The sequence below is a fragment of the Equus asinus genome, chromosome 29 (genome assembly GCF_041296235.1).
Source record: "Equus asinus isolate D_3611 breed Donkey chromosome 29, EquAss-T2T_v2, whole genome shotgun sequence".
NCBI lineage: Eukaryota > Metazoa > Chordata > Mammalia > Perissodactyla > Equidae > Equus > Equus asinus.
The window spans coordinates 41,445,074-41,589,252 of record NC_091818.1 but is presented as its reverse complement, the minus strand read 5'-3'; the positions used below and the strand labels follow the sequence as shown (position 1 = coordinate 41,589,252).

Genomic DNA, 144,179 nt, shown 5'->3' with positions numbered 1-144,179 from the left:
TCAATTGTACATTTTTCTTGTCTTTCACCACATAGGTGCTACCCTTCACCCCCTGTGCCGCCCCCCACCCCCCTTTCCCTGGCAACCACTGAACTATTTTCTTTGTCCATGTGCTTGTTTATATTCCACATATGAGTGAAATCATCTGATGTTTGTCTTTCTCAGTCTGGCCAACTGCAATAAGCATAATTCCCTCCAGGACTTGCCATGTTGTTGCAAATGGGATGAATTTGCCTTTTTTCTGACTGAGTAGTATTCCATTGTATATATATACACCACATCTTCTTTATCCAATCATCGGTCAATGGGCACTCGGGTAGTTTCCATGTCTTGGCTATTCTGATTAGTGCTGCAATGAACATAGTGGTACATATGTTACTTCAGATTGTTGATTTCAAGTTGTTTGGGTAGATACCCAGTAGTGGGATAGCTAAGTCATATGGTAGTTCCATTTTTCATTTGTCAAGGAATCTCAATACTATTTTCCATAGTGGGTGCACCAGTTTGAATTCTCACCAGCAGTGTATGAGGGTTCCCTTCTCTCCATGCCCTTCACTCCAACATTTGTTATTTTTAGCCTTAGTGATTATAGCCATTTTAAGAGGCATAGGGTGATGTCTTAGTGTAGTTTTGATTTGCATTTCCCTGATGATTAGTGATGTTGAACATCTTTTCGTGTGTTTCCTGGCCATATGTATGCTTTCTTTGGAAAAATGTCTGTTCATATCCTATGGCGATTTTTTGATCAGGCCGTTTGTTTTTGTGTTGTTCAGTTGTGTGAGTTCCTTATATATTATGGAGATTAACCCCTTATCAGATATGTGATTTGCAAAACTTGTCTCCCAGTTGGTGGGTTCACTTTTGGTTTTGATCTTAGTTTCTTTTGTCTTGCAGAAGCTCTTTAGTCTAATGAAATACCACTACTTTATTTTTTCTTTTCTTTCCCTTGTCTGAGAAGACATGATATTTGAAAAGATACTTTTAAGTTCAATGTCAAAGAGTGTACTATCTATGTTATCTTTCAGGACTTTTATGGTTTCAGGACTTATCTTCAAGTCTTTGATCCATTTTGAGTTTATTTTTGAGTATGACACGAGATAATGGTCTACTTTCATTATTTGTCATGTGGCTGTCCAGTTTTCCCAGCCCCATTTGTTGAAGAGACTTTTCTCCATTGTGTGGTCTTGGCAACTTTGTCAAAGATTAGCTGGCCGTAGATGTGTGTTTTTATTTCTTGGCCTTAAATTATGTTCCATTGATCTGTGTGCCTGTTTTTGTACCAGTACCATGCTCTTTTGATCACTATGGCTTTCTCATACATTTAGAAGTCAGGGATTGTGATGCCTCCAGCTTTCTTCTTTTTTCTCAGGATCAGCTTAGCAATTTGGGGTCTTTGGTTGCCCCATGTGAATTTTAGGATTCTTTGCTCTATTTCTGTGAAGAATGTCATTGGGAAACTGATTGGGATTGCAATAAAACGGCAGACTGCTTTGGGTAGTATGGATATTTTAACTGTTCATTTTTCCCATCCATATCCATGGAGGATCTTTCCATCTTTTTCTGTCATTATCTCTTTCCATAATGTCTTACAGTTTTCATTGTAGAAGTCCTTTGTCTCCTTAGTTAAATTCCTAGGTATTTTATGCTTTTTTTTTGCCATTCTAAATGGAATTGTATTCCTGAGTTGTCCTTCTGTAAGCTCATTATTGGAGTACAGAAATGCAACTGATTTTTGTACCTTGATTTTGTACCCCACAACTTTACTGTAGTTGTTAACTATTTCTAATAGTTTTCCAGTGGATTCTTTAAGGGTTTCAGTATATCAGACCATGTCGTCTGCAAACAATGAGAGTTTCACTTCACTCCATATTTGGATTCATTTATTCCTTTCTCTTTCCTAATTGCTCTGGCCAAAACCTCCAGTACTATGGTGAATAAGAGTGGTGATAGTGAGCATCCTTGTCTTGTGCCTGTTCTCAGATGGATGGAGTTCAGTTTTTCCCCATTGAGTATGATGTTAGCTGTGGTTTTTTCATATGTGGTCTTTATTATGTTGAGGTAATTTTCTTCTATCCTGATTTCGTTAAGAGTTTTTATTATAAATGGTTATTGGATCTTATCAAATGCTTTCTCTGCCTCTATTGAAATGATTCTATGGTTTTTATTCCCCACTTTGTTAATGTGGTGTATCACATTGATTGATTTGCAGATGTTGAATCATCTCTGTGTCCGTGGAATAAATCCCACTTGGTCATGATGTATGATCTTTTTGATGTATTTCTGTATTCTGGTTTCAAAATTTTGTTGACGATATTTACATCTATGTTCATGAGTGATATTGGCCTGTAGCTTTCCTTTTTGTGTTTTCCTTGTCAGGTTTTGGTATCAGAGTAATGTTGGGCTCGTAGAATGTGATAGGAAGCATTCCATCTTCCCTACTTTTGGGGAATAGCTTGAGAAGGATAGGTATTACATCCTCTCTGAAAGTTTAGTAGAATTCCTGAAGGAAGACATCTGGTCCTGAGATTTTATTCTCTGTGATGATTTTGATTACTGTTTCAATCTCTTTACTTGTGATTGGGCTATTCAGATTCTCTATTTCTTCTTGATTCAGCTGTGGGAGGTTTTAAGAGTCTAAGAATTTATCCATTTCCTCTAGATGGTCCATTTTGTTGGCATATAGCTTTTCATAGCATTATGGTATAATGCATTGTATTTCTGTGGTATCAGTTATTTCCCCCCTTTCATTTCTAATTTTATTTATCTGAGCCTTCTCTCTTTCTTTCTTTGGAAGACTGGCTAGGGGTCTGTCAATTTTCTTTATCTTCTCAAAGAGCCAGCTCTTGGTTTCATTGACCTTTCTACTGCCTTTTTTTTTAAGTAGTGTTAATTTCTGCTCTGATTTTTTTATTATTTCTCTCCTATTGGTGGCTTTGGGTTTCCTTTGTTCTTCTGTTTCTAATTCACTTAGGTGTACTTTCAGATTTCTTTTTTTTTCTTTTCTGTTAAGGTGAGCTTGTATTGTGATGAATTACCCTCTTAATATGGCTTTTGCTGCATCCCAAATAGATATTTATGTGTTATTTCTTCTTGATGGAATGTCCCTTGATCATTATATACTGCCCCTCTTTGTTTTTACCTGTCTTATCTTGAACTCTGCTTTAATATAAGCATATAAGTCTGATATAAGTATTTGCAACACAGTATTTCTTTTGTTTGCCATGAACTTGGAGTATCCTCTTCCATCCCTTCACTCTGAACCTGTGTTTGTCATGCAAGCTGAGATGTGTTGCCTGGAGGCAGCATATTGTTGGGTCTTCTTCTTTAACCCATCTCACCAGTCTGTGTCTTTTTATTGGAGAATTCAATCCATTTTCATTGAGCGTGATTATGGATTTATGAGGGCTTAGTGCTGCCATTTTATCCCTCATTGTCTGGTTCTCCTGCATTTCCATTTTTTCTCGTCCTGTGCATTTTGGTCCACCAATCGAGTTAAGTAGTTTTTATGTTGTGTTTCTTTGTTGTCTCCTTACTTATTACTTGTGTGTCTGTTCTGCTTTTTTGTTTAGTAGTTACCCTGAGGTTTGTATTCAAGATCTCGGGATAAGATAGTCCTTTTCTGATGGCTTCTAATTTCCATAGACTAAATCGATTCACTGCCTTTCCTCTTCCCCTCCTAAGTTGTTTTTTTCACATCTTATTTCATCTTGTGTTATGAGTTTGTGGTTAAAATGAGATGATTACCTTTGTTTTTTGTGTTTTCTTTCCCTTTGTTTTTAATGGTATACTTCATTGATTGCTATCCTGCTCTACTTCTGTCTACTTATTTAACTCCTTACTCCATGCTTTTTAACCCCTCTCTCCCCCTTTTTTATCAGGTATGAGGGCTTTCTGGAGGATTTCTTGTGAGAGGGTTCATGACAACAAACTCTCTTAGCTTATGTTTGTCTGGGACAAGTTTTATTTCTCCATCGTATCAGAAGGATATTTTCACTGGATGGCATATTCTTGGCTGAACGTTTTTGTCCTTCAATGACTTGAATATGTCACTCCAGTCTCTCCTAGCCTGTAAGGTTTCTGCAGAGACATCTGCTGAAAGTCTGATAGGGGTTCCTTCGTAGGTTATTTTCTTCTGCCTTGCTACCCTTAGTATTCTTTGTTTGTCTTTCAGTTTTGCCAGTTTCTCTATTATATGCCTTGCAATAGATCTTTTTACATTGACATATTTAGGAGATCTGGCAGCCTCTTCCACACGGATTTCCTTCTCTAGGTTTGGGAAGTTCTCTGCTATTATATTTTTTCAACAAGCTTTCTATTCCATTCTCCTTCTCTTCTCCTTCTTGAATACCTATAATACTTATGTTGCATTTCCTAATTGAGTCTGATATTTCTCAGACTTTCAAGGTTTCTTTTTAGTCTTAGTTCTCTCTCCTCCTCTATCTGGAGAATTTCAACATGTCTATCTTCCGTTATGCTGATACATTCCTCTATGGTCTCCACTTGAGCATTTGGGGAATCCATATTTTCTTTTATTTCTCCCACTGTATCTTTCATCTCTAATATTTATGATTATCCTGCATAATCTCAGAGTTTTCTCCTGCTGCTCTCCTGAGGTGTTGGCTTGATAAAGTCACCTGCCATGAAAACTTTTGCCCCAGTTGAGGGATTACCTCTAGGGTGCAAGGGCCCTGGGGATTCTTTGATTTTCCCACAAAGAAACGTCCCCTCCCCTGCTTCTTCCTTCTTGGAGGCCTCCCATTCTCCCAGATTGCAGTCTTTAAGGGGAAGGAGTGAAGATTTCTCTCACCCCATTCCAATTTTTTGAGGGGGGCTCCAACCACTCTGCCCTCCATCATATGGCTGCATGGGTTTTTCCAACTTTTTTTATGTTGTGTTTGGATGACCTCTGTTGGATTATGGATGTTTACTTTGTTCTGTATTGGAGGGGAAAGATTTCTGAGAGACTTCACTCTGCCATGATGGTGACATCCAATCCTTGGTATCTCATTTTGGTTTTTATATGCAATGCCTTAATGACAAATAATGTTGAGCAAATTTTCATATGTTTAATTGTCATCTATATATCTTCTTTGGTGAAGTGTCTGTTCAGTTATTTTGCTAATTTTTAAGTTGTTTGTTTTCTTACTACATAGCTTTAGGAGCCCTTTTTATATTTTGGATACTGATCTATTATAAATATGTTTTGCAAACATTTTTGACCAGTATAAAGCTTGTCTTTTCATTCTCTGCATAGTATATTTCACAGAGAAGATTTTTTTCATTATAAAGAAGTCTAACATATTTTTTTCTTTCATAGATCATGCCTTTAATGCTGTTTCCCTTGAATGTGTCGATTTAGTTTCAGGAAATCTTTATGACCTAATATACAAAGCTATTTTGGAGGAAACTAAAGTAAAAGATTCAAGCCCACCAATATCTGATAATTTCCCTGAAGTGTGGTGTATTGAAATAATATCTACTAAAAGGAGCAATGATGAGGCAATTGACTAAACTATATTAGTTCCCAAGATGAAAGAGGCAAATGATGTATCAAAAAATCAATAATGTCAGCAATGTAAAATAGATGGCACACAATACTGTTGAAACTGTTGAGGGTTCCCATACTGCTTGGTATTTCAAACTTATAAAGGTGATTATGACAATATTTTATTAATAAAGTAACTTGGCAATTCAATTTGAAAATAAATAAATAAAAAGTCATCACCATGCCCAAGATCATCTAGATTTCCACCTGTGTTGTCTTGTAAAGTCTTATACTTTTCCATTTTGCACTCAGGTCGATAAGTCATTTTGAGTTTTCTGAAATGTATAAAGTCTGAATCTAGATTCACTTTTTGCATGTGGATATCTAGTGGTTAAAAAGATTGTTCTTTCTCAATTGCATTGCCTTTGTTCTTTTCTCAAAGATGTTTCAACTCCATTTGTCTGGCTCTATTTCTGGACTCCCTATTCTGCTCCATTGATCAACATGTCTGTATGTTCACCTGTACCAAACTGTCTTGATTGCTGCAGCCTTCTAGTAAGCCTTGAAATTGAGTAATGTCAGCCAAGTAACTTTGTTGTTCTCTTGCTCTCATGGAGTTGTGCTATTCTGTAACCACCTGTATCTCCAATTTTAGATCTGCAGTTTGCCCTGTGACTTCAATTTTCTGGTGGACCTAAGGAGAGTTCATTCTTAGGTTGTTTATCTTTTTTCTTGATATGAGGAAGGAAGTGCTGACTTTCAAGTCCTTTATCTATGCAACCAGAAATCAAAACTCTAGCTTTTTCAATGTTTTTAAAGTTTGGCCCTCTTTTTTGAACAGTTCTGAATTCATTAGACCGTATAGTTTCTTGAGGCTTGGCATCTTCTCATTTTCTTTTTCCTGCCTGAAATAGGCTTAGGGAGATTGCTTGGCCACTTTTATCATGTACACTGATTTTCCCAGGGGAGGAACACTTTAGGATGAATTTTAACGAAATGACTAAAAAGATATCTAAGGAGACATTATAAATAGAAAAGGGTACAATTACAGCCTGCCAATAAGATTCAACCCCAATAATTATTAAGTGGGTCTTAATGAAATAAGGTTATGCAAATGTGAACAAAAATCTGGGAACATATATGACCTTTTCTAATTTAAATGATAAATTATTTTAGGAAATACTGTGGGTTTTTTATTTTGTCCCAGCTGAAGAGCATGGCTTCAGAAAGCCTAGTGGTTATGACACAAGAATGTGGCCATGAGAGGAAGAAACAATTGCAGGTATAGGTATTAGAAAGTGTACCCAGGTTTTGAACAACTTTTAGTCTCAAAATTCTTATCGTTGTTTGGTCCATGATTGTCTCAAATTTTAACAATGTAGTTTCAGTTCAAAATATAGTTCCTTACAATTACGTGATTGACTATGTACCCACAAAAATTATGGAAGATAGATGTATATGTTTAAAAAAAGTTTTTCCTAAAAGTTAATGAATGTTGTAAACATTGTGTGATTTTTCATTGCAGTATTTTGAAATGGTATTTGAAAATTTAGAAGAGTTGGAATTACTAAGTGTTTTTGTCACATTCACAATGGCTATACCAAAAATATTTAAAGGCCTGGGAATGTTTTGTGTTTTCTATCTGTAAGTGTGCCTTGCTTTGTGTATGAGACACTTAAAAGGATCCAGTATATCAAATTAATATGTTTTTGAACCTAAGAAATTATGATAAACATGGAGCTAATGTTCAAGGTGATTTGATCAGTCGTTTCTTGCCAAATTAGTGCCAAAATACAAGCCTACAAGCTCATTACTGTTTCCAGGGCACATGCAACTGTCTAGCTCTGACTCTCAGCTCTGGTTCTGAGGTAAAATATTGTGAAAAGTTTCTTTTTGTCTACAGCAGAGAAGAAGCAAAGCAGCATGTCCCAAAGTTTCCCAAACATATATGTGCTCAACTCCCCACTCATAAAACTACAATATATCTGACTCCTAGTCATCCTTCCAGTCTGGCTCCCCTCCCACCTCCTGGGCCAACCCTGACCCGGGGTTACCTCATTCTGGGATTTCCTGGTCTAATGATCCCCTGAGCTGCTGAAAGGGAGCCTATGCATTGCTGATCATCCTTTCAATATGTTTCTCACCATCCAGACTGTATGGAATGTGTCCTCTTGGTCTTTGAATTCCTAAAGGATCACTGACTCATAAATGACTGCTAACTACTACTTCCCTAGGGAATGAAAACTCTATCCAGTCCTCTCCAGAAGTATCTATAAAATTACTGTTATTGTATCCCATTCCACCTCCACACACACACAGAAATTCTAGGTAAATCAATTTTTTGCTCTAATGAGTCAGGAGGAAAGAAAATATACAAAACAGAGACTGGAATAGGAAAGAGATTTGTGGGGAAAATTTTTAATTGTTACAGGATGTGACAAATATTGAGTGCCTTTCTTTCCTGACCTATGGACTTAAATCTTGCTGAGTATGTGTTTCTAAACAACATGGATGAAATTCATGCTGACGTATGCAATTCCCAACATCTGAGACATTTCTTGCCTCACTATCCACACACAGAGCTTCTAGTGGAGATCAGGACAAAGGCCTCCAAGTTAATAATCATCAGAAAATGGATACTCAGGGTGGCCAGCAAATCTAAAATGAAAAAAAATAATACATGAATGGATTCAATGACTCTGTTTCCAGGGTGGTACAGAAGTGATTTCTATGAAGCTGTCATTAGGGTAAAGTTAAACATTTTATTTCCTAACTGGGCATGAAGTCTGCCTTTCTTTCTTTCACAAACATGACTTCATAATATTAAATAATGATAAAAATAATTAAATTATTTAAATGGTATTCCCTGCCCAGATATTAATACACAGAAGAAGTAGTGTCAAAACTTCAAAGACCTCCTTTTCACAGCTACATCTGTCAAGAAAACAACCAGGTCACCTCTCCTTTCTTTTGGAAATCCTCAGTGGGAGAAAAGAGTGGCTGTGCCGTGTTTTGAAGAAGACATGTCCAGCCACATGCTCAGAAATGAGAAATAATTTAAGCTAACACAGGTTACTGAGTAGAATTTCACTTCAATTTTTAAAGTTTATTAATTATTTACTAACTCCCCACCACAGAAAACATACTAAGTTATAATCATAAATCTAAAGAATTGCACATAAAAATTGGGTCCCATCTCCAAGGAGCTTACTGTACAATAGAAAGCTGTCTATTCGCTAACAGGCCAAAAGAGAAAGTGATAGAATATAATGGCTTCTTATTAAAATATCTAATTTATTGGAAGTATGACTTATTGATTACCTTTCTCTCTGCATAATTTCCCTATTTTATTCTTCATTTGAATCTATATTAATAAATATATTAGCAAGGATAAAAATGTGTCTACAAACTTTTGAGTATTCAAAACTTTGCCTTATGCTAATACTTTTCCATACATTATCACATTTATTACAATTGTGAATTAAAATTCTCACAGGCAGAGGAAATTTGCCTTTCCTTTCCCTCATTTATGCTGAAGGACTTATCTCAAAATTCCAGAACCTTAACGCATGAAGTGATAGTAAAGATGTTTAGTTGGGTAAACATTTTTTCCAACAATGCTGCTTTTGTCTCCACACTCTTCCCTTGGTTTAAATCTCTCTTCTTGAAATCTTTATCTTCTTCATTGAGATCTCCATATTTCAGAAAATCTAAACCAAGAATTCTTATTGTTCCCACAAGACTAGCTTTTCTGTAGGGAAATGCAGTATTTGTGTCCTGAACAAATGGGCATTGAAAAGGAAGGAAGAAATTTGGAAACTTGTGAAGGACATAAACTTAGCAGGATCTCATGAAGGCACCATATGGGAGTGATGGGCATTTCTGGCATGGACTACAAGCTTTATGGAGAATCTTCTAATCTGATAAATATTTGAGAAGTTGGGAGAAGAAGATGATAAACAGAGTTTTGGAAACATTGAATTAGGCTACAATGGTGATATCCACAGTGTATGTCCACTGGATTGTTGTAGAAATGGTAGGCATACATGGAAGATGTAGATTCAGCAATATCTAGCTTCTTGGAAAGTTCCTTGGAGTGATGAGGGCAGGACATATGTGTGAAAGTTCAAGCTTACCCTGATCCATTCACCCTGCTGTTGTGACAGTGAACAAAGCCCTGGAGTGAATCTGGGATGAGATTCTAGAAAGTACCTGTCTCATCTCTGTCTCAAACTGGCCTCTGTCCTCCTGGTATTGTGGTAAATTTTAACATCATACACTCATTATCAGAAAATGAATTGAGCCCAACATGTTGACCAAAGTCACTTACATTTCTAAAGTAACATATCGCAGATTTCGGTTTAGGCCATCTAGGACTTTCATGTCCTCTGAAGTCAACTGGAACCCAAAAGCCTATCACAGAAATAGAAAGATTTTCACAAATTTTAGATTGCGTAAATACCAATCCAGAAAATTCAGGCAAATCTGATTGAATGGTACAGAGGCAACACTCAAAATGTCTCACAAGTTTCCAAACAAGTTTTTAAACACATCAGCAAAATACTCAAGTGGTAATAAATATAAGGCAAAAATTAAATAGAAATCCATCCCTAGGTAGAGTATATTAAAACTGCACAAGACAACAGACAAAAGGAGATTTTTTTAAAAGCTGAAGTATCAAAGTTGTCATTATTCAAAGAGATAGGGTAATGAGCTCAGCAAATCCAGAAAAATCTAGAAATAAATTTTGAAAATAAAACATATAATTTGGTAATTTTTAATAATACATGTGGATTTCTAAAGCCCACCAATAAAGAGTTAGAATGTGGAGAAACTTTTTCCAAGGTCATTTAAAGCAATAATTTTTGAAAAACTAATGATGTCATATTCAAAGGACACAGTAACTGGCTTGAAGGGGATGTCACTGTCTAAATGGAGGACACTTTAAGCACCAAAAAGAGTGTTGATAATGGCTAATATGTTGAAACAAGTAAATCCATCAATCCATAATAATGTTCTAACATAGCAATACATACAGTAGTTGGAAGGATAGATTCAGAGATGGACAATTTGATTGATAGATAGATAGATAGTAGGAAAAATGTCAACGATATAACAATTGATGTATTTAAGTCATGCATTTATTGCAATTGCTCTTTCAACTTTCCTGTACCTTTGAAAATCCTCAAAATAAAAGATTAGGAAAAATTTATCAAAAGGGTATCTAATTTATCACTTATCTATGAATAAAGCTAACAAAAGAATTATGTAAATGACATTGTCGAAAAAGTTATGAAATTTATTAAACATATATAATGAATACCAAAGTGATTAAAATTAATGTTATGATCATGGTTTAGAGATATTAATATTGTAGAGAAGACATTTTTCTTCAAAGTTATCTATAGTTTGAATGCAATATGAATGGAAGATTTATGCTTTTATTTTTGTGAAAATTGATAAGTGACATTATTTTAACATTAAATAACAACTAGTCAAGTGATGTCAGCATCATGGCACAGTGATGTCTCTCAGAAATCTTTCACTTCCAATATACAATGAAAATAAATCCATGCTCCAACAGATGACATCCACATACAACATAAAAAGCATCACAGTGACTATGCAGCTATGTGATGGAGGGCAGAGAGGCTGAATCCCCCTTGGAGGAGGAGGATGAGGTAAGAGAAATCTTTGTTCCCTCCCTTAAAGACTGCAATTGGGACCATGTGAGGCCTCCTAGATGGAAGGAAGTGGGAAGGAGATGTTTATTCACAGGAAATTCAAGGACTCCAAAGGACTCTTGCAACCTAGAGAGAAGCCCTATACAGGGGTGAAAGAAAGTTTTCACTAGGAGGGACCGTACCAAGCCAACACCCCAAGAGAGGAGAGGGAGAAAACCCCGAGAGCACACAGGAGAAAGCACACCTCCCCCCAACTGCTCAATGCCAGCTCTAGTCCCTGGGATTTTACCTGAAGGCAGAAGACTCAGAATATGTGGCTTTTGACACCAACCAATAGACAATAGGTGGAAACTGTAACTGAATAACACCAGGATGCATAAGAACTGAGCCACCTCCTCTAGCAATAGGAAACACTATATTAAAACTCCAGACCAGAGAGAAAATAACAAGTACCCAGAAATAAGGCTTGAGAACACAGAAATATGTAATCTAAATGACAAAAGGATTCAAAACAGCTATCATTAAAAAACTCAATGAAGTAAAAGAGAACGTAGAGAAACAATTTAACAAGTTCAGGAGATCCTTCACAAAAGAAATAGAAACTATAAAGAAGAACCAGTCAGAAATATAAGAGATGAAAGATACAATGAAATAAATAAAAGAAAATATGGATTCTCTGAATGCTCAAACAGACACCACAGAGGAGCATATCAGCAAAATCAAAGATAAACATCTTGAAATGCTCCAGATGAAGAGGAGAGAGAAAAGCAAGAGTAAAAAGAAATGAAGAAAGTCTCCAAGAACTATCCAACTCAATTAGGAAAAGAAACATAAGAATTACAGGTATTCCAGAAGGAGAAGAGAAGCAGAATGAAGTAGGAAGTTGTTGAAAGAAATAACAGCAGAGAATTTCCCAAACCTAGGGAAGGAAATTCATGTAGAAGAAGCTGCCAGATCTCCTAACTACGTCAATGTAAAAAGACCTACTGCAAGGCATATAGTAGTGAAAGTGGCAAAAGTGAATGACAAGGAAGAATACTAAGGGTAGCAAGGCAGAAGAAAATAATCTACAAAAGGAACCCCTAACAGACTTTCAGCAGATGTCTCTGCAAAAACCTTACACGCTAGGAGAGACTGGAATGACATATTCAAGTCATTGAAGGACAAAAACTTTCATCCAAGAATATGCTATCCAGGGAAAATATCCTTCAGATATGATGGAGAAATAAAACCTTTCCCAGACAAACATAAGCTAAGAGAGCTCATAGCCTCAAGACACCCCCTACAAGAAATCCTCAAGAAAGTCCTCATACCTGAAAAGAAAAGGGGGGGGAGGAAGTGGTTACAAAGCACGGAGTAAGGAGTTGAATAGGTAGACAGAATCAGAGCATGATAGCAAATACTCAAGTATAGCTTTAAAAACAAAGGGAAGAAAACAAAGAAAATCTTGTCATTTTAACCACAAAATCATAACACAAGATGAAATACGATGTGGGAAAAACAATTTAGGAGGGGAGGAGGAAAGGGACTGAATTGGTTTAGTTTAAGGAAATTAAAGCCATCAGAAAAGGGCTATCTTATCCATGAGAACTTGAATGCAAACCTCAGGATAACCACTAAACAAAAAGCAGAACAGAGACACAAATAATAAAGAAGCAGAAAACACAGAAACAAAACATAAAAAACTGCATAACTCAATTGGTAGACCAAAATACACAGGATGAGAAAATAAGGAAATGCAGGAGAACCAGAAAACCAGGGATAAAATGGCAGCATTAAGATCTCACATATCCAAAATAACACTAAATGTAAATGGATTGAGTTCTCCAATAAAAAAAACACATAGTGACAAGATGGATTAAAGCACAAGACCAAACACTATGCTGCCTCCAGGAAACACATCTCAGCTCCAATGTCAAACACAGCCTCAGAATGAAGGGAAGAAAGATGATACTCCAAGCTAATGGCAAACAAAAGAAAGCAGGTGTGGTAATATGTATATCAGACAAAGTAGAATTCAAGATAAGAAAAGTAAAGCCAGACAAAGAGGGGCAGTATATAATGATCAAAGGGACATTCCATCAAGAAGAAATAACAAAAATATCCATGCACCCAACACAGGAGCACCAAAGTACATGAAGCAATTATTAACAAACCTAAAAGAAGACATTAATAATAACACAATAATAGTAGGGGACCTCAACACTCTACTCACATCAATGGATAAATCATCCAGACAGAAATTCAGCAAGGAAAAAGTGGAGCTAAAGGAAAAGCTAGACCAGATGGACTTAATAGACATATTTAGAATACTCCATTCAAAAACAGCAGTATACACATCCTTCCCAAATGTGCATGGAACATTCTCAAGGATAGACCATATGTTGGGAAACAAGGCAACCCTCAATAAATCTAAGAAGACTGAAATAATAACAAGCATCTTTTCTGATCACAATGCTATGAAGCTAGAAATTAATTACAAGAAAAAAACTGAGTAAAGGATAAAGATGTGGAAACTAAACAACATGCTATGAAACAACCAATGAATGATTGAAGAAATTACAGAAGAAATCAAAAGATATCTGGAGACAAATGAAAATGAAAATGTAATTACCAATCATATGGGATGCAGCAAAAGCCATATTAAGAGGGAAATTCATCACAATACCGGCTCAAGTTTACAAACAAAAAACCCTCAAATAAGCAATCTCAAGCTACATCTAATTGAATTAGAAAAAGAAGAACAAAGAAAGCCCAAAGTCAGCAGAAGCAGTGAAATAATAAAAATCAGAGCAGCAATTAATGCTATTAAAACAAAAAAGGCAGTAGAAAGGGTAAATAAAACAAAGATCCAGCTCTTTGAGAACATAAATAAAATTGACAGACCCCTAGCCAGTGTTATAAAAAAAGAGAGAGAGAAAGTTGAGATAAACAAAATTAGAAATGAAGGAGGAGAAATAACAGTACAGAAATACAATGGATTATAAGAGAAAACTACAAAAAAGAACACATCAACAAAATGGACCATCTAGAGGAAATGGATAAATTCTTAGACTCTTACAACCTCCCAAAGCTGAATCAAGAAGGAATAGAGAACCTGAATAGACCAATCACAAGTAAAGAGATTGATACAGTAATCAAAAGAATCCAAGAGAATAAAAGCCGAGGACCAGATGGCTTCCCTGTGGAATTCTAACAAACTTTCAGAGAGGATTTAATACCTATCCTCCTCAAGCTATTTCAAAAAATTAGGGAAGATGGAACGCTTCCTAACACATTCTACCAGGCAAACATCACTCGGATACCAACCCGTAACAAGGGCAACACAAAAAAGGAAAACTACAGGCCAATATCGCTGACGAACATATATGCAAAAATTCTAAACAAAATAATGGCAACCTGAATACAGCAATACATCAAAGACATCGTATATCATGATCAAGTGGGATTTATTCCAGGGACACAGGGATGGTTCAACAACCACAAATCAATCAATGTCATGCACTGTATTAACAAAATGAGGAAGAAAAACCACATGATCATCTCAATAGATGCAGAGAAAGCATTTAACAAGATCCAACAGCCATTTATGATTAAAAAAACTCTTAACAAAATGGAGATAGAAGGAAATTACCTCAACATAATAAAGGCCATGTATGACAAGCCCAAAGCCAACGTCATACTCAATGGGAAAAAGCTGAATGCCACCCCCCTGAGAACAGGAAGAAGACAAGGATGCCCACTCTCACCACTCTTATTCACCATAGTATTCGAGGTTTTGGCCAGAGCAACTAGGCAAGAGAAAGGAATAAAAGGAATCCAGATAGTAATTGAAGAAGTGAAGCTCTCGTTGTTTGCAGACGACATGATGTCATACGTAGAAAACCCTAAAGAATCCATCAGAAAAGTATTAGAAATAATTAACAATTACAGTAAAGTTGTGGGATACAAAATCAACATGGAGAGATCAGTTGCATTTCTGCAGTCCAATAGCGAACTTGCAGAAAGAGAACTAAGGAATTCAATTCAATTTAGTATGGCAAAAAATGAATAAAGCTCCTAGGAATAAATTTAACTAAGGAGGAAAAGGGCTTATACATTAAAAATATAAGACGTTATTGAAAGAAATAGATAATGACATAAAGAGATGGAAAGAGATTTCATGCACATGGATTGGAAGAACAAACATAGTTACAATGTCCACACTACCTAATGCAATCTACAGATTCAATGCAATCCCAATCAGAATCCCAATGACATTCTTCACAGAAATAGAGCAAAGAATCCTAAAATTCTTATGGTGCACCCAAGGATCCCAAATTGACAAAGAAATCCTGAGAAAAAAGAACAAAGCCTTAGGCATCACAATCCCTGACTTGTAAATGTATGAGAAAGCCATAGTGATCAAAACAGCATTGTATTTGTACAAAAACAGGCACACAGATTAATGGAACGGAACTGAAATCCCAGACACAAAAACGCACATCTAGAGACAACTAATCTTTGGCAAATGTGCCAAGAACATACAATGGAGAAAAGGCAGTCTCTTCAATAACTGGTCTTGGGGAAACTGGACAGCCAAATGAAAAAGAATGAAAGTGGACCATTATCTCATGCAATATTCAAAAATAAACTCAAAATGAGTCAAAGACTTGAAGATACATACTGAAACCATAAAAGTCCTGGAAGATAATATAGGTAGTAGCATCTTTGACATTGAACTTAAAAGGACATTTTCAAATACCATGTCTTCACAGACTAAGGAAACAATAGAAAACACAAACAAGTGGGAGTTCATCAGGATAAAGAGCTTCTGCAAGGCAAAAGAAACTAGGATCAAAACCAAAAGACAACTGATCAATTGGGAGAAAATTTTTCCAAATCATATATTCAATAAGGGGTTAATCTCCATAACATAAAAGGAACTCACATAACTGAACAACAAAAAAGCAAACAGCCCAATCAAAAAATGGGCAGAGGATATGAACAGACGTTTTTCCTAAGAAGATATAGAGATGGCCAACAAACACATGAAAAGATGTTCAATACCAGTAATCATCAGGGAAATGCTAATCAAAAGTACACGAAGGTACCACCATATGCCTGTTAAGATGGCTACAATCACTGCAGCTAAAAATAACGAATGTTGGAGAGAAGAGTGTGGAGAGAAGGGAACCCTCATACACTGCTAGTGGGAATGAAAACTGGTGCAGCCACTATGAGAAACAGTATGGAGATTCCTCAAAAAATCAAAAAGAGAGCTACCATATGACCCAGCTATCCCACTGCTAGGTATCTACCCAAAGAACTTGAAATTAACAATCTGAAGTAAGCTATGTACCCCTTTGGTCATCACAGCACTAATCACAATAGCCAAGACATGGAAACTATCAACTGCCCATTGAATGATGATTGGATAAAGAAGATATGGTATATATATATATAATGGAATACTACTCAGCCAGAAAAAAGACAAATTCATCTCATTTGAAACAACATGGAAAGACCTGGAGGGAATTATTCTTTGTGAAATAAGCCAGACTGAGAAAGACAAACACCAGATGATTTCACTCATGTGTGGAATATAAACAAGCACATGGAAAAAGAAAAAAGTTCAGTGGTTACCAGGGGAATGGGAGTGTGGGGGGGGTGGACACAGGGGGTGGAGGGGAGCACCTTCTTGGTGACAGACAAGAAATAATGTACAACTGAAATTTCACAATGATGTAAACTATTATGAACTGAAGAAAAAAAAATAAAAATAGGACAACTAGTCAAGAATAGCCAAGACATTCTGAACTAAGAGAAAGGAATAAAGAAAAAATTTTAAAATTCTGAAAAACAAGACTTACTTTCCATGATAATGTGACAGTAGAGAAAATTAAGTAGTTGTATAAAATAAAGAGGCAGGAAATAGACTGAGGGACATTGGATATATGACAGAGAAGACAACACAAATCTGTGGGAAAATATGGACATTTGGATTTCCATTTAAACATATACATATTTGAGTCCATTTTCACATCATATTAAAAAATTAATTCAGGTGTATTAGAGACCCAAATTTGAATGAGAAGACAAAAGCACTTTTGCAAGATTCTCTAATCCTTGAATCTGGCCTGGCCTGTAAGTTGTACTGGACAATAAAATTTGCCAGAAGCAGGAGTGAGTCCATTCTGAGACTACACATGAAAAGACGCTGCAAGCATCTTCTCACTTCCTTGAGATCATGCCACTGTGATGTGATGAAGTACAGGCTAGTTGTCTCCAGTCTAGCCCATTGTGTGAAAGGTTATAAGGAACAGAGTTGAACCACCACTGACAACAGCCAAAATAACTTTGTAAAGCTGAGCTGCAGAGTTATTTGTCATTTAACTGCAAATACATGACAGACCTCAGCTAAGAAAGCTGCTTAGTTGAGCCCAGGCTAATTGTCAAACCACAGAATCATGAGCCAAATAAACAGCTTTTGTAGTAAAATTCTAAATTGGGGATCATTTGTTATGCAGCTATAGCTAATGCTCTCCCTACACATAAATAAAATGAATAACATCTTAATAAAAATGGACAAAGACTTGATCGGGGACTCCACAAATGTGGAAACTCAGAGAGAATAAATACATGAAGATGAAACTACATTATTATTCAAGGAAATGCAAACTAAAGCACAGTGATTTGGAGATTGAAGATCACTGCTACATTCTGAAGTTTACATGCCTCCAAAATCATATGTTGGAAACCTAACCCCCATTGTGGTAGCATTAGAAAGTATGTCCTTTGAGGGTTAACTAGGGGAGCCCTCTTGAATGAGATCAATGCCTTCATAAAAGAGACCAGAAAGAGATCCATTACCACTTCTACCATGTTAAGATACAATGAGAAATGTGAGTCCCAGAAGGAAGCTATCATCCAACCACATTGGCACCTTGATCTCAGACTTCCAGCAACTGGAACTGTGAGAAATAAATTTCTGTTGTTCACAAGACCTCCAGTCTATTGTGTTTTCTTATAGCAACCTAAATAGATAAAGAAAATCCCCTAATCCATTTCCCTCATTTTAGAATCGAGAAATGAGATTTACTTTCAGAGGGTTAAAGAGTACATTGAAGACTTCATGCTAGAAATGAAATCTCTCTTTTCTGTCCAATCTCTTACTGTGGCAACAGCAGGAGAAAACCGGTGGCAATAAACATAAGGTATACATGCATGGGAAATAACAGATAACTCATCTGAGCCCAAAGATGAATTGAGAGCCTTACAAAGAAGAACACACATGAAGGATATTATGCAGAAGACCTATGCCCACAGCCTCACTCATCACCTGCACATTCTCTTTGATCCGCTTCTCATTGTAACTCTTGGCCAGGACCACCACCCCACACTGTAGCTGGTAGCGAAGGGCAATCAGTGCTGGAGTTCGCTTGTACTTTTTTGCCATGGCACAAAGAACTGGATCATCCAAGAGGACTGGGGAGCTGTGGTCTATCCTGGAGGGAAATGCAGTAATGTTGAAGACCTGAGACTCAGTACTCAGTTTGTTGGGAGACTTCCAAAACAGACTCAGTAAGTCCACTCTGGACCAGTGCTTCTCAAAATGTAGTCCTGGGACCAGAAGCAAGACTGTCATCTGGGAACTTGTCAGGAAGGCAAATTCCATCGCTTCCTCCAAGACCACCTGATTCAGAAATTAAGATGTAGCACCTAACATTCTGTGTTTTCAAATCCCTCCATGTCGTTTAGACGCAGGCCTGAGTTCAGACTGATGTTTCCAAATCATGAATTTTTTCTTACTCCTTCTCAGTGGCTGTCTTTCTTCTCTGATCCTAGTCCTCAAAGTAAGAACAAAGGTATGAAAGGAGAAAGAGGAAGGGAAAGTATAGGATAGTTTTTATTTTCCTTTTCTAAGATATTGATAAAAGTTGAGTAGTCCCAAAATGATGATAACTACTTCTTTTATCGTTACTCATAGTGTGCAATATTTCTATAGAAGTTTGCAAAAATGTTTCAGATTATAATTTTTTCTCTCATGATAAACCTGGGTGCTATATATACATATACATATATGCATATATTGTATACATATATATGTATACTGTGTGTGTGTGAGGAAGATTGGTCCTTAGCTGACACCCATTGCCAATATTCCTCTTTTTGCTTGAGGAAGACTGTCCCCGGGCTAACATCTCTGCCAATCTTCCTCTGTTTTTTATATGTGGGATGCCATCCAGCACAGCATGGCTTGATGAGTGTCATGTAGGTCTGTACCTGGGATCCGAACCTGAGGGCCCTGAGCCAAAAAGTGGAATGTGTGAAATTAACCAGAATGTCACCAGGCCAGCCCCATTCTGATTTTAGACATAAATTAAGTGAAGCTTAGAGAGTATATTACTGAAAATGGCGTAATTAGTTAGTAACTAATAAATCATGACTTAAGCTTATGTCTTTTGTCTGAAGTTTTGGATCATATACAGATGTTAATGCAGGCAATTGCTATTGATTAAGCAGTTACATATAATAGTAAAGAATTGGCAGGGTGATGGGGTGATAACAGAGAAGGATTTTTTTCCATCCTTCCTCTTTCTCCACCAAATTGATTGAGAGTTCATTCCGGAAAACTGAGTGGGGTATCATTAAAACTATTTCATCAAAAATAGTGTTTTAGGGAATCTCCCTGTTGTCTTCATTACCAATGTTCACGTTGGGTTCCCAAAGCACTGTAGGCAACCAGGACAATATCCTTTGACTTGCAGAAATCCAACAGTTTGCTCTGGTTGAGATAAGGGTGACATTCCACCTGCAGAATACCAAGATAGAAGAGTGTCAGATTATGTGAAATGACAATATTAAAATAAAACAGGTTAAAAGCAAAAAATAAGCTGAATAAAAAACTGTGTATTATCAAATTTAAACTGGAAATATGAAGATAAGTAATTATTTTTTAAAAATAAATATTATATCTCTGTTCTCTAAAAGCATAAAAAAAAACTCGAAAAAGGATGACATTCCTGAGAACAAGTGACTCCATGGATCAGATCTTGATTACTCGATACCATGGTATAATGCAAGAAGACATGGCTAATTCTAGATCTTGGATAGGAAAAGAGCTGTTTGAGCCTTCGACATCAAATAGTGCCAGAAAGCAAGAAATTATTCAGACTTGTGAAAAGATATCTAAAGGACAAAAGAACCATTTTGACGGGGATTAAAATGGTGACATATGGTAGATTTGAGCAACAAAGGGAATAATGACTAAAAGCAATTATAACACATACAGTAAGTAAAAACCCATGAGTGCACAGTGATGAGAGAAAGAGAGAGAGAGAGAGTGAGCTGAGGGAATTTTCTGTTTATGATAAAATGCCAGGTAAAAAAAATTATAAAATAATGCTTAAAATGGAAAATAATTATTTACAAATCCCAATGAAATAACTAATTGAAGGTAAAATAATTGATGGCTACTCAACCACTATGTGAAAACTTGAGTGCATTATGACTTTCACTGATATAATTATCACTGGACAGATTGCTAGATAATTTCAAAGTGGAAAATATACATTTACAAAGAGAATGCCTGACTACAACTACCTTAACCAAGACAAACAAACTAACACCCTTCACAGTGGGACAATTTGTCATGACAGGCTTCCTACCAGAGTGCAATTTCAGGGACACAGCATGCAAAGGACATTTTCTTGCCATAAATATTTAACATTAGTGCAATAAGGCATTCAGATCTAACTTCTAGTTTTATAGAAACTGGGACTAGAGAAACAAGTTAGTTAATATCACAAGACAACAATTGGAAAAATTCAGAATATCCAACAAAAATCTGTCCGGAAGTCATGGTACAAAAGAGGTTGAGTGACCATTTTTGCTTAGGAAAGCTTATTAAACATGAATGAAAGTAAAATATGGTCCACAATTGGCTCCTGATTAGAAAAGGCCTAGAAAAGCCATTGGGAAAACCATAGGAAAGTTTGAATATGGATTGAATGCTAGATCGTATGCTTTCTGAGGTCTGTGAGGGGAATTGTCATATCTACAACTTACTTTGAAGAGGGTCTGCGAAAAATTACACATATATATATATTTACAGAGTTATATTTGGCAATGTGGTAAAATGTTAAAAATTTTGAATGTAGGAGGGAAAACATGGATGTTCTCTATCATACTCGACTTCTCTTACTATCTGAATATTCATAATAATATTCATAATTTTATTCATTCATTTTATTCAATTCATAATAAAAATTGAGAGTAAAACTAATGCTAGTATCACATGAAAGTTTTAACATTTATAATTGAAAATCAGAAGTGCTATATCACTATATGTCAAATTATTGAATTTTATGTCACATTTTCCAACAGAAGATGCTTTCTTCTTGACTCCAAGTTATACTTTGAGGACGTTATGGTAAATGAAATAAGACATTCATATAAGGACAAGTACTGCATGGTACCACATATGTGAGGAATCTTAGTTAGTCATACTCATAGAATCAGAGAGAAGAAATGTGGTTGCCGGAAGTGGAGAGGAGGGAGAAGCCTGGAGTTGTTCGCTGTGGCCGTGGAGTCTCAGTTATGCAAGATGAATAAGTTATGCAGATCTGCTCTGTAAGTCCCCATAGTTAACAATATTGTATTGTATTGTGTTGCATCCTTCAAAATTCTGAAGAAGGTTGATCCCATGTTGTGTTCTTATGCTAGCAAAATAAAAATAGACAAAAAATGTAACAGTACAGAACCAGATACAGAATCATGTGTATGAACAGTTCATTTAAGCGTAAAAATCAATGAGGAGGACCAGACTAAGACTGATTAAATAATAAGATCTGCTCTATATTCCTGAAAATGTTACAGAATGTTGAATTTGTCCACCATTAATATCACCAGAAACCATCCCTCTAACCTGTATGAGTTTCATAGACTCCAATTAAGTTTTCTTGTATCCATGCTTCCTATTCAAAGACCCCTGAAAGCAGAAATACCAAGACAAAAGACTCAGACATACAAACCCCATACAAACCCCTAACTACCTCACCTTATTTTCACTCTTTCCTTATTTACTGCCAATTCCATGTGTTCATGATCTTCCTTCCTGCACACAATTCCCTTCAAATCACTTTCACTCCACCAAACTCTGACCATCACTTACAGCTCAGCGAAATGTCACCTTCCCTCTAAGGTCTGCGTAAATATTCTAGCTCTCCAGTAATTCTTTTACTTTCCCTGAATTCCTATAGAAAACTTAGAACTAAATAATTTTTTCACTAAGACTTTGCAAAAAGAGATACATTATCACTTCTATCAATGTCCATCAACACTGAGGCTCTGCTTTCTGGAATCGTCTGCGCCGTAAAGGTAGGGTGAATAGAAGGGGAAGCAAATAGACATCTGGCAGAGTGCAAGAAGAAAGAGATGAAGAACACAAGGGAGAGTAATCCAAGGGTGCTCACCTGGTTGCACACAGGCTTGTGCTTGAGCCCTGGCTTGTTCAGGATCATCTCCAGCTGCCTGCGGTTAAAGTTGGACACTCCGATGGACTTGGTCAATCCTGCATCTTTACACTTCTCCATGGCCTGGAGAGGAAGTGTTGGTGAGGAATCATTTGTGCAATTACTTATAGATCAAGAATAAATGCAAGAAAAATCTGTTGAAAGGAACAACTGTCAAGAAATGACAATGAAGCCAATTGGCTTGATTAATGAGAAGAGAAAAAAGTAGTAAATTAAACAGGGAAAGAATATAGTGACAACAAGGATAAGAATTATTGTCTTCTTCTGAGAAAAATGTGAAAGACTATTGCACATAGAAGGAAAGAGATGCCTATCATTCCTGTCCCAAATTATTCTGCCCTATTTCTCTCAATACACATTTCAGTAACGATTTCCTCCACACCACTAAAGCATACCCCTTCTTTTAAAGTTTATGAGTTGTTGAATACAAAGGTACATAGCCCATTCTCAAAAGTGGAGAGGGAAAAAAGACTGCCCCTCTCTTGATTTCCCCTGTGGCCTCTCCTCCAAGCACTCACCTCCCACGTGGCACAGAGATCCACTGTGTCAAATATCATTCTTCCTTGTTCATCTTGTGGAAGATGTTCCTCCCCTGGCTGGAATAGAAGCAGCCGTGTTAGTGATGTCACAAAATAATTTCTCCACGTTTAGCAATGCTGCCAGGTACATCTAGGGCCAGAACACTAAACCTCTGTGAGTTAGGTGGTGTAACATTTTAGATACTAATATTTGCAACATGGTTTGCATACGGAGTTGTAAGAAATGCATTTAGGTCACAGGTTTCGACTAATTTCTTATGCTGATTATGTTTTAATAAATGTCATTTTCCTAGATCCTAAAGGGGAGTCAGAGCAACTTATGCTACCATTGTCTGCCCTATACCTTACTCTAGCAAAAAAGCCTCCCTTACACTGAAAATGACAGTAAATTACATGATTTTATTTACAGAAAAAAAATTAGAATCTTGACCCTGGCTAGATAATCAGACTTCCTTATCCGTCTGGACATTCAATGGTCCAAGGGCAGGCACACGAACCAAACAGGGTCACTTAAGGTTCTCTTAAGGATTAATATGAATGTTAGAAGATGAGAGATACTCTCAAGTGTTAATGACTGTGAGCCTTGAACATGCCCCAGGGCTATATTTGCCACCAATGGAAAATGCTGCAACAAAAATAAAGCAAACCAATAATAATGAAAAGGTAAGGGATAGGGAAAATGAGACTTTTCTGAAGACTATTCCAAATCCTTAAAACTATCAATGGCTTGGATTTTCCATTACATAGTCCAATAAACTCTTCTGCAAAGGATATCTTTAGTATCTTTCTATAACTTAAAATCAAGAATCCTGCATAAGACAATCCATAATGGCTAAAGGCAATCTACAAAATTCCATCCTGAAGATAGCCAGTGGTGTAGGCTAGGTCTCCCAAGTTCCCATGACAGCTACTAGTGTTAGACCCACCCAAAGAGAGTACCATCGTATCTACTTTCCACTAGAAACGACGAATGAGGAGAACAACTCATATGCAAAAGCATAAGGCAATTTCATTGATCATTACATCTGTGTGAATCTCTCTGTTTGTGACATCCCTAAGAGACTCTGGAGTCATAAACAGGACTGCACATTGAGCTTTCCTATTTTTATTTCCTCAAGTTTTTGAGGCAGTGGTGTTGAGATTGCTGAACTCTTTTATCTTGGAGGCATGGAAAAGTAATTAAGGATTCAAAAAAAGTACACAAAAAGCTGATCAGGAATTATTATTTTGGGGATTCTTCTCTAGTGTAATAATCCCTACATCCTTCTAAGCAAAATATTGATTCAGACAAGCTGAAAAACATTCTGACACGAGAAGTAAAATAGATGTGATTATGCAAAGTGCCAACCTTGACAGCCACAGGAAAATGAATAATATAGAGGTCGACATAGTCCAGTTGAAGATTTTTCAGAGACTTTTCCAAGGCAGGCCGGACCAACTGCGGTCGAAGAGAAGTAGCCCAAAGCTGCAGAGGTTAAAGAATGGAAGTTGCATTGGATTAATACTTGAGTCCGTTTTGTTTTTCTTGTTTCACCTAATAATTAGACATTTTTCTACAGTTGAAAACTGATGACTACAGAGGAAAAATACGTTTTTCTTGCTTTCATTGTTTTTGATCTGACTTACTCTTAGATACTCTGTTATTCATTTGGGTTTATCATTAGTACCTCTACTAACAATGGAAGGGAATGAACCAAAAGATAAAAAGTGTTATCAAATAATAACCATGTCCATTATCTGAATTCTGTTTGATGGACGTTACAAAGCAGTTCACAAACAGCCTAATTCTGTAAGATATTCATTCCTCTGGAGAATAAATAGCATTACATTTTTAGATAAAAAGTGCTTCAAACATATTAACATGTGCTGGGGTCAATTCCATCTATATCTTTATCTGTATCTATAGAAATAGGCATATCTTGTTTGATACACCAAGTGCTTCTTATGTTGCTGTCTCCTATTGATGGAGATGAGAAGCGAGATTCAGAATGTTAAGAAACTGTAGCAACTCACCAGCATGATAAGGAAAGCTATAATCTAATCACAGTAGTGTCTGATTCAATACTTCACACCAACTTACCCTGATGTGCTCTGAGGCTCAGAAAAGTAAAGTGATTTTACTTTAAAATTATAAACTTTGAAAAAGCAATGATGAGAAAGCCATAATCGTTTTTTGACATTAGTGTTGTTTTTTTGTTTTTGAGGAAGACTAGCCCTGAGCTAACATCTGCCAATCCTCCCCTTTTTGCTGAGGAAGACTGGCCCTGAGCTAACCTCCATGCCCATCTTCCTCTACTTTATGTGTGGGAGCCTACTACAGCATGGCCTGCCAAGCGGTGCTATGTCTGAACCCAGGATCCATGCCTGCGAAGCATGGGCTGCCAAAGCAGAACGTGCGCACTTAACCACTGCACCACCTGGCTGGCCCCTGACACTAGTCTTAATACATGAATATGTGTGAACAAAGTTGTACCAATACGGAAAATTCTCCACACAACTGGTCCCAACATACAATTGTCATCTCCACACAATCACGGTCACATCTGTGCACAAACACACACCAAATAAACAGCACCTTTGAAGTGCAGAATATGTCTTCTCTCTTCACAGTGCCATCTTGAATTTTGCTTCGGATAGCCAATCCAACCTCCTTTTCATTGTCGTACAAATGAGCACAATCGATATGGCGGAAGCCGGCATCTATAGCTGATTTGGTGGCCTCCACAGCTTTGCTCTTAGGAACCTAGATGAGCAACCAAAGGTAGTAGTTGGATATCCATGTGATTGACAGATAGCTATGGCACAACTTTGACCTTCCAAAGAATTAATTTTTCCTTGTTTTTTGGGTTATTTCTGCATGTGTATTGATGAACCCGTGGCAGTTTGCCTGGGTCTTTTCTGGTAATTAACTAAAGTGGGAATCACAACAACTCCTTCAATCTCAGGCATTCACTGGTTGATTGGTAGAATTGAACATGCCCAAGACCAGCCCCAGGTTCAGTGATTTGCTGAAAGAAATCACAGGACTCAGCATATAGTTATAGTCACGGGTGCTATTCATATTGTGAGAGGTTACTGAGCAAAATCAACAAAGGGAAAAGCTATATGGAATAAAATTTCCAAAAGTAAAGTGATCACTTCTAAGTGCCCTCTTTCAGTGTTGTCACACAGGAAATGCCAAATAAATATTGTATGTGAATTTAAAAACTATATATTTAAGTTGTACAGTCTGATGTTTTGACATACTTATGCATCATGAAATGATTACCACAATTAAGCTGTTAAAATACTTCTCACATCACTTAGTTAACTGCTTTGTGTGAATGTGTGTTGAGAACACTGAAGATATTCCTTCTTACCAAATCTGAAGAATGTAATATAATATTATTAACCATGTTCACCGTGCTGAACATTATTTCCCCAGAACTTCTTCATCATATAACTGACAGTTTGTGCCCTTTGACCAATATCTCCCCATTTTTACAACTGCTGTCTCTCCAAGCCCCGTGCAACTACCCTTCTATTCTCTGCTTCTGTGAGTTTGACTTTTTTAAATTCCATATGTAAGTGGAATCATGCAGTATTTGTCTTTCTGTATCTGTCTTATATCACTTAGCATAACGTTCTCCAGGTTCATCCATCTGGTTGCAAATGGCAAAATTTCCACCTGTTTTATGGGTGAGTATTATTCCATTGCTTTTTAAGTATTTCATAAGCTTTCTTTATTCAATGATGTTACTAGGAACTAGATATTTGTTCTAACTGCTCTCTGCTGGTTGTGCTCAGTCCTTAGATGTAGAGGACATTCAGAGAGTGACCAAAGTTGAATATTCAGTGGCATCCTTGACTCTTCCATCCCCTTCACCCCACTTTCCGTTACAAAGTAAACAACGACTGTCGTCTGTCTCCAAAACATCTCTTTGAACATTTCCTTTTGTTTTCTATATGAGAATGTGATACTCAACTTTTAAGTACTAATCCCTGGTCATAGAACTAAATAGTCTAAAGCCAACTTTAGAAGGTAAACTTCTGGCTTCCAGTTTAGCAACTCATCCACTTTGCTCCCTCTTCTGTGCAAGGTCCAACTCTACCTATTTCCTTCAATTAAATTGATGCCAAAGATGAAGAATTGAAATTTTGGCCTGGAAGACTGTAGCTAATTCCCTCAAATGATGCTAAATTTTTCCATTCAGGATAAATTCCCAAGCAGTAGGAGAAGTACATAGGAAACTACAGGTGGATTATTTAATTCCTGGCACTCAGCAGGTTACCCCACAACAGAACAGCAATTCTCTCCCATCAGTTATTATTCACCTCATATCTAGGGCCTTTTACCACAAGTATTTCTCTGGATAATGTCTTCTTGGTCAGAGGAAAGATTTTTTGAATTCTAGAAATACACAGAGAAACCACTCCCATGTAATAACCTTTAAAGCAAGGCAGCTTACAGTCAGTGTTCTTGACTGAGGTCTCATCTCTTTTGACAACCTGGGAAACAGATGGAAACTGGAGGAAAACCCAGAATAATCTGTGGGTGGCCACACACTCAGACTCTGATGCAGAATGAACACTGACTACTTTGTCTATTTGTATAAGGAACGGTTCTAGCCTAGCCTCAAGAACCAGGTGAGCCTCCCAGAGTCAGAAAGGAACTCAAGGACTTGACAATGCAAGTAGTCTTCCACTCATGTTAGATCTACTTTCTTTCAAGTCCTCAACCCAAAGACCACTATTTTTACCTCATTAGGTGCATAAGTGCCAAATCCCAGTGCATGAATGAAGTGGCCATCATTTAGTTCCACACGCCAACCTTTGGGATCCATTGTTTGTTGCTTCTCTAAGTAGAATCTGTTAATCTTCTGCTCTCACAGGTTATATGGATAAGAGAAGGGTGCCATGCAAGTACACAGTCCAACTGTTATAAAATAGAATGTAAATTTAGTAAGATTAAAGCAGTAACCCATGGAATGAGAAGAGAATTGGAACCAGTTAACTTGTTGGTTTGATTTTATCAAAGAGGAATCTTAATGAACTATTACATAATGACAAGTAAATTTTACCTTCAGGACCTAAGTACATTAGTAAATTATTATAAGAGATTAGCTGAACAACTATTGAACATATTTTAGACCATCAACCTCTATATACTAATCTCTCTCTTTTGTTTTTGCCATGATGAAGCCTCTTCTGGATCATACATAATTTGAAACAATTAAGTATCTTATGCCATATACACACAAACGCACACACACACACAATTTAGAGGAATCACTAACGAACATTTTTTAAAAAGTTTATCATCAATGTAAAATTAAAACTTCAAATTGAGACCAAATTTGTCTTTTTACTTTCCTCATCAGCAAAATTTGTTTTTTCTTTGCTTTATCAAAAGAATATCCCATCTGAACAAGGGTGAAATCCTGAAAAGTGTGCCCCAAAAAGACATTTTGGAAAGAAGATTATCAGACCATTAAACAGAATAATAGTGTGTTTGTAAAGTTTACCCAGTTATATAACTTTTTAGAAAACTATCATAATTTAACTGCCAGAAAACTGATGAATATTTTCTATAATTTATTATCTTGCTCAACAGGATTAATGAAAGAAAAAACTGGAAACAACTTAAATTACAACAACCTTAGGGCGACGTAGGAGAATTATGCAGCATTGATACAATGGAATATTATGAAGCCATTTAAAATTTAATACATAGAGTGATGTCAACTTAATTGTGCACTTGGAAGCTCTGAGTTTCCTCATGGGAACATAAGGAAACAACCAGAAACTAGCTGAAATAACCTTATAGGAAATCTGGAAAAGAGTTAAACAAAGTAAACACCCATTTAGGAAAAAGCCAGGTTCAAAGTGATAGGAAATTACATCATGTTTTACTCACTCCTGCCCTTTCCCCTGCCTGGACCAGTGAAGGCTTTGTCTGTAAGAGGCATCATCCTAGTTACCAGTTACCTGTCTCAGACCAAAGTGATCACAGAAGTTCTTATTTTCAATGTTCTAACGTTTGTGGGGGCTGCCTGAAAGACAGCTGTCTGTTTTGCTTAACCCTAAGCTTGACCTGAAAAGTATCTGGAATGGCTCGTTATAGATGCAGGGGGACTACAGATGTGCAGATGCCAGAAGTAAGAGACTAAGAGTGAAGGCATAGAATAGACTACATAAAGTTCTCAGGAGGATCTGGGGTATGTCTTTTGGGGATATTAAGACATTCAAAAAGCAGCCATGTATTCAGAGGAATTAAAATTTCACACACATGCTAGGCAAGAAGCATGCTCAGAAAAGAATGGAATAGATTTTCAGGTTTCATGTTGGGCAGCTCCCAAGACTAGCAGTATGACATGCTGATAAGTGAAGAATTTGTAGGGCACAGACCCAATCTGAGAAGAGTAGGAGATGTGGCTCTTTTTTCTAATGCCCCACTAAGTACCATCACAAGCATACAGAAAAAAACAAAACCATTATCCTCTAGAAAGGAAAAAAATTGGTCAAAACCATTCCTGAAGAAACATAAGCATTGGGAAAAGATAGAGAGTTATAAAACAACTCTCTCATATATGCTGAAATTGCTAAAGGAAAAATTTGACAGGAAGTAAAGGAAATCAGGTGAATCATATATGAATAAAATGATAATATCAAAAAAGTCATAGAATTTATGAAGCCTAAGAAAAAGAAAGTTAAAAAAATGAAGAAATATGAACAGATCTTAAAGGACTTAGAGGACACCAGCATGTGAACTGATATACATTTTGTCATAGTCCCATATGGAGAAGAAAGTGAAAGTGGGACAGAGAGATTATCTGAAGAAATAATGAACAAAAACTACCCAAGCTGAATGTAAGACATAAATAATCAATAAATCTGAGAATCTCAAAGAATTACATGTAGGAAACACTCAAAAATGTCCACATCTACAAACAATATATTCAAATTGTTGAAAAACAAAGACAAGAGACTATCTTGAAGTAGCAAAGGAAACATGACACATCAGTTACAAGAGATCCTGGATAAAACTGTCAACAGATTTCTCATCAGACACCTTGAGGAGGCAAGGAAGTGCGATGATGTATTTAAAAGGCTAAAAGAAAAAAACAACGTGAACCAAAGAATTCTATATCAGGTAAAAATATCCTTCCAGAATGATGGTGTCATTAAGACAATCTCAGACAAATCAAAGCTAAAAGTGTTCATTGACAGTAGAACTGCTCTACAGAAAATGTAAAAGAAGTGCTTCAGGTTCAGATGAATGGGCACTAGACAGTAACTTAAAGCTATATGAAGATATAATGACCTACAGAAAAGGTAAATACGGGACAAGTATAAAATTAGGTACTTTTTCAATTTTGGTTTATACCTCTAACTTCTCATTTCTACAATATTTAAAAGATTAATGTATAAAAATAGCTATGCATCTATGTTAACATGTCAACAATGTATAAAAAAGTCAGTGATATCAATAACATCAATTGCGAGAGGGGAATTGAGCTGTATAAAAGTAGACTTTTTATATGGCACTACAGTTAAATTGCTGTCAATTGAAAAAAGTATTATAACTTTACAATATTGCCTGTAATCCTCCTGGAACCACAAAGACAATAACAATAAAATATACACAATTTAAAATGAGAAGGGAAATACAATGTGACACAGCCAAAAATCCTCTAATCACAAAGGAACATGTTAATGGAGGAAATAAGGAATTTAATTCACATAGAAAAAGAAATAAAAAGGCAAGTCCTTCCCTACTAGTAATTACTTTACACGCAAATAAACAGCCTCAAACAAATGATATAGATTGGCAGAATGGATTTAAAAAACAAAAAGCTTCAAGTATATGTCCCCTATAAGAGATCCAATTTGGATCTAAGGATACAAATAGTTGAAAGAGAAAGATAGTAAAAGAAATTTCATGTATGTTAACCTGAAGAGAGTGTGGCTGTTGTGGCTATACCAGTAACAGCCAAAAAAATTTAAGACAAAAATTGTCATGAGAGAAAAAATGGTTACTGTGTATTGATAAAAGAGTCAATCCACCAAGAATATAGAATTCCTATAAACATATATGTACCAAACATCAGACCTCCAAAATACACACAAAAAAAATATCACATTGACAGAATTGAAAGGAGGGATAGACACCACTACAAAACTATTTGGAAACTTCAACACTGCACTTTCAATAGTGGATAATACAATGAGACAGAAGATCAATAAGAAAATAGAAAAGAGAGTACTATGAAAAACTGTATATGAACAATTGGAAAAATCATGATGAAATGAAAAATTCCTAGAAAAACATAACCTACAAAGACTGAATCATGAAGGAATGAAATCTGAGTAGTCCCTTTAACCATTAAAGTGATTGAATCAGTAATCAAAAACCTCCCATAGGGCTAGCCTCACAGCCAAGTGGTTAAGTTCACATTCCGCTTCAGCAGCCCAGTGTATCACTGATTCAGATCCTGGACACAGACCTAACACCGCCCATCAAGCCATGCTGTGGCAGCTTCCCACATAGAGGTACTAAAAGGACCTACAACTGGAATACACCACTACGTACTAGGAGGCTTTGGGGAGAAGAAGAAGAAAAACTTCTCAATAAAGACTAGACCTGTACCAGATTGTTTCACTAGTTAATTACAGTAAGCATTTAAAGCAGAATTAACAATAATTCTTAATTCTTGCAAAAAATGGAAGAAGAGGGAATACTTCCTCACTCACTATATGAAGACAGTATTACCTTGATACAAAGCTAAAGATAGTATGAGAAAATAAACTGAAGACAAGTATTCCATATGATTTAAGAGTTAAAAATTCTAAAAAAAAAAAATATTCAAAAACTGAATTCAGCATGATACTAAAAATTTTACACCATGACCAAGTGGGATTCATTTCTGGAATGAAAGGATTGTTCAAGAAAAATGCCTGGTAAATGCAATACAGAACATCAACAGGATGAAAGAAAAACAACATGATGGTCTCAGTTGATGTGGTAAAAGCCCTTGACAAAATTCAACACCCTTTTATGATAAAAAACACTGAATCAGCTACAAAGAGAAAGAGTCTTCCTGAATATAATGAAGGCCATATATGAAAAACTTACAACTAACATCATACTGGATGGTGAAAGCCTGAAAGTATTTCTGTTTAAGAGCAATAATGTGAAAAATCTGTCTTCTTTTGCCACTTAGAGTCAGTATAGTGTTGGAAGTTTCAGTTACAGTAATGACAAGAAAAATAAATAAGATTCATCCAAAACGGGAAGAAAAATGTCAAATTATCTCTGTTCCAAGATGACATGATCTTACATGTAGAAAACCCTAAAGATCAAACAACAAACTTTTTAAACTAATAATCTCAGCAATAGTGTGGGATACGTATTCAACACAGAAGGATCAATTACATTTATCTACACTAACAATGAACAATCTGAGAAGGAGATTTATGAAAAGAATTCAATTTATAACAGAATGAAAAGCAATAAAATATCTAAGAGTAATAAGTAAGGAGGCAAAAGACGGGCATGTAAAATTAATAAAAGTTTTTTAAGGAAATTAAAGAAGACACAAACATGTGCAAGTACAATCATGTTCATAAGGGAAAGACTTAATATTAAGATGATAATACTAACCAAAGTTATTTAGACATCCAATGGATTCTGTGTATAACCCATTAGCCAGTTATAGATTCTTTCTTCTCACAGTGGATCTCCTGTACTCACATGCAATGACGCGACTGAGAGCCATCAGGTTCACTGTTTCAGGGTCTTTCATGATCAGTGAAGAGGTTGTCCAGAATTGGGCGACCTTAGTGACTACCTCAAATTTCGGGTGTTCAACATTTGCCCCACGATCTCCATTTTAGGCACCAAAAATTGATGACACTGAGATCAAGAATATAGTGGTTGGAGTTCCACAGTCTGACCTACCCTTGTGCCCTCTCTGACTGTGGATGGTATTTGAATTTCACCTGCTGAATTTTCTTCCTTAGTCAGCCCTCTGATTATTCAACTCCCCTGTCATCTGTCACTGGAAGTCACTCATCAAAATGGCAGGAATCCTGTCAGAATGTTGTTTGATTTTAATATCGAGACACACTCAATGGGAATTACAATGTTTCTAGTAGAAATTTAAGGTTACCTGTTTCTCCTTTTTTAAGGAATTCAACAACCTCTGATGCAATGGCCTAGGGTCTAACCATAACCCTGTTCTAACCCTTGCTCCATTCTCACTGGATTCTGAGAATTAGCTTCTGAATAAATATAGGAAGGAAGCACTGGTTGAGATGAGGTCCTAATGTGATGAACACTATACTTGTTATGGTGTTGAAATATATATATTGAGTGTGTCTGGATTAATATTAAAATTATTTCTCTCTTTCTCTACTCCTTCAAATTCCTGAATCATGGTCCACTTTCTATGCTTTGGGAAGGGATAGCTGTTGCTATTTTAATTAATTTCTGAAAAGAAAGAAAGATCAAAGTTTTTAATCTCTTTATTTTCTGTTGAATTATTGGGTTCATAGAGCATATTTGCTCCTAGTTAGCAATATTGATAAGTAGGTTTCCAACAGTAAACACAGACAAGAGGATACTTTAGAACTGACGTAGGAAAAATGAATATCAGTTGACTATGTGCAAGAGTTGGAGTAGAGAGTATTATATATAATTTCTAATAGTACAGAATAGAGAGAATTTCTGGTTGCAACTATAACGAAGGTGAAGAAATCAGTTCAGTTTCCTGAACAGCAACCTCTGAAATACAACATATGTGGAGCCTAGTGCGCAGCTGCTCTGCCATTCTCATTGTCAGTGCCAATGTCAGAGACACAGCCTGCACCAACTTAGCAAATCCCCCCACCCACTCTCTACACCCTAGTGCTATAGATAATTGCTCTGAATTGGTATGTTTTGACCTCATCCCAACGACTGCTTCCTTCTTAAGGTTATTCAGAAACTAGTGAAGAATGCAGTGTGAACTGGACAAATGTTAGAAAAGGGAAGAGTCAGCCAACAGCCCATTGCTTCAGGTATATTAAAAAGGAGACAGGGAATGTCTTATAAAACATGCCTGGTATGCATTATTGGATGTTTCCAAAGAAAAACCATAAAACACTCAAAGTCTTTAAAAAGAAATTTGCAAACATCAGTCTACAAAATAGCCTCATTCAACCCAACTCTGAACCTTCTATAAAAGTTTAGAGTCTTGTGTGTGTCTAGCTGCTGATTTAGGAGAAAATAACCAGGGAGTTGACCCTAGCTATGTGTAGGTAACAAGAACTGTGTGTGGATTTGGCTCCTATGTGGGCTTGGACTGGATGGGGTACAGGTTTAGGGAGATACCAGGAGAACCAAGTTCCTCACCAATGAGGACTCCTTGAGCAAGCCAGGACATTGGTCAGGAGCTACATACTCTAGTTTGTTTCAAATCTTGAAAATTTCATTACAAACAATACAACCATGTCTATCAGGCACTAATGTCACCCCCTCCATAACATGCTGGTCCCACTTGTGCAGAAAAAGAACAAGCAGTGACTGCTAGAAGCTTGAGAAATTGCGTAGGTTGTGGGAAGCAAAGGCATCTGGTGGAGACTGGATGCCAATGGGGAAATCCTGGGACATTAAAGAACTTCTGCCTTCACCAGATCCAGAAACTGGAAGGGAAGGTCAAAAGGGGCCTGAGCCCTGGTGTGCTGCTCCACTGGAGACTTGTGCATAAGCTCAGACTTGTAGAATAGACTATACATCACATGGGGCCAAGGGTGGACATTTCCCTATTAATTCAACGAACAGTTAGAATTCTCAAGCATCCCAACTTCCACTGGAGAAATTGGATGGTTTATTGTGGCTTGTGCTTGACCAGGCTGGCTTACTGGAATTGAGGGGGATTCAAAAGTTCCCCAGTCTACACAATCAGACTGAAGAAGTAACTTGCATGTCAAGAGACCTCAGGATTTCCCAGTCCTGTAAGAGAGGGAGAGGAGGAAGGAATCTTTGAATTATAAATAAGTAGTGTTTGTGTTCACCAGTAAATAATTGCCAGATATTTTTCCTCATTTATTCCCTACGAGAGGACTAACAGTGTACAGAGAACAGCAAATATTTTCTTGGCAAAGGGTATATTGATATGGTTTAAAAAAAAAAAAAAGATTATGTTGCCAGTAGAAATAACCCCAAGAGTGTGTCTTGTTTTGTTAATGAATTCTCTGGGGAGGAGGAGTTGGGCAACGCGATGATCTTTTGGAAAAAAATAGAGTAAGTTTGAACTTCACAGAGGCCTTTGGGTTTAATGTGGGGGCCTGCGGGGCTGCACAGGCCAAACATCAGACTTCCTTGCCTTGGGAAAAAAGGGTAGAGGCTGTGTGGGAAGAGGGATGGAAGGGAGGGAGGATGGAGAAAGGATATGGAGCACCGTTGTTGCCCTGGGAGAAATTTTGGGTAAAAATAGAGATGTTTAAGGAGATATTTATGAAGTTTGAAATATGATATAAGATGAAATTCGTAACTCATGGAATTTGAAGTACAATCTACTTTACTCACTGTTATTTCATGGACTGGGCTCTGTCTAAAGAACAAAATGTGCCACGAATGTGGCCACAAGATGAGAGAAGGAGAAGCTGAGGCTCGTTTGGAGATCATGGCCTCTACTGCATTTTTATTTTGATATCACCCAACACTATCATTAAAGCTTTAGAATGCACTGAGTCTCTTGCTCTCAGAGAATGACTCAGCAGTTTTCACAGATTGTGAAATTCTAGGCTCGTGTATGGTGCAGGAAACTGTAAAAAGAAAAACATTAACTTCAATCGTTATCGTGCTTACGGTACAACCGGGTCAAGAAAACTTATCTCAAATTGGCTTAAGCCCCACAAAAATGTGTTACCCCTATAAGAAGAAGCCCAGAAGGTTAGCCAAATCTGAGTTGGCCACAGGAGGTCCAGATCTTCTGCTATATTTTTTTGGCTCTTCCTTCTTCTGTGTATAATCATCTTTGGCTTGGGTGAAGACAGTGCAGCAATTTCAGATACCACATCTCAAAAGGTCATATCCAGTTGAAGGAGAGGGGCCACCTGTTTTAAGACTGAGGGTATGTCTCTTAGAAGCTCCCGAGGACAGTTGCTGTCATGTGTCATTGACCAGGATTGGGTCATCATCCTCTTCCCAAGGTTATTACATGTCAAAGGCAATGGATTTTACATAAGTGATCTAAACAAATCATTTGGAGTACAGTAGGTGTTTGCAAGGTCAACACCTTGACCACTGAAATCATAGTGAGATCCTGATGGTCTTTAGATTAGATGTTTCATATATTGGTCACAATTAGAAGTGCTTCATTAGCTCTGAAACATAGGGATACCTAGGCATTACTACAGTGAAATGAATGAGAATCTGCAGTGAGTTTGAGTCTCAGCTTAAGATAAAAGGGTCCACATAAAAGCAGAGCAATTGTCTTGGTTTTAAAGACACTTGCCCTATATGGCTGGTACAAGGACAGACTAAGAGGACTAGAGAAAGAAGAGAATTCCTCTACCCTCTCTGGGTCCTTTTGGCTGGCCTAAGAGTTAAATTGACATGGGACAGAATAACAAGAGAAAATCAAACAAAACTTTATAACATTTATACATGGGGCAAACCAAAGGAGGGTATTGAGGATAGTGGTTTGGGACATTGAGGGGAAGAAGGAGATTTAAATGGAGATAGAAGTGTAAATGGACCATCTATGGGCAATGTGACCTTAGAGAAATATGTTACCGTGCATTACATTTATTTTATGCTATTAGCTCCTTCCTGGAACAGGTCGTTCTATTTTAAGTTATTTTAGGCATTTGGAGGGGGTGTCAAATTTTCTTTCAATCTTTTGTTCTTTAAATAGTCAAGCCAAAGAGACACATTTTGGGCTGGCCTATCTGATCCCCCACAGTCCCACCTTTGAAACCTAAGAGGTTTCACAGTCCTCTGAATCTTAATTTTCATACTCCAGAAGCTGTGTTGGGAGAATGCTCCATTTCATTGAGCACATTTTATAGTTGATGATAGATTAGTCTGGGTAAATTCATTTCAGGAGGTGGTGATGCAGGCATGCTCCCAAAATTAGGCTTGTATTATGGAAGCAAGCAATCAGGTATTTAATAAGAAGTATTTTTATAAAAATAAAAGGTTAGTAGAGCAAATTATAAAAAAGTTTCTGAGCTCAAGGGACTGTCAGTCAAGAAGACAGATGTCAGTGTTGAGGCATCTTTTACAGTTTGAATTGTCTCTGATGATGTCGCAGGGTGTTCAGGTATCATTTTGAGTGGCTTAAAAGACAATAAGCATGCTATTATGGTGATCTCTCTTAAGTTTATATCAATTTGCCCAACATCAGTTTGCAGAGTTTTGGGAACAAGGCTGGTTTCAATTCTCAATGATTTAAAAATGATGGGAAAAAAGTTGAAAATGTTACTTTGGATATTTGAAGCCAGATATTTAAGGAGACTCAAAGAATTCAAGTTCTAGTCATGTTTATAGGTAGAAAACAAAAACCTCAAAGACGAGTGAACAAGGATCTAATATCCAGAAGCATGTACTATAGTTTTTATTGAAATAAAGTTTTTGTCTCTAAAATCACTCTCATTTTTACCAAGATCACCTCATTAAGACTAATTGGTTTGTAAAGTAAGTCTGGTTTCAATAAATTTGGCCCAATTATTTACATAAGTACAGCAAGAATAACAATTGATCATATAGGCTCTTCTAAATCTGGTTTGCTGGAACTTTTTATAAAGAATCTCTGATTGAACTTTATAGGCCTCTTGAAGTCAGGGAAACCAAGTCAAGGACTTGTCAGACTTCTCTTGCAAGAGATATAGATTTGGGTGAATTTATTCCTTCTCTTGAGGTTTCCCAAAATATTTTGAAGTTTCTTGTGCCTACCATAAAAGCGACCTTCTTTACTCAAGTGTTAAGGTTGCTGGCAACCCTGTAAATAAGGTACTGGGCCAATACTTCCAAGAGGCTTTATTTCATAAAATCCAATCTTTGTTCCTCAAAAGCTGTCTTATCATATCTAGCCTATCAATGCTTCTCTCAAATATGACCTTCCAGTCAAAGCTTTGATAATATACACAATGATGCCAATTGTGTCCTATTATAAAGAGAACAGATTCTTATTGAACTTATGCAAATAACTATATTGCCATGAAAATAACAATACTCATTCACTAAAAGATTTCAAATTCTGCAGAGATAAGGTAGGGAGAGGAAGGTAAATGTTTCAATTTTGCTTACAAACGTATAATTTACTAAATTGTTATGTCATAGTTTGCTTCAGAGGAAAGATAGTTGATCTTTCATTAGCAATTTCATGAAGTCATCAGTTTCCCCATTAGAGTTCTGTAATTTCTTACCCATTTCAGTTTTATGATCTGAAAGTTTACCAGAAAGCTGCATTTTAGAGTAAGTGTCAGAGTTCTTTCCATGAATCTCTCTATAGATGAAAATATTTGCAAAATCATCTCTCTAAAATAACTGTCTGTAAATGACAAAATATTTAAAAATAAGAATTGATGAAGAAAGTTGGTTATTTCTGTGGCATACAACATCAATATAATAACTAAAATTATGACTGATAACCAGGACAGATCAGAATTTTAGGAATGTTCTACAATTTTTTTAAAAAAATTGAATCAATAGCATTTACCCACATGATATCCTAAGTCCATATGAAATAATGCCTAGTTATCCATGTAACCATGATGACAATTAAAGATTTTAAGGCAAATGCACAAGATTAAACAACTGTAAGAAAAACCTTATCACCTGTGATTAAAGGCCTAATAAAAACAACACAGGAAATTTGTTTTGATAGAACATAAAATCCCTTCCCTTCTAGTAGACCACTCAAAGAAAAACCCTTTCATAATCTCTTCATTAAGTGCAGACTAAAACTTTATGAAAATTACCCTTTAGGAGAGGGAAAAAAATAGATTCTAATTTTGCATCGTTATACTTGATATCAAAATATATTTACTTAATTGAATTTATATCCGTCTTAGCCAACTTGACCATACACAACTCTTTTCTCAGGGTTCTTCCTCCACAAATATTTTATAACCTTTTTTTCATTCAGAATTTGTGCCATGTCTTTTTTTTCCTCCTAGTACTTTAGGACAAATTTATCTTTATTAACCAAACAAAAATATTTCCATTCTTTATACCTTCTTTACTGAACACATATATCTTGCTATCATTGAATACAAACATATTTTCCTTAACATTTAGTAGCTTTAATCACATATTAGAATTTTTAAACTTTATAAACCTTAATTTCTATGTAAAAACTTAGTAAGCAATCATAAACATTCCTTTACCTTATCATTCTGTAGCTTGGCAAATTTATAAACACTTTTCATAATCTTTAGAAACATTACTTCATAGTACAATCTTTTAATATAAAAGAAAACATGTTTACTAATAGATCCAAACATTTTTTGTTTCTCTGTAATAAGACAAAAGTAGGTAAACTTAGACTTGTTTAGCAATTAATGTTTTGGTATTTTATCTTATTTGGAATTTATCTAGATAATGAATTTTTAGCACTTAGTTTAACCTAGCAACATTCTAAAGTTTTGAGTAACCAAAAAGAATTTGGAAGCTATTTCTTTTCATGTATGCAGAACATAAAACAATTATTGAACTCAAAACCTCTTACTCATTTTCATCTAGCTAAATCATTTGTTTGAAACAATGTGTTTTGATTACACCTTAAAATGTCATGAAAAATTGGACAAAATTAGCTAGCATTTAAAACTGTTATTTTTGCTGACAAACTTGTAACAGATAACATAAACTTATTTCACTAGTAACCCGATACTGCATGTTTGCATCAGATCCAGTGCTGATAACTCTGATAACATGTCTATTTTAATCAAACCAACAAATTTAAATAACCTTTTATTCATCAAAGATTATTTCTTATCATGTGAATTTGAAAGACATTTGGGTTGTTTCTATTATATTTTCAAATAATTTATGTAAGCACTTACTTTAAGCCAGTTAAAAAAAGCTCTTAATTCTGGCCATACCATCTGGAGGTAAAATATCACACATGTATAACATCTATAGACACACATTAGTACACAGGTAGACATGGGCAGAGAGAGACGATATAGCTTCCATTAAATTTTTGTTATGAATCAGTTGCATTACAAAACTCACTGGTTTATGAGAAAAATTTGGATTTCAAATAATGGTTTTTAAATCCTAGGGAAGATGGGAATAGAGAATCTACATCATAAAGGCATAGAGAAAGCCATCAAGTTTTCTTCAAGATGGAGTTTCTGGGGCATATTTATATATGTGTAGAACATATATAACACAGAAATTATCAATTTCTAATGTTTCAATCAATATCTAGGAGCATTTTCAGAGGAACATGGGAGGGCAAGTGAACTTTCAACTCCTTTCTAGAGCCATACTCCCTCCACACACCTTGCAGAGATTTGCAAGCCAAAGACCCAAAGATGTTTACTGGAACTGGGATACAGTTTAAATGACAAAAGAGGATAACACCCGCTCCAACTAGATTTTTACAATTCCTTCTTTGCATCAGGAAAAATTTTAATTTAAGAGGTGAATCAAAAGATGCTCATGTTATAAAACTTTAGGACAATGTATCAGAACTTTAAAAGTCTGCACAAAGCATTTAAAAAAGGCTTTTTTCCTAAGTGTACAGTTCAACACTAGACCAATTTACCTGGGAGAGATTTTATTATCTCTTTAATTAGCACTTGATATTAGCCTCTAGTCTTCATCTCATAAGGTCTAGGCCCAGCAAACCCTATTGACTTCTCTTTGTTATGTTTAATTAACATTGTCTGAAGAGCATATTTATATGCTGGATTATGATCAGGTAGGGGAAACATCTCCCAGTGAGAGAAAATGCCTATCCTTACAATACAATTTATAATACAATCAGGCAAAAAGAGATGTGATCACTTCACATAGAACCCGTGAATATATCAATTTTCCTACAAAATTGCATTGAATTCCATCAACTCTTATACCTCTAATCATACATTTCATTAGGACTTTATCAACTGTTTTTGGTCTTATACTATTGGGTGGGGGAAGCTGTCCCAGTCAGATATTTTCAAACATACTGAGGAGAAGTTGATAAAACATCTTGATATAAAATTAGCTGAGACATTCCAACCTTCATAATCATAGCAACACTTATACTTTTACATTTTATCAATTTAATTGTAACCTGAATCAAGGTCTTAAGGCTAGTCATTCTTTTTTTTTTTGTATTTCTTTTTTAATTTGGCTTTTTCATAGGTACCAATAAAGTGATTAGGTTCAGAGCTCTCAAAAAAATTCTTTTCCATATTTAGAAATTTTTCTAATTTAGTGATCCATCATCTGGCCACATTGATGAGTAGATCTTAAAAATGACTCATACCGATAAACTTAACCATGGACACATGACACATCCCCAAAAGATATCCAGAAAGTTCACTTCCCAAAAATAGTGTAAGAAAGCCAAGGTCATCATTGCACTAAAAGAAACAAAAGTTGAGATGACAAAGTCCCCTTATGAAAACAACTGGGACCCTTTATGACAAATTTCCCTGAGAGCTGACACAGTAAACAAAGAAAGAGCCTCAGAACCTCAGTGTATTTGACTGGCTACCAAGATTTATGTCAGTTGGTGCATCCTCCTGATGGCAGAAACCAGAAAGATTCACAAAGCCAAACTCAAGACATAGAACAAGACAAAGAAAAAGAAACTCATTTTATATGCACACTAACAGTTTTAGCTAAGCCTTGGGTCTCTTGGAGCCAAATTAATAACTAGCAGAGAGGTGCCATGGGGCTGTGTGTGATTTTAGAAAGTACCTTATCACACAGACATTTTGAAGTTGACAGGGCCTGTCATCTACCTTATTCCATGATCCAACTTATCCTGTCATTGGAGACTTCTTGAGCTGGCAAGTTCCCTAACGGCTCTTAACTCCTTGACCCTTGCCTGCCAATTGTGCGTCCTTTCTGGCTTCCAAGATGCCCTTAGCAACAGCTTTCACCTCATGCACATATTCCCAGACAACCGGCTTGTAGAGATGCCTGTGTCTTATAACAAATGACAAAAAAGACAGAAACAAGAAAAGATAGTGACTATCTCTGGAAGAAAGGGGATCAATGGCCAATGAGTACTCAAACCAAATCCTAGAGTCACTGAGTCCAAGAAGCTAGATTCACCAATATTTTCTCCTGATATTTAGAAAGGAAAAAAACACTTACCACTCTCATGTCCATTGTACCCTGCAGGCAGAGATCTGGGAGACTGACATGATTAGAACTCTTACCTCCTGCTGGCTCTTGGCAGAGGTCCAGGATCTCTCCTGCAGTAGTCCAGGAGTGAACAATGTACGACAAGTGAAATGTGATGCTGACTAAGTCCCCAAGCTGTAGGGCAGGAAGAGAATTCCTCTATGCTTTCTAGGTCCTTCTGGCAGGCCTAAGAATTAAATTGACGTGAGACAGAATAACAGGAGAAAATTAAACAAAGCTTTATAACATGCTTCCATGGGAGAAACTCAGGAAGACAGCAACTCACCAAAATGGCTGAGGTTGCCACCTTAAAAACTATTCTTAGCTAAAGAAAAAGTAGGGTGTTGGGGGTAGAAGTTAGAGTTGAAGGAGAAGGAAGGCAATTTATATGGAGAAGGAAATGCAAATGGGCCAACTATGGACAATGTGACCTTAGGGACACATTTTAAATTACAGCACTGTTATCTTATTGTATTAACTCCTCCCTGGAACAGGCCCTTCTATTTTAAATTACTTTAGGCAGTTGAGGAGGGCATCAAAGTTTCCTTCAGAATCTTTTTTTCTGAAAAATAATAAAGCCAAAGAGACAAGTTTCAGGATGGCCAATTCTGATTGCCCACAGAAGTGAAAAAGCCAGCAGGTTTGATCACCAATCTGTTTAAAAGAGAAATGTAGACAATGAGTGGAGTCTGATTTAACTTCTGTTTAATTTATTACTTAATTTGAATATGCAAACTTCTATGGAAACTTAAAGGATCAAAAAGAAAAATACTCAGTGATTACAATTCTGGATGAATCAATAACTTATTGGATTGAGGTGTGGTAAAAAAAAAACACAGAATAGGAGAATTGGTGGGTCTGTAAAGTGTTAATCTTTCACAGATGAAGCAGTTCTAAGAAGTAAACATGGGGAATAGTTATCTCCTTTAGTGTGGGTACAAGTTGAAAGACTCAGGAGTTGAGGTCATCAAAACACTGAGAAGCTTGAGACATCTGCATGAACAAGGATGATGTGAACATATCCTGGGAAGGAATTATAAACTATAACTACGAATGGACGTACAAGTACCTACTCCTTTTAGGATCTACTACTTGTAGATGGTAGGATCAAACTGATACCAGCATTAAAAGGAAAATTATTTATTTATGTATTAGTTGCTCTGATCTAACATCAGCTGCCAATATTCTTCTTTTTGCTGAGACTTGGGCTAACACCTGGGCCCATGTCCATAGGTCCATGCTTGTGGTTCCCAACCAATGAACCCCATGCTGCCAAAGCAGAGCACATGAACTTAATTGCCATGCCACCAGGCCAGCCCCTAAAAGGACAGATTTTTACTAATATGAGTTTCCACTTGATTTCTGAGATGAAAATCTAGAGTTTCAGTACTTATCATCTGGTGATATGATTATTCTTAGTAGAGGGATAAGGAAACTGAGTCTTAGTTGCCCCAAATTAACCACAGAGCTAGTGTAGTATGCTGAATAAGGAACCAAAGATGCCTACACCCTAATCCCTGAAACCTCTGAATATGTCAGCTTGTATGGCAGCAAGGAATTTGTCGATGTGATTAAGGATCAAGTGATGGGAGGATTTCCCTGGATTAACTGAGAAGGCCTAATGGAATCACAAAATGCTTATAAGTAGGACCTCAGAGGGTTTCAGTCAAAGAGGAGATGCTGGGATAGAAGCACAGATAAGAGATTGGAAGATGCTATGTGGCTGGCTTGGAGATGGAGGAAGAGTCTATGAGACATGGAATGAAGCTGTCCTCTAGAAGCTGGAAAAGACAAGCAAATGGATTCTTCTCTAGAGGTTCGAGGAATGCAGGCCCACAGACACTTTGATTATAGCCCATGGAACTTGATTTGAACTTCTGGCCTCCAGAGATATAAGATAATAAATTTGTGTTGTTTCAAGCCACAAAGTTTCTGGTAACCTGTTATAATAGCAGCAGGAAATTAATACAGACATGACTCCAATACTTCTCCCCTCCATTTCCTTCATCATCAATTATCCTCTCTCAATTAGAAAGCTCTAAGAGCATAGGGGCATGCTATTATTTCTCCCATCACAGACAATCCTCACTTGACTTCATTTTCTTCTTCAGCAACTGCCCAATTCTGTTGTCTTCTTTATAGAAAATTTTTGAAAACTGTCTATGTTCTCTCTCTGATTTCTCTCCTCTCACACTTTCTTGAACCCAGTCTATTCAGGATTTTATCTCCACCCTTCTGTCAAAACTGCTCTTGACATTGTTTAGGTCAATTGTCAAATACAATGATCCATTTCAGTCCTCATCTTAATTTTTCCATTAGTAGCATTTGACTCTTCTCCTTGAAACAGTTCCTTCATTTGCCTTCCAAGACAGAACCATCTCCTGCTCTCCCTTGGACCTCATTAGCCCCTCCTTCTCAGCCTCATCTTCTGGTTCCTCCACTTTTCTACTAAATTCTTAATGTTGGAAACCCTCACGGCTCTTGTGTTCTCATCCACACTCACTCATCTAATCTAATCTCTGATCATCCATCTTTATGGCTTTAGAGTGACAACTATAGTATGACAAATATCAGATACATATTTGGTCTAGACCCCTCCTCTACCTCTAGATTTGCATGCCCATGGTCTATGGAACATCTTCACCTGGATACCTAACAGACATCTCAAACATACATGCCTAAAATTAAACTCATCCTCTTCCCACATTTGCTGTCCTACATTTTCTGCATCTCAGCAAATTGTAACTCCTTCCTTCCAGTTCCTTATCTCAAAGCATCTTGAATCAAATTTGGCTCCTTTTTTCCTGTTACCAAATATCCAGTATGTAAGAAAGCCTTGTTGAGTCTATTTTTATTTTTCTTAATATATTTATTTATTTATTTATTGCTTATTTTTATGAGAAAGATGGTTCTGAGCTAACATCTATTGCCAAATTCCCTCTTTTGGCTTGAGGAAGATTGACATGTAGCTAACATCAGTGCAAATCTTCCTCTATTTTATGTGAGATACTGCCACAATGTGGATTGACAAGCACTGCTGGGCACATGTTCAGGGTACAAACCTGCAAAGCATGCAAACTTAACCACTACACTGGCGGGCCAGCAAGTATATTTAAATTTTGGAATATGGGTATATTCTAACAACTTCTGACCACCTTGACTGCTCATACCTTGGTCTTAGTCAACATCATCTCTCAATGGAATTTTTCTAAAGAGCAGTATCAGAGGGGTCTTTTCCCTTTATCTTCTCAATGTAACACCCACAATGATCCTTTTAAAATAAGTCCACAGATGTAGCTACTGTGCAGTCATTCTCCATTTCATTAGAGAAAATGTCAAAGCTCTCTTGATAGCCTACATGCCAGAGGCCCCCTTCGTAGATCTGGAACTTATCTTCCACTACTTCCTCCCTGGCTCACTAAGCATCACATAACCTGCATTAGCCTACCTGCCATCACGTACATATTATAGGAACACACTTTTTTCTTTGCTGTCATATTTTCTGTTCAATGTCCAGGAATACTCTCCCACACAAGTGAATAGCTCAAACTCTTGTCTCATTCAAATTTTTGCTCCAGTCACCTCCCTGGTGATGTCTTTTCTGACCATTCTATTTGAAATTCCACATAACAATCCCACGGCCCACCGCTGCTTCTTTTTCTGCCTGCTTAATTTTTCTCCATATCCCTGTCAATCCTCATGAAGGAATTAAGATTTTAACCTGAATTTCAAGCTAGCAAGTTAACTTGCCATGGTTTCATGGATGTTGATAGAAGTCATGAAACTTGTGGCTCACAGAAGAAGAAATGTTTATTTATTACTCATAACAATAGCTGTATACAAAGTGAGAGCATTTTTCCACTTTTATTGAAATATAGTTGATATATAACATTGTGTAAGTTTAAGATTTACAATGCAGTAATTTGATACACAGTTATATCATGAAAATGTTTCCCACAAGAAAGTTTGCTGCGCTAGGTCCTTGATCCCCATTTCTACAGGGTGAATTGAAGGGGCCCACATGACATCTGAAATTTCAGGTTGACTTACAGGAGGAATAGTTGAGTCTAGGGAACTCGGATGCCTTCTAGCAGGCACTGAGCATCCCTGTCCTTTATCTGGAGGGAAACATTTTCTTTCTGTTACTGGAAAGCAGGCATGCCTTTCATTTCTTTGGAAAGAGCCACTATCTCTACATCCCAAAGCTGTTTACTGGGCAAACAACTTGAAAAACTACTGTAGAATGCAGGGGAGACAGTGCCTCTGCCTATCAGGGGTACTGAAGTATCAGATTCTAGAAAATTATCTCCCAACACACACATACCTATTTCTAACAGCTAAGTACCTATTTCCTTCATGGTCGTTTCTCCCACTAGCCTGTAAACCCAAGACACGTCTCAACTTAATTTAGTTCTTGTCTAGTTTATTTATTGATAAAACAATGTCTGGCTTCTAAAGAATGTACAATAAAGATTTTGCTGGATTAATAAATGAATCAATAGGAAAATAAATGAGAACAAATAAAAATGCCAAAACATAGGCAGATGATTAAGAATTAAATTAATAAGATACACTGCTGTTGTCTGCAGCCGCAAAAGGCAAGGAATGACAGGTACCGCCAAGGCTACTTGGTTGTTTAAGTAATCGAAGTTTATTGATAAAGGGAAACAGAACGAGGAGCAGGGATAAAGGGGAACAATAAATCGGTACTTACAACATCCACACCACAATCAGCTGGGGAAGTCCCAATAGTTTGTAGGGCTGGTGGGAGTGTCGATTGTCCGGGTCTGAGGCAAAGCGTCCTTTCCTCAGTGAGACTTCCAATTGTTCTATGCTTGTGACTCCCTTTTATACTAAGCTTTCTCTAGGTTCTGACTCAGGGTTTCAGACAGTTGAATACTTTGAGTCATTTCTTCTTGTCCCATGGATGGGGTACTTCTATCTCTTTTCCTCCCACAGATGGGATGTTTCTAAAGACCAGTCAGGTGGCCATCAGGGTGGCCAGCCCAGACAAGGAACATGACGCAGGACATATTCTTTGTAACTCATGCCTTAGAATCAGGGCCAAAGTGGCCATCTTTGGCCCCAAGCCCAGACACAGTCCTTGGTGTGTGTGGCCCAGGCCCAGTGTCATTGGAAGATGGGGAGGTCAAAGAACTCTGTACAACTGATTTTAACAAACAGAATACAATACTGGAATTTTTTATAATACTTGATAGCTTTGGAAAATATGGTAAATAAACAAAAATTATGCAATCTGTAAATATTGAGCATTATTTCAATTTACAAATAAACACAAAGCTCCACATTTCTATAGGAAAATCATGAAGGAAAATGCACCAAAAGTTCAGGAATTTTTAAATGAGCTAATTATAAGTTACTGTTACACTCTATCCTCTCCATTTTATTTTCATGTTTTCCCTAATTTTTATGTATTATTTTAATAATCAGGAAAAACAATCATCCTTACTTTGTAGTCTTTACTATTTCTTAAAATGAAAAACAAGTAATGAACCTGAAAAAAAGGAGAGGCTGGCAGTCTGAAACTAGAGATGCTGCTTTGAATCAACTCCACCAGCTACACAGTCTTAGACAGATAATTCTGGTAGAGCTCATGGTACATAGCTCACATTCAATATTCTTCAGAATATGGATAACAGCAGTTATGTCAACAGCACTGAAAGAGCAGAGGGGTATTAATGCACTAATTCTGTCTTCACGTCGTCAAAGAGGGAATTTCTCTGAGGATCTAGTCAGGATGGGCTGGAAACTAAATTTACAACTGTGTCCCTCATTCTACATTAATACACATGCTTGCAGGCTCCCTGTTCATGTGCAAGCAACACCTACATGCCCAAATCTCATATTGCTGTGTAATATCAACACAAAAGTGAAAGGTAGTTTGATTAAGATTAAAATGTATATTTATGTATAAGTAAGAACTATGGCTAAAATGCTGTGGTCATTTCAGCCACAAGTGTCACTTTTGTCCGTAGCCAATAATAATGATCATGATAAAGGTTTTGCTGCTCTATTTGACACATTCACTCAACAAATATGTGCTAAGCACCCTCAACAATCAAGGGCCCTTCTGTTAAGGAACATCTAATCTGCTGAGGAGACAACATGAACACTTACATAACCACACCTACAAAAGGAGATTACTATTTCCAGTATTAGTAATTTATAAGACTAGTTGTTATTCAATGATTAGCATCAGTGTCATTTTTCTTTTTTCCATGTTCTTATTTTCCTTTTTAAATTTGTCCTTTTCAATTCAATTTCATTGAAAACTGCATTGTGAGCAATTCTATGGGCCAGGAGCTGTGCTGTAGACATAAGACCACAAAAATAGTGAGACCAGGCTTTCACAGCCTAATGAAGGAGATCATACACTTACACTTAAAAGCCTTTGGGAATAGAAAAGTTCCTTTCGCAGAATCATTATATAGTTTTGAAAACAAGAAGGAAAATTTTAAGATCATTGTCTTGGAACGAAATCTTTATTCTATAACTAAAATTTTATCCCCCTTATTTCTAACCTCCCTTCCACACTTTTCAGTTTGATGAGTCTTCTTTCTCTTCATCCTGAGATGCTCCTGCAGTAATTGAACAACCAGAATGTTATACTTGTGAGCAAGTAAAGGCAAATATGTAGAGGCTCCCAGGTGATAGTCTCCTAAAAGACAAAGCCCACTTTGTTCAAAGGAGTAAGACTTCATTCAAGAAACAGAGCAATCCAGAGGACCTCATCTTGGTGTGTGCCACTGGAGACATATCATTCACTAACATTAGTGTAACTAATTTCATTATCCATTTATAATTCAGTTTGTGAGAGCACATGGCTGAGGAAATGAGAGTTGTGATGGGGAAAGAGGCCAAGGGAGAGATAAATTTGGAAGAAATGGATGGTATCTTAAAAAAGCAATATCCATTAAGGAGCAATGCCACTGGACACTTAGGAGAGGAAGTGGAAGCAGAGCCATGGTATGACTTTTGCAGCACGTATGCACATTTGCCTGTCTGGGTCCTCCCTCCCTGCAAAATATTAACATTACATTGTATTATTATTTTAGGGAAAAGATGAATAGAATCCAGGCTGAATTAGTAAGTATGTAGGCTTTATTGCTATAAACATTTTTTCTCCTGATTTTAAAAAGTATTAAAGATGAAACATTTTATAGGCTCCCAAAAGTATAGTGGGCCTTGGGCACTGTATCTTCCATGTGGTCAACGGGTAAGTCAACACTTTGTGGAAGCTCACTAAACACAGAAATTAAGGCCCTGAAATTAGTGAATTCTCCACGATGAAAACGGATGATTTTACTTATGGTCTGTCCTGGGCCCTGCTCACAATTCTGTTGGGTCAGAGACTGAATCTTGGAGTGACCTCTGGTCCGAGGTCTACAGGAAGCACCTGTTTAGTCCTACACCAGAAATCAACCCTGTCTTTCATATTTAATGAAGCTTAGTTCATCTGACAACCTGCATGCTACGAAAAACAACTTGTGAAAAACAACCTATAGGTCACTTACAAGAGTAAGTGAGCATAACGGAAATTTTTGGTGAGGCCATCAATTGCTTTCAAGTCTCCTGAAGTTAATTTAATTCAAAGTCAAAAACCTGAAATGAAGGAGACGACCACTGTAAACTTTCTTCCATGCAGCTGACTTCTACCTGGGAACTTGAGGACCATCCAGCTGTATGGAGGTAAGGAGAGCATCCAGGGAAGCCTTTCCTGTCATCAGCTTCCAGAGGTAGTGGCCTGAGACCTCTTCTTCCTGGGTTCTCCACATCTTCCACGCTCCCTATCCTCCTCTCTCCTCTTCACAAAAGAAAGACTCATAACTCATCAATCCCAATTCTTTCCAAGGGAATTGCTTGTGACAGAAAAGAAAATCATACCCTTTTTACAAAGAAGAGCAGAGTTGGACATTCTGGATAGAGTACCTGTTGATTTGACACAACACCTGCCAGATTTTTCCTTCCCCATAACTCTCTAATATTTGATAGACTAGCTTAAGCAAGTGTTGGAAGGAAAAGCAACCCCCCATGAAGACTTCTCAAAGAATCTGTCACTCTCCAGAAAAAGCATTCCTTGATCAATCGTGGAATGAGACCACCTGCTCATCACAACCCCCAAACACCATTCTCTTCCCAGGAGAGTATACTCCTTCTTATAAAAGAAAACTGTTTCTAATTGATCTTTCAGACACTTATAGATCTTACATTCAGAGAGTTCTCCCTTTTGAAAAAAGTCTCTCTTAAGTTGAGATATGTTTCTACTTGACAAAGCATAGCCCCTAATGGAGAGTCCACTAATAGCAAAGGAGACAGATCTTTGGCAAGAAATATGAAACTGTGAAGCTCATAATTTCATCCTGGGGGCAACTTCATGAAAAACTCAGTACCTTATCTTCCTAGCAAACTATCTATCTATCTATCTATCTATGTATGTGTCATCTACCTATCCACATATCATTATCTTAAAAATATACTCCAGAAGTGGTTTGGTTGTCATGCATGGGAATATGCATTAACATGTTGAATTGAATTGCAAAATAAAATTTGATTTTTTTCTGATTTGTTTAACAATGATATTTAGATTTCTGTATTCAATATTTACATAAATTGAATGAACTAAATCTGTAGCTTCAAGATTTTAGAGTAAAAAATAATTATAAATACTATGCTCCATGTCATCTTTTGCAAATATTAAAGTCGTGATGGAATTTTCAGCATCACCTAAAAAGGAGAGAGAGCTTAAGTAATTTTTCACAATTCTCATGAGGTGCACAGCAAAATAAGTTGAAGACCACTGATTAAGATAAGGGACCAAGAGATGTATGAGGGAGAATTTGGGCAACAACTTTATTCATTTGTTTGTTAATTTGATCTGTCTACAAACTTATATGTAGTTTTTGACCTGTCATGAGCTCTGCTGGGGAAAAAATCCTAAAAGAGAACCTAAAGGTAGTCACTATATTTCAGGTCTTGTGGTCTAGAGAGCACAGGGTCATATATACAAACAATTTTAGTTTAATGGGAAAACTAACAGAGCCAACGCTAGGTCTATGGTTGTCAACAACTGTGCTGGTGTGTCTTGATTTATTAAACAAAGCACTAATCCCACTGGGGATCATCATGTAGAGTAGCCAGAGAAGAGGAACCAGGCTTTTACAAGTTCTTTAGTGCATGAAAAGACTGCTACAACTGATGAAAAAGTAGAGGTGACATTTTCTCAGTGTCACACAACTGTAAATGTGGAAAAGTGGCCTGGAAGCCATAAAACGTAAGACTCTGAGGTCAGTGTTTTCTCTTTCCTCCTTTCCAAGAGGCGCCATAACACAGGGAGAGATGCATGGGGATGAATAAACATGGGTGTTTGCTGAAATGAAAGGGAGATGTCCCCCAACACAGCACCTGTTACTCGCTGTGGAGAGACTCTCCACCCTGTACCAGGAAGTTCTTTTTGATTCTCTTCTCACTAAAGCTCTTGGCCAGAAACACCACTCCCAGGTGCAGCTCATAGTGTGGGGCAACCTGGCCAGTGTTTCAACTATGTTTCTTGGTAATGGCATTCAAGATTGCATCCTCTGAGAGATATGGTCTATCCCTTTCCACTTTGAAAAAAGAAATCAGGAAACACATATTTAAAGGTTGTACAATGGAAAATGTAGTGTCCTTCTCCTCAAATTCCTCAGATAATTGAGAGAAGTAAGTCACAATACAGTATGATTAAAAAAGAGTTTCATTAATATGTGTACAGATTTCTTCATAATTGTACCAAAATGGGAAGAGCTAATATTTCCATTGATAAGTGAATGGAGAAGCAACTTTGGTATTTATAGCCATACAGTGGAAAATTACTCAGCAGTAAAAAGGAATGAACTAGATACCAGCAACAATGTAAATAAATCTCACAGATGTTATGCTGAGACAAAGAGGTGGGACACACATAAATATACACTCTATCATTTCTTTTATATGTGAAGCACTAGAACATAATAAGCTAATCACAGTTGAAAAAAATCAGAAAGATTATTGTGATGGAATGAGGAAGAATTTTCTGGAAAGGAACACAAAAGAACTTTGCTGGGAGATGGAAAGTCTTTGTATCATACTAGGTGTCAGGTAATACCGTAAATCCTTTTGTCAAAATTGGACAGCTAAGATTTTGCATGAGAAGTTTTGTAAATTTTACCATTAAATCACTTTAAAATGTAATATTTAGAGTGGAGTTTGGAGCAGGTGCACATGTAGGGGTAACAAGAATGGAAGAATTTTGGTGATGGTTGGAGCTCAGGGATGGCATTTGGGAATTCATTACACTATTTTTTTCTTAATTTAGAGAACATTCTTCTATAAAATTATATAAATTTCAATTGTACATCATTATATTTTAATTTCTGTGTAGATTACATCATGTTCTACACCTGAAGTCTAATTACCATCCGTTTCAGTACACATGTGCCCTGTGACCCCTTTCTCCATCCTGCCCTCCTTTTCTCCTCTGGTAGCCAGCAACCTAATCTCTGTATCCATTTTTGTTGCTGTCGTTGTTGTTTTTATCTTTCACTTGTGAGTGAAAGCATATAGTGTTTGACATTTTCTGGCTTACTTATTACTCTTAGCACAATGCCCTCAAGGTCAATCCACGTTTTCACAAATGGTTGAGCAGTATTCAGTTGTGTATATACACCACCTCATCTTTATCAATTAATCCTTTGATCATTACACAATTGTGTTCACTTTTTTATGATTGAAATTTTAGATAATAAAATGTAAAACAATTTTCAAAAAGGATTTCTTCAATAGAGTTGCTTACATAGGTTCACTCTGATATTCTTATTACCAGTTTGGGTCTCTTTGGGAACCCAGAGCACTGTAAACAACTGCAACAATGTCATTGGACTAGCAGAACGCTAGCAGTTTTTTCTGGTTGAGGTTAGGGTGACATTCCATCTGTAAATTGCTAAGACCAAAAGGTACCACAATACATGAGCCATAGCATGTAATTTGAACAGCCCTTTGAAGAACTATCTAATAGTACAGTAACATATATACTATGTTTCAGGTTGATACTTTTACCCATGGACCTCTGAAATACCTTCAAATACTGTTGGTTTTCAACAGTGATACAATGATTCTCTTCTTATATTTTTATCCATGTTTAAAATGACTAATGACATTCAAAACCAGGCTGTGGCCTCTAAATGACATTTCCTACTGAAAGAAACCAAGATTCCTTGGAAAAGTTATTGATTCCATGTCTGGGAAAAAATGCTACAAAGTGAGCCTAGAACATCTTACTCTCCAGAAAGTAAAGAAGGTATGAAGGACAATAAGTCATGTTAAAGCACTAAGGAGCTCAGTGGAAGAGGCCATAAAATGGTGACAATTTGATCATCAACAAGACTAGTAACTACATTGGATAGGAAAACATTATATTTATTAAAATTTGTGAATTCACAATGACGTATATTTGGGATCCAGTCTTTAGATGGAACCTCCAATTTACAGGGGTGCAAAAGACAGAACGAGGTCAAACTGTAGCTTTCCTGAGAAGGAGCTCTAACTCCTCTTGACTTTGCTCTGATGATCCCCTTACAGGGCTTCCAGATTCAACCCGATCAGTGGGGCAAAGAAATCCCTATTTATAACCATAGAAATTAAATGGCAACCAAAGGGATGGGAGAAAATATTTGCAAACCACAAAGGGGTTAATATCCTAAATATACAAGGAACCCATAATACTCAATAGCAAAAATTATGTAAATAAAGCAACTTAAAAATAGGCAAAGGACTTGAATAGACATTTTTCCAAAGAAGACATATAAATCACCAATGAGCACCTAAAAAATTGCTCATTGTCACTATTCATCAGGGAAATACAAAGCAATACCACAATGAGATATCACCTTCCATTTGTTAGTATACCTATCATCAAAAAGAAAAGAGATAACAAATATTAACGAGGATGTAGAGAAAAGGGAACCCTTGTGCACTGTTAGTGGGAATTTAAAGTGGTACAGCCTCTAAGAAAAATAGAGTGGAGGTGCCTCAAGAAATTAGAGCTAGAATTACCATATGATGCAGCAATTCCACTTCTGAGTATTTTTATAGAGGAAATAAAATCGTTCTCTCAAAGAGACGTCTGGACTCTCATGTGCGCTTTAGCACTATTCCCAATAGCCAAAATATGAAAATAACCTCTGTCTCCATTGATCTATGAATGGATAGAGAATATGTGGTATATACATATATGGAATATTATTCAGCTTTGAACAGCAATTTGTCTTTACTGAGACTGATAAATTTTCTGTATGAGCTTGCCATCTCTTTTCACAGTCCCTCAGATAGCATTACCATGTAAGGGCTGCAGAGAGTTGACTTTATCATTATAAGAACCCATGTAACATGGACTATTTATTCTATTTTCTGTAGCCCTTTTCTGTCTTTAACAACAGTAATAAAAAAGGATATAACATAGGTAAAACATACTCTACACTTAAGATATAATGGTGGATACAATGGATAATTATGTCATTGCAAACAAACTGGCCCTCTCTGAGAACTATTAGCCATTGCTACTTCATGTCATAGCTCTGCCAAGATGGAACATATTGGTCACCATCATTTATGGGGGCAATCCCTCCCAATCAACCCCAAAGTTGCCCCTACCTCACCGTGACTAGATGTTGACACTTTAAATATACTGTAGTCGACCATGTGGAAGTGTTACAGGCTCTTAATACCAGCCCTGATATCAGTTCCCCCCCATTGAACCCAGCGTATATGGGGTTAAAACTAAAACCCAGGATGCCCTTTCCGTGCTTCTCTAGCTCCACTCATATGTAAATACCTTTTTCTTTAACCTTTGACTAAAAGCCCAGGTGGCCTGGAGTTGAAGGCACACTAAAGTTCAGCGAATTATGTGTCCTTGAAGTTTGCCAGGAAAGCCTCTGTCTCAAGAATACCAAGGAGCGGAGGCTTCCCAGACCTCAACTCCTCGACTCCCAGTGCTCAAACCCGCCTCAAACAGGAAGAAGAGACAACAGGGAAGGATGCCTGATGTGGATTAAGGCTGCCCCAGCTAGAGAAGCCCAGGTGACCTGGCCTACATGCCAAACTATACGACCCAGTGGACTTTTTTTATGGTATGAATTAGGACCGCCCCAGGGAGAGAAGCCCAGGGCATCCTCACCTACATGCCGATCTATATGGCCAGATTCGTATCTAAAGTTATATGACCGCACAATAACCAGACCCCATCTGCACTGAAATCATTTAATGACTTTTTACATCATCTTTTCTTTTTTTCCAGTAAAAATAAGTCACGTACCCATGCCTTATAAAATTAGCCCTAACCCTCAACTCAGGGCAGCAGCAGGAGCTCTGACCGCCCGTGGGTCTTGTCCCCACGCACCAGCTCTGCCTGCCCATGGGCCCTGTCCCCATGCCAGCGGGGGCAGCAGAAGCGGCAGCAGCAGGAACTCTGACTGCCCGTGGGTCTTGTCCCCACACACCAGCTCTGCCTGCCCATGGGTCCTGTCCCCATGCCAGCGGGGGCAGCAGCAGGAGCTCTGACTGCCCGTGGGTCTTGTCCCCACGCACCAGCTCTGCCAGCCCATGGATCCTGTCCCCAGGCTATTCCACACTATTCTCTAAATAAAAGAGCACTACTGCCAGATCTTGAGAGTCTAAGAAATCTTTCTTTCAACTCCTCGGCTCACCGACCCCGCATCATGCCCGCCTGCCATCCTCCTATCTCACCATCCCCCCGACCTGCTGCAAGCAGCCTCTCAAGGCCCAACGCAGGCTGGTGGGAAAAAGCCGACCTGCAGAAGCTACATGCACCTCCTCCCCAACCCAAAACCCCAAATAAAAATCCCTATCCGTTCCTCATCGGGGAGCTAGCAATTTTTGAGGCATGAGCCCTTGCTTTGCTCCCTGTGCCTGGCAGAGTAAAAAAACCTTTCCTCTTCCGCTCAAGACTCCGTTCTCCTTATTTGGATTGGCATCGGGTTCAGGGACCAAACTTTGGGTTACAGAAGTGTGAAGAATACATTTGATGGGAAGCACAATTCTCTCTCCATTATTATTTCATGCCTCCTATGCCTCCTATGTCTTCCTTTCTAACACCTAATGCTTGGAATCATAGTGGCTTTTGATACGACAAAAGGTTTCAATAATGGAAATATTTGGTAAATTCTTTGGCAAATTCTTCTGGCCCTGAGAAACCTAAAGCAAAGCTGCTACAAAGTAGTCACATTACTTGTCCTCTCCTCCTGTGCCCACTGCCAATCAGGAGTTTCTAACAAAAAGCAGAGTGATTCTGACTGAGTCAGCAGATGAGTGCAGGAAGAGCAGTCTGAGCTTAGATTTTACACCTGTAAGAAATTAGAATAATAATAGTTTACCTAGGAGAGTTGTTTAGGAATTAACAGCAATGCATGGAAGTTACTTAAAATGTGTGGTAGGCATGCAACATATGTTAAATAACCAGCTAATAATGATGACAATCCACTCACAAAATACCCACCCAAGACCATCCCCAGGTTCTATGATTTGCAGAAACAACTCCGAGGAGTCAGCATATAATTGTAGTAATGGATACAATTTGTTTGTGAGAGGTTGCTAAGAAAATCAACAAAGCAAAAAGGTACATGTAACAATGTCTCAAGAAACAAGGTGAAAGTTTCTAAGAGTCTCCTACCAGTGTAGTCACAGAGAACACCCTAAATACAAATTCTATATAAATTTAAAAAGTGTGTATTTAAGAGGTACAATGTGATGTTTTCATATACATATACATTGTGAAATGATTACCACAATTAAGATAATTAACATATCCTGTACATCACATAGTTAACCTATTTTTGTGTGCGGTGAGAACACTTAAAACCCTACTCCCTTAGCAAATCTCAAGAATATAATACATTATTATCAACTATAGTCACCATGCTGTACACTCCAGAACTTAGTCTGCATTTCTCCAGAACTTATTCATCTTATAACTGACAGCTTGTACCCTTGACCAGCATCTCCCCATTTTTCCCACTACCCCTTCCCCAAGCCCCTGGTCACCACTCCTCTACTCTTTGCTTCCATAAGTTTGATATGTTAGGCTCCATATTAAAGTGAGATCATTCAGTATTTGTCTTTCTGTGTCTGGTTTATTTCACTTAGCATAATGTCCCCCAGGTTCATCCATGTGGTTGCCACTGGCATGATTTCCTTCTGTTTTTAAGTTCACTAATATTCCATTTCTTTTTTAAATATTTCAGAAACTTTCTTTTCTCAGTGATATTTCTAAGACCGGGATATTCAGTCGACTGCCCTCTGCTGGTCATGCCCTCACCTTTGTTGTATGAGCATCCAAAGGATTATTGAAGCTAAAACTTCAGTGGTGTTCTTGGCTCTTTCCCCTCCTTCATCCAACTTTGCACTACAAAGAAGCCCTATAAACAGTCTCAAGAAAATCTCTGAATGTTTCCTTCTGTTTTATAGATGAGAAATTCGAGCTCAAATTTTAAGTACTAGTCCCTTATCACACAACTAAATAGTCTAAGACAAAATTGGAAGGCAAACTTCTGGCGTCCAGTCCAGTGACTTATATTCTTTGCTCCTCTTATGTCCAAGGTCCAACTCTATCTATGTTCTTCAATCAAAAGAAATAACAAGAACCAAGAGTTGAAACTTTGGCCAAGAAGATTGTAGCTTTTTCCCTCAAATGATATACTATTTTCTATTAAGTACAAATTCTCAAGCAGTAGGAGAGTTTTGAGGGAAATTACAGGTGGAATATTTATTTCTTGCCACTCAGCAGGCTATCACACAGCAGAACAGCAACTTTCTTGCATCATTTGTCATTCCCTTATCTCCAGCACCTTTTACCACAAATTTTTCTCTGGATCATGTCTTCTTTGTGGGAGAAAAGATTTTCAATTACAGAAATATGCTGAGAAAACTACTCCAAGACAATCATACTCAAATCGTGAGAGTTGATAGTCAGTGTTTTTGACTGCTGAGTTTCATCTCTTTGACAACCTGTAAAATAGATGGAAACTGAAGGGAAACTCACAATAATCTGCAGGTGACCTCATCAACAAACCTTGATGCAGAGAGAATACCAACCACTGTGTATCTTTGTATAAGGAATGTTTCTAGCCTGGTTACAAGTACCAAGTGAGCCTCCAAGAGTCACATAGGAACTCAATGTCATGACAAACCAAGCTGGATTCCACTCATGCTAGGTTTATTTTCTTTTGAACCCTCTGCTCCAAGACCACAATCGGTACATCTTCAGGTACGTGGGTGCCGAATCCCAGTTCAGGAGTGAAGTGGCCATCAGTTCCACACATCAACATTTGGAATACATTACTGCTTGCTCCTCTTTTTCAGTAGACACTTTTATAATTATTCTGCCTTCACAGGTTATGTGAATTACTTGAGGATAACACCCAATTCCACTATTCAACTGTCAGTAAATGGATTTTAGGAAGACCAAGGATAAAGAATGAACTGACGGAATGAGAAGGGAATTAGAACCATTTACTTTGATTTTTTCTCAAGTGTAATCTTAACCAATTTCTATATAATGATAAAGAAATCATTAACTTATTGCACAAGTAATTATTTTATTCAGGATCCTCATACATTGGGAAATTATTACAAGAAATTTGTTGAACAATTATTGACCATCTGTTCGACTAGAAACATCCAGAAGAGGGAGACAAGATGGTGGTATCAGCAGACTCTGAATTCACCTCTGCCCATGAACACAACCAAGTTAGAACTATTTTTGGAAAAATTACTCCTGAGACAGAACTGAAAACTGGATTAAAAGAACACCTGCAACAAGGCAGAAATTCCACCCTGCAGAGAAAAAAGCCACCTTCATGAGCCATGAAGCTTCAGGGCCAGCCAGCTAGAAGCAACAGTAAGGTACACAGCCTTCCCTGGAGGAGTTGGAGACCTGAGTAGGAGAGTGATGCTGCTACAAGCATCCTTCAGACTCTACAACTGGGACAAATCTCATAATATCTGACTTTGCTGGCTATTAGCTACTACATTAGGGAATAGCCCTAGAAAAGCTATCAGCTTCTTGGATTTGTTGATTATTCATGTCTTACATTCAGCATAGAGAGTTTTTATTCATTATTTCTTCAATTAATCTCTCTGTACCACTCTTTTCCCTCTACTCCTTCTGGGACTCTGATAATGTGTATATAGGTCACATGATGGTATCTTATAAGTCCTTTAAGGTCTGTTCACATTTCTTCATCTTTTTCTTTTATTTAGGCTCCACAGTTTGTATAACTTTTTTGATATTATCATTTTATTCTTATATGATTTACCTGATTTCTTTCAGTTCTTTGTCAAATTTATGCTTTAGCAATTTCATAATATATAAGACAGTTTTTTAAAAACTGTTTATCTAAGAAGTCCAATGTCTGCGATTCTTCAGGAACAGTTTCTTTCAATGTATTTTCTCCTTTTTAATGAATCACATTTTCTTGTTATTTTCTTTTGTGTTTTGTGTGTATTCGTTTGTATGTGTTTAATTGTGCATTTAAAAAAACAGCCAATTCTCCCACTCTTTGCAGATTTGTTCCATGTCCTGACAATCTTTCCCTTATTATCTTGGCGTGCTCCTGGTCTTGGGATCAGCACAATATGAAAGGTGAATGTATTCATTGATTTGCTCAGCAGGTGTCTTATCTGGTCTGTGTTTGGCTTTTTCAGTTCCCCTGGATGCCTTTTGAATTCTTTGATATCCCTCAGATTCACAGCCCACCTTCTCCTCAGGGGATTTGTATTGTATATTCCACATCTTCACACTCTAATCTCTTGCCCCTGGCATCTGTACATCTATAGATCCCCCGTAGCTATGATGAGCCTTCCCAGATTCTTTTCAATTCAGGCTTAGAGTTAAGTGAAACAGACAGCAGTCATTCAGGCAGCCCCCAGACAGATTAGGACATTGTAAATAGGATCTTTCATAAACAGTGTGGTTTGAGAGAGGTAACTGAGAACTGAACTGATACATCTTACAGACCAAGCCTTCACTGTACCAGGTAGGTGTAGGGTCAAGGGTGAATAAAAACATGATGAAATTTCCCAACACTTTGAATCTGGCTTTTCCCTAATTGTTCACTTTGTTGCTGTGGATCTTTGACCATTTTCCAGAGCTCCTACAAAGTTATTTCAGCCGGTTGGTTGTTGCCTTCTTATGTTTCCATCGTAGGACCCAGAGCTTCACAGTCCATCATTTGGTTGGCATCACTCTAGATGTTCGATTTTAAAGGAAGCCATAATAATATATTGTATTAATGCACCATAATTTCTCTAAATCCTCCCACAATTATTGTAATTTGTTCTTTCCAGTTTTCACTTTCATGAATACTGTTGAGTATGATAAACTATATAAAATTTTCATCAGTTTTCTTAGTAGTTACATCATCAAAGTTTTCTAAAGGTTATATAAATGAGTGAAATGTGTAAACACTCTAGGACCCTGTTTGCATACTGGAAATGATATCCAAAAACTGTTAACAATTAAATCTCCAATAAAGGTCTTGCCAGAATGTCACTTTTGGGCACTCTTCCCAGGATTACACCCTTGTTAGCACTGGATATTCTTTTTATAAAGCAACGGAAAAAAAAAGAAATGTAATTTTGCTGATGGAAAAGGTAAACAGAAAATTTTCTTTCAATTTGAAGTTTTTATATTTGATTGAGGATTAACTTTTTGAAAAATGTTCATTATTAATTCCTCTAAATTGTGTGTATATGTGTATGTGTGTGATCTATAAGATAATTAAATACGTTAAATGATGTATGGTCAAGCAGGGGCTTCATCATGGCAAAAATATAAAAGAGATTGGTATCTGGAGGTTTCTAGTCTAACATATGGTGAATAATTTTTTGGTAAGTCTCTTGTAATCATTTACTGATATTAGCAATCCTGAATAAAATTTCTTGTGCAAGAGTTTAATGATTTCATCACTTCTATATAATAATTCATTGAGATTACTTTTTGATAAAAACAAACAAGCAAGTTAACTGGTTCCAATTCTCTTCTCATTTGACAGGCAACTACTTTAACCTTGCTCCTCCTGTAATCCATTTGCTGATAGTTGGACAGTAGATATGGGTGTCCCTTCCCTTCTGTTCACAATCTGTAAAGGCAGGAGAATATAACAAAGTCTGCTTAGACAGAAGAGCAGGATGCAATAGAACCCAAATATTGATGTGTGGAACTAAATGTTGGCTACTTCATTCCTGTGCTGGAATTTGACACCTATGCACCCAACAAGGTAACAATAGTGGTCTTGGTGTTGAGAATTCGAAATAAAATGTATGAGGTATAAGTGGAAACTAACCTGGATTGTCAAGTCATTGATTTCCTGTGTGACTCTAGGAGGCTCATTTGGTTGTTGTAACCAGGCTAGAGTAGTGCCTTATACAAAGAGACAAAGTAGTCAGTGTGCACACTGCATCAGGGTCTGACCATGTTTTCACCCACAGATTATTCTGGGTTTTCCTGACAATTTCCATCTATTTTCTAGGTTAGCAAAAGAGATGAAAATCAGCAGTCAAGAAGACTGAATTTCAGCTGATTTAATTTGAGGATGATTTCATAGGAGTAGTTTCTCTTTCTATATCTGAAATTCAAGAAATCTTTTCTCTTTTAAGAAGACATGATCCAGAGAAATATTTTTGGTAAAACATCATGGTGAAGAGGTGAATTACAAATTGTGGGAAAGAGTTGCTCTTCTGCTGTGTGGTAGACTGCTAAGTGCCGGGTAATAAAGATTCCGCATGTAGTTTCCCTTATACTTATCCTACTGCTTGGGAATTTATCGCAGATGGAAAATATAATACCATTTGAAATAATAAGCTACTGTCCTCCAGGGCAATGTTTTGGTTCTTGGTCCTTGTTAATGTACTATTGATTGAAGCAAATAGGCATAGATAGACCTTGGACATAAGAGGGAGCAAAGAGGACAAGATACTAGACCGAAAGCCACACAATTGCCTTCAAAGTTTGAACTTAGACTATTTAGTTGTATGAAAATGCAGTAGCACCTAAACTTTGAGTCTCATTTTTTCATACATAAAATGGAAAGAAATATACAAAGAGATGTTTTAGGGATAGATCACGGGACTTATTTATTTTGTAGCGCAAAGTGGGATGAAGGTGAGAGAAGGGTCAAGGATACCATTGAAACCTCAGCATCATTAAAACTCTCTTTTCGTCTACATCTAAGGAAAGTGCGTGACCAGGAATGGGCAGTTAGAACAATTATCTAGTTGTTTGCAATATCAAGAAAAAAATTAACCTTCTGAAATATTCAAAAAGAAATGGTATATTATTTGGCCTTATAACAGAATGTAATCCTGCCTTTTGCAACCTCATAGGTAACCTGGAGCACATTATGCTGAGTGAAATACAACAGACACAGATTGAACTTTGCACGATCCCACTTCTATATGGCATCTAAAAAATTCAAACACTTGGAAGCAGAGAGTACAGAAGTGGTGACCAGGGACTGGGGGAGTAGATAGTTGGAAAAATGAGGGGATGTTGGTCAAAGGATACAAACTTTTGGTCATGAGATGAAGAAATTCTGGAGAACTAATGTACAGCATAGTGACTGTAGTTAATAATAATGGACTTTTTAAATTTCTATGTACTTTTTATTTAGCATGTTTTGTATGACTACACTGGTAGAGGACTCTTAGAAACAATCCGCTTATTTCTTGTGAGATGTTCCATGTACCTTTTCTTTTTGTTGATTTTGCTTAGTGATCTCTCACAGTATAAATCATATCCATGAGTACAACTATAGGCTGAGTCCTGTGAATTATTTCAGCAAATCACTGAACCTGGGGGTGGTCTTGGAAACCCTGGATGGTAATGATGAAGCAGTGATTGCCCAGGATTGAAGGGATTTCTGGGATGACCCAATTTTTTTGCTTACCAGGAAAGACCCAGATAAACTACCATGGGATCTTCAGCACACACACAGAGCTAACCTAAGACATTAGGAACAGCTACCTCTTAGGGAAGTCAGAGTCATGTGGATATCCAATTACTACCTCTAGCTGCCCATTTTGGTTCCTAGAAGAAAAGCTCTGGGGGTCACCAATTAGCTATAGATGCTGTGTTCTGCCATATTGAGTCTATCCATTTGTATAATAATGGCAAGGAGGTTGGATGGACAATTCAAAGAAAAACTGAAGATGGTCCTATGAAAAGAGAAGATATATTCTACACCTCAAAGGTGCTGTGTGTGGTGTGACAAAATTTGTGACAACATGGATGAAACTTGAGGGCATTATGCCAGGTGAAATAGGTCAGAGGGCAAACACAAATACTGTATGATCTCACTCATAAGTAGAAGTTAAAAATAATGACAAACAAACCTCTAGAAACAGAGATTGGTTGGTGGTTACCAGAGGGAAAGGGGGGAGGCAGGAGAGCAAAAGAGATAATTAAACACATATGAGTGGTGTTGGATTGTAATTGGTCTTTGGGTGGTGAACATGTTGTAATCTACACAGAAATTGAAATATATAATGATTTACACCTGAAATTTATATTGCATTATAAACCCCTCTTACTGGAATAAAAAAATAATAAAAAAAATTTAAAAAAGAAACATGCAGATACCAATCTCTTATTTTTGCCGTGATGAAGCCCCTTCTTGATCATATATCATTTGAAACAACAAACTGTCTTACAGAAAATACACACACAAAAACATGCACAATTTAGAGGAATGATTAATGAACATTTTTCAAAAAGTTGAGCATTAATAAAGAATTAAAGCTTAAAGTTGAAAGAAAATTTGCCTTTATACCTTTCCAATCAACAGAATTGTTTTTTGTTGTCGTTGTTTTTTAAGTGAATAGCCAATGCTAACATTGCTGAAATCCTGGAAAGGAGGCAAAAAAAAAAAAAAAAAAAGGTCTGCCAAAGTGATTAGCGTAGTATTAATTATTAACAGTTTTTGGATATCACTTGCACTATGCAAACAGATTCTTAGACTTTGTGTATCTTGTGATGAACTTTTATACAACTTTTAGAAAACTATGATGAAGCAACTACCAAGAAGCTGATAAATATTTTATGACATTTTTTTATCTTGCTCAAAATTATTCATTAAAGAAATAACTAGAAACAGCTTAAATTACATTAATTTGGGAAGACTTTGGGAAAATGTGAAGCATAGGTAGAGTAGAATGTTATGAAGTGATTTAAAATTCAACACATATAGTGACAATAGCAAATGGCGGAGTAGGAAGCTCTGAGTTCTCCTGTGGAAACATAAATATTGAACCAGAGACTAGTTGAAATGACCTTATAGGTGCTCTGCAAAACAGACAAACAAAGATCTACAACAACAAAGTAGACAACCTCTTAGGAAAAAGCTAGATTAAAAGTGATAAGAAATTTCACCATGCTTTTACTCAACCTTGCCCCTCCCCATGTCTTTCACAGTGCAGGCATGGTTCGCAAAAGGCATCAGCCCAGTTCTTAGTTACCTTGCACAAACCAGAGAGAACACCTCTTATCTGTAATGTTCTAACCTGTTTTGAGCCTGCCTAAAAGAGAGTATCACTGTTTTGTCTAATTCTAAGCTTGAACTAAAAAGCAACTAGAATGGCTCCTTACACCTTCAGGAGAACTATAGACACACAGATGCCAGTGGCAAGAGATTAAGGGTGGAGACATGGAATAGTCCAAGTAAAGCACTGAGAAGAAGCTGGGGTGTAGGTTTTGGGGATATTAAGGCAATCAAAAGGCAGCTATCTATTCAGGGGAGTTAAAAAACCACACACAGGCCATGGAAGAAAAGTATTGAAGGTATCTTCAGCTTTCATGGTGGCCTGATCCCAAGATTGGAGCATGTCTAGCTAATGAGTGAAGGATTGTTAGGACACAGAATAAATCTGAAATGATTGGGTTACATGGATATTTTCTAAAATGCTCATTTAAACACACACATAGCAGAATGTCAGCAACTTGGCATCTTGAGATATTCCCTTTGTCTCTCCCTCTTTGAGCGACAACTAAATGTAAATTAATTGACCAATTAAGGATAGTCACACAGCAAAACTGGATGCCTGAGAGACTCACAAGGTTATTCATCTGAAAGTGAATGGACTGTGCCCCTGGGGAAGTGGTTGAGACAGGTGAGCACTCCTCTACCATTACCAGGCAGCCCTGTGCACACATGTAAATGCTTTCCTGGCCTGGGGGAGATAACACCATCTTTCTGGGGTCTCGTTGAGTGGCCTAGCCTTGGACTCTGTGAAGAAGTCCCACTCTTCAAGCACAGTGGCATTCACAATCTTAAGAAATGGTGGCAGCAGATCCATACATGCATGAACATGCTTTCCAAGCCAGGAGGAGCATCCATAGTACTGCCGGGCCCCACAAGTGGGAATGTGCCTTGGCAGGACTGCAAGAAGAGGCAGTGGGGGCCTTGAGACTGCATGCAAATGCTTTCCTAGGTGGTGGCAGCACCTGCAATAGCCCCACAGATTCTAGCAGATTCAGTGGGATGAGAAACACTGCTCTTGCTTCCCCTTCATGATAGAAGGAAAAATTTGCAACCTGATACTACCACAAATGTTCCAGGAAAGGATTAGTTCATCAAATACCATGAGAAAATACAGCAACAATTCAGAGCAGAAGGAAAATGACAAGTTACTAGAAACCCATACTGAACGCACAGAAATTTGCAAGCTAAATGATAGAGAATTTAAAATAACCATCATAGAGGAACTCAATGAGCTACAAGGCAACTCAGAAGGACAATACAATGATCTCAGGAATAAAATGAATGAGAAAGAATACTACACCAAAGAGACTGAAGCTCTAAAAAGGAAAAACTAATCAAGCAGAAATTATGGATATAAGGAACATGATTAATGAGTTAAGAAATAATCTGGAATCCTTAAATAAATAGAGCTAATATTGTGGAGGAAAGAATTAGTGATTTAGAGGATAGAAATGTAGAAATGCTTCAGATGGAGGATGAGAGAGAAATAAGATTAAAAAAATAACAGAAATCTTCGAGAAATATTTGACTCAATTACAAAAAACATCACAAGTGTTATAGGTATTCCAGAGGAAGAGGAGAAGAAGAAAGGAGTATAGAGCTCAAAGAAACAGTAGTTGAGTACTTCTCAAACCTGGGGAAGGCACCAGATTTACAAATACAGGACACCAATAGAACTCCTAATTACATCAATACTAAAAGACCTTGCCTAAGCTAAATAATAGTGAAATTGGGAAAAGTCAATGACAAGAAAAAAAATATTAAGGGCAGCAAGTCAGAAGAAAATAACCTACAAAGGACCTCCATCAGGCTTTCAGTGGACAGCCTTTACAATCATACTTGGTTAATAAACTCCAAGGGGCATAGCCGTGGTATCCAGGAATAAATAAGGTTAATCAAGGAATATGACTGATTTGGCAGGCACTTGAAACTTGTGAGGGGCAGTGGCCCAGCTCCTATTATGTGAATAACTCCTGAGTGACTTAAGATTTTGGGTAAGCTGTTCTACAGCAAGGCTCCAAAACAAGATATTACTCATGTGATCCCCAAATGTGGTATTATTTCACTGTTTCAATCCTGGTGGTAGAGGTTACGTGAATCAGCAGTGCTTCTGAGGTACCCACAGGAGGCTGGGAGAAAGTCATCTGACTGCCTTCAGACATCAGTTCAAAGCAGATGGAGTAAAACATTGTGGCCAAACCAATGTCAGCAAGTTAGTCACTGGGAGTCTTTTGGATGTCCTTGATGACTTCAGTAATATTTGGCAAGACAACCACGTTTAGGTTATAACAATTAGCTGTGAGTCACCACTCAATTTTGTCTGCTTTTAAAACTGGCCTTAGGGGCTATTAAATGGAGAATATTGTTTGAATTATGACAATTTCAACTAAGAGATGTTTAATAATGGGACATAGTTCCTCCATACATTGTCTCAGATATCATTGGAGAGTATTAGGATTTTTTCCTGGCAGACACAATTCCACAAGCTTCCATTTTGTGTTTTGAAACAACAATGGCAGCTATTTTATCTTATTCCATGTGAGGACATAACATGTGAAAGTTTCCCTGGGTCGTGAGGGGAACACAAAAGTGACCTGTGAGAAAAAAACAGAGCGTATGCACTGCTGTTATCTTCTGGTCAGAACAAGTGAGCCAGCAAAGGAAGGACTGAGGTAGCATGCAGTTGCCTTTGCATATATTCTGTGGATGGGAATGTTCCTGAAAGAGACTCATTTTAAACTTGAATTGACCGAATCACTGAATTTGCTGGTTAAATCCGAATTGGCCTACAGCTTTTAACTCTGGAGTAGAAGTGAAGGCACTTGAAGGAAGGTCAGGAAGATGGAGCCGAGAGTGGTAGACATGCATAAAAGCAGTGAGGTTGAAGCTTGAAAATTACATAACAAATTATACAAAGAGTGAAGCCTAAATATTTGTAAACATAGCTTAACGTTGAATGAAAACAAGAAAAAGCTTTAGAGGCAAAATAACTTTTACTGGGAAAACAGCAGCATTGGCTTTGGTAGATAAAGAGAAATCAAGTAGGTTGTAAAAAAAATCACTAATTAATTAAAAATTCATAATTGTTGTGTCTAACCTCCTCTTTATTGCATCTATTGAGGTTTCCTTTTTTTATTCAAATAATTTAGTTTCCTGTAAGACTTCTGTTTAGTTCTTTCTCCCATCTGTCTTTTCTTACTTAGTTTCCTTGTCCTTTCACAAATATTTGTCCCTTGTTGATTCCTTTGAGAGTGCTAAAGCAATTATTTTCATGTCATGTTGAAATGACTCCATTATTTTATTTCTTCTTGTGTGATTCTTTTCCTACTTTATGGGTCTCTTGGTTCGGTTTCATGGTAGAATATTTCCTTGTTGGCTTCATTATTTTTGATTTGAGGAATAGGCTTGTTCCTGCATGTCTTGGGATTTTATCATAAGTCTCATGGTTCCAGACCACACCATCTTGGGCTTCATGTCTGAACCATCCTATAGCCCCAGAGAATAAATACTTCACCACAAACTCTAGGCAAATCAGTTTTTTGCTTTAATGAGTCAGATGGAAAGAAAATATACAAAACAGAGATTCACATAGGAAAGAGATTTGGGGGGAAAATCTTTAATTTTTACAATAAGTGACCTATGGAATTAAGTCTTGCTGAGTATGAGTTGCTAAGCAGCATGCATGAAATCCATGCTAGTGTGTCCAATTCTTAACATCTGAGACATTTCTTGACACACTATCTGCACACAGGACTTCTGGTAGAACTCAGGACAAAGGCCTCCATGTTAATATTCATCAGAAAATGGATATTCAGGGTGGTCAGCAAGCCTAAAATGAGAAAAAACAATGTATATACGGATTGAGTGACTCTGTTTGTAGGGTGGTAGAGAAGTGATTTCTATGAAGCTGTCATTAGGGTGAAGTTAAACATTTTATTTCCTGACTGGGTATGGAGGCTGCCTTTATTTCTTTCACAAACATTACATCATAATAATTGAAAAATAATAAAAATAATTATTCATGATTTCCTCTGGCCAGAACTCAATACCCAGATGAAGCAGAGTCAGAAATTCAAATAAGTTCTTCTCCTTAGCTACTTCTGCCAAGAAAGCAACAAGATAGCTTGTCCTTTCTTATTTCCAGTGCTCAGTGGAAGAAGAAACTGATTCTCCCTCATTTTTAACAGGACATGTCCAGCCACATGCATGGCACTGATAAATACTTTAGGGTGACACGTATTACTGAATGCAATTTCACTTCAATTTTTAAAATTAATTAATTACTAGCTTCCCACCACATCAAATATACCCAGTTAGTTTCAGAAATGGAAACAATGTCACGTAAAAATTGAGTACCATCTCCATGGAGCTTACTATAGAGTAGGAAAATCTCTATTCAGTAATAACCCAAAATAAAAAGTGATAGAAATTAATGGCTTTGTATTGAAATATCTAACTTATTGGAAGGGTGACTGATTCATTACCACTCTATTTTTCTCTGAATAATTTCCCTATCTTATTCTTCATTTCAATCTATATTAATAAATATATTAGCAAGGATGAAAATGTATCTACCAACTTTTGAGTATTCACAACTTGCCATTATGCTAATCCTTTTCCATACATTGTCACACTTATTACTATTAGGAATTAAAATTCTCACAGGCAGAAGGAAAGTGCCCTCTCTTTCCCTCACTTATAATGAAGGTCTTTCTGAAGAAACCAGAGCCTTAGAGGATAAAGGAATAGTAAAGATCCTTTATTGGCTATAAATTCCCTCCAATAATGGTGCTTTTGTCTCCAAACACTTCCTCTGGTTTAAATCTCTTCTTGAAGACTTTGTCCTCTTCAATGAGATCTTAATATTTCAGAAAATATAAACGAAAAATTCCTATTGATACCACAAGACCTGCCTTTCTGGAGGGAAACACAATATTTGGTTCCTAAACAAACATGTAGTGAAAAGTAAGGGAGAGAATTGGAAACTTATGAAGGACATAAACTGAGTAGAATCTCATGAAGATCCCATAAGCGGGTGACAGGCATTTCTGGAACAGACCAAAAACTTGATGGAGAAGGCTTTAACCTGATAAAAATTTGAGAAGTTGGGAGCAGAAGATGATAAATACACTTTTGGAAACATTGAATTAGGCTACACTGGTGATAGCCACAGTGTAGGTCCACTGGATTGTTGTAGATATGGGAGACCTACATGGAAGGTGTAGATTCAACAGTGATATTGAGCTTCTTGGAAAGTTCCTTGGAGTGATGAGGGCAGGAGGTATTTGTATAGATTCAAGCTGACCCTGCTTCAGTTCCCCTGTTATGTCAGTGAGCAAACATCTGGAGTATGTCTGGGATGAGATTCCAGAAAGTTCCTGTCCAACCCCTGTCTCAAACTGGCTTCTGTCTTCCTGGTACTGAAGTAAATGTTAACAATCACCATACACTCATTATCAGAATATGAACAGAGGCAAACATATTTACCAAAGTCACTTACATTTGTGCAGTGGCATATCGAAGATTTTGGTTTAGGCCATCTAAGACTTTCATGTCCTCTGAAGTCAACTGGAATTCAAAAACCTATCACAGAAGTAGAATTATTTTTATGCTTTTTAGATTGCATATTTACCAATCCAGAAAATCCAAGCAAATTAGACTGAATGGTGCAGAGGCAACACTCAAAATATCTTAGAAGTTTCCAAATGTTTTTAAAGACATCAAGCAAAATACTCAAGTGGTAATAAACATCAGGAAAATTAAATAGAAAGTCATCCTTAGATATAATCTATTGAAACTGCACAAAACTACAAACCAAAGGACATCTTTTAAAAAGCTGAAGGATCAAAGGTGACATCATTCAAAGAGATAGGGTCATGAACTTAGCAAATCCAGAAGAATCTAGAAATACATTTTAAAAATACAACACATAATTTGCTAATTTTGATGAATGAAGGTGGATTCTCACATATGTCACCAATGAACAGTTAGAATGTGAAAAAAAATTTTCAAGGTTATTTAAACCAATAACTCTAGAAATATTTATGATATGTTCAAAGAAGACAGTGAATGGCTTGAAGAGAATATCACTGTCTAAATGTGGGACATTTTAAACACCAAAGAGTGTCAATAATGGCTAATATGTTGAACCAAGTAAATCCATCAATCAGTAATAATACTCCAAGATGGTGGTTGATAGAGAAGTTGGACATATAGAGTAATGTATAGATAATTTGGTCGATAATAGATAGATAGTAGGCAAAATGTCAATGACATAACAATTCATGAATTTAAGTAATGAATTTATTGCATTACTCTTTCAACTTTCCTGTACATTTGAAAATCTTCAAAATGAAAATTAGGAAAAAATTATCAAAAGCGTATCTAAGTTACCACTTCACTATGAATAAATCTAATGAAAGGATTATGTAAATACCTTTGGATTTAGTTATGAAATGTATTAAAATATATAAGGAACAGCAAAGCAATTTAAAATCGTATCATAAGCATTGATTGGAGGTATTTTTAAAGGAGAAATTTTTCTCCAAATCCATCTATAGTTTTAATGCAATATGAACCAAAGATGTACATGCTTATTTTTCATGAAAGTTTACAAGTGATACTCTGCCTGACATTAAATAACAAGTCAAGAATAGCCAAGACATTCTTAAAGAAGAGAGAAGGATGAAGAAAAAATTTTACCATTCTGAAAAGCAAGATTTACTTTACAGAACAATTACACAGTAGAGAAAAGTAAGTAGCTGAATAGAAAAGAGAGGTCAGACATGGACTGAGGAACATTTGATATATGACAGAGAAGACAATGAAAATCTGTGGGACAATATGGACATGAGGATTTCCATTTATATATATTAAAAAAAAAAGGCACTGCAAGTATCCACACACTGCTTTGGGTCATGCTGCTGTGCTGAGATGAAGAACAGAATAGTTGGCTATAATCTAGCCAACAGTGTGAAAACTTTTATGGAACAGAGTTTGTACACCACTGACAACAGCCAAAACATCTCCTAAAGCAGAGGTGGCTGGTTGCTCTGCTTTTAATGGCAAATACATGAGACAGCCCAGCCAGGAAGAGAACTGCTTAGTTGAACATAGGCTAATTGTCAAACCACAGAATCCTGAACTAAATAAATGGCTGTTGTAGCAAAACTCTAAACTGGAGATAGTCTGCTATGCAGCTATAGCTAATGGTACAATAATGGTGTCTCTACACGTTAATAAATGGACCGATAAGTTAATAAAAATGAACAAAGACTTGAATGGGCACGTCACAAAGTGGAAACTCAAGGAAAATAAATACATGAAAATGAAACTACATTGGTATTCAAGGAAATACAAGCTAAACCCACGCTGATTTGGAAATTGAGGATCACTGCTACATTCTGATGTTTGCATAATTACAAAATCGTATGCTGGAAACTTAACCCCCCTTGTGATAGTATTAGAAAGTGGGGCCTTTGAGGGGTGATTAGGTCATGATAGTGGAGCCCTCTTTAATGAGATGAATGCTCTCATAAAAGAGACCTGAAAGAGATCCCTTGACCCTTCTACCATGTTAAGATACAATGAGAAGTGCGAGTTCCTGGAAGATAGCTCTCACTCCACCACACTGGCACCTTGATCTCAGACTTCCAGCATCTGGAACTGTGAGAAATAAATTTCTGTTGTTCATAAGACACCCAGTCTGTGGTATTTTGTTACAGCAGCATAAATAGGTAAGGAAAATCCCATAATCCATTTTAGAATGAAGAAAATAAGATTAACTCGCAGAGGGCTAAAGAGTACATTGAAGACTTCATGCTAGAAATAAAATCTATGTTTTCTGTCCAATCTCTTACTGTGGCAACACAGGGGAAAACCGGTGGCAATACACATAAGGTGTACATGCATGGGAAATAACAGATAACTCATTTGGGCCCAAAGATGTCTTGAGAGCCTTACAAAGAAGAACACACATGAAGGATATTATGCAGAAGACCTATGCCCACAGCCTCACTCATCACCTGCACATTCTCTTTGATCCGCTTCTCATTGTAACTCTTGGCCAGGACCACCACCCCACGCTGTAGCTGGTAGCGAAGGGCAATCAGTGCTGGAGTTCGCTTGTACTTTTTTGCCATGGCACAAAGAACTGGATCATCCAAGAGGACTGGGGAGCTCAGGTCTACCCTGGAAGGAAATGCAGTGATGCTGAAGACCAGAGACTCAGTACTCAATTTGTTAGGAAGTTTCCAAACAGGCTCAGAATGTCCATTCTAGACCGCTGCTTCTCAAAATTTGGTCCTGGGACCAGAAATATTGCTATCATCCAGGAACATTTTGGGAAGGCAAATTCCATGGCTTCACCCAAGATCACTTCATTCAAAAACTTAGGTGTAGCACCTACCAACCCGTGTTTTGAAATCCCTCCCTGTCATTTTGATGCATGGTTGAGTTGAGACAAATGCTTCCAAATCATGGATTTTTCTTACTACTTCTCAGTGGCTGTCTTTCTTCTCTGATCATAGCCCTCAAAGAACAAGAGCAGAAAAGAGAAACAGAGAGGGAAAGAATAGGATAATTTTTATTTTAACTTTTCTAAAATACTGATAAAAGTTGAGTAGTCTCAAAAGGATAATTACTCATTTTATCATCACATATCATGTGCAATATTTCTATAGAAGTTTCCAAAAATGTTTCAGATTGTAATTTTTCTCTCATGATAAACCTGGGAGTTACATGTGTGTGTCTGTGTGAGGAAAATTGGCCCTGAGCTAACATCCATTGCCAATCTTCCTCTTTTTTCTTGAGGAAGACTGCCCCTGGGCTAACATCTGTGGTAATGTTCCTCTATTTTTAATGTGTGAGACACGACCACAGCATGGCTTGTTTAGTGCTGCATAGATGTGTGCCCAGGGTCTGAACCTGTGAACCCCAGACTGCCAAAGGAGAGCACATAAACTTAAGCACTATGGCACTGTGAGTATTTAACTCACAATATTTAACTGTGAGTTAAATATTACTATCCTGATTTGAGACATGAAGTAAATGAGGCTAAGAGAGTATATTACTAGAAACATGTTAATTAGTTAATAAATCGCTATATTCAGATTTAGGCTTCTGACTGTTGTCTTGATTTTTGAATTATATATAGATTTTAATGCAGTTGTAGTTGTTATTGATGAAGCAGACACATATAATGATAAAGATTTGGCAGGGTGATTGGGTGATAATGGAGAAGGATTTCTTTCATCCTTCACGTTTCTCCCCCAAACCAGTTGAGAGTTAATTCCAGAAAACTGAGTCCAATATGATTAAAACTATTTGATCAAAAGTAGTTTTCAGGAAACTACTTGTTATCTTCATTACCATTGTTTTACACGTTGTGTTCCCAAAGCACTATAGGCAACTAGGACAATATCTTTCGACTTGCAGAAATCCAACAGTTTCCTCTGGTTGAAATAAGGATGACATTCGACCTGCAGAATGCCACAATAGAATATTGTCAGATTATACCAAACGGCAACATTAAAGTAAACAGAAAGGTTAAAAGCAAAAAAAAGCTGAATAAAATACTGTGTATTATTAAATTTGAACTGAAAATATCAATGTAAAGTAATGACTTTAAAAAAATAAATATTATATCTCTATTCACTAAAAGGGCAAGGAAAAGTGACATTCCTGAGAACAAGTGACTCTATGGATCAGATCTTGTTTTCTTAGTATCATTATACACTACCAGGAGACATGGCTCATTCCAGATCTAGGACAGGAAAAGGAGTTTTTGAGCCTTGGACATAAAATTGTACCATAGAGCAAAAAAATTATTCAAAGATGTATGAAGGGACGTCTAAAAGACAAAAGAACCAGTTTGATGGGGATCTCAATGGTGACATATGGTGGGTTTGAGCATCAAAGGGAATAATGACTAACAGCAATTATAACACATAGAGTAAATAAAAATCCATGAGTCCATAGTGATGAGACAAAGAGAGAGAGAGAAATCCAAAAATCTTTTCTCCCACTGAAGTTGATTATTAAAGTGACTGCTTTCTTGAAACATTGATAATTAAATTTAAGAAATTAAGCTTTTAGCATGCCGTATATGAATAATTGTATTTTATTTTGACTTGATAAAAGAATTCTCTGTTTCAAAAAAAGTCAAGTAAAAAGATTATAAAATAATGCTTAAAATTGAAAATAATTTCGTACAAATCCCAGTGAAATAACCAATTCAGGATAAAAACATTGGTAGTTACTCAAACATTTTGTGCAAACTTGGGGCAATATGGCTTCCTCTGATTACAATTATAATGCAGGAAATTGCTGGGTAATTTCAGAGGTGAAAATATACACTGACAAAGAAAACACCTGACTACAGCTAGCTTAATCAAGAGAACAAAACTAAAATTTCACATAATGGGACAACTTGTCACAACAGGCTGCCTGCTGGAGTGAAATCTGAGAGACGGATCATGCAAAGGACAATTTCTTGCCCAAAGTGTTTAATCTTAGTGTAATAAGGCATTCAAATCTAACTTTTAACTTACAGAAACTGGGAAGAGAGAAACAAGTTAATTGATGTCACAAGACAATAATCAGGTAAATCCAGAATATTCAACAAAGACCTGCCTGGGTGTCATGGGGAAAAAAGGGTTGAGTGACCATTCTTACATAAGAAAGCTTAAAAAACATGAATAAAAATAATCTGTAGGTCACAATTGGCTCCTGATTGAAAAAGAAGGTGTATAAAACACTTTGGGAATACCACAGGAAAGCTTGAATATGGATTGAATACTAGACCATATGCCTTCTGAGGTCCATAGGATAAGTTGTCATATTTGTAGCTTAGTTTGAAGATGGTCAGCAAAATATTACATATATGTGTGTATGTATGTATATATATACACACACATATATAATGCATATATATACACACACATATATGCATATATTTGGCAATGTGATAAAATGTGAAAAATTTTGAATATTGGAAGGAAAACATGGATGTCCTATCTTAACTTCTCTGAATGTCTGAAAATTTTCACAACAAAAATTGTGAGTAAAACTAATGCTAGAATCACATGAATGTTTTAACCTTTATAGTGGAAAATCAGTAGTGCTATATCACTATATGTCAAATTCTTGAATTTTATAAGCCACATTTTCCAATTGAAGACACATACGTCTTGACACTAAGGTATACCTTGAAGGCATTATGGTAAATGAAATAAGACATTCAGAAAGGGACAAGAAGTACATGATACCAGTTATAAGAGGAATCTAAAATACTCAAACTCACAGAATCAAAGACTAGATTATTGGTTACCAGAGGATGGGAAGAGGGAGAAATCTGGAGTTGCTAATTATGGCCATGAAGTTTCAATTATGAAAGATGAATAAGACATAGAGATCTGCTGTATGACATTGCCCTCATAGTTAACAATATTGTTTTGTATTGTATTGTACACTTCAAAATTTGATGAGAGTGTAGATCTCATGCTAAATGTTCTTACAATAATAAAATAAATGTAGACAAAAAAAGTAAGACCACAGAATCAGACACAGAATAATGTGTATAAACAGTTCATTTAAGGGCAGGGATTGATGAGGAGAACCAGACTAAGACTGAGTAAATCACAAGGTCTGCTCTATATTCCTGAAAATGTTCCAGAGTGTTGATTTCATCCACCATTAATATCACCATAAATCATCCCTCTAGTCTGGATAACTTTTGTAGTGTCTAGTTATTGTTTCTTGTATTCATGCTTCCTATTCAAAGACCCCTGAAAGCAGGGATATCAAGATGAAGGATTCAGACATCCAAACCCCATATAAAACCCTAAGATCCACCCCATCTTGTTTTCTCTCTTTCATTATTTACTGCCAATTGCATGTTTTCAGGACCTTCTTTCCTGTACAAAATGATATCCAAATAATTTTCACCAATGCAATCTCTGACCATGATTTACATCTCAGGGAAATGTCACCTTCCCTCTAAGTTCTAGGTAACTGTTTTAGACTGCTATTAACTCCTTTACCTTCTCTAAATTCCTATGGAAAATTTAGAAGTAAAGTTGTGCCACTTTTTTCACTAGAAACAGATACAATTATGGATTCGATTCATGCCCATCTAGACAGAGGTTCTGCTGTCTAGAATCTTCTGTTCCATAAATGTAGGATGAATAGGAGTGCAGAACAAATAGACATCTGGCAGAGTGCAAGAAGAAACAAGTGAAGAACAGAAAGTAGAGAAAACAAAGGGTGTTCACCTGGTTGCAGACAGGCTTATACTTGAGCCCTGGCTTGTTCAGGATCATCTCCAGCTGCCTGCGGTTAAAGTTGGACACCCCAATGGACTTGGTCAATCCTGCATCTTTACACTTCTCCATTGCCTGTTGAGGAAGGGATGGTGAAGAATCATTTGTGCAATTGGCTATAGATCAAGAATAAATGCAAGAATAATCTGATAGAAGGAACAACTGTCAAGAAACAACAATGAAACCAATTGGCATGAATAACGAAAAGAGGAAAATGTAATAAATTAAACAGCGAAAGAATGTAGTGACAGCAAGGATAAGAATTGTCTTCTCATGAGAAAAATGTGATAACATTACAACTTGAAGTAAAGAGATGCCTGTCTTTATTGTCCAAATTCTTCTGCTCCATTTCACTTAACAAATATTTAAGTAATGATTTCCTCCACACCGCTAGAGCATCCCCATTCTTTTAAAGTTTATGAATTGCTGAATCCAAAGGTGCATTCTCATAAGTGTAAGGGGAAATAAGATTCCACTTCTTCGGATACCCTCTGTGTTCTCTCTTCCAAGCACTCACCTCCCATGTGGCACAGAGATCCACTGTGTCAAACATTAGTTTTCCACGTTCATCTTTGGGAAGAAGTTCCTCCCCTGGCTGGAATAGAAGCAATCATTTTAATGATGCCACAAAATAATTTCTCCAAACTTAGCAAGGCTGCCAGGAAACTAAACCTGTGTCAGTTAGGATCTGAAACATATTAGATACTAATATTTATAAAATGATTTGCATATGGAGGTGTAAGGAATGTCTTTAAGAGACAGGCTTCCTTCCACTAATCTCTTACACTGATTATATGTTTTTAAAAATCATTTTCCTAGGTCCTAAAGGGAATTAGTAGTATCTTATGTTACCCTTATCTGTCCTTATATTTTCCTTTTTAAAAAAGTCTCCCTCACGCTAGGGATGACAGTACGTTACATGGCATTATTTCTGGAAAAATAATATTACCATCTTGACCCAGCCTAGACAATGAGTTTCCTATCTGTCTGAACATTCAATGGTCCATGGGCAGAGACATGACCAAACAAGGACATCCGAGGTTCTCTTAAGAATCAAGATGCATATTAGAAAACCAGAGACATTCTGAAGTGCTAATGATCATGAGACTTGAACTGCCCCATGACCATATTTGCCACCAATGGAAAATCTTGCAACAAAAATAAAGCAAACCAATAGTAATGTAGAATTAGGAGACAGAGAAAAGGAGACATTTCCAGAGACTATTCCAAATCCTTAAATCTGTCCACTTGGATTTTCCATTGACATAGTCAAATAAACTCTTCTGCATAGGGTAGCTTGAATAGTTTTCTATAACATAAAATCAAGAATTGTACATAACATAATCCTTAATGGCTAAGTGCAATCTACAGAGCTCCATTGGGAAGGTAGCCAATGGTACAGGCAAAGTCTCCCAAGTCCCTATGATGGCTGCTAGATTTAGACCCACCGAAGGTTACACCATCATATCTACTTTGAACTTGAAATGGAGGGAGAGGTTATCAATTCATTATCCTAAAGTATATGGCAGTTTCATTGCTCATCACAGCTGTGTGAATCTCCGTGCTTGTGACAGCCCCAAGAGACTCAGGATTCATAATCAGGACCGAATCTTGAGCGTGCCTATTTTTATTTCCTCAAGGTTTTGAGGGAGAGGATTTGAGATTGTTGAGCTCTATTCTCTTGGGGGCATGGAAAGGAAATTAAGGATTCAAAAAAAAGTACATAAAAACCTACTCAGAAATTATTATTTTGGGGATTCTTTCCTCGTGTAATAATCCCTACATCCTTCTAAGCAAGATCTTAATTCATCATCCATACAAGCTGATAGACATTCTGACACAAGAAGTAAAATAAGTGTGATCATGTAAATTGCCAACCTTCATAGCCATTGGAGAATGAATAATATAGAGATCAACATAATCCAGTTGAAGATTTTTCAGAGATTTTTCCAAGGCTGGCCGGACCAACTGTGGTTGAAGGAAAGTGACCCAAAGCTGCAGAGGTTAAAGAATGGAAGTTGCATTGGATTAATACTTCAGCCAGTTTTGTTCTTCTTGTTTCTCTTAATAATTAGACAGTTTTCTACTTGTAGGAAAAATACTTTTTTCTTTCTTGTGTTCCCTTTTGATATGACTTACTCCTAGATATACTGCTATTTGTTTGGACTTATCATCAGTGCCTCTCTTAATACTGGAAGGAAATGAACCAAGAAATAAAAAGTGTTATCTAATAATAGCCATGCCCATTATCTGAACTCTGTTGGATGGAGGCTACAAAGCAGTTCACAAAGGTAGGTTAATTCTATAAAATATTTAATCTTACAGGGAATAAGTAGCATCCATTTGTTCAGATAACTGTAGAGAAAAAGTACTTTAAACATATTAATATGTACTGGGCCCAATTAAGCTATATTTTTATCTGTACCTATACGTATAGCTATATCTATTTTAGTACACAATATGCCTCTTATATTTCTCTCTTTAGTAAGTGAGGTGAGAAGTGAGATTCAGCATGTTAAGAAATTACAATGTCACCGAGATGATAAATAAAGCTGTAATCTGATAACAGTTCGGTCTGATTCAATAGTCCATGGACAATCACACTGACATGGTCTGAGGCTCAGAAAAGTAAAGTGACCATACTTTAAAATTATAAACTTTGAACAACGCAATGATGAGAAAGCCATCATTTTTTTTTCTAACACTACATTTAAAACACGAATATGTGTGAAAATAGCTGTACCGATAAGCACAATTCAGCAAACTACTAGTCCTATCATATACTTGTCATCTCCACACAATCACATTCACACATGCTCACACACACACACACCACATACACAGCACCTTTGAAGTGTAGAATATGTCTTCTCTCTTCACAGTGCCATCTTCAATTTTGCTTCGGATGGCCTGTCCAACTTCCTTTTCATTGTTGTAAACATGAGCACTATCGATATGGCGGAACCCGGCATCTATAGCTAATTTGGTGGCTTCTATAGCTTTGCTTTTAGGAACCTAGAGGTGCAACCAAAGGTCATAGTTGGATATCCATGTGATTGACAGATAGCTAAGGCACAGCTTTGACCTTCCCAAGGATTAATTTTTCCTTATGTCTTAGCTTAGATCTGCATGTGTAGTAATGAATCCATGGCAGTTTGCCTGGGTCTTGCCTAGTAAGTAATAAAAGTTGGACATCCAAAGAACTGCTTCAGTGGCATTCACTGGATGATCACTAACATTGAAGGTCCCCAAGACCACCCCTAGTTTCAGTGATTTGCTGGAAGAAATCACAGGACTCAACATATAGTTATAGTCATGGATGTAACTTATATAGTGAGAGATTACTAAGCAAAATCAAGAAACAGAAAAGGTACATGGACCAAAGTGTGAAAAAGCAAGGTGATCACTTCTAAGTATCCACTACCAGTTTTGTCACACAGGGCATGCTGAATAAAAATTGTGCATAAATTTAAAAAGTGTATACAATATGTTGTACAACATGATGTTTTCATAACCGTATGCATCATGAAATGATTACCACAATAAGGCCAATTAAAATGCCCATCAAATCACTGTGTAAACTTTTTTGTGTGTGTGGTGAGAACACTTAAGATCTTCACTCTTACCAAATTTCAAGAATATAATACTTTTTTTAAACTATAGTCACCATGCTGTACATTATTTCCCCAGAAATTATTCATCTTGCAACTGCCAGTTTCTATACCCTTTGACTAATATCTCTACATTTTTCCAATTAGCCCCTCCCCCACCACTCCTCTACTCTCTGCTTCTATGAGTTTGCCTTTTTTAGATTCCATGTATCAGTGGGACCATGCAGTATTTGTCTTTCTGTGTCTGTCTTATTTCACTTAGCATAATGTTCCCCGGGTTCATCCATGTGGTTGCAAATGGTGGGATTTCCAACTGTTTTATGGTTGACCAACATTCCATTTCTTTTTAAGTATTTCAGAAGCTTCCTTTGTTCAACGATGTTGCTAGGAGCTAAATTCTTGGTCTAACTGACCTCTGCTGGTTATGCTCATTCCTTAGATGTAGGAGCATTCAGAGGTTTACCAAAGGTGAAGCTTCAGTGATATCCTTGACCCTTCCTCCCCTTCATGCCACTTTCCACTACAAAGTAAACAAGTCCTGTCTTCTGTCTCCAAAATGTCTCTTTCAACATTTACTTCTATTTTATAGATGAGAAAGCGACACTCAACTTTTAAGTGCTAGTCACTTGTCATACAACTAAATAGTCTACAGCCAACTTTGAAAGGCACACTTCTGCCTTCTAGTTTAGTGACTCAGTCACCTTTCTCTCTCTATGCCCAAGGTCCAACTTTACCTATTCGCTTCAATCTAATGTAATAACAAAGATGAAGAACTGAAACATTGCCCTGGAAGACTGTAGCTTATTCTCTCAAATAGTATTATATTTTCCATTCAGGATAAATTCTGAAGCAGTAGGTGAAGTTGAAGGGAAACAACATGTGGTGTACAATTGCCAGGCACTCAGCAGGCTACCCCTCAACAGAACAGCAACTCTTTCCCATCATTTATCATTCGCCTCATCTCTGGGACATATTATCACAAATATTTCTCTGTATCCTATCCTTTCGGTGTGAGGAAAGATCTTTTGAATTTCAGTATTATACGGAGAAACCACTCCCGTGTAATCACCCTCAAAGCAAGGCAGCTTAATGTCAGTGTTCTTAACTGCTAAGTTTTATCTCTTTTGCCAACCTGGGAAATAGATAGAAACTGGGAAAAACCCAGAACATTCTACAGGTGACCACATAGTAAGACCCTGATGCAGAGCGAACACTGGCTGCTTTGTCTCTCTGTATAACGCCTGTTTCTAGGCTGGTTACAAGAACAAAGTGAGCCTCCCAAAGTCACACAGGAACTCAATGACTTGACCACCTGAGTCAGCTTCTGCTCATGCTCAGTCAAATTTCTTTGGAACCCACAACCCAACCATCATTATCGCTACCTCTTCAGGTGCATAGGTGCCAAATCCCAGGACAGGAATGAAATGGCCATCATTTAGTTTCACACGCCAACCTTTGGGATCCATTGCCTGTTGCTTCTCTGTCTAAGCAGACTCTGTGTAATCTTCTGCTCTCACAGCTTATATAAATAAAAGAAGGGTAACATCTGAGTCCACAGTCCAACTATTATCAAATGGAATGTGGGAGGAGCAAGGTTAAAACAGTAACCCATGGAGTGATAAGGTAATTTGAACCTGTTAGCTTGTTGGTTTTGTTTTATCAAAGAGGAATCTTAATGATCTATTTTATAATGATAAGCAAATTTTACCTTCAGGATCTATGCACATTAGTAAATTACTTCAAGAGATTGGCTGAAAAGTTATTGACCATATGTTAGACCAGAAACCTCCAGATAACAACCGCTTATTTTTGTTTTTGCCATGATGAAGCCCCTTCCTCATCATACATCATTTGACACAATTAAGTGTCTTACACCATACACACAAAAAGACACACAATTTAGAAGAATGATTAACGAATATTTTTTAAAAAGTTGATCCTCAATAGGAAATTAGAACTTCAAATTGAAAGAAAATTTGTCTTTTTACCTTTTTCATGAGCAAAATTATTTTTGTTTTTACTTTTGCTTTGCTTCATAAAAAGAATATCCCATCCTAAGAATGGTGGAAACCTGAAAAGTGTGCTCAAAAAAGACATTTTGGCAAGATGATTATGGGAGTAATAATTACTAACAATTGTTTCATATCATTTGCAGTATGCAAACAGAGTTTTAGAGTGTTTTTACTTTTCATCCAGTAATATAACTTTTAGAAAACTATCATGATGTAACTACAAAATAACCTCAAGAATATTTTGTATAATTTATTATCTTGCTCAACAGTATTCATTAAATAAAAAACTGGAAACAATTTAAATTACCATAAACTTGGGAGAAATTAGGGGTATTATGATGCATTAATATAATGGAATATTTTGAAGCCATAGAGTAATGTCAGCTTAATGGAGGACAAGGAAGCTCTGAGTTCTCCTGTGTGAAGATAAGGAAACAACCAGAAACTAACTGAAATAAAATTATACAAAGTCTAGAAAACTGTCAAACAAAGATCTACATCAACAAAGTGAATATCAGTGAGGAAAAGCCAGATTCAAAATGGTAGGAAATTACATCATGTTTTTCTCACCCTTTCCCATCTCACTGCCTGGAACCATGAAGGCTTGGTGTGTGAGAGTCATCAGACCAGTTCCAAGTTATCTGTATCAAACCAGAGTGATTGTAGAAGATCTTATTGGCAATGCTCTAACATATCTGGGGCTGCCTGAAAGACTGCTGTCTATTTTGCCTAACTCTAAACACGAATTGAACAGTAGCTGCAATGGCTCATTACTGCTGCAAGGGGGAACTGTGGATGCACAGATGCCAAAGGCAAGAGGTTAACAGTGAAGACATAGAATAGACTACATAAAGCTCTGAGGAGAATCTGGGGTGTGTAGTTTTTGTACACTAAGACACTCAGAAAACATTGATGTATCCAGGAGAATTAAAAAATCACACACAGGCCAAGCAAGATGCATGCTCAGAAAATAACTGAATAGACTGTCAGCTTTCATGTTGTGCTCATCCCAAGAATTGGAGCATGCCAAGCTAATAAGTGAGGGATTGTCAGGATACAGAACAAGTCTGAGAAGAACGGGATAAGTGGCTGTTTTTTCTAATGTCCAATTAAACACACTCATGAACATGCAGAAAAAAACAAAACCAATATCATCTAAAAAGAAAAAAACATGGTCAAACCTATTCCTGAACAAACATAAGGATTGGATTTATTTGGCAAAGAGTTTTAAAACAACTGTCTTATATATGCTAAAACTGGTAAAGCAAACATTTGACAAAGCACTAAAGGAAATCAGGTAAGTCATATATGAACAAAATGATATCATAAAATATATAGAATTTATGAAGCCTAAGGAAAAGAAAGAAAAAATATGAACAATTGTGAACAGACTCTAAAGAACTTATAGGACACCATCATGTGCACTAATATCCACATTATCACAGTCCCAGAAGGAGAAGAGAGTGAAAGTGGGATGCAGAGATTATCTGAAGAAAGAATGAGCCAAAACTACCCACGCTGCATATTAAGGCATGGATAATCAATAAGTCCAAGAATCTCAAAGACTTACAGATAGGAAACACTGAAAACTGCCCGCACCTACATACATTCTATTCAAATTGTTGAAGAACAATGAAAAGAGACTATCTTGAAGTGGGAAAGGAAACACAACCCATCAGGTACAAGAGATCCTGGCTGAGACTGTCAACAGATATCTCATCAGAAACACTGAGGATATAAGGCAGTGGGATGATGTACTTAAAAGAGTTAAAAGAAAAAAAAACAACTCATCAACAAAGAATTCTATATCAGGTAAAAATATCCTTCAAAGATGAGGGAGTAATTAAGACAATCTCTGATAAACAAAAGCTGAAAGACTTCATTGGCATTAGAACTGCCTTACAAGAACTGTACAGGGAGTTGTTCATGTTCAGATGAAAGGACACTAGATGGTAATTTAAGGCCATATAAAGATATAAAGACCTGAGTAAAGGTAAATATATGGACAAATATAAAATTGAGCACTTTCATAATCTCCGTTTCTACCTCTACTTTTCATTTCTACAAGATTTAAAATATCAATGCATAAAAATATTTATACATCTATGCTAGTATGTCAGCAATCTATAAAGATGAAATCAATGACATCAAAATCATTAATTGGGAGAGTGGAATGGAGACGTATAAGAGGAGAGTTTTTATATGGCATTGTAGTTAAATAGTTATCAATTCAAAAGAGATTATTACAACTTTACAATATTATCTGTAATCCCTATGGTAACCACAAAGAAAATGACAATAGAAAGATGCAATTTAAAATGACAAGGGACTTACAACATATCACAACATCATCTAATCACAAAGGAACATATCAATGGAGGAAATAAAGAATTTAAGTCATATGGAAAAGAATTAAAAAGGTAAGTCTTTACATACTAATAATTACTTTACATGTAAATAAACTCCTCAAGCAAATGGCACAGATTGGCAGAATGGATTAAAAAAAAAAAAAACAAGATCATGTGCATATCCTCTAGAAGAGATTCAATTTTGATCTAAGGACACAAAAAATTGAAATGGAGAGATGGTAAAAGATATCCCATGTATATAGTAACCAAAAGAGAGCTACTGTGGTATACGTGTAACAGACACAAAAACAAAACAAAACTTAAGACAAAAGTTGTGATGACACAAAAAATGGTTATTATGTATTGATCACAGGATCAATGCACCAAGAACATAGAACAAATGTAAACATATAGGCACCAAACACCAGAGCTCCAAAATATATAAAAACCACATCGATATAATTCAAGGGGGAAATAGACAACACTACAAAACTAGTTGGAAACTTCAATACAACATTTTCATTAATGGATAGTACAATGAGACAGAAAATCAATAAGAAAGTAAGAAAGAGAGTACTATGAAAAATGTGTGAACTTTTGAGAAATCCTGATGAAATTACCCTGATACAAAGCCAAAGATACTATGAGAAAATAAACTAAAGATAAATATTCCATGTAGTTTCAGAGTTAAAACTTCTCAAAAAAAAACTAGAAAACTGATTTCTTTAGCATATTAAAAGCTTTACACCATGATCGAGTGGGATGACTTCTTGGAATGGAAGGCCTATTTAAGAAAAGATATTAGTAAATGCAACACAACATATTAACAAGATGAAGGAAAAAACACATGATAATCTCAGTTGATATAGAAAAAGGGCTTTACAAAATTCAAGTTTCTTGATAAGAAACACTCAACAAACTAGAAAAAGAAAGAGTCTTCCAGAGTATAATGAAGTCTATATATGAAAACTCACAACATCATACCGGAAGGTGAAAGCCTGAAAATATTTCCTCTTAAGATCAATAATATGAAAAATTTGCCTGCTTTCACCACTCATAGTCAGCATAGTGTTGGAAGTTCCAATTATAGTAATAAGACAAGAAATATAAATAATATTCATCCAAAATTGGAAGGAAAATATAAAATTACCTCTGTTCTAAGATGATATGTGCTGTTTTTTAACATGTAGTAAAGCCTAAAGATCAAATGGCAAGCATTTTGAACTAATAAACAATCTCAGCAATAGTGTGGGATACATAATCAACACATAAAAGTCCATTGCACTTATATACACTAAAAATGAACAATCTGAGAAGGAGATTTGTAAAAACAATTCAATCTGTAATAGCATGAAACGAATAAAATAGTTAGGAATAACTTAACTAAGGAGGCAAAATGCATTCATTCAAAATTACGTTCAAATTTACATTCAAATCTGCAAAAAAGTGTTTAAAGAAATTAAAGCAGACAAAAATATATGCAAAGACAAACATGTCCACAAATGAAAGACTTATTATTGGGATGTAAATACTAAGAAAAGTGATTTATACGTTCAATGGATTCCTTATATATCCCAACAGCCAGGTGTAGCTCCTGTCTTCTAATGGGGGATCTCCTGTACCCACATGCAATGACCCTACTGAGAGCCACCAGGTTAGATGTTCCAAGGATCTTTCAAAATCAGTGAAGAGGTTTCCCAGAATTGGATGGCACCAAGAACTACCTCAAATTCGGGATGCTCAGGATTTGCCCCATGATCACAGTTACAGAGACAACAAACTGATGGCACTGAGATCGAGAATATACTATTTTGAGTTCCACAGTCTGACCCTCCCTTTTGCTCTCCTGGATTGTGGATGGTATTTCAATTTCACCTGCTGAATTTTCTTCCTTAGTCAGTCCTCTGATTATTCAATTACCCTGCATCTGTCCTATTGAAGTCACTCATTCAAATGGCAGGCATCTTGTCAGAACGTTGTTTAATTTTAATATCCAGACACACTCAGAGGGAACTATAGTGTTTCTAGCAGCAATTTAAAGCTCCCTGTTTCTCTTCTTTAAGGAATTCAATATGCTCCCATGCAATGGGCTAGTGTCCATTCATAGCCCTGTTCTATCCTTTGTTCCAGTCACAATCCATTCTGAGTATTAGTTTCTGAATAAACATAGGAAGGAGGCACTGATTGGGATGAGGTCCTAATGTGACGAACACTATACTCGTTACGGTATTGAAATACATATATATATTGAGTGTGTCTGGGTAATATTAAAATTATTTCTTTCTCTACTTCTTCACATACCTGAGTCATGGTCCACTTTCTATGCTTTGGCAAGGAATGGCTGTTGCTCTTCTAATTCATTTCTGAAAAGAAAGAAAGATCATAGTTCTAATCTCTTTCATTTCTGTTAAATTAGAGGATGGGTAGAGCATATGTGATCCTAGTTAGCAAGATAGATAAGTGGGTTTCCAACATCACATATGGACAACAGGATATTTTAGGATTGCCTCAGAAATCATGAATATTAGTTGACTATGGGCAAGAATTGGAGTAGAGAGCATTAGGTATAATTTCTAATCGTATAGAACAGAGAGAATTTCTGGTTACAGCTATAAAGAAGTTGAAGAAATAAGTTGAGTTTCCTGAAACTTGACCTCTGAAAAAGAATAGATTTGGCTTTGGGAAACTAGTGGTAAGCTGCTCTGCCATTCTCATTGTCAGTCCCAATGTCAGAGACACACAGCCAGCGTCAACTAAGCAGAGCAACCCAAATCACCCCCTACACCCTAGTGCTATGGATCCTTGTTCTGAATTGGTAAAATTTGACCTCACTTCAACCAATGCTTCCTTTCTAATGTTATTCATAAAGTAATGCCAAGAACGTGATGTGAACTGGACAAATGTTAGAAAAGGGAAGAGTCAGACAATAGCTCATTGCCTAAGGGATGTTAAAAAGGAGAAGCAAGGAAAGCCTTATAAAACATAACTTTCAGGCATGATAGGATGTTTCCAAAGAAAAACCATAAACTACTCAAATTCTTTAAAAACCACTTTTCAAATACCAGTCTACAAAATAGCAACATTCAACCCACCACTTAAGGTTTTATAAAAGTTCAGATTCCTGTGGCCACCTGGGGATTTAGGAGAAAGTAATCAGTGAGTTGACACTGGCTATTTGCAGGTAACAAGACCTTTGTGTGGATTTGGCTCCAGTGTGGCCTTGGACTAGAGAAGATAAAGGTATAGGGAGATAACAGGAGAACCAAGTTCATCAACAGGGAGGAATCCTTGACCAAGCCAGGACTTCAGTCAGGAGCTACACCCTCCAGTTTGTCTCCAATCTTGAAGATTTTTTGCAAACAATGTGACTGGCTATCAGGCACTAATAACATGCTGGTCCCACTTCTGCAGCTAGAACAAGCAGGGACTGCTAGGACTTTGAGAAGTTGCATTTGTTATGCAAAGAAAATGTGTCTTGCAGAGACTGGATGCAGCAGGATAAGCCTGGGACCTTAGCAACTTCTGACTTCACCAGACCCAGACTCTTGGAGGGAAAGTCAAAAGGGATGTGAGCCCCAGTGTGCTGCTCCACTGGGGACATTTGCACAGGATCTGACATATAGGATAGACTATGTATCACAGCAAGAACACGATCAATATTTCCCTAATAATCTAATGAACAGTTGGAATCTGCCAGCCTCCCAAGTTTCACTGGAGACACTGGCTTGTCCATTGGGGCTTGTGCTTGGCCAGGCTGGGTTACCAGAGTTGGTGGGGATTCAAAGTTTCCCCAGTTTATACAATCAAGCTGAACAAGAAAACTGTATGTCAAGACTCCTCAGTCCTGCAGGAGAGGGACAAGAGGAGGGCATCCTTGAGTTATAAACAAGTAATTTTTGTGTTCACCAGTAAATAATTGCTTGATTCTTCTCCTTACTCATTCCTTACAAGATAATTAACAGTGTATAGAGAACAGCAAGTATTTGCTCAGCAAAGAGAATATTGATATTGTTTAAAATATATATCTTATGTTTCCAGTATTACTTGCCACTAGGGTGTGGCCAGTTTTGTCTAATGAATTATCTGAGGAGAGAGAAGGATCATGTGGTGTCCTGTGGGAAGAAAAATAGAGTAAACTTCAAATTGACAGAGGCCTGTGGGTTTGATATGGAGACCTGAGGGGCTGCACAGGCCAAATCTCAGGTTGTACTGCCTTGAGAAAGGAAGGAGATGGTAGAGGCTCTATGGGAAGAGGTATGGAACAGACGGAGGGGGCAGGCCCGGTGGCGCAGTGGTTAAATTTGCACATTCTGCATCTCAGAGTCCTGGGGTTCACCAGTTCAGATCCAGGGTATGAACATGGCACCGCTTGGCACACCACGCTGTGGTAGGCGTCCCACATATAAAGTAGGAAGATGGACACGGATGTTAGCTCAGGGCCAGGCTTCCTCAGCAAAAAGAGGAGGACTGGCAGTGATATCGACCCTGATATCAGTTTCCCCACATTAAACCCAGCATATATGGGGTTAAAATCAAAACACTCATTCCCTGCTTACTCTGTGGCTTCCTGGCTCCAGAATCCACTATCTTCCATGGAGACAGACACCATCAAGGACAAGCTCCTGGATTATCTCCTCCCCACAAAGAGATACAGACTGGTGGGAAAGCTGCTGACCAGTAAGGTCACAGGCTTCCTTCTCTCTGTAAGTGTCTCAAGGCCACAGACAGACTGGTGGGAAAGCTCCAACCAGCAAAGCCATATGCTACCCCTCCCCTACCTAAAACCCCAAATAAAAACCCTTCCTTTTAGCTTTTTGGGGAGTTTGGGATTTGAGCGTTAGCTGCCCTCTCTCCTTGCTCAGCGCTGTGAAAAAATAAAATTCCTACTTTCTTCCACCACACCCGGTGTCAGAAATTGGCTTGCTGTGCAACAGGTAAGTGAACTCACTTCAGGTTCGGTAACACTACCAGCAAAGCAGCCAGATATTTAGTAAGAAATATGAAAGCAAGAAGCTCATTATTTCAACGAGGCACAACTTTATGGAAAGCTCAGTGCCTTTTCTTTCTATCTGTCCATCTCGCTATGTATCTACGTACGTATGCATGTATGTATGTATGCACGTATCTTTCATCTACATATCCTCCTGCCATTCATCTTAAAAATATATTACAGAAGTGATTTGTTGTCATGGAGCTATGTGTTAACATTTTGAGTTGAATTGAAACATAAAAAGATTTTTTTTCTGGTTGGTGTAACAATGAGATTCAGATTTCTGTATTCAATATTTTAAAAAATTGAGTGACCTAAATCTACATCTTCAAGGTTTTAGAGCAAATATATTATAAATAATATGCTGCAAATGTCATGTTTTGCAAATGTTAAACTCATGATGAAATTTTTAGTTGTCACCTTAAAATGAGACAGAGCTTATGTAGTTTTTCAAAATTCTCATGATGTTCACAACAAAAAAACATGAGTATCACTGATTAATGCAAGGGACCAAAACATATGTGGGGGAGAATCCAGGCAATGACTTTACTTATTTGTTTGTTAATTTGATCAGTCTATAAATTTATATATTTGCTTGCTACCTGTAAGGTGCTAAAAGATGACACACAAAGAGTCAATACATTTAGAGTATCATGGTCTAGAGAGCACAGTGAAAAATAAACATTTTTAGTTTAATAAGGAAATCTCACTAACACAGTCATGCTAAGTGCTATGGTGATAAACAACTGTGCTGGGCTATCTCAATTGTTTTACACAGCAACTAGTGTTATTTGGTTTGATACTGATACACAAATAGAGTTTTGTCAGGTATAAGTTGAAGAAGAGGAATCAGGAATTTATAAGTTCTTTAGTGCATGGAAGGGCTCTTACAACTAATGAAAAAACAGATGAAATGTGCTGAGCATCACACAAGTGTAAAAGCCAGGTCTGGAAGTCATAAAGCATAGGACACTGTGGCCAGTGTGCTCTCTTTGCACCCTTCTAAGCTGCCCAGACAGCACATAGGGAGAGAAGCCTGGGAAAAAATGAACATGAGTTGATTCAGAAAAGCAAGAGAAATGGCTCCAAATAGAGCATCCATTTCTAACCTTGGAGAGACTATCCATCCTGTACGTGGAAGTTCTCTTTGATTTTCTTCTCACTGAAGTTCTCAGCCAGGACCACTAACCCCTGCTGCAGCTGATAGTGCAGGGCAACCAGATCTGGGTTTCGATTGTGTTTCTTGGCAATGGCATTCAAGATTGATTCCTCCAAGGGATATGGAATATCACTTTCCATCCTTAAAACAAAACAGAAAAACTCATATTAGAAAGGTTTAAGGCTGAAAATCTAGAGTGTCCTTTTCCCAATATTCTTCAGATAATTGAGAGAAGTAGGTAAAATATGGTATGATTAAAAAGGACTTTCATGCATTTGTAGAGATGCATTCATAATTGTACCAAACTGGAAACTATTAATATGTCCAGTGACAGGTGAATGGAGAAGCAACTGGAGTATTTATGGCCATGAGATAGAATATTACTCGCCAGTAAAAAGTATTGAACTATATACCTGCAGCAACATGGATAAATCTCACAGATGTTACACTGAGCCAAAGAAGCCAGACACAAAAGAGTATCTACTCTATGACTTCTTTTACACATGAAGTACTAGGACATACCAAATTAATCTTAAGTTGAAAAAAGAAATCAGAAAGATATTTGCCTTCAGGTGAGGAAGAATTGTCTGTAAAGGAACACAAAAGAAGTTTGCTGGGAGAAAGAAAATTTCTGTATCATGATAGGGGTCTTGTTATACCCTAACGCCGTTTGTGAAAACCAGACAGCCAAGATTTACTCATGACAAACTGTGTAAATTTTACCATTAAGTCACTATAAAAATAATATTAGGGTGGAGTTTGTAGTGGGTGGATGAATAGGATCTCCTGTACCCACATGTAATGACCCTATTGACAGCCACCAGGTTCGAAGTTCCAAAGATCTTTCATGATCAGTGAGGAGGTTGTCCAGAATAGGGAGAGCCCAGTGACTACCTCAAATGGTGGAAGTTCCAGATTTGCTACATGATCTCAAATACAGAGACCATGATGTGATGAAACTGAGATCAAGTATATATTACTTGATGTTCCATAGCATGAACCTCCTTTGTCCTCTCTCCGATTGTGGATGTTATTTGAATTTCATCTGCTGAATTTTCTTCCTTAGCCTTCCAATTATTCAACTTCCCTTCGATCTGTCCTACTGAAGTCATTTATTAAAATGGCAGGTATAATGAAGGAATATTGTTAAATTATAATATCTGGATACCCTCAAGAGGATTTATAGTTTAGTACTGGCAGTTTGGTGTTATCTTCTTCTCTCTTTCTAAGGAATTTAACATCCAGTGATGCAATGGGCTATTGTCTTACAATTCCCTTTTCCAACCTTTGCTCCAGTCACACTGCATTCTGAGTATTAACTTCTGAAGCAACACAGAAAGGAAGCACTGATTGGGAAGAAGTGCTAATTTGGTGGACACTATACTTATTATAGTGTTGGTGTGCATGTAGTGAATATATCTGGATGAATAAAATTATTTCTATCTTTCTCTACTCCTTCACAGACCTGAGTCTTGGTCTGTTTTCCAAGATTTAAGAACAATGGTAGCTATTGTTTTAATTAATTTCTGAGGAGAAAGAAAAATCAAAGTTTCTAATCATTTATTGTCTGGGGAATATAGTGTAGGTAGAGAAAATTTGCTCTGAGTTAGGAATATTGATAAGGCTTCCAACATCAAACATAGACAAGTGGGACATTTTAGGACTGCCTTATAAATAAAGAATATCACTTTACTATGTGCAGGAGTTAGAATAGAGTAGTATTACGTATAATTTCTAATAGAATAAAATAGGTAGAATTTACATATAATTTCTAATAGAATAAAATAGGTAGAATTTCTAATTATGGCTTAATGAAGATCAAGAAATAAGCTCAATTTTCTGAACTACAACATCTAAAAGAGAACAAATGTGGCTCTGGGAGAACTGGTGTGAAGCTGCTTTGCCATTCTCATTGTCAGTGCCAAGGTCAGAGACACACGGCCTCCACCAAGTAAGCAAAGCTCCCCCACCTACCTCCTACATCCCATTGTTACAGAACTGTGTTCTGAATTGGTAAGATTAGGACCTCACCCCAACAAGGGCTTCCTTCCTTTGTTTATTCAGAATACAATATGCAGAAGTCAATGTGACTGTGGTAAAATTCAGCACAGGGAATGATCAGACAATAGCCCACTGCATCAGGGAAGTGAAATTCCTTAGAAAGAGAGAAGCATATGAGTGTTTTTTTAATTCTCACATGATCTTGACCCTACCATATTGTGCATGTCACCCTACAGTCTCTTTCTTTTCTTTATTATGCTTGTAGGTTTATAATTCCTTCCCAGGATATGTTGACATTATTCTTGTTTACAAAGACAACTCCAACTTCTAAGTGTTTTGATGTCCTCAACTCCTGAGCATTTCTCTTTGTACCTACACTACATGAGGTAACTACTTCCATGTTTACTTCTTAGAACTGCTTCTCCTCTAAAATATTAAATATGACACATTCCATGCCAATCAATAGTGTTACTCTGTGGTTTCTGCTATGTCTCAATCCATCAGGTTCTTGATTCATCACAAATTGTAATCAGTGCATAGTTTTTCTGTTTCATCTTTTCAGTTTCCATACTTTACATATTCAAATTAGGTTAAGTAACAAATTAAATTAAAGCTAAATAAGAGTGCTCATTCTCTCTACATTTCTCCTTTAAACAGATTTGCTGCTGGGTGAGGCCTCCTGGCTCTTTCAGCTTTTAGTCTTTCCTTACACTAAACATACAGGGAGAGAACCAAGACATGGGTAACCCAAATGGGAGGAGAAAATCCACCATTGCCTGTCAAATGTGGACTGCCCCAAGTGGTTTTCCTTAAAGTTAAAAATAGTGCCCAAAGTGGCTTTCCTTGAAATTAAAAATTGTGCTTTTCCACTTTCAAGACCATGGGGCAAGACCAATAGCAGCCACCTAGGAATAAGTAAGAACATGGAAGGTAAGTATGTCTCTCCTCATGGCACTGCAGGATGGCCAAATGGACAGCTTTCAACACTGCCAACCTGGCAGAGCCCTATGTCTCATCATGGTCAAGGAATTGCTATATGTGGGTGAAAGGCTGCCACTGTCCTGTGAGCTCTACTCTGTGTAAGGGTGTTACTGAACAGAAAAACACCAGAGAGGAGGGCCAAGAACTTGAACACCATGGTCGTGGCAAGGAAATACATCTATTATCGAAAAGCTGTCCGACAGGAGATGGCAGGTAAAACTCAAAACCACCACCATGAGGCAAAAAAGGTAGAGTTTTAATCTGGGGTTTTAGGTAAGTGAGGAGGAGCATGTTCTATGGTTTTATGTAGGATGTGGGGATCATGTGGTATTGCTGGTAGGTGCCTTACAACCAGGTGTGTTTTGAACTTCAAGGTTGAATTTCTTTTCCTTGACTATCTGTGCTTTTCTGGTTAGATTAAATCTTCAGCCTGCATTTGGCCTTATGAGGCTAAATCTTGCTGTGTGGACATTGATTTCCTCAGAAAAACAATTCACTGATATACTAAGGAGGGACAGAATCTCCTTGCTAATTGTAAACAACAGTTGCTCATGTTGTGTATGCACAGCTGCAGTTTTAAAAGCTTATCTCAAAGTTTTTGCCCTAGAGAAGATTTTAACTCATTCTCAGTTTCAACTCCCCCCATGTATGATCATTCTTTAATCTTGGGAAATGGGGGTAAAGACTGCTCTAGCTACCACAGGCCACAAAAAGACAAAGATCAGGGTCAGAGAAGTGAAACTGTTTTACCTTTATTTTAAAATGCTTTCGGGTGCCAAGTGGGGAGAGTGAGATATGCCTTGCCTGACTAGTACTTTAGTACTCTGAACAATGGCTTGGGAAGAACACTTGTGTCCACATTTTATAATTACATAGATGACCACAAAATTAGCAAAATAGCCCAAATTTTAGGATCCCCTTCATAATGGAACTCAATCCTTGGGGAACCCAGGAGAAGAGGCCTGTGAATGAATCAAAGTTAGTGCCTAAAAACTCGGTGAAATCTGATGCAGCCAAGGAGCCTCCCATCTAGTAGTCCAACCAGTAAGGAAAAATCTAGGAGTCATTCATGCCTTATTTTTAGGAGACCATCTTCTGAATGCAACTTGCAGTCTCTCAGGACTTTATTTGTCCATTTGGAGTTGCCTCTGGGTCTTTTGGATCATATTTAGAACATAGGAAGGGTCTCGCAAAGTTAGGCCTATATTGTGAAAGCAAGCAACCAGGTGTTTAATAAGAAGCATTTAGAGCAATAGGCGTGAGGACTGTGCAAACATGGGATATCGTGGTTCTCTCTCTTAAGTTGACACTATACTGCCCCACTTCAGTTTGCAGGGCTTCAGGAAAAACGGTGGCCCCAGCTCTCAATGATTCCAAATGAAAAAGATGTAAAAAATTGAAAACATTAGTTTAGACCAGTTATTTGAGGAAACTAGAAGCATTCAGGATCCAACCCAGCTTATAGATAGAAAAAGAAATCTCAAAGACAATTAACAAAGCCAGAATCCAACATCCACAAATGTGTATTATAGTTTCTATTGAAACATAATTTTTCTCTGTAAAATCATCCTTATTTTTGCCCAAAATAGCCAAATTAAGACTCATTGGTTTGCTAAATAAGTCTAGTTTCAATAAACTTGGCCGATTTATTTACATAAGTACAGCAAGAATAGCAATTGATCATATCGGCTCTTTTGAATCTGCTTTGCTGGATCTTTTTATAAGGAATCTCAGATGGAATTTTAAAGGCCTCTCCAGGCCTGGAAATTCAAGTCAAGGAATTGCCATCAGACTGTGCCTACAATAACACAGATATTGTTGATTTACTCTCTTTTTGATCTCCCCAAATTATCCTGAGATTCTTGCACCTGCCAGAGAAGTGACCTTATTTATTAACCTGGTAAGATTGTTGGGAACTGTATAAACAAGGTACTAGGCCAATATTTCCACATGGCTTCATGTATTCCATAAAGTCAAATCTGGTTCCTTAAAGCCATATGGTCATATCTGAATCTATGCATGTTTATTTCATATGGCATTCCAGTCAAAGCCCTGTTAATATAACCAGTGTTTCCAATTGTGTCCTTCAGTAAATAGAACAGATTATTATCAAACTTATGCAAATAACTATATTGTCATGAAAATAAGAATACTCAGTCATCAATAATTTTTAAATTCTGGATGGATCAAATAGGGAAAAAAGATAAATGCTTCAATTCTGTTTACAAATTACTATAAGTTACAGATAGCTTAAGAGGAAAGAGAAAAATATTTCCTTAAATCTGGAAATACAAAAAATTTTAAACATCAGCAATATTTTCTATGAAAAATCATAAAAATTATCATTCTCATGAATTTATTTAACCCCATGTAATAATTTTTTGATCTTTTGTTGGCAGTTTTAGGAAGCCATCAGTTTCTCAATTAGAGTTCTGTAATTTCTTACCCAGCTCAGTTTCATTTTCCGAAAGTTTATCAAAACCTGTATTTCAGAGCAAGTACCTGAGGACTTGCCATGATTCTCTCCGAAGATAAAACATACTTGAAAGTGTCTCAGAGTAAAATACTGTCTATAAATAACAAACCACTCAAAAATGGCAATTGACAAAGACATGCAGCTATTTCTGTGACATAACATACTTTGAGATAATAAATAGATTTATGAGTAGCAACTGGCATTCATTAGAATTTTTGGAATGTTACATAATTTTTTAAAAAGACATTTATAGTAAAATATTTACCCACAAAATATAACCTAAGAAACTTTATCATCATTTACTTTACAATGCTTCCCATGCAATTTAACATACCAAATAAGCCTAATTAACTTCTTATTTTTTTCCTTATAGAGTGAGAGAATAAATTCTTTGAGAAGTCCCAAGGCTGACTGAAAATTCTCAAAGTTCCTTTTTCAGTCAAAAGAAGGACTTTACTTTGGGGCAAGTTTGTCAAAAATACGAAACAGTTTTAAAATACTTAGTCAAATAGAAAACAATGCTTAGTTATGCATTCAATCAAAGTGACAACAGAAAAAGTCAAGAAAACCTTAACAGAGAGATTTCTGTCTTTTTGAACTTAGGAAATTATTTTAACTAAACAGATGTTTTGTCTTTTAGGTAGACTTAGTCAAAGGTGAAAACAAAATTATAACCTCTTTATCATGAACAGACCACAAGAGAGATAAAGCCAAATTCTAATTTTGCAACAACTTACATTTGATATTGAAGTTTATTTACTTAATTAAATCCATTTCAATCTTAGCCAACTTGATCATGCATAAAACTCCTCAGGGTTTTGGGGCCAGCCCAGTGGCACAGCAGTTAAGTTTGCATGTTCCACTTTGGCAGCCTGGGTTTGCCAGTTCGGATCCTGGGTGCGGACCGATGCACTGCTTCTCCAACCATGCTGTGACAGGCATCCCACAGAAAGTACAGGAAGATAGGCAGGGATGTTAGCTCAGGGCCAGTCTTCCTCAGCAAAAAGAGGAGGATTGGAGGTGGATGTTAGCTCAGGGCTAAAATTCCTCAAAAAGAAAATCCTCGTGGTTTTACTTCCACAAACATTCTGTCACTTACTTTCCACATTAGGAATTTGTCCTGTACTTTCTTTCCTGTTTACTTCACTATTACTTTAGGACAAATTTATCTTTCTTGAAAAAACAAAGTATCTCTATTTTCTATACCTTCTTTACTGAAAACATACATTTACTTTCCTTGTATACACACTGTAGAAATATATGCTTTTTAAAAGGAAATTTTTCAGCACACACAAAACTTGTTTATCAAAAACACAAGCATTTTTCAGTTTATCTGAAACAAAAAGCCAAAGATAGAGAAATATGTGCTTAGTAATCAATTTTTAAAATTTCATCTTATTTGGAAAATGATCCAGATCTTCAATGAAATTTCATCATTTAAGTTAGCAAACTTGAAAGTTTTAAGTTACCAAAAAGATTTTGAAAGCTATTTTCTAAGCTTATATAACATAAAACATAATTATTACACCCAAAAACTCTTACCCATTTTTTTCTGTGTAAACTTTCACCAACAATTATGTCCTAATATGATGAACAGTATACTTATTATAGCATTGATATGTATATTGAAGGGGTCTGGATTAATATTAAAATCATTTCTATTTTTCTCTGCTCCTTCACAGACCTGAATCATAGTCAGTTTTCCACACTTTGGGAAGGAATGGTGGTTTTTCTTTTAATTAGTTTCTGAAATGAAAGAAAGATAAGAGTTTCTATTCTTTTCATTTTCTGGGGAATTATAGTGTGGGTAGAGAGATTTGCTCCTAGTTAGAAATACTGATAAAAGAGTTTCCAACATCAAATATAGATCAGAGGATATTTTAAGTCTGCCTTATAAATAATGAATAGCAGTTAACTATTTGCAAGAGTTAGAATAGAATTGTGTTATATATAATTTCTAATAGAATAGAATGGGAATAATGTCTGATTACAACTTTAATGAAGATGAAGATTTAAGTTCAGTTTCCTGAACTACAACGTCTGAAAGAGAGCAGGTGTGGCTTTGGGGGAACTAAGGGGAAGCTGCTCCACCATTATTGTTGTCAGTGCCAAGGTGAGAGACACACAGGCTGCACCAATTAAGCAAAGCTCCTCCAAACATCCCATACACCCCCGTGCTATGGAACTCTGTTCTGAATTGTTAAGAATTGGACTTCATCCCAACCAGTGCTTCCTTCTACATTTATTCATAACCTAATACTGAGAATGTAATATTATGAGGGCAAAGGTTAGAACAGGGAATACTCAGACAATAGCCCATGGCATTGAGGATGTTAAATTCCTTAGAGAGAAGCACATGACTCTCATTTTAAGGATGACATCATGTTGACAATAGCATGTTATCCACTTCTCAGTACACTGCCTTCATTGTCTTTGCAATGTTTATAACATTTGTAAATCCTTCTCAGGATATGTAGACATCCTCCTTGTTCATGCCAACAATGCAAGCTTCTCAGTGTTCTGATGTTGTCAACTCCTGAGAGTTCTACTTGTACCTACACTACAGGAGATAAGCAATACCAAGTTTGCTTCTTAGAACTGCTTCATCTCTGATGCCTTAACTTTAACTTAGTGCATCCTGATCAATTCTCTTCCTCTGTGGTTTGAACTATACCTCAATCCGTAAAGTTATTGATTCATTAAGAATTTTAATCACTGAGTTTTTTTCTCCTTTTCATGACTTCATTTCCCAAAGAAGTTTAAATATCCAACCTAGCTTAGGTAACAAATTAAATTAAGTTAAATCAGACTCCATTCATTCTCTCTACATTCCTCCTTTAAACATACTGGTGTTGGATGAGGCATCCTGGCTCTTTTCCTCTTAGACTGTCCTAGTACCCATCATACAGGGTGAAAGCTGAGACAGGCTTACCCAAGATGGAGGAGAAAGTGCATCAATGCCTGCCAAATGTAGACTGCTCAAATCAGTTTCAATTGTAATAAGAAAACAATATATGCTTTTTCCATTTTACAAGCCATGTCACAACAGTGCCATCAACGGCCCATGAATAAGAAAAAACTCAGACTTCAGGTAGGCTCTCTTCAGGGCATCTTGGAAGGGCCAAATGAACAGCTTTAAATCCTGTCAACTGAGCAGAGCCCTTTGTCTACTCCAGGTCACGGACATGCTATAGGCGGGTGGAATTCTGCCACTGGCCCACGAGCTCCATTCTGTTTAATGATGTCACCTCCATCATCCAAAGGCACTCATCATTATGCCTGGGGGGCTGGCAGAGGGGATGTCTTCAACTTGCCCATGGTCACAGGTGAGGGCCTGAGCATGGGGGAAGTCATCCTTCTGGAGATTGGCCCTGTCCTTGGGAGCTATTACAATTTAACCAAGGAGGTTCCATGTCTAGGCACAGCTGCCCACATCAAGGGTCTCTTACCCATGGCAGAGAGGAATCTGAGTCCTCAGGCAACTGACTAGGGCCCAGGAAATCAGTATCCAAGAGCACAGTAGGCTCAAGTATCAGCTTTTCTAAGGTGTCTCCTGCAAAATGCCTTGTGGCAGCTGTTTGGTTTCAAAACCCATGGGCAGCCCTTAGGTCCATATTTGGTCCATAAATTCCAAGAGGCATAGTGGTGGTAGCCAGGAATAAGTAAGATTAATCAAGGAACATGACTGATTTGGCGGGCCCTTGAAACTAGTAAGAGGCAGTGGCTCAGCCACTATTTTGAGAACAACTTGTGAGAGAATTAAGATTTTGGGTAACATGTTCTAAAACAAGGCTCTACAAAAAGATACTCCTCATATGAAGACAAAATTTGGTACTATTTGACTGTTTCGAACCTGGTGGCAGAGGTTATATGACACTGCAGTGCTTCTGAGGTATCCACTGGAGGCTGGGAGAAAGTCAATTGAGTGCTTTCATACCTGAGGGCAAACCAGACATAGGTATGGGGTAAGTAGCCAGATCATGCCAGCAAGGTAGTCATGGAGAGTCCTCTGGATATCCTTGATGACTTCAGTAATATTTGGCACAACAAGCACATTTATGTTATAATAGTCAGTTGTGAGTCACCACTCAGTTTTGTATGCCTTTAAAACTGGCCATAGGGGCTATTAAGTGGAGAATATTGTTTGAATTGTAACAATGTCAGTGAAGAGATTTTTGATAATGGGACAAAGTTCTGCCATAACTAGTCTCGGAGGTCATTGGAGAGTATCAGCAATTTTTCCTGCTGGACACATTCCTCAAGCTCCCATTTTGTGTGTCCCAATGGCAATGCCAGTGATTTGATGTTATTACAGGTGAAAACGCAACATGTGAAAATTTCCATGGGTTGTGCTGGGAACAGAAAAGTGACCTGTGAGAAAAAAATCAGAGCCTGTGGAATGCCATTGTCTTCCGGTCAGAACAAGAGAGCCTGCAAAAGAAGAAGTGAGGGAGCATGCAGTGCCTTTGCATATATTTCTGTGGAGGCGAAAGTTCCTGAAAGAGACACATTATGAAGCTGAAGTGACTGAATCACTGAATTTTCTGGTTAAATATGAATTGACCTGATTCAGCTTTCCACTGTGGAACAGAAGTGAAGGAACTTGAAGGAGAGGCAGGAAGATGGAGCCAAGAGTGGTTGCCTGGCATAAATGGAATGGGCTTGAAGCTTGAAAATTATATAACAAATTATATAAAGATTGAAGCATAAATATTTGTAAGTATGGCTTAACACTGAAAGCAAACACCAAAAAACATTAGAGGAAAAATGATTTTTCCTGGTAAAATAGCAGAGATCAACCTCTTTTATATGGCACTCATCAGAATATACTGTTGCCATTGGCTTTGGTAGCTAAAGAGAAATCAAACAGGTTCTGAAAGCAATCACTAATTTAAATGAAAATTCATTGTGTTGTGTCTAATTTCCTGTTTATTGAATCTATTGAAGTTTACCTTTTTTATTCAAATAATTTATTTTTCTATAAGACTTCCAATTAGTTCTTTCTCCCATCTGTATTGTCTTACTTAGTTTCCTTGTCCTTTCACAAATATTTTTCCCTTCTTAATTCCTTTGAAAGTGCTAAGCCAATTATTTTCACGTCCTGTTCAATTGACTCTATTATATTTATTGTGGTTTTCTTTTTCTATTTGTTGGGTCTCTTGGTTCTTTTTCATGATGGTCGAATTCATTCCTTGCCTCATTATTTTTTATTTGAGAAACAGTCTTGTAACTGTGTGACTTGGGGCCTCGTGGTAACTCTTGTGGTTCCAGGTCTTAGGTTAGGATTCAGGATTATTGCACTCTTCCTTCTGAAGTCAGATAGCCTAACGTTGATTCCAATAGAACAATATTGGTATAACTCTTCGACATTTTCTTGGAGTATCTTAGCTGAATCTATGGAATTGATCCCATGAGTTTTCCACTCATGGAATTCCACCCAACAATTTTCCTGGGCTCTTACTGGCAAGGAATGTTTTGGGTAGTTTCAATTCCATACAAGGTAATGTAGAAATTATTACTGAGCTTGGAGTTTTGCCAATTGGCTCAGTTCTACAACTACAACTCAGTCTTGCAAATCTTGCAAGACTGCTTTAATCTCTCCTTGGCATATGTGACATTCACAGACCATGTCCTCTCCAGTTTCATGTCTGAACCGGCCTACAGTCCCAGAGAATATCTGCTGTTTACCTTTGTGCTACTGCGAGCCAGTATGCAATGAAACTGTTACTTTTCTGGAAAGATTATAAAAGAATTTTGGAGTCTCTAAGTTTGGTGCAGGCAGAAAATGTCTAGCCTAGGAGAGCTGCCACAAACCTGCAGAGATAAGCAGGTCAACTCACAGAGGTGGAAGGTCCCTTGAGGTTTGATTCCACTTTCCTTATGAAGGTAACATGCCTCTGAAAACCAGTTCCCCAAAATTGTCTCCACACCATCTCATGTGAGTAAGTCTGGCAACCTGCTAAGCTAGTTCATTAAGATGTAGGTCATTATCAGAAAAGGAACTCATCTCTTATCCCAGTTCACCTTCACAGACCTCAGAGCTATCAGAATTACCAACATTATGACTATGTGAATATCAGATCCTTTAACAGTGGTATCATAAGACAGTCACAAAATCTGACACTTAGGTACTCCAAAAAGTTAGTTAAATTAACCAGAATAAACTAAAAATTACACATAAAGTACAGAGTTTCCCCACTGTTGCCCAAACCCCAGTTATCCCTATCATTAACATGATGCCTTTACTGTAAGACATTTATGACAACAAATGAGCCAATACTGATATATTATAATTAAGTGATAGCCATGGATTATATAAGGGTGCACTCTGTATTGTTAAGCTCCATGAAAATTGAAAAACACATATTGACTTGTATCCACCATTACTGTCTGCATTCAGAATCATTTCATCACCCTAAAAGTCCTCTGTGCTCCATTTTTCCATTTTTCCCTTTCTTCCTCCAAACCCCTGGAACCTTGATCTATTTACTGTCTCCATAGTTTTCCTTTTCCAGAATGTCATACAGTTGGAATCATACACTCTTATATGGCTGGCTTTTCCCACTGTGTAATATACATTGAAATTTCCCCCATGTCTTTTCATGGCTGGCTAGTTCATTTCTTCTTACCGCTGAATAAGATTCTACTCTTTGGATGCAGTATAGTATCTGCATCAAATGAACCTCCCTACACAACTGGGCAATTATTAAATGCTCTTACAAACTCTGTGTGAAGTTTTTTGGTGGCCATAAATTTTGAACTTATTTGGGTATATGCCAAGGACTGCCATGGCTGGACTGTATGGTGAAAGGACAATTCGATTGGAAAGAAACAGTCAAACTATCTTCCAATGTGGCTGTAACATTTTGCATTCCCAAAGGTAATGAGAGTTTGTACTACTGCATATCTTTGTCAGCATTTGTGATTGTCACTGTTTTGGATTTTGGACATTCTAATACATATGTAGTGGCATCTCATTTTATTTTTGAGTTCATAATAGTTTACATCATTGTGAAATTTCAGTTCTACATTATTTCTTGTCATTCACCACATAGGTGCTACTCTTCACCCCCTGTGACGCCCCCTACCCTCCTTTCCCTGGTAACCACTGAACTATTTTCTTTGTCCATGTGCTTGTTTATATTCCACATATAAGTGAAATCATCTGATGTTTGTCTTTCTCAGTCTGGCTAATTTCACTAAGCATAATTCCCTCCAGGTCTTCCCATGTTGTTGCAAATGGGATGAATTTGCCTTTTTTTCTGACTGAGTAGTATTTCATTGTATGTGTGTATTTGTGTGTGTGTGTGTGTATGTGTGTGTGTGTGTGTATACATATATATATATATATATATGAATAGTGCTGTGATGAACACAGGGGTACATATGTACTTCAGATTTCTGATTTCAAGTTGTTTGGTTAGATACCCAGTAGTGGGATAGCTGAGTCATATGGTAGTTCTGTTTTTCATTTTTCGAGGGATCTCCATACTATTTTCCATAGTGGCTGCACCAGTTTGAATTCCCACCAGCAGTGTATGAGGGTTCCCTTCTCTCCGCTCCCTTCGTTCCCACATTTGTTATTTTTAGTCTTAGTGATTATAGGCATTTTAAGAGGCATGAGGTGGTATCTTAGTCTAGTTTTGATTTGCATTTCCCTGATGATTAGTGATGCTGAACATCTTTTCATATGTTTGTTGGCCATCTGTCTGTCTTCTTTGGAAAAATGTCTGTTCATATGCTCTGCTCTTTCTTTGATTGGCCTGTTTGTTTTTTTGTTGTTCAGTTCTGTGAGTTCCTTAAATATTATGGAGATTAACCTCTTATCAGATATGTGATTTGCAAAAACTTTCTCCCAGTTGGTGAATTGTCTTTTGGTTTTGATCCTAGTTTCTTTTGCCTTGCAGAAGCTCTTTAGTCTAAGGAACTACCACTAGTTTATTTTTTCTTTTGTTTCCCCTGTCTGAGAAGACATGATATTTGAAGAGACCTTTTAAGTTCAATATCAAAGAGTGTATTACCTATGTTATCTTTCAGGACTTTTATGGTTTTAGGACTTATCTTCAAGTCTTTGATCCATTTAGAGTTTATTTTTGAGTATGGCATGAGACAATGGTCTACTTTCATTCTTTTGCATGTGGCTGTCCAGTTTCCCCAGCATCATGTATTGAAGAGACTATCTTTTCTCCAATGTATGGTCTTGGAACCTCTGTCAAAGATTAGCTGTCCATAGATGTGTGGTTTTATTTCTTGGCCTTAAATTCTGTTCCACTGATCTGTGTGCCTGTTTTTTTACCAGTACCATGCTCTTTTGATCACTATGGCTTTCTCATACATTTTGAAGTCAGGGATCGTGATGCCTACAGCTTTCTCTTTTTTGTCAGGATTAGCCTAGAAATTCGGGTCTTTGGTTGCCCCATGTGAATTTTAGGATTCTTTGCTCTATTTCCGTGAAAAATGTCACTGGGAATCTGATTGGGATTGCATCAAAACTGTAGACTGCTTTGGGTAGTACGGATATTTTAACCGTTTATTTTTCCCATCCATGTGCATGGAATCTCTTTCTATCTCTTTCAGTCATTATCTCTTTCCATAGTGTCTTATAGTTTTCATTGTAAAAGTCCATTGTCTCCTTAGTTAAATTTATTCCTAGGTACTTTATTCTTTTTTTGCCATTCTAAATGGAATTGTATTCCTGAATTTGCCATATGTAAGTTCATTATTGGAGTACAGAAATGCAACTGATTTTTGTATGTTGATTTTGTACCCCACAATTTTTCTGTAGTTGTTAATTACTTCTAATAGTTTTCCAATGGATTCTTTAAGGTTTCCTATATAAGGACATGTTACCTGCAAACAATGAGAGTTTCACTTCTTCACTCCCTATTTGGATTTATTTATTCCTTTCTCTTGCCTAATTGTTCTGGCCAAAACCTCCAGTACTATGGTGAATAAGAGTGGTGATAGTGGGCATCCTTGTCTTGTTCCTGTTCTCAGAAGGATGGAGTTCAGTTTTTCCCCACTGAGTATGATGTTGGCTATGTGTTTTTCATATATGGCCTTTATCACGTTTAGGCAATTTCCTTCTCTCGTGATTTTGTTAAGAGTTTTTATTATAATTGACTATTGGATCTTGTCAAATGCTTTCTATTGAAATGATTGTGTGGTTTTTATTCCTCATTTTGTTAATGTGATGTATCACATTGATTGATTTGCAGATATTGAACCATCTCTGCATCCCTAGAATAAATCCCCACTTGGTCATGATGTATAATCTTCTTGATGTATTGCTGTATTCTGGCTTGAAAATTTTATTGAGGATATTTACATCTATGTTCATGAGTGATATGGTCCTGTAGTTTTCCTCTTTTGTGTTGTCCTTGTTAGGCTTTGGTATCAGAGTGATGTTAGGCTAGTAGAAGGTGTTATTAAGTGTTCCATCTTCCCTAATTTTGGGGAATAGCTTGAGAAGGATAAGTACTACATCCTCTCTGAATGTTTAGTAGAATTCCCCAGAGGAGACGTCTGGTCCTGGGCTTTTATTCTGTGGGATGTTTTTGATTACTGTTTCAATCTCTTTGCTTGTGATTGGGCTATTCAGATTCTCTATTTCTTCTTGACTTAGCTGTCGGAGGTTGTAAGAGTCTAAGAATTTATCCATTTCCTCTAGATGGTCCATTTTGTTGGCATATAGCTTTTCATAGCATTATGGTATAATGCATTGTATTTCTGTGGTATCAGTTATTTCCTCTCTTTCATTTCTAATTTTATTTACCTGAGCTTTCTGTCTTTCTTTCTTTGGAAGAGTGGCTAGGGGTCTGTCAATTTTATTGATCTTCTCAAAGAGCCAGGTCTTGGTTTCTTTGATCCTTTCTACTGCCTTTTTTTGTTTTAATACCACTAATTTCTGCTCTGATTTTTATTTCACTCCTTCTGCTGCCTTTGGTCTTTCTTTGTTCTTCTTTTTCTAATTCAACTAGTTGTAGTTTCAGATTACCTTTTGGGTGTTCTTCCTGTTTGTTAAGGTGAGCTTGTATTGCAATGAATTTCCCTCTTAATACGGCTCTTGCTGCATTCCTTTTTAGGTGGTCAGTAGGTTTTCATTTTCATTTTTCTCTACATTTTTTTTTAATTTCTCCTTTAATTTCTTCAGTGCTTCATTGGTTGTTCCATAGCATGTTGTTTAGTGTCCACATCCCTGTCCTTTTCTCAGCATTTATCTTGTAATTAATTTCTGGCTTTATAGCATTGTTTTCTGAAAAGTTTCATGCTATTATTTCAATATTCTTAAATTTACTGAGGCTTGCCATGTTTCCCGACATATAGTCTATCCTTGAGAATGTTCTATCCAAATTTAAGAGGAATGTGTATTCTGATGTTTTTGGATGGAGTGTTCTATGTATCTATTGAGTCCATCTGCCCCAGCTTTTCATTTAGTTCAAATGTTTCCTTGATTTTCTGTCTGGATGATCTATCTATTGATGCGAGTGGTGTGCTGAGGTCCCCTACAATTATTGTGTTATTATTAATGTCTTCTTTTAGGTTTCTAAATAGTTGCTTTATGTACCTTGGTGCTCCTGCATTGGGTGCATAAATATTTATGTGTTATTTCTTCTTGATGGAATGTCCCATTGATCATTAAATACTTCCTCTCTTTGTCTGTCTTTACCTATCTTATCTTGAAGTCTGCTTTGTCTGATATAAGTATTTACAACACAGGCTTTCTTTCCTTTGCAATTAACTTAGAGTATCATCTTCCATCCATTCACTCTGAGCCTGTGTTTGTCATGGAAGCTGAGATGTGTTTCCTGGAGGCAGCATATTTTTGAGTTTTGTTCTTTGATCTATCTCACCACTCTGTGTCTTTTTATTGGAGAATTCAATCCATTTTCATTTAGGGTGACTATTGACGTATGAGGGCTTAAGGCTGCCATTTTATCCCTCATTTTCAGGCTTTTCTGCCTTTCCTTTTTTTTCTCATCCTGTGTATTTTGGTCTACCAATTGAGTTATGTAAGTTTTTGTGTGGGGTTTCTTTGTAGTCTCTTTATTTATTATTGTGTCTCTGTTCTTTTTTCTTTAGTGGTTACCCTGAGGTTTGTATCCAAGATCTCGTGGATAAGATAGTCCCTTTTCTGGTGGCTTCTAATTTACATAGACAAATTGACTCAGTCCCTTTCCTTTTCAGCTCCTAAGTTGTTTCTCTCACATCTTATTCCATCTTGTGTTATGAGTTTGTGGTTAAAATGAGAAGATTATCTCCATTTCTGGTGTTTTCTTTTCCTTTGTTTTTAATGCTATACTTGAGTAATTGCTATCCTGCTCTAATTCTGTCTACTTATTTAACTTCTTACTGCATGGTTTGTAACCCCACTCTCCCTCTTTATTATCATGTATGAGGGCTTTCTGGAGGATTTGCTGTAGGGGGAGCCTTGTGGTTACAAAATCTCTTAGCTTATGTTTGTCTGGGAAAATTGTTATTTCTCCATCATCTCTGAACAATATTTTCACTGGATAGCATATTCTTGACTGAACGTTTTTGTCCTTCAATGACTTGAATATGGGTACTTGTAATTTTCTCTGTGGTATGGAGATCTAATATAGTGTTTGATATTGATAGAGGACCTTGGTCTGTTCTTTCACTTCCTGGTGTTATTTGGTTGCAGTTTCTGCCTATCACCGCTGGGTCAAAAGCTGCATATTCTGAGTACTCTGCCTTTATCCAAAATCCCAGGGGTTTGAGTCATTGTTGCTTGGGTGGGGGATGTGTGATTTCTCCTGCTGATATCAGGGTTTTCTCCCTCTGCTCTCCTGAGGTTTTAGCTTAATAAGGTTACCCCCTGTGAAAACTTTTGCCCTAGTAGAGAGCTTCCCTCTAGGCTGCCAGGGCCCTTGGGATTCCTTGATTTTCCCACAAACAAATGTCCCCTCTGCTGTTCCTTCCTTCTTGGAGGTTTCCCACTGTCCCTGATTGCAGTCTTTAAGGGGAAGGAGTGAAGATTTCTCTCACTGCATTCCAATTTTTCTGAGGAGGGATCCAACCACCCCACCCTCCATCATATGGCTGCGTGGGTATCTCCAACTTTATTTATGTTGTGTTTGAATGTCCTCTGTTGGATAATGGATGTTTACTTTGTTCTATATTGGAGGGGAAAGATTGCTAAGAGAACTCACTCTGCCATGATGGTGATATCCAATCTTTGTTATCTCATTTTGTTTTTCATATGCAATGCCTTAATGAGAAATGATGTTGAGTAAATTTTCATGTTTAATTGCCATCTATATATCTTCTTTGGTGAAGTGTCTATTCAGCTCTTCTGCTAATTTTTACATTGTTCGTTTTCTTACTACATAGTATAAGGAGCGCTTTTTATATTTTGGATACTGATCCATTATAAATATGTTTTGCAAACACTTTTGGCCAGTTGGGGTTTGTCTTTTCATTCTATTTATAGTATATTTCACAGAGAAGATATTTTTATTTTAAACAAATCTAACATTTTTTTTCTTTCGTAGATTGTGCCTTTAATGATGTTTCTCTTGAATGTGTTGATTTAGTTTCAGGAAATCTTTATGACCTAATTTACAAAGCAATTTTGCAGGAAACTAGAGCAAAAATTTCAAGCTGTCCAATATCTGGTAATTTTCCTGAAGTGTGACACATTGAAATAATCTTTACTGAAAGGAGCAATGATGAGGGAATTGACTAAACTATATTAGTTCTGAAGATGAAAGAGGCAAATGACGTATGGAAAAATCAATAATGTCAGCAATGTAAAATAGATGGCACACAATACTATTGAAACTGTTGAGGGTTCCTATACTGCTTGACATTTCACACGCATAAAGGTGATTATGACAATATTTTATTAATAAATTGGTGATTCAATTTGAATAAAAATAAATAAAAAGTCATCACCACACCCAAGATCATCCCTATTTTCAGCTATGTTGCCTTGTAAAGTTTTATACCTTTCCATTTGACACTAAGGTTGATAAGTCATTTTGAGTTAAGTTTTCTGAAACGTATAAGGTCTGAAGACAGATGCATTTTTTGCATGTGGATATCTAGTTGTTCCAGCACCGTTTGTTAAAAAGATTATTCTTTTTCAATTGCATTGCCTTTGTTCCTTTCTCAAAGATGTTTCAACTCCATTTGTCTGGCTCTATTTCTGTGCTCCCTATTCTGTTCCATTAATCAACATGTCTGTACATTCACCTGTCCCAAACTGTCTTGATTCCTGCAGCTTTCTAGTAAGCCTTGAAATTGAGTAATGTTAGCCAAGTAACTTTGTTGTTATCCTGCTTCCACGAAGTTGTGATTTTCTGTAACCACCTGTCTCTCCAATTTTAGATCTGCAATTTGCCCTCTGACTTCAATTTTCTAGTGGACCTAAGGAGAGTTATTCATTATATAATTATTAACTGGGTCTAAATAACATAAGGTTATACAAATGTGAACTAAAATCTGGGAACATATACGACCTTCTCTAATTTAAAGCATGAATCATTTTAGGAAATACTGTGGGTTACATAGCTTTTTGGTTTTATCCCAGCTGAAGAGCATGGTTTTAGAAAGCATGGTGGTTATGAAACATGAATGTGGTCAGGAGTTGAAGAAACAGTTGCAGGTATAGGTGTTAGAAAGTGTACCCAGGTTTTAAACGACTTTTAGCCTCAAAATTCTTTGATTATCTTTGTTTGGTCCATGATTGTCTCAAATTTACCAAAGCAGTTTGAGTTCAAAATACGGTTCCTTAAAATTACATGATTGACTTTGTATCCATAAAAAAATATAGAAAGTAAATGGATATTTTTTTTAAATTGTGCTATTTTTTATTGCATGTATTTTGAAATGGTGTTTGAAAAGCTAGGAGAATTGGAAATACTAAGTGTATTTGTCACATTAACGTTGGCTATACCAAAAATATTTAAAGGCTTAGGAATGTTTTGTGTTTTCTATCTGTAAGTATGCCTTGCTCTGTGTTTGAATCATTATAAGGATCCAGTATATCAAATTAATATGTTTTATAACCTAAGAAATTATGATAACCTTGGAGCTAATGTTCAAGGTGCTTTGATCAGTCAGTTGTTTCTTGCCAAATTCCTGCCAAAATTCAAGCCTGCAAGCTCATTACTGTTTCCAGGGCACATCCAACACTCTAGCTCTGACTCTCAGCTCTGGCTCTGAGGTAAAATATTGTGAAAAGTTTCTTTTTGTCTACAGCACAGAAGTAGAAAAGAGGCATTTCCCAAAGCTTCCCAAGCAGATATGTGTTCTTAAAACTACCATGTATCTGAATCCTAGTCATCCTTCCAGTCTGACTTCCCTCCCACCTCCTCGACCAACCTTGGCACAGGGTTACCTCATTCTGGGATTTCCTGGTCTAATGATCCCCTGAGTTGCTGAAAGGGAGCCTATGCATTGCTGATCATCCTTTCAATATGTTTGTCACCATCCAGGCTGTATGGAATGTGTCCTCTTGTTCCTTGAATGCCCAAAGGAACACTGACTGATAAATAACTGCTAACTATTACTTCCCTAGGGAATGAAAACTCTACCCAGTCCTCTCCAGAAGTGTCTATAGAATAGTTACTGTATCCCATTCCACCAAGAAGCACACACAGAAATTCTAGGTAAATCATTTTTTGGCTCTAATGAGTCAGAAGGAAAGAAAATATACAAAACAGAGACTGGAATAGGAAAAATATTTGTGGGGAAAATTTTTAATTGTTACAGGATGTGACAAATATTGAGTGACTTTCTTTCCTGATCTATGGACGTAAATCTTGGTGAGTATGCATTTGTAAATAACGTGGATGAAATTCATGCTGATGTATATAGTTCCCAACATCTGAGACGTTTCTTGCCTCACTATCCACACACAGGGCTTCTTGTGGAGGTCAGAACAAAGGCCTCCAAGTTAATAATCATCAGAAAATGGATACTCAGGGTGGCCAGCAAACCTAAAATGAGAAAAAACAATGCATGCATGGATTCATTGACTCTGTTTCTACAGTGGTACAGAAGTGATTTCTATGAAGCTGTCATTAGGGTAAAGTTAAACATTTTATTTTCTGGCTGGGCATGGAGTCTGCCTTTCTTTCTTTCACAAACATGACTTCATAAGAATTAAATAATAATTAAAATAATTAAAATATTCAAATTATATTCCCTGCTGAGATATTAATACACGGATGAAGCAGAATCAAAAATTCAAATACCTCCTTTTCCCTAGCTACTTCTATCAAGAAAGTAACAGATCACTTGTCCTTTCTTGTTGGAAATCCTTAGTGGGAGAAAAGAGTGGTTCTGGCTTGTTTTGAACAACACGTGTCCAGATATATGCTCAGAACTGATAAATACTTGAGGGTGACACAGGTTACTGAATAGAACTTCACTTCAATTTTTAAAATTTATTAATTATTTACTAGGTATCCACCACAGGAAACATACCAAGTTATATTCATAAATCTAAAGAGTTTCACACAAAGATTGGGTCCCATCTCCAAGGAGCTTACTGTACAGTGTAGAGGTCTTTATTCAGTAACAGGTCAAAATAGAAAGTAATAGAAATATAATGGTTTCTTTTTAACATTCTCACAGGCATAGAGAATGTACCCACTCTTTCCCTCAATTATGCTGAAGGTCTTTTCTCAAAGAGCATGAAGTAATAGTCAGATGTTTTGTTGGCTAAAAATACTCTCCAACAATGGTGACTTTGCCTCCACACATTCCTAATGGTTTAAATCTCTCTTCTTAAAAGCTTTGTCTTCTTCATCGAGATCTTCATATTTCAAAAAATTTTAACCAAGAATTCTTACTGATCCCACAAGACTAGCTCTTCTGGAGGGAAATGCATTATTTTGGTCCTGAATAAACATTCATTGAAAAAGAAGGAAGAAATTTGGAAACTTGTGAAGGACATAAACTTAGCAGGATCTCATGAAGACACCATATGGGACTGATGGGCATTTCTGGCATGGACCACAAACTTTATGGAGAATCTTTTAATCTGATAAAGAATTGAGAAGTTGGGAGAAGAAGATGAGAAACACAGCTTTGGAAACATTGAATTAGGCTACACTGGTGATATCCACAGTGTATGCCCACTGGATTGTTGTAGAAATGGTAGGCATACATGGAAGATGTAGATTCAGTAATATGTACCTTCTTGGAAAGATCCTTGGAGCGATGAGGGCAGGACATATGTGTATAAGTTCAAGCTGACCCTGATCCATTCACCCTGCTGTTGTGACAGTGAAAAAAGCTCTGGCGTGAGTCTAGGATGAGATTCCAGAAAGTACCTGTCTCATCTCTGTCTCAAACTGGCCTCTGTCCTCCTGGTATTGAGATAAATTTTAACAACATACACTTTAACAACAGCATACTATCAGAAAATGAATTGAGCCCAGCGTGTTTACCAAAGTCACTTACATTTCTAAAGTAAAATATCGAACATTTTGGTTTAGGCCATCTAAGACTTTCATGTCCTCTGAAGTCAACTGGAATCCAAAAACCTATTACAGAAGTAGAAACATTTTTAGAACTTTTAGATTTCATACATGCCCATCCAGAAAATCCAAATAAATCAGATTGAATGGTATAGAGGCAAAATTCAAAATGTCTTAGAAGTTTTCAAAAGTTTTTAAAGACGTCATAAAAATACTCAAGTGGTAATATATATCAAGCAAATATTACATAGAAATCCATCCCTTGATATAGTATATTAAAACTGCACAAGACAACAGACAAAAGGAGATCTTATAAAAAAGCTGAAGTATCAAAGTTGACATTATTCAGAGACAGGGTAATGAACCTAGCAAATCAAGAAGAATCTAGAAATAAATTTTAAAAATAAAACACATAATTTAGTAATTTTGATGAATACAGGTAGATTTCTAAATCCCATAAATGAAGTCAGGATGTGAAAAATTTTTTCAAGTTTATTTAAACCAATAATTTTTGAAATACTAATGATGTCATATTCAAAGGACACAGTAAGTGGCTTGAGGAGGATTTCGTTATCTAAATGGGGGATACTTTCAACACCAAAAAGAGTGTCTATAAGAGCTAATATGTTGAAACAAGTAAACTCATCAATCCATAATAATATTCCAAGATAGCAATAGATAGAGTAGTTGGAGGGATAAATTAAGAGATGGACAATTCAATCAATTGATAGATAGTATGCAAAATGTCATTGATATAACAATTGATGAATATAAGTAATGCATTTATTGCAATTACTCTTTCAACTTTCCTGTACATTTGAAAATCTTCAAAATAAAAAGTTAGGAAAAAACTATCGAAAGGGTATCTAATTTACCCCTTATCTTTGAATAAATCTAACAAAAGGATTGTGCAAATGGCACAGTGCAATATGAACAGGAGACTTATACTTTTATTTTTTGCAAACATTGATAAGTGATACTGTATTTGACATTAAAGAACTAGTTGAGTTACGTCAACATGATGGTGGAGTGTGGTCTCTCAGAAATCTTTCACCTCTGATATACAACAAAAAAATCCCTACTCCAACAGACAACATCCAACACAACACAAAAAATGTCAGAGAGATCTAGGGAGTCATACAATGGAGGGCAGAGAGGCTGGAGTCCCCCTTGGAGAGAGTGGAGTGTATTTAGAGAAATCTTTGCTCTCTCCCTTAAAAACTGTGATTGGGACCACGGAGGGTCTCCTAAAAGGAAGGAAGGGGAGAGGGGCCATTTCTTCACAGGATTCAAGGACTCCCAATGGCCCTTGCAGCCTAGAGGGAAGCTTTCTACAGTGGCAAAAGTTTTCATGGAGGATGTCCTTATCATGCCATCACCCCAAGAAAGCAGAGGGTGAAAACACCAGGAGCACACAGGAGAAAGTGCCCCTCCCCTCACACATCTAACACTGGCTCAAGTCCCTGGCATTTGGCTGAAGGAAGAGGACTCAAAATAAGTGGCTCTTGACACCCACATATTGATGATAGGCCATAGGTGCAACCTAATAAAGCCAGGATACGTAGGAACCGAGCTACCTCCTCTATCAATAGGAAACACTATATTAGATCTCCAGACCAAAGAAAATCTGACAAGTACCCAAAAATCAATCCTGATGATACAGAAATATGTGATGTAAATCACAAAGGATTCAAAACAACTATCATCAAAAAACTCAATGAGCTAAAAGAGAATGTAGAGAAACAATTCAACGAATTCAGGAGCTACTTCACAAAAGAGACTGAAACTACAAAGAAAAATCAATCAGAAATATTAGCAAAGAATGACACGATAGAAGAAACAAAATAAAATATGGATTCCCTAAATGCTCTAGCAGACACCATAAAGGAGAGTATCAGTATAACGGAAGATGGACATGTCAAAATCCTCCAGATAGAGGAGGAGAGAGAACTAAGACTAAAAAGAAATGAAGACAGTCTGAGAAATGTCTGACTCAATTAGGAAATGTGACCGAAGAATTATAGGTATTCAAGAAGGAGAAGAGAAGGAGAATGGAGTAGAAAGCTTGTTCAAAAAATTATAGCAGAGAACTTCCAAAACATAGGGAAGGAAATCCACGTGGAAGAGGCTGCCAGATCTCCTAAATACATGAACATAAAAAGACCTACTGCAAGGTATATAGTAGTGAAACTGGCAAAACTGAATGACAAAGAATACAAAGAGCAGCAAAGCAGAAGAAAATAACCTACAAAGGAACCCCCATCAGGCTTTCAGTAGATGTCTCTGCAGAAACATTACAGGCTAGGAGAGACTGGAATGACATATTCAAGTCATTAAAGGACAAAAACATTCAGCCAAGAATATGCCATCCAGTGAAAATATCCTTCCAATATGAAGGAAAAATCAAAACTTTCCCAGACAAACATAAGCTAATGGAGTTCATAACCATGAGACCCCTCCTTCTAAAACAATCCTCCAGAAAGCCCTCATACCTGATAAAAAAAAAAAGTGGAGGGGGACAAAGTGGTTACAAAGCACAGACTCAGGAGTTAAATAGGTAGACAGAATCAGAGCAGGATAGCAATTACTCAAGTATAGCATTAAAAACAGAGGGAAGGAAAACACCAGAAACAGAGAGAATCTTGTCATTTTAAACACAAACTCATAACACAAGATGGAATTAGATATGAGAAAAACAACTTAAAAGGACATGAGGAAAGGGACTGAATCTATTACTCTACGTAAATTAGAAGCCATCAGAAAAGGGACTATCTTATCCACAAGATCTTGAATACAAAGCTCAGGGTAATCACAAAACAAAAAAGCAGAACAGAGACACAAATAATAAATAAGAAGACAACAAATAAACACAACATAAAAAACTACATAACTCGATTGATAGACCAAAATACAAAGGATGAGAAAAAAAGGAAAGGCAGAAGAACCTGAAAATGAGGGATAAAATGGCAGCATTAAGCCCCCATATATGCATATCACCGTAAATGAAAATGGATTGAATTCTCCAATAAAAAGACACAGAGTGGTGAGATGGATTAAAGAACAAGACCCAAAAATATGCTGCCTCCAGGAAACACATCTCAGCTTCCATGACAAACACAGGTTCAAATTGAAGGGATGGAAGAGGATACTACAAGCTAATGGTAAACAAAAGAAATCCTATGTTGCAAATATTTATATCAGACAAAACAGACTTCAAGATAAGACAGGTAAAGCCAAAGAGGGGCAGTATATATTGATCAAAGGGACATTCCATTAAGAAGAAATGACACTTATAAGTGTCTATGCACCCAACAGAGGGGCACCAAAATGCATAAAGTAATTATTAAGAAACTTAAAAGAAGTAACTGATAATAACACAATAACAGTAGGGTGCCTCGATACTCCACTCACACCAATGGATAGATCATCCAGACAGAAAATCAACAAAGAAACAATAGAATTAAATGAAAAGCTATAACAAATGAACTTAGTAGACGTATATTGAAGACTCCATCCAAAATAGTAGCATACACATTCTTCTCAAGTGCGCATGGAATATGCTCAAGGATAGACAATATATTGGAAGACAAGGCAAGCATCAATAAATTTAAGAATATTGAAATAATAAGCATATATCGGATCACAATGTTTTAAAGCTGTAAATTAACTACAAAATAAAAGATAAGAAAAGAACAAAGATGTGGAGACGCAGTAGCATGCTATGGAACAACCACTGGAAGACTGAAGAAATTAAAGGAGAAATCAAAAAATATCTGGAGGCAAATGAAAATGAAAATGTAATATACCAATTGATATGGGATGCAGCAAAAGCCATATTAAGAGGGAAATTCATCACATAGAGGCTCACCTTAATCAACAAGAAAAAAAAAAATCATTCTGAAACTACACCTAATTGAATTAGAAAAAGAAGAACAAAGAAAGACCAAAGACAGCAGAAGGAGCGAAATAATAAAAATCAGAGCAGAAATGAATGGTATTAAAACAAAAAAAGACAGTAGAAAGGATCAAGGAAACCAAGAGCTGGCTCTTTAAGAAGATAAAGAAAATTGACAGACCCCTAGCCAGTCTTCCAAGGAAAGAAAGAGAGAAAGCTCAGATAAATAAAATTAGAAATGAAAGAGAAGTAACTGATACCACAGAAATACAACGGATTATAAGAAAAATTACGTGCCAACAAAATGGACCATCTAGAGGGAATGGATAAATTCTTAGACTCTTACAACCTCCCGCAGTTGAGTCAAGAAGAAATAGAGAATTTGAATAGCCCAATCACAAGTAAAGAGATTGAAACAGTAATCAAAAACATCCCACAGAATAAAAGCCCAGGACCAGATGTCTTCCCTGGGGAATTCTACCAAACTTTCAGAGAGGATTTAATGCCTATCCTTCTCAAGCTATTCCCCAAAATTAGGGAAGATGGAACACTTAATAACACATTCTACAAGCCCAACATCACTCTGATACCAAAGCCTGACAAGGACAACATGAAAAAGGAAAACTTCAGGCCAATATCACTCATGAACATCGATGTAAATATCCTAAAAAAATTTTTGAAACCAGAATAGGGCAATATATCAAAAACATCATACATCATGACCAAGTGGGATTTATTCCAGGGACACAGAGATGGTTCAACATCTTCAAATCAATCAATGTGATACACCACATTAACAAAATAAGGAATAAAAACCACACAATCATCTCAATAGATTCAGAGAAAGCATTTGACAAGATCTAACAGCCATTTATAATAAAAACCTCTTAACAAAATTTGGATAGAAGGAAATTACCTCAACATAATGAAGGCCATATATGAACAACCCACAGCCAGCATCATACTCAATGGGGAAAAACTGAACGCCATCCTTGTGAGCGTAAGACAAGAATGCCAGCTATCACCGCTCTTATTCGCCATAGTACTGGATCTTTTGGCCAGAGCAATCAGGCAAGAGGAAGGAACAAAAGAAATCCAAATAGGGAGTGAAGAAGTGAAGCTCTCACTGTTTGCAGACCACATGGTCTTAATATAGGAAACCTTAAAGAATCCATCAGAAAACTATTAGAAATAATTAACAACTACAGTTAAATTGTGGGGTACAAAATCAATGTACAAAATTCAGTTGCATTTCCGTACACTAATAACAAACTCACCGAAAGAGAACTCTGGAATGCGATTAAATTTAGAATGGGCAAAAAAATTAAAAAAAAGGAATAAAGTACCTAGGAATAAGTTTAACTAAGGAGGCAAAGGACTTATACAATGAAAACTATGAGACATTATTGAAAGAAATAGATAATCAAGAAAAGAGATGAACAGAGATTCCACGCACATGGATTGGAAGAGTAAAAAGTTAAAATATCCATAGAACCCAGAGCAATTTACAGATTCAATGCAATCCCAATCATAATCCCAATGACATTCTTCATGGAAATAGAACAAAGAATCCTAAAATCCATATGGGGCAACCAAAGACCTGAAGTTGGTGAAGCAATCCTGAGAAAAAAGAACAAAACTGTAGGCCTCACAATCCCTGACTTCAAAAGTAGTACAAAGCCATAGTGATCAAAATAGCATGGCACTGGTACAAAAACAGGCACACGGATCAATGGAACAGAATTTAAAGGCCAGAAATAAAACTGCATATCTACCGACAGCTAATCTTTGAAGAAGGTGCTAGGAAAGTACAATGGAGAACAGATATTCTCTTCAGTAAATGGTGTTGGGAAAACTGGACAGCCACAGGAAAAAGAATGAAGATAGACTATTATCATGCCATACACAAAAATAAACTCAAAATGGATCAAAGACTTGAAGATAAGTCCTGAAACCATGAAAGTCCTGAAAGATAACATAGGTAGTACACTCTTTGATATTGAATTTAATAGGATCTTTTCACATATCACGTCTTCTCATCAAGGGAAACAAAGGAAAAAATAAATAGTTGGGAGCTCATCAAACTAAAGAGCTTCTGCAAGACAAAAGAAACTAGGATCAAAATCAAAAGAGAATCCACCAACTGGGAGAAAATTTTTGCAAATCACATATCTGATAAGGGATCAATCTCCATAATATTTAAGGAACTCACACAACTGAACAACAAAAAAACAAACAGCCTGATCAAAAAATGGGCAGAGAATATGAACAGGCATTTTTACAAAGAAGATATACAGATGGCCAACAAACACACGAAAAGATGTTCAACATCACTAATCATCAGGGAAATGCAAATCAAAACTACACTAAGATACCACCTTATGCCTCTTAAAACAGCTATAATCACTAAGACTAAAAATAACAAATGTGGGAATGAAGGGAGTGAAGAGAAGGGAACCCTCATACACTGCTAGTGGAAATGCAAACTGGTGCAGCCACTATGGAAAATAGTAAGGAGATTCCTCAAAAAATGAAAAACAGAACTACCATATGACCTAGCTATCCACCTACTGGGTATTTACCCAAACAACTTGAAATCTCACAATCCAAAGTAACATATGTACTCCTTTGTTCATCGCAGCACTAATCACAATAGCCAAGATATGGAAGCTATCCAAGTGCCCATCGAATGATGATTGGATAAAGAAGATGTGGTATACAGAGACAATGGATTAACATTCAGACAGGAAAAAGGAAAAATTCATCCCATTTGCAACTACATGGAAAGACTTGGAGGGAATTATTCTTACTGACATAAGCCAGACTGAGAAAGACAAATATCAGTTGATTTCATTTATATGTGGAATACAAACAAGCACATGAACAAAGAAAACAGTTCAGTGCTTATCAGGGGAATGGGGGTGGGGGTTGGACGGATGGGTTGGAAGGGATCACCTATGTGGTGACAGACAAGAAATAATGCACAACTGAAATTTCACAATGATGTATAAACTATTATGAACTCAAATAAAAAAATCTTAAAAAAGAAGAACTAGTCAAGAATAGCAAAAAAAAAATTCTGAAAGAAGAAAAAGGAATAAAGAAGAATTTTTAAAATTATGAAAAATAAGACATTTTCCACGATAATGCAATGGTAGAGAAAATTAAGTAGTTGAATAGAAGACAGAGGCCTGAAATAGACTGAAGGTCATTGGATAATATGACAGAGAAAATAATAAAAATCTGTGGGAAAATATGGACATTTGGATTTCCATTTAAACATATATATATATATTTGGGTCCATTTTAACATCATATTAAAAAAACAAATCCAAGTATATTAGAGACCCAAATTTGAATGAGAATACAAAAGCACCTTTGCAAGATTCTCTAACCTTTGAATCTGGCCTGGTCCGTATGTTGTACTGGCCAATAAAATTTGCCAGAAGCAGTGGTGAGACCATTCTATGACTACACATGAAAAGATGCTGCAAGGACCTACTCGCTGCCTTGAGATCCTGCCACTGTGATGAGATGAAGAACAGGATAGTTGTCTATAGTCTAGCCAATTGTGTGAAAAGTTATAAAGAATAGAGTTTAAACACCACTGACAACAGCCAAAAAAACCTCCTAAAGCAGAGCTGCAGAGTTACTTGACATTTAACTTCAAATATATGAGAGAACCCAGCCAAGAAAACTGCTTAGTTGAGCCTAGACTAATTGTCAAAGCACACAGTCATGAGCTAAGTAAACAGCTTTTGTATTAAAATTCCAAATTGGGGATAGTTTGTTATGCAGCTATAGCTAAAGTTCTCCTTACACAAAAATAAAATGAATGACACCTTAATAAAAATGGACAAAGACTTGAATGGGCACTTCTCAAAAGCAGAAACTCAGGGAGAATAAATACATGAAAATGAAGCTACATTATTATGCAAGGAAATGCAAACTAAAACCACAGTGATTTGGAGACTGAAGATCACCGCTACCTTCTGATGATTGCATGTCTCCAAAATCATATGTTGGAAAACTAACCTCTACTGTGGTACAATTAGAAAGTAGGTCTTTTGAGGGTTAATTACGTCATGACAGGGGAGCCCTCTTGAATGCAATCAATGCGTTCATAAAAGAGACCAGAAAGAGATCCCATACCCTTTCTACCATAAGATACAATGAGAAATGTGATCCAGGAAGAAAGCCCTCATCCAACCACATTGGCACCTTGATCTCAGACTTCCAGCATCTGCAACTGTGAGAAATAAATTTCTGTCGTTCATAAGACACACACTCTGTGGTATTTTGTTATTGAAGCTGAAATAGGAAAAGAAAATCACATGGTCCATTTCCCTCATTTTAGGATGAAAACAATGAGATTTACTTCCACAGGGCTAAAGACTACATTGCACACTTCATGCTGGAAATATAATCTCTGTTTTCTGTTCAATCTCTCACTGTGGCAACGGCAGGAGAAAACTGGAATATACATAAGGCACACATACGTGGAGAATAACAGGTAATTCATCTGGGCCCAAAGCTGTAATGAGAGCCTTACAAAAAGTTTTGGAGCCCTATGCCCACAACCTCACTCATCACCTGCATATTCTCTTTGATCCGCTTCTCACTGTAACTCTTGGCCAGGACCACCACCCCGCGTTGTAGCTGGTACCGAAGGGCAATCAGTGCTGGAGTTTTCTCATACTTTTTTGCCATGGCACAAAGAACTGGATCATCCAAGAGAACTGGGGAGCTCTGGTCTATCCTGGAAGGAAAGGCAGTAATATTAAAGACCTGAGACTCAGTCCTCAGTTGGTTAGGAGACTTCCAAAACATACTGAGTAGGTCCACTCTAGACCAATGCTTCTCAAAATGTGGTCCAGGGACCAGAAGCATCACTAGCATCTGGGAACTTGTTAGGAAGGCAAATTCCATGGCTGCATCCAAGACCACCTGATTCAGAATTTAAGGTGTAGCACCTAGCATTCTGTGTTTTCAAATCCCTCCATGTCATTTTGATGCATGCTTGAATTCAGACCAATGCTGCCAATCATGAATTTTTTCTTACTACTTCTCAGTGGCTGTCTTTCTTCTCTTGTCATGGTCCTCAAAGTCAGAACAAGGGCACGAAAGGAGAAAGAGAAAGGGAAAATATAGGATAGTTTTTATTTTAACTTTTCTAAGATATTGATAAAAGTTGAGTAGGCCCCAAATGAAAGCTACTCCTTTCATCATTACTCATAGTGTGTGATAGTTCTAGAGAAGGATGCAAAAATGTTTCAGATTATAATTTTTTATCTCATGATGAACCTGGGTGTTATTTATATATGAAATATATATATATATTCCTGTGTTTGTGTGAGGAAAAAGATTGGCCCTGAGCTGACATCCATTTCCAATTTTCCTCTTTTTGTTTGAGGAAGACTGTCCCTGGGCTAACATCTGTGCCAATCTTCCTTTATTTTTTATGTGTGGGTTGCCGCCACAGCACGGTCTGATGAGTGTTGTGTAGGTCTGTGCCTGGGATCTGAAGCTGTGCTCCCTGTGCCACAAAAGCAGAATATGTGAAATTAAGCAGAATGTCACCAGGTCAGCCCCTGGTAGTTATATGTTACTATTCTGATTTTAGACATAAATTAAGTGAAGCTTAGAGAGTATATTACTAGAAATAGATTAATTAGTTATTAAATACATAAATTATGACTTAAGCTTATAACTTTTGTCTCAATTTTTGGATTATATATAGATGTTAATTCAGGCAATTGGTATTGATTAAGCAGTCACATATAATGGTAAAAAATTGGCAGGGTGTTGGTGTGATAAAGGAGAAGAATTTCTTCCAAAACCCCCCTTTCTCCACGAAACTGAATGAGAGTTAATTTCATAAAACCAAGTAGGGTATCATTAAACCTATTTCATCAAAAACAGTGTTTTAGGGAATCTCCCTGTTCTCTTTGTTACCATTGTTCACGTTGGCTTCCCAAAGCACTGTAGGCAACCAGGACAATATCTTTTGACTTGCAGAAATCCAACAGTTTGCTCTGGTTGAGATAAGGGTGACATTCCACCTGCAGAATACCAAGATAGAAGAGTGTCAGAGTATATGAAATGACAATATTAAAATAAAACAGAAAGACTAAAAGTAAAAAGGAAGCTGAATAAAAAACTGTGTATTATTAAATTTAAACTGGAAATACCTACATCAAGTAATGAGTTTTTTAAAAATAAATATTATATCTCTGTTCCATAAAAGGGTAAAAAAAAAATAGGAACAGCATGACATTCCTGGGAACAAGCGACTCTATGGAGATCTTGGTTACTCAATACCATGGTGTAATACAAGAAGACATGGCTAATTCTAGATCTGGGATACAAAAAGAAATGTTAGAGCCTTGGACAACAAATAGTGCCAGAAAGCAAGAAATTATTCAAAGACTTGTGAAAAGATCTATAAAGGACAAAAGAACCAGGTTGATGGGGATTCAAATGATGACATATGGTAGGTTTGATCATCAAAGGGAATAATGACTAAAAGCAATTATAACACATAGAGTAAATAAAAATCCATGAGCGCACAGTGATGAGAGAGACAGAGAGAGAGAGGGAGTGAGCTGAGGGAATTTTCTGTTTATGATAAAATGCCAGGTAAAAAAATTATAAAATAATACTTAAAATGGAAGATAATTATTTACAAATCCCAATTAAATAACTAATTCAGGGTAAAATCATTGATGGCTTCTCAACCGTTTTGTGAAAACTTGGATGCCTTATGTCTTCCACTGACATAATCATCACTGGACAGATTGCTAGATAATTTCAAAGGAGAAAATATTTACAAAGAAAATGCCTGGCTACAACCAGCTTAATCAAGATAAAATAATACTATCATCTTTCACAGTGGGACAACTTGTCATGACAGGCTCCCTACCAGAGTGCAATTTGAGGGGCACAGCATACAAAGGACATTTTCTTGCCATAAATGTCTAACCTTAGTGCAATAAGGCATTCAGATCTAACTTCTACTTTTATAGAAACTGGGACTAGAGAAACAAGTTAGTTAATATCACAAGATAACAATTGGATAAATCCAGAATATTCAACAAAAACCGTCCAGAAGTCATGGTAAAAGAGGTGTTGAGTGACCAGTCTTGGTGAAGAAAGCTCATTAAACATGAATGAAAGTAAAATATGGTCCAAAATTGGCTCCTGATTATAAACGATGTACAAAAGCCATTGGGAAAACCATAGGAAAGTTTGAATATTGATTGAATGCTAGATCACACACACACACATATATATATATTTGGCAATGTGGTAAAATGTTAAAAATTTTGATTACGGGAGGGAAAAGATGAATGTTTTCTATCAGACTCAACTTCTCTTAATATCTGAATATTCATAATAATATTCATAATTTTATTCAATTCATAATAAAAATTGAGAGTAAAACCTATGTTAGAATTACATGAATGTTTTCACATTTATAAGTGAAAATCAGAAGTGCTATATCACTATATGTCAAAATGTCAAATTTTATAAGCCACATGTTTCAACAGAAGGTGGTAACTTCTTGACTGCAAGTTATCCCTTGAGGAGAGTATGACAAATGAACTAAGACATTGACAGAAGGACAAGTACTACATGATGCCATTTATATGAGGAATCTTAATTAGTCAAACTCATAGAATCAGAGAGAACTGTGGTTGCCAGAGGTGGAGAGGAGGGAGAAGTCTCGAGTTGTTTGCTGTGCCCGTGGGGTCTCAATTATGCATAATGAGTAAATTCTACAGATGTACTGTATAAGTCCCCACAGTTAACACGATTGTATTGTGTTGTATTGTATACTTCAAAATCCGATAAGAGGGTAGATCTCATGTTTCTCATGTTAAGTGTTCTTACGCTAGTAAAATAAAAATGGACAAAAATTGTAAGACCACAGAAACAGATACAGAATAAGGTGTATGAACGGTTCATTTAAGGGTAAAAATCGATGAGGAAAACAAGACTAAGACTGAGTAAATAACAAGGTCTGCTCTATATTCCTGTAAATGTTCCAGAGTGTTGAATTTGTCCACCCTTAGTATCAGCAGAAACCATCCCTCTAGCCTGGATGAGTTCCTAGTCTCCAATTAAGTTTTCTTGTATCCATGCTTCCTATTCAAAGACCCCTGAACACAGAAATACCAAGACGAAGGATTCAGACATACAAACCCCATACAAACCCCTAACAACTACCTCACCTTATTTTCACTCTTTCCTTATTTACTGCCAATTCCATGATTTCATGATCTTCCTTCCCGTACCCAATTCCATTCAAATCATTTTCATGCCTCCAATCTGTGATCATCATTTACAGCTCAGGGAAATGTGACCTTCCCTCTAAGGTCTGGGTAAATATTCTAGCTCTCCATTAACTCCTTTACTTCCCAAATTTCTTCTAGAAAATTTAGAACTAAAGTCTCACCACTTTTTTTCACTAAGACTTTACAAAAAGAGATACAATTATCAGTTTTATCCATACCCATCAAGAGAGGCTCTGCTTTCTGGAATCTTCTGCTCCATAAAAGTAGGGTGAATAGGAGGGGAAGCAAATAGACATCTGGCAGAGTGCAAGAAGAAAGAGATGAAGAACAGAAGGGAGAGTAATCTAAGGGTGCTCACCTGGTTGCACACAGGCTTGTGCTTGAGCCCTGGCTTGTTCAGGATCATCTCCAGCTGCCTGCGGTTAAAGTTGGACACTCCGATGGACTTGGTCAATCCTGCATCTTTACACTTCTCCATGGCCTGGGGAGGAAGTGTTGGTGAGGAATCGCTTGTGCAATCACTTATAGATCAAGAATAAATGCAAGAAAAATCTGTTGAAAGGAATAACTATCAAGAAATGACAATGAAGCCAATTGGCTTGATTAATGAGAAGAGAAAAAGGTAGAAAATTAAACAAGGAAAGAATGTAGTGACAGCAAGGATAAGAATTACTGTCTTCTGAGAAAAATGTGAAAGAGTATTACAAATAGAAGAAAAGAGATGCCTGTCATTCCTGTCCCAAATTATTCTGCTCCATTTCTCTCAATTAACATTTCAGGAATGCTTTCCTCCAAACCAGGATAGCACACCTGTTCTTTTAAAGTTTACAAATTTCTGAATACAAAGGCATAGACCATTCTCAAAAGTGGAAAGGGAAACTAGATTTTCCCTCTCTTGATTTCCCCTGCTCTCCTCCAAGTGCTCACCTCCCACGTGGCACAGAGATCCACTATGTCAAATATTACTTTTCCTTTTTCATCTTGTGGAATATGTTCCTCCCCTGGCTGGAATAGAAGCAGCCGTGTTAGTGATGTCATGAAATAATTTCTCCACGTTTAGCAATGCTGCCAGGTACATCTAGGGCCAGAACACTAAACCTCTGTGAGTTAGGTGGTGTAACATTTTAGATACTGATATTTGCAATGTGATTTTCATATGGAGTTGTAAGAAATGTCTTTAGGAAACAAGCTTCAACTAATTTCTGACCCTGATTATGTTTTATTAAATGTCATTTCCTAAGTCCTAAAGGAGACTCAGTGACTTATGCTACCATTGTCTGCCCCATACCTTCCTCTAGCAAAAAGCCACCCTCATGCTGAGAATGACAGTAAATTACATGGCTTTATTTCCAGAAAAACATGTTAGAATTTTGAACCAGGCTAGACAATCAGAGTTCCTTATGGGTCTTAAAATTCAATGGTCCAAGGGCAGGCACACGAACCAAACAGGGTCACTTAAGGTTCTTTTGAGTATTAATATTGATGCTGGAAGATGAGAGACACTCTCACGTGTTAATGAACATGACCCTTGAACATGCCCCAGGACTATATTTGTCACCAATGGAAAATTTTGCAACAAAAATAAAGCAAACCAATTATAATGAAAAGTTAGAGGATAGGGAAAAGGAACATTTCTGAAGACTATTCCAAATCCTTAAATCTATCAATGGCTTAGACTTCCCATTACATAGTCCAATGAACTTTTCAGCAAAGGATGGCTTGAGTACATTTCTATAACTTAAAATCAAGAATCCTACATAAGACAATCCATAATGGCTAAGTGCAATCTACAAAATTCCACTGTGAAGATAGCCAATGGTGTAAGCTAGGTCTCCTAAGCTCCTGTGAAGGCTACTAGTTTTAGACCCACGCAAAAAGAACATCATCACATCTGCTTTCAACTTGAAATGGTGAACCAGGAGATCAACTCATATGCAAAAGCGTAAGGCATTTTCATTACTCCTTACATCTGTCTGAATCTGGATTTTTGACATCCCCAAGAGACTCAAGAGTCATAATAAGGACTGTACATTGGGCATTCCTATTTTTATTTCCTCAAGTGTTTGAAGCAGGGTTTTTGAAATTGTTGAACTCTTTTATGTTGGAGGCATGGAAAAGTAATTAATGATTCAAAAAATGTACACAAAAAGCTGATCAGGAATTACTATTTTGGGGATTCTTCTCTGGTGTAATAATCCTTGCATCATTCTAAGCAAAATATTAATTCAACCACCCATGCAAGCTGAAAAACATTCTGACACAATAAGTAAAATAGATGTGATCATGCAAATTGCCAACCTTCACAGCCACAGGAAAATGAATAATATAGAGGTCGACATAGTCCAATTGAAGATTTTTCAGAGACCTTTCCAAGGCAGGCCGGACCAACTGTGGTTGAAGAGAAGTGGCCCAAAGCTGCAGAGGTTAAAGAATGGAAGTTGCATTGGATTAATACTTCAATCAGTTTTGTTTTTCTTGTTTCACCTAATAATTAGACATTTTTCTATTGTCGGAAACTGATAACTACAGAGGAAAAATGCTTTTTTCTTGTGTGTATTCCCTTTCGATCTGACTTACTCCTAGATATTCTATTGTTCGTTTAGATTTACCATTAGTACCTCTACTAACAATGGAAGGAAATGAACGAAGAGATAAAAAGTGTTATCAAATAATAAACATGCCCATTATCTGAATGCTTTTTTGATGGAGTTTACAAAGCAGTCCACAAACAGTCTAATTCTGAAAATATTCAATCCTCTGGAGAACAAATAGCAATACTCTTTTAGATAAAAGGTGCTTCAAACATATTAATATGTGCTGGGCTCAATTCAATCTATAGCTTTATATCTATAGAAACAGATATATCTTGTTTAATACACAAAATGCCTCTTACATTGCTGTCTGTTATTGATGGAGATGAGAAGTGAGATTCAGAATGTTAAGAAACTGTAATAAGTCATCCGGATGATAAGAGAAGCTGTAATCTAATCACAGTAGTGTCTGCTTCAGTATTTCACACTAACTCACCCTGATGTGGTCTGAGGCTCAGAAAAGTTAAGTGATTATCCATTAAAATCATAAACTTTGAACAAGCAATGATGAGAAAGCCATCATCGTTTTTTGACACTAGTTTTAATACATGAATATATGTGAACAAAGTTGTACCAATAAGCAAAATTCACCAAACAACAGGTCCTAGCATACAATTGTCATCGCCACACAATCACTTTCGCACCTGTGCAAACACTACCCCCAAATACACAGCACCTTTGAAGTGTAGAATATGTCTTCTCTCTTCACAGTGCCATCTTCAATTTTGCTTCGGATAGCCAGTCCAACCTCCTTTTCATTGTTGTACAAATGAGCACAATCAATATGGCGGAACCCAGCATCTATAGCTAATTTGGTGGCCTCCACAGCTTTGCTCTTAGGAACCTAGACGAGCAACCAAAGGTAGTAGTTGGATATCCACGTGATTGACAGATAGCGATGGCACAACTTTGACCTTCCTAAGAATTAATTTATCCTTGTGTCTTTGGTTATTTCTGCATGTGTATTGATGAACCCATGGCAGTTTGCCTGGGTCTTTTCCGGTAATCGACCAAAGCGGCCATCCCAAAAACTCCTTCAATCCCAGGCACTCACTGGTTGATCAGTAGCATTGAGCATGCCAAGACCAGCCCCAGATTCAGTGATTTGCTGAAAGAAATCACAGGACTCAGCATATAGTTATAGTCATGGGTACAATTTATCTTGTGAGAGATTACTAAGCAAAATCAACAAAGGGAAAATGTACATGGAATAAAATCTCCAAAAGCAAAGTGATCACTTCTAAGTGCCTACTTTCAGTGTTGTCAAACAGAAAATGCCAAATAAAAATTGTGTGTGAGTTTAAAAACTATGTATTTAAGCTGTACAGTCTGATGGTTTCATACACTTATGCATTGTGAAATGATTACCACAATTAAGCTAATTAAAATACCCATCACATCTCTTAGTTAACTTTGTGTCTATGTGGTGAGATCACAGAAGATATTCTCTTATCAAATCTGAAGAACAAAATAGATTAACTATGGTCACCATGTTGAACATTATTTCTCCAGAACTTCTTCATCTTATAACTGACAGCTTGTGCCCTTTGACCAATATCTCCCCACTTTTACTATTGCTGTCTCCCCCAGCCCCTTGCCACCACTCCTCTACTCTCTGCTTCTGTGTTTGACTTTTTAAATTCCATATATAAGTGTGATCATGCAGTATTTGTCTTTCTGTGTCTGTCTTATTTCACATAGCATAATTTTCTCCAGGTGCATCCATCTAATTTCAAATGGCAAGATTTCCATCTGTTTTATGTCTGAATATTATTCCATTGCTTTTTAAGTATTTCACAACCTTTCTTTATTTAATGATGTTCCTAGGAAGTAGATACTTGTTCTAACTGCCCTCTGCTGGTTGGGCTCAGTCCTTAGATGTAGAGCCACTCAGAGGTTGGCCAAAGTTGAATCTTCAGTGGTATCCTTGACTCTTCCCTCCCCTTCACCCCACTTTCTACTACAAAGTACACAACCACTGTCATCAGTCTCCAAAACATCTCTTTGAACATTTCCTTTTGTTTTCTAGATGAGAATGTGAGACTCAACTTTTAAGTACTAGACCCTTGTCGTACAATTAAATACTCTAAAGCCAACTTTGGAAGGCAAACTCTGGCTTCCAGTTTACTGACTAATCCACTTTGCCCCCTCTTCTGTACAGAGTCCAAATCTCCATTTTTGTTTCAATTAAATTAATAACAAAGATGAAGGATTGAAATCTTGACCTGGAAGTCTGTAGCTGATTCCCTCAAATGATGTTATATTATTCCATTCAGGATAAATTCCCAAGCAGTAGGAGAAGTACCAGGTAAACTACAGATGGATTATTTAATTTCTGTCACTCAGCATGTTACCCCACAACAGAACAGCAACTTTCTCCAATCACTTGTCATTCACCTCATATCTGGGACCTTTTACCACAAATATTTCTCTGGATCATATCTTCTTGGTCAGAGGAAAGATTTTTTGATTTCCAGAAATATCCAGAGAAACAATTCCCATGTAATAACCCTCAAAGCAAGTCAGCTAGCAGTCAGTGTTCTTGATTGAAAAGTCTTATCTATTATGAAAACCTGGGAAATAGATGGAAAATGGAGGAAAACAGAATAATCTGTGGGTGACCACATACTCAGACTCTGATGCAGAAAGAACACTGACTATTTTGTCTATTTGTAGAAGGAATGGTTCTAGCCTGGTTTCAAGAACCAAATGAGCCTCCCAGAGTCAGAAAGGAACTCAGGGACTTGCCAACACAAAAAGTCTTCAACACATTTTAGGTCTACTTTCTTTCAAATCCTCAACCCCAAAACCACTATTGTTACCTCATAAGGTGCATAAGTGCCAAATCCCAGTACAGGAATGAAGTGGCCGTCATTTAGTTCCACACGCCAAACTTTGGGATCCATTATCTGTTGCTTTTCTGTCTAAGTAGAACCTGTTATTCTTCTGCTCCCGTAGCTTATATACAGAAGAGAAGGGTGCCACCCAAGTCCACAGTCCACTCTTATCAAATGGATTATAGGAGTCAGGTTAAAACAGTAACCCATGGTATGAGAAGAGAATTGGAACCGGTTAACTTGTTGGTTTGATTTTATCAAAAAGGAATCTTAATTACCTATTATATAGTGACCAGTAAATTTTACCTTCAGGATCTATTTACATCAGTAAATTATTACAAGAGATTAGATGAACAATTATTAAACATATTGTAGACCATAAACCTCCAGATATTAATCTCTCTCTTTTGTTTTTGCCATGATGAAGCCTTTTCTGGATCATACGTAATTTCAAACAATTAAGTATCTTATGCCATACACACGCAAATAATCACACACAATTTAGAGAAATCCTTAACAAGCATTTTGAAAATGCTTATTATCAATATAAAATTAAAACTTCAAAGTGATGAGAGAACTTGCCTTTTTTTTTCTCTTTACTTTTCTCATCAGCAAAATTTGTTTCTGCTTTCTTTGGTTTATCAAAGGAATATACCATTTGAACAAGGATTCAATCCTGAAAAGAGTGCCGAAAAAAGACATTTTTGAAAGAAGATTATTGGAGCATTAAACAGAATTGTAGGGTGTTTATAATGTTTACCCAGTTATAGAACTTTTAGAACATTATCATATTTTAACTACCAGAAAACTGATGAATATTTTCTGTAATTTATTATATTGCTCAACAGGATTCATGAAAGAAAAACCTGAAAACAACTTAAATTACAATAACCTTGGGAGGAATTAGGAGAATTATGAAGCATTGATACAATGGAATATTATGAAGCCATTTAAAATTTAACACATAGATTGATGTCAACTTAATTACAGACTAGGAAGCTCTGACTTCTCCCATGGGAACATAAGTAAACAACCAGAAAATAGCTGAAATAACGTTATAGGAAATCCGGAAAAATGTTAAACAAAGATCGACATCAACAAAGTAAACACCCAGTTAGGAAAAATCCAGATTCAATGTGGTGGGAAATTACATCATGTTTTACTCACTCCTGCCCCTCCCCCTGCCTGGAACAGTGAAGGCTTGGTGTGTAAGAGGCATCGGCCCAATTCCCAGTTACCTGTCTCAGACCAAAGCAATCACAGAAGATCTTGTTTGCAATGTTCTAACCTATTTGCAGCCTCCCTGAAAAACTGTTTTGCCTAAGTCTAAGCTTAACCTGAGAAGTGTCTGGAATGGCTCATTATAGATGAAGAGAGATTATAGATGTGCAGATGCCACAGGCAAGAGATTAAGAGTGAAGGCATAGAATAGACAACATAAAGTTCTGAGGAGGATCTTGGATATGTATTTGGGGGATATTAAGAAATTCAAAAAACAGCCATGCATTCAGGGGAATTAAAAAATTCACACACATGCCATGCGAAATGCACACTCACAAAGGAACTGAATAGACTTTCAGGATTCATATTGGGTAGATCCCAAGACTAGGAGCATGAAATTCTGATAAGTGAAGAATTTGTATGACAGAGAACAAATCTGAGATGAGTCGGAGAAGTGGATGTTTTTTCTAATGCCCTATTAAACACTGTCACAAACATATAGAAAAAAACAAAACCATTATCATCTAAAAAGAAAAAAAAATCATCTGAACCATTCTTGAAGAAACATGAGCATTGGATTTATTAGGTAAAGAGTTTTAAAACAACTGCCTTACATATGCTGAAATTATTAAAGCAAAAATTTGACAAAGTAAAGGAAATCAAGTGAATCATATGTGACTAAAATGATAATATCAAAAAACACAGAGGATTTATGGAGTTTAAGGAAGAAAAGGTTAAAAAAATGAAGAAATATAAACAGACCCTAAACAACTTACAGGATACCATCATGTGAAATGGTATACACATTAGCATAGTCCCAGATGGAGAAGAGAAAGTTGGACAGAGAGATTATCTCAAGAAATAATGAATAAAAACTACCCAAGCTGAATGTAAGACATGAATAATCAATAAATACAAGAATCTCAAAGACTTACAGGTAGAAAAAACTCAAACATGTCCACATCTACATACAATATATTCAAACTGTTGAAAAACAAAGACGAGAGACTTTCTTGAAGGAGCAAAGAAAACGTGACACATCAGTTACAAGAGATTCTGGATAAAACTATCAACAAATTCCTCATCAGACACCTTGATAAGATAAAGGAGTGGGATGATGTATTTAAAGGGCAAAAAAAAAAAAATCCTGTCACCAAAGAATTCAATATCAGGTAAAAATATCCTTCAAAAATGATGGTGTAATTAAGACAATCTCAGATGAACAAAAGCTAAAAGTATTCATTGATAATTGAACTGCTCTAAAAAATATAAAAATGAAGTTGTTCACATTCAGATGAAAGGACACTAGACACGAACTTAAAGCCATATGAAGATATAGTGACCTGCAGGAAAGCTAAGTATAGGATAAGTATAAAATTATGTACTTTTGTAATTTTGGTTTACACCTCTAATGTCTCATGTCTACAAGATTTAAAAGACAGATGTATAGAAATAGCTATGCATCTATGGTAACATGTCGACAATGTATAAAGATGAAATCAGTGACATCAGTAACATTAATTGGGAGAGGGGAATTGAGCTGTATAAAAGTAGACTTTTTATATGGCACTACAGTTAAATTATCAATTCACAATAGAGTATTACAACTTTACAATATTAGCTGCAATTCCCCTGGTAAACACAAAGAAAATAACAATAGGACTTACACAATTTAAAATGAGAATGGAATCATAACATGACACAACCAAAAATCCTCTAATCACAAAGGAACATGTTAATGGAGGAAATAAGGAACTTAGGTCACATAGAAAAAGAAATAAAAAGGTAAGTCTTTCCCTGCTAGTAATTACTTTACATGTAAATAAACTGCCTCACACTAATGGTATAGCTAGGCAGAATGGATTTAAAACAAAAGCTTCAAGGATGTGTTCTCTATAAGAGATTCAATTTAGATCTAAGGATACAAATAATTGAAAGGGAAAGATAGTAAAAGAAATTCCATGTATATAGTAACCTAAAGAGAGCTGGGGTGGCTATACCAGTAACAGACAAAAAAAATTAAGACAAAAATTGTCATGAGACAAAAAGCGGTTACTATGTATTGATAAAAGAGTCAATCCACCAAGAATATAAAATACCTATAAACATATAGTACCAAACATCAGATCTCCAAAATATATAAAAATCACATTGACAGAATTGAAAGGAGTGATAGTCACCACTACAAAACTAGTTGGAAACTTCAGTAGTACACTTTCAATAATGGATAATACAATGAGACAGAAGATCACGAAGAAAATGGAAAAGAGAGTACTATGAAAAACTGTATGTGAACAATTTGAAAAATCCTGTTGAAATGGAAAATACCTAGCATAACCTACAAAGACTGAATAATGAAGGAATAGAAAACCCGAGTAGTCCTTTTAACAATTAAAGAGATTGAATCAGCAATGAAAACCTGCCAATAGGGGCTAGCCACATTGCCAAGTTCACGTTCTGCTTCAGCAGCCCAGAGTATCACTTGTTCTCATCCTGGGCACAGACCTAACACTGTCCATCAAGCCATGGTGTGGCAGCTTCCCATGTAGAGGCACTAGAAGGACCTACAACTAGAATACATCACTACATACTAGGAGGCTTTAGGGGAAGGAAGAAGAAGAAGGAGAAGGAGAAGAAGAAGAGGAAGAAAAAGAAGGAGAAAAAGAACCTCTCAATAAAGACAAGACCTCTATCAGATTGCTTCACTAGTGAATTACAACAAACATTTAAAACAGAATTAACAGTCATTCTTAACTCTTGCAAAAAATTTAAGAAGAGGGAATACTTTCTATCTAACTATATGAGGACAGTACTACCTTGGTACAAAGCCAAATATAGTATGAGAAAATAAACTAAAGACAAGTATTCCCTATGATTTCAGAGTTAAAAATTCTAAAAAAAATAAATATTAGAAAAACCGACTTCAGCAGCATACTAAAAATTTTACACTATGACTAAGTGGGATTCATTCCTGGAATGGAAGGATTCTTCAAGCAAAATGATTAATAAATGCAATACACCACATTAACAGGATGAAAGAAAAACAACATGATGGTCTCAGTTAATGTGGTGGAAGCCCTTGACAAAATTCAGCATTCTTTTGTGATTAAAAATACTCTCAACAAACTGGAAAGAGAAAGATTCTTCCTGAAATTAATAAAGCCCATATATGAAAAACTGACAACTAACATCATACTGGATGATGAAATCCTGAAAGTATTTCCCCATAAGAGCAATAATACAAAAATTTTGTCTGCTTTTGCCACTCATATTCAATACACTGTTGGAAGTTTCAGTTAAAGTAATAAGACAAGAAAAATAAATAACATTCATCCAAAATGGGAAGCAAAATGTCAAATTATTTCTGTTCCAAGATGACATGATCTTACATGCAGAAAACCCTAAAGATCAAACAACAAACTTTTTAAACTAATAAACAATCTCAGCAACAGTGTGGGATATGTATTAAACACAGAAAAATCAATTGCATTTATATAACTAACAATGAACAATCTGAGGAGATTTATGAAAAGAATTCAATTTATAATATCATGAAAATGAATAAAATGTCTAAGAATAACAACTAAGGAAGCAAAAGACATGTTCATTCAAAATGAATAAAAGATTTTTAAGGAAATTAAATAATAAACAAACATATGCAAAGACAATCATATTCATAAGTGAAAGAAAATATTAGGATGACAATACTAACCAATGTGGTTTACACATGCAATGGATTCCATATATAACCCAACAGCCAGTGACAGACCCTCTCTTCTCACAGTGGATCTCCTGTGCTCACATGCAATGACGCTACTGAGAACCATCAGGTTCAATGTTCCAGGATCTTTCATGATCAGTGAAGACGTTGTCCAGAAGTGAGTGACCTTAGTGACTACCTCAAATTTCGAGAGTTCAGGACTTGCCCCATGACCTCAATATTAGAGACCAAAAATTGATGACACTGAGATCAAGAATTTAGCAGTTGGAGTTCCACAGTATGAACGTCCCTTGTGCGCTCTTTGATTGTGGATGGTATTTGAATTCAACCTGCTGAATTTTCTTCCTTAGTCAGCCCTCTGATTATTCAACTCCAACTCCACTGCCATATGTTAGTGGAAGTCACTCACTCAAATGGCAGGTATCCTGTCAGAATGTTGCTTAATTTTAATATCCGGACACACTCAATGGGAACTATAATGTTTCTAGTAGCAGTTTAAGGTTACCTTTTTCTCTTTCTTAAGGAATTCAATATCCTCTGATGCAATGGGTTTGTGTCTAACCTTAACACTGTTCTAACCTTTGCTTCATTCTCACTGCATTCTGAGCATTAGTTTCTGAATAAATATAGGAAGGAAGCACTGATTGGGATGAGGTCCTAATGTGACAAACTCTATACTTGTTATGGTGTTGAAATATATATATTGAGTGTGTCTGGATTAATATTAAAATTATTTCTATCTTTCTCTACTCCTTCACACACCTAAGTCATTGTCCACTTTCCATGCTTTGGGAAGGGATGGCTGTTGCCTTTTTAATTAATTTCTGAAAAGAAAGAAAGATCAAAGTTTTAATCTCTTTATTTTTTGTTGAATTTTTGGGTTCATAGAGCAGATTTGCTCCTAGTTAGCAGTATTGATGAGTAGGTTTCCAACATTAATCATAGACAAGAGGATACTTTAGGACTGATGTATAAAAAATTAACATCAGTTGTCTATGTGAAGAGTTCGAGTAGAGAGTATTATATATAATTTCTAATAGTGAAGAACAGAGAGAATTTCTGATTACAACTATAATGAAGTTGAAAAAATCAGTTCAGTTTCCTGAACAGCGACCTCTGAAAGGCAATAGATGTGACTTTGGGGACCTAGTGGGCAGCTGCACTGCCATTCTCGATGTCAGTGCCAATGTTGAGGACACAGCCTGCACCAACTAAGCAAATCCCCCGCACCCTACACCATAGTGCTATAGATCCTTGTTCTGTATTGGTATGTTTTGACCTCATCTCAACCAATGTTTTCTTCCTAAGGTTATTCAGAACCTAATTATGAATGCAGTGTAAACAGAGAAATGTTAGAAAAGAGAATGGTCAACCAACAGCCCATTGAATCAGGGATATTAAAAAGGAGACAGGGAATGCCTTATAAAACATGCCTGGTATGCATTATTGGATGTTTCCAAAGAAAAAATCATAAAATACTCAAAGTCTTTAAAAAGACTTGGAATTTTCAAACACCAGCCTACAAAATATCCTCATTCAACCTAATTCTGAACCTTCTATAAAAACTTAGAGTCCTGTGTCTACCTGTGGACTTAGGAAATAACCAAGGAGTTTACCCTACCTATCTATAGGTAACAAGACCTGTGTGTGGATTTGGCTCCTGCGTGGGATTGGACTGGGTGAGGTACAGGTTTAGGGGGATACCAAGAGAACCAAGTTCCCCACCAATGAGGACTCTTCGAGCAAGCCAGGACCTTGGTCAAGAGCTACACCCTCTAGTTTGTCTCAAATCTTGAAGATTTCATTACAAACAATATAACTATGTCTATCAGGCACTAATGTCATCCCCTCCATGACATGAGGTTCCCACTTGTGCAAAGAACAAGCAGGGACTATTAGGAGTTTAAGAAGTTGTGTAGGTTGTGTAAAGGAAAGATGTTTGGTGGAGACTGGATGCTGGGAGGGAAAGCCTGGGACATTTAGGAAATTCTGGCTTCACCAGACCCAGAAACTGGGTGGGAACATCAAAAGAAGCATGAGCCCTGGTGTGCTGCTCCACTGGGGACTTGTGCCTAAACTCAGATCTTTAGGATAGGCTATGTATGACAGACGGCCCAGGGTGGACATTTCCCTATAAATTCCAATGGACAGTTAGAATTCTCACCCCTAAACAATTGCCTGATTTTTTTCCTCTCTCATTCCTTACAACAGGATTAACAGTGTACAGAGAACAGCAAATATTTGCTCAGCAAAGGGTATATTGACTTAGTTAAAAAAAAAAAAAAAAAGATTACGTTGCCAGTAGAACTCACCCCAAGAGTTCTACTGGCAACCCGTTTTGTTAATGAATTCTCTGGGGGGAGTGGCGAAATATGGTGTTCTTTTGGGAAAAAATAGAGTACATTTGAACTTGACCTAGACACGTGGGTTTGATATGGGGGCCTGAAGGGCTGCACAGGCCAAACATCAGACTGCCTTGCCTTAGAAATGGCAGGAGACAGTAGAGGCTGTGTGGGAAGAGGGAGGGAAGGGATGCAGGATGGAAAGAGGATTTGTAGCACCGTTTTTTCCCTTTGAGGAATTTTGGATAAAAACAGAGATGTCAAAGGAGATATTTATGAAGTTTGAATTATGATATATGATGAAATTCGTAACTCATGGAATTCGAAGTACAATCTACTTTGCTCACTATTGTTTCATGAAGTGGCCTCTGTCTAAAGAGCAAAATGTGCCCTGAATGTGGCCTCAAGATGAGTGAAGGAGAAACTGAGGCTTTTTTGGAGATCGTGACCTCTCCTGCATTTTTATTTTGATATCACCCAATACTATCATTAAAGCTTTAGAATGCACTGAATTTCTTGCTCTCAGAGAATGACTCAGCAATTTTCATAGATTGTGAAATTCTTGGCTGATATATAGAGCAGGAAGCAGTAAAGAGAAAATTATTAACTTCAATGGTTATTTTGGTTAGGATATAACCGGGTAAATAAAACTTATCTCAAAATAGCTTAAGCCCCACCAAAATGTGATACTTCCATAACATAAAGTCCAGAAGGTTAGCCAAATGTGAGTTGGCCACAGGAGGTAAAGACCTTCTATATTTTCTTGGCTATTCCTTCTTCTGTGTCTAGGTATCATCTTTGGGCTGGGTGAAGACACTGCAGCAATTTCAGACACCACATTTCAACAGGACATATCCAGTTGAAGGAGAGGGGCTACCTGTTTTAAGATGAGTGTATCTCTCTTAGAAACTCCCCAGGACAGTTGCTTTCATGTGCCATTGGCAAGGGTTGGGTCACCATTCTATTCCCAAGGCTATTACCTGTCAAAGGTAATGAAGTTTACATAAGTGATCTAACAAATCATTTGGAGTACAGTAGGTGTTGGGAAGGCCAACACCTTGACCACTGAAATCATAGTGAGATCCTGATGGTGTTTAGATTAGGTATTTCATATATTGGCCACAATTATAAGTGCTTCATCAGCTCTAAAACATAGGGATACCTAGACATTACTACAGTCAAATGAATGAGAATCTCCAGTGAGTGTGAGTCTCAGCTTCAGATAACAGGGTCCTCATAAAAGCAGAACAGTTGTCTTGGTTTTAGAGACATTTGTCCTATATGGCCGGTACAAGGACAGACTAACAGGAATAAAGGAGAAAGATAGTTCCTATACCCTCTCTAGTTACTTCTGGCTGGCCTAAGAATTAAAATGACATGAGACAGAATAACAAGAGAAAATCACATAAAACTTTATAACATGTATACATGGAAAAAACCAAAGGATAGTTTTGAAGGTAGTGGCTTGGAACATTAGGGGGAGGAAAGCAATTTCAATAGAGGTAAAAGTCCAAGTGGACCATCTTTGGGCAATGTGATCTTAGAGAAACATGTTACTAAACATTACAGTTATTTTATGCTATTATCTCCTTCCTGGAACAGCACCTTCTATTTTCAATTATTTTAGACAGTTGGAGGGGATGTCAAATTTTCTTTCAGAGTCTTTTCTTCTTTAAATAATGAAGTAAAGAGACACATTTTTGGCTGGCCTATCTGATCCCCTACAGTCCCACCTTTGAAACTTAAGAATATTCACAGTCCTTTGAATCTTAAGAAGTTTCATACTCCATAGGCCATGTTGATAGGTTGTTCCATTTCATTGAGCACATTTTATAGTCCTGAACATATATGAGCCCAGTCAAATTCATTTCAGGAGGTGGTGATGGAGGTGCACTCCCCAAATTAGGCCTATATTGTGGAAACAAGCAAAAAGATATTTAATAGGAAGTATTTTTATGAAAACAAATGGAAAAACAAGGTTAGCAGTTGCAGAAAATTATAAACCAGGTTTCTGACACCAGGGGACTGTCATTCAAGAAGATTTTTAGAGGTCAGTGTTGAGTCATCGTTTACAGCTTGAATTGTCTCCGATGATGTCATGGGGTGTTCAAATATCAGTTTGAATGGCTTACAAAGCAATAGGCATGCTATCATGGTGATCTCTCTTAAGTTTATATCAATTTGCCCAACTTCAGTTTACAGGGCTTTAGGAAGAAAAGTGGTTTTGATTCTCAATGATTGCAAATAAAATTGATGGTAAATAAGTTTAAAATGTTATTTTGGATATTTGTAGCCAGATATTTCAGGCAACTCAAAGAATTCAAGTTCTAGTCATGTTTATAGGTAGAAAAAAAACCTCCAAGACAACTGAACAAGGATCTAATATCCATAAGTATGTACTATAATTTTTACTGAGATATATTTTTCTCTCTAAAATCACTCTCATTTTTACCAAACATCACCAAATTATGGCTAATTGGTTTGTAAAGCAAGTCTAAATTTGGCCCAATTATTTACATAAGTACAGCAAGAATAGCAGTTGATCATATAGGCTCTTCTAAATCTGCTTTGCCTGGACTTTTTAAGGAATCTCAGATTGAACTTTACAGGCCACTTGAAATCAGGAAAACCAAGTCAAGGACTTGTCAGACTTCTCCTGCAATACCTATAGGTTTGGGTGAATTTCTTTCTTCTCTTGAGGTTTCCCAAATTCTTTTGAATTTTCTTGCACATGCAAGAAGAGTGAGCTTCTTAACTCAACTAGTAAGGTTGCTGGAAACCCTGTAAACAAGGTAATAGGCCAGTATTGCCAAGTGGCTTTATTTCATAAAGTATAATCTTTATTCCTCAAAAGCTGTCTGGTTATATCTGGTCTATCAATGTTTCTCTCAAATATGACATTGCAGTGAAAGCTTTGATAATACAACCATTGAAGAGAACATATTCTTAATGAACTTATGCAAATAACTCTATTGTCATGAAAATAACAATAGTAATTCACTGTAAGTTTTCAAATTCTGGAGATATCAGGTAGGGAGAAAAAGGTAAATGTTACAATTTTGCTTACACATGTATAATTTATTAAGTTGTTGTATCATAGTTAGCTTCAGGGGAAGGAGAAAAAATTTCCTTAAATCTGAAATTAGATGTTTACAAATCAGCAATAATTTAAATTAAAAATCATAAAAATTGTAATCATTCTCATTAGTTCACTCAGTCTCATGCAATCAAATTTTGATCTTGATCTTTCATTATCAATTTCATGAACTCATCAGTTTCTCCATTAGAATCAGTAATTTCTTACCCAGTTCAGTTTTATGATCTGAAAGTTTATCAGAAACCTGAGTGTAGAGTGTATCAGAGTCCTTTCTATGAATCTCTCCAGAGATGAAAATATTACAAAATCATCTCTCCAAAATAGCTGTCTATAAATGACAAAAGACTTCAAAACAACAATCGATAAAGTAACTTGGCTATTTCTGTGACATACAAATGCTTAAAAATCTTTAATTGTCACCATGGTTAAATGTATAAATAAGCATTATTTCATATGGACCTAGGATATCATGTGGGTAAATATTACTGATTCAATTGTTTAAAAAATTACAGAACATTTCTAAAATTATAATCTGTCCTGGTTATCAGTCATAATTCTAGTTAGTATATTGATGTCGTCGTCACAGAAATAACCAAGTTACGTTATCAATTGTTATTTTGAAGAGCTCTTAATTTTGGCCGTACCATCTGCAGGTAAAATATCACATATATATATAACATCTATAGACACGCGTTAACATATAGGTAGACATGGAGAAAGACCATATAGCTTTTTGAATTTAAATTTTTGTTATGAATCACTTGAGATACAAAACTCACTAGTTTATGAGAAACACTTACATTTCAAATGATGTTTCTTAAATCCTAGAGAAGTTGGGAACAGAGAATCTAGGTCATAAAGGCACAGAAAAAGTAAACATGGGAATAGTTACCACCTGTAGTGTGAGTACAAGTTGAAAGACTCAGGAGTTGAGATTGTCAAAACACTGAGAAACTTGAGATGTCTGCATGAACAAGGATGATGTGAACATATCCTGGGAAGGAATTATAAAGTAAAACCACAAACGGATGTACAATGGGTCAGACAGTAGGATCAAACTGATATCAGCGTTAAAAGGACAATTATATATTTATGTATTCGTTGCCCCGATCTAACATCAATCGCCAATCTTCTTCTTTTTGCTAAGGAAGAATGGCCTTGCTAACATCTGGGCCCATGTTCACATGTCCATAGGCCGACACTTGGTGTTCCCAACTGATGAACACCAGGCTGGCAAAGCAGAGTGCATAAACTTAACTGATATGCCACCAGGCCAGCCCCGAATGGACAGTGTTTATTAATATGGCTTTCAACTTGAATTCTGAGATGAAAATCTAGAGTTTCAGTACTTAGCCTCTGGTGATATAACTATTCCTAGTAGATGGATTAGGAAACTGAGCTTTAGTTGCCCCAAATTAACCACAGAGCTAGTGTAGTAGACTGAGTAAGTAACCAAAGATGCCTACACCCTAATCCCTGAAACCTCTGAATATGTCAGCTTGCACGGCAACAAAGAATTTGTCGATGTGATTAAGGATCAAGCCATGGGAGGATTTCCCTGGATTAACTGAGAAGGCCTAATGGAATCACAAAATCCTTTTAAGTGGACCCCAGAGGGTTTCAGTCAAAGAGGGATGCTGGGATAGAAGCACAGATAAGAGATTGGAAGATGCTGTGTGGCTGGCTTTGGAGATGGAGGAAGAGACTATGAGACAAAGAATGAAGGTATGCTGTAGATGCTAGAAAAGGCAAGGAAACATAGTTTCCTCTAGAGGTTTAAGGAATTCAGGCCCACAGATACTTTTATTTTAGACCATTCATCCTAATTTGAACTTTGGACCTCAAGAGATATAAGATAATAAATTTATGTTGTTTCAAGCCACAAAGTTTATGGTAAACTGTTATAATATATTAGCAACAGGAAACTAACACAGACATGAATCCAGCAATTCTCCCCCCTTCTTCATAATCAATTTTCTTCTCTCTATTAGAATGTTCTAAGAGCATAGGGGCACGTTGTTATTTCTCCCATCAGAGACAATCCTCACTTAACTTCATTTTCTTCTTCAGCAACTGTCCAAATCTGTGGTCTTCTTTAGAGCAAATTTTTGAAAACTGTCTATGTTCTCTAATTGCTCTCATCCCACACTTTCTTGAACCCACCCTATCCAGGCTTTTGTCTCCACCCATCTTTCAAAACTGCTTTTGACCTTGTTAAGGTCAGTTGCCAAATGCACTGGTCCATTTCAATGCTCATCTTACTTGTTCCATCAGTAGCATTTGACTCTTCTCCTTGAAACAGTTCCTTCATTTTCCTTCCAACACAGAACCATCTCCTGCTCTTCATTGGACCTAATTAGCCACTCCTTCTCAGCCTCATCTTCCGTTTCCTCCACTTTTCTAATAAATTCGTAATTATGGGAACCCTCATGGCTCTTCCGTTCTCTGTCCACACTCACTCATCTAATCTAATCTCTGGTCATCCATCTTTATGGCTTTACAATGACAATTATATTATGATATATATTTGGTCTAGACCCCTCCTCTACGTCTAGAAGTGTATGCCCATGGTCTATAGAGCATCTTCGCCTTGATTGCTAACAGACATCTCAAACGTACATGCGTAAAATTAAACTTATCCTCTTCCCATATTTGATCTCCTATATTTTATGCATCTCAGTAAATTGTAACTCCTTCC

The 144,179-nt window shown here is 36.8% G+C and overlaps 3 protein-coding genes and 1 long non-coding RNA gene across 7 annotated transcripts; 1 reads left to right on the top strand and 3 right to left on the bottom strand.

Moving 5' to 3' along the window:
• Positions 1-7,901: 7,901 nt before the first annotated feature.
• Positions 7,902-28,118, bottom strand: LOC106827245 (aldo-keto reductase family 1 member C23). Of its 2 annotated transcripts, XM_014834992.3 has the most exons (9): positions 27,964-28,117; positions 25,800-25,967; positions 24,573-24,689; positions 23,204-23,281; positions 22,626-22,748; positions 19,857-19,963; positions 18,491-18,656; positions 9,816-9,898; positions 7,902-8,143 (listed from the first exon to the last, which is right to left on the bottom strand). In XM_014834992.3, exons 1-9 carry the CDS (start codon positions 28,045-28,047, stop codon positions 8,101-8,103), a joined length of 969 nt encoding a protein of 322 aa, XP_014690478.3. In that variant the 5' UTR covers positions 28,048-28,117; the 3' UTR covers positions 7,902-8,100. The 2 variants fall into 2 exon arrangements, with proteins under 2 accessions (XP_014690478.3, XP_070357056.1); XM_070500955.1 differs by lacking the exon at positions 23,204-23,281 and having other exon boundaries at positions 27,964-28,118.
• Positions 28,119-61,130: 33,012 nt separating this feature from the next.
• On the top strand, positions 61,131-64,176 carry LOC139042509 (uncharacterized). The gene is made up of 3 exons (XR_011499289.1): positions 61,131-61,244; positions 61,646-61,870; positions 62,123-64,176. It is a non-coding gene; the product is annotated as an uncharacterized lncRNA (long non-coding RNA).
• Positions 64,177-68,649: 4,473 nt separating this feature from the next.
• On the bottom strand, positions 68,650-82,598 carry LOC106827243 (aldo-keto reductase family 1 member C23-like protein). Of its 2 annotated transcripts, XM_014834987.3 has the most exons (9): positions 82,442-82,598; positions 80,296-80,463; positions 79,327-79,443; positions 77,966-78,043; positions 77,401-77,523; positions 74,498-74,607; positions 73,153-73,318; positions 70,629-70,711; positions 68,650-68,957 (listed from the first exon to the last, which is right to left on the bottom strand). In XM_014834987.3, the coding sequence occupies exons 1-9, from the start codon at positions 82,523-82,525 to the stop codon at positions 68,915-68,917; spliced, it is 972 nt and encodes a 323-aa protein (XP_014690473.1). In that variant the 5' UTR covers positions 82,526-82,598; the 3' UTR covers positions 68,650-68,914. The 2 variants fall into 2 exon arrangements, with proteins under 2 accessions (XP_014690473.1, XP_044618467.1); XM_044762532.2 differs by lacking the exon at positions 80,296-80,463 and having other exon boundaries at positions 82,442-82,590.
• Positions 82,599-109,880: 27,282 nt separating this feature from the next.
• On the bottom strand, positions 109,881-131,359 carry LOC106827244 (aldo-keto reductase family 1 member C23-like). 2 transcript variants are annotated; one of them, XR_006521971.2, is made up of 10 exons: positions 131,086-131,310; positions 128,940-129,107; positions 127,971-128,087; positions 126,600-126,677; positions 126,031-126,153; positions 123,331-123,437; positions 121,969-122,134; positions 113,464-113,546; positions 113,197-113,369; positions 111,659-111,992 (listed from the first exon to the last, which is right to left on the bottom strand). XR_006521971.2 is itself a non-coding variant. In XM_014834989.3 (9 exons), the coding sequence occupies exons 1-9, from the start codon at positions 131,167-131,169 to the stop codon at positions 111,950-111,952; spliced, it is 969 nt and encodes a 322-aa protein (XP_014690475.2). In that variant the 5' UTR covers positions 131,170-131,359; the 3' UTR covers positions 109,881-111,949. The 2 variants fall into 2 exon arrangements, 1 of the variants encoding a protein (XP_014690475.2); XM_014834989.3 differs by lacking the exon at positions 113,197-113,369 and having other exon boundaries at positions 109,881-111,992; positions 131,086-131,359.
• Between the last annotated feature and the right edge of the window lie 12,820 nt (positions 131,360-144,179).

What these genes read in the sequence shown, in the direction of transcription:
- LOC106827245 (XM_014834992.3), bottom strand. Translation starts at nt 28,047, where the DNA reads ATGGATCCCAAAGGTTGGCGTGTGGAACTAAATGATGGCCACTTCATT. An exon ending in ACATATTCTGCACTTCAAAG is followed by an intron (nt 24,690 to 25,799) that starts GTGCTGTTTATT and finishes TAACCTCTGCAG; the next exon opens with CTTTGGGCTACTTCTCTTCG. An exon ending in ACAAGCCTGTGTGCAACCAG is followed by an intron (nt 19,964 to 22,625) that starts GTGAGCACCCTT and finishes GGTATTCTGCAG; the next exon opens with GTGGAATGTCACCCTTATCT.
- LOC106827243 (XM_014834987.3), bottom strand. Translation starts at nt 82,525, where the DNA reads ATGGATCCCAAAGGTTGGCGTGTGAAACTAAATGATGGCCATTTCATT. An exon ending in ATAAGCCTGTCTGCAACCAG is followed by an intron (nt 74,608 to 77,400) that starts GTGAACACCCTT and finishes GGCATTCTGCAG; the next exon opens with GTCGAATGTCATCCTTATTT. An exon ending in GGATCAAAGAGAATGTGCAG is followed by an intron (nt 70,712 to 73,152) that starts GTGATGAGTGAG and finishes CTTCTGTGATAG; the next exon opens with GTTTTTGAATTCCAGTTGAC.
- LOC106827244 (XM_014834989.3), bottom strand. Translation starts at nt 131,169, where the DNA reads ATGGATCCCAAAGTTTGGCGTGTGGAACTAAATGACGGCCACTTCATT. An exon ending in ATTTTCCTGTGGCTGTGAAG is followed by an intron (nt 126,678 to 127,970) that starts GTTGGCAATTTG and finishes CTTCTATTCCAG; the next exon opens with CCAGGGGAGGAACATATTCC. An exon ending in ATCTCTGTGCCACGTGGGAG is followed by an intron (nt 126,154 to 126,599) that starts GTGAGCACTTGG and finishes CTTCCTCCCCAG; the next exon opens with GCCATGGAGAAGTGTAAAGA.